Source organism: Pleurodeles waltl, chromosome 2_2, assembly GCF_031143425.1.
Source record: "Pleurodeles waltl isolate 20211129_DDA chromosome 2_2, aPleWal1.hap1.20221129, whole genome shotgun sequence".
NCBI classification, from domain to species: domain Eukaryota; kingdom Metazoa; phylum Chordata; class Amphibia; order Caudata; family Salamandridae; genus Pleurodeles; species Pleurodeles waltl.
The window spans coordinates 62,788,008-62,932,186 of NC_090439.1; positions in this window are offsets into that span (position 1 = coordinate 62,788,008).

A 144,179-nucleotide genomic window follows, 5' to 3' on the forward strand; every position below is an offset into this window, starting at 1 on the left:
GCACAAAGCCCCCTCCAGAACCAGTGGAGAAAGGCATCCATTTGATAGACTGTGGCTTTGCACTACCCAGGATAAAGCAGTGGGCAACACAACCACTGAAAAGACTTGAGAGACTGTGGCTTTGCACTCCCCAGGATAAAGCAGTGGGCAACCCACCGACTGAAAAGACTTGAGAGACTGTGGCTTTGCACTCCCCAGGATGGAGCAGTGGGCAACCCACCCACTGAAAAGACTTGAGAGACTGTGGCTTTGCACTCCCCAGGATGGAGCAGTGGGAAACCCACCCACTGAAAAGACTTGAGAGACTGTGGCTTTGCACTCCCCAGGATAAATCAGTGAGCAAACCACCCATTGAAAAGACTTGAGAGACTGTGGCTTTGCACTCCCCAGGATAAAGCAGTGGGCAAACCACCCACAGGAGAGACTTGAGAGACTGTGGCTTTGCACTCCCCAGGATACATAAATGGGCATGGAGCCCCTTCGTGGAGCTGACGTTGTGCACTCATCCGGCTGAGGTGCCCCCCCTTCCCTTCCCCCTGAGGTGCCTGTTTCATTTCGATCTGATACCCCAGCAGTGTTCTCTCTGTTTGCAGTCTGGTATCGAGTGTGGGCCTTGACCATGCATTTTGGGCCCAGTGGTCCACGGACTTTGAATGGTGCACTATCCGGACTTGTATAGTTGGTGTACATAATTGTTTATATTGTATTTAAAGTTTTGACTAATGGATTTTTATTGTTTACAATCGTTACAATCATTTCCTTTTGTCATTGAGTTCTTCAGGGGGGTTTGGGGGTATAAATCTATTGTTGCAACATGTATATGTGTGTTTGTTGTTGTGGGTGAGGGTGGGTGTGGGGGTGTTGCGTGTGTGTGTCACTCTCTTTTCCCTCCCCTCCCCTGTGTTGTAGGTGCAGTACTCACCGTGGTCATCGCCGCCGTCGTTCGTGCTCCTGGTAGAGGAGCAGGAAAACTATCACAGGGAGGACTTGGAGTTCTGGCTCCATGGCATCCTGGTTCCTCGTGGGTTGTGTAGAGGTGAGTGTTTCCCCTTCCAAGTCCTGTTTCCGCCGTATTTTTGTTCGCGTTGAATCCGCCCCGGAAAAGGTGGAGGATTGGCCTCTCATAATAGTGTGGGTGGTACATTGTCTTCTGCCTGTCTGTTGGCGGTGACCGCCATGCTGTTTGTTTGTACCGCTGTGGCGGTCGGAGTGTTAAAGTGGCTGTCTATGTTGGCGGTTTCCATAATGGTCGTGATTCCCTTTTTTTTACCGCCGGCCTGTTGGCGGTCTTACCGCTGCTTTAACACCGACCGCCAGGGTTGTAATGAGGGCCAAATAGTCTTTATATTTTTCGGGAATTAAGAAAAGCATAGCCTACAAAAAGGAAGTACAAGCTCACTGTTAGAAAGAAAATTATGAAATTGAGATAGTAATTGTGAAACTAATATATGTGAGTATTGGTTGTAAAACTTGACTGAAAAGCCATCTTGGCCAGGAGTCTTGTCCTTAGGTAGTTTAGTGAGGGTAGCTTTTATCTCAGGATAGAGATTTAACTGTCTAAGGTGGAAAGATCTACTAATCGATCATGATGTTTTAGAAGAGGATCAAAGAAAGTGTCTAAAGCTTCTTCTAATGGTGATTATTCTGCTGTGTATAATTTCTGATAATATTCCATAAAGCAGTTCAAGATTTCAAAGTCATTGAAATGCTTATTGCCCTCTTTGTCAGTAATGGTATTCATTTTTTATTTGTGCTTCTTTACTTTCAAGTAATTGAATAACAGTTTCTCTGATTTATAGTGACCCGTCTGGCATCAAGATATTGGGGTTAGCGCCATTTCTAGAACGCACTAAATCACCTTGCATCAATGAGATGCAAGGTAGGCGTTCCCGTCCTAAACACAACGCTAACCCCCTAGTGTCACTCATGATGCAAAAATGACGCTAACTAAGGAAGTGGATTCAAACAATATTGCTAATATCCAATTAGCGCCAAAATGTAACGCCTGGTCAGACCAGGCATTAAAAAGAGGCTCTCACACCACCACTGAAGGAAAACACACAGAAGGAGCTCTGAAAACATCGAAGACAACATGGAAGTCGTACTGCTCCAGCTAGGTACACAGCAGAGACAGAAGATCCCTCTACCACCACCGCAGCAACCCCAAACACCACCACAGCAGCCACAAAGGCAGCGCAGAAGGAGGGAGAAGATATTCAGACTGAGGACAACCATGCTTGGAGTGAGGGAACAAAATGTGGTCTGGATGTACAAACTTAACCGGGAGTCCATTGTATGCCTGCTGCACCATATTGCACCACACATCACGGCAAGGGTGCAAACGTCTCATAACATTCCACCCATGACAAAACTCCATGTGGTCCTCCATATGATAGCGTCAGGATCATTCCAGATAACTGGGACACAAGTGGTTGGCATCTCCCAGTCATCCTTCTCCATCTTCCTCCCAAAGGTCCTTGATGCAATCCTCAGCCTCACACCCCACCACATCTGCTTCCCAAGCATCTGCAGCAGGAGACCAAGCAAGCGTTCAATCAAATTGCTGGGTTTCCGCATTGCTGGGTGCAGAGTTGCCACCTGAGGTGCAGACCATTGTGGACCACCTTGGGCTCTTCAGCAACATCCTGGCGAAATATCCCGGCAGCGTCCATGAAGCATGCATCTTTAGTCATTGCACCATCAACCAGCGTTTCCAGGATGGCCAATATGGCAATGAGCTACTCATAGGTAAGCCACCATAACAATCATTACACACAACACACCAACCATCTAGGACACACAAGACAAACACCACACTAAATACACATGGGCAGGGCCACAGAGATGTATAGGCAATAACACATATGTAACATGCCCACTACACTGCATACATTGCATGTCACAAACACATACATCCAAATGTTCATAACCCAGCCACACCCTGACTGGCACGCCATGTGAGGGCAGGTGGAGCAGCGTAGTTCCCTTTGCATACAGTAGCTGCTCACAAAGCACTACAAGTGTCCACAGCTTGACAACTACATACAGATCTCACACACACATTACACCGAACAAAGAATCGGACAGGCATGTAAATGGCATAGGCTCTGAACATTTTGAGGAAGTCACACATAGGCACAGACCCAAGTAAACCATGGTGTGCAAGCCTCTGGTAGAACTTACATCAAACGTCACACAAGTGGTGCCATTATCAAATATATGTCATCCACACATACCTGTAGTGTACACATGCTGAGAAACGGGGCAGTACCTACTCTAGTGCCACCTCACATGTGCCCCTAGTGCCCCATAACATTACCATGTTCCATTGCAAGTATCAGAAACGGCCTGAGTCTGTAAAAACAACAATAACAATCATGGATGTCATAGTAGGACTTGTTAGGAATATAGAGGACATACCTGACCTTACATGCACGGTACCAAGGGACCCATGTTACAAATAGCTGTGCTCCCTCCCAAAGCCTGCACTGTGCATGTGTAGAAAGTGTCTGACAGAAATAATGTATTGGAAGCTATGAGATACTACTGCACCAAATTACATCATACTACTAATGTGTGATAGACACCCGCAGACACTTGATGGCTGGCACAACCATCATCTGCCGCAAAGGGTCACAAAGTGTCATACTGAATGTGTAGTGCCACATAGTTACATGGATGGCACAGTCTGGCCTTTAGGATAACTATGGTATTTCTACATCTGACACATAGTGGTGCTAGGAGGTGGTAAGTTCCATCTAACAATAGAACATCACTACAAATATGGACCACATGACACATTTACCTAAATCATTACCATCATTTTGGGACCTACATAAATTTACCCATGCCCTTGAGCCACTACCCAAAATTGCCATGTCTATCAGCACAGTCCAATGAAACCACTTCACTAGAACAGAAACATACACTATAGCACAAGCAAGTCTGCGTCACCACTTCAACTAAAAAGTACAACTGCAATGGTATGTCAAAAACCACTATCACCACTTAACAACACATCTACTCTCCATCCTTTGCAGCTGATCAAGTGTACGACCTACAGCCGTGGGTGATGACCCCATTTGCCAATCTCACAACGGTGGAAGAGCGGGCCTGCAGCGAGGGACAAAACTCCAAATGTGGTGGAGAGGACATCTGGGCTCCTGAAATTCAAGTTGAGGTGCCTGGCCCTGACAGGAGGAAGCCTCCTCTATACTCCACCACTTGCTTGCAAGATCATTCTGGCATGTGCAATCCTGCACAACATTTCTATCCAGACAAATATCCCCTGGGATGAACAGGTTGATGTTCCCAGAGATGAGGAGGATTTGCGAAGGAGCAGATAATATGGAGGGGGAATAAATGAACACTGCTGCAGGAGTGCGTAGGAGACTCCACATTGTGGAGAACTTCTACACTTAACCACTATACTATAAACATCACATTGTAAAAAGCATGACTAAATCACTTTGCACCTGAATCTACTTGGTCTACTAATTCTCCACTACATACACCCTTGGAATGTGATTCAAACCTCAGTGAGCAGGTAAGTAACACAAAGGTGACCAGTATGGTAGCAACATTGCTTTGTGACATAAGAAGGTCTACTGCCACCATCTCACATATCAGTGACATGCAATTTGAGGCCATCTGACTCCTGAAGGTCTAGATCCATGCATCACTACATATCTTGTTCTGTCAAGTAGGCAAGGAGCAAATACCAAGCCCATTCACCACAACAACACCATGCATTACAGGATGCATGCAAGGGGGGTACACATAAGGTAGGGGCTGTCAACAAATGCATATCAAGTTACATAGGAACTGAACATTATCTTAACTCATGGTGACAGTAGCTTTGTACATGTGTGACAAGGGTGGAACATCATTGCTAACTGTGGTCCTTCAGCAAATGTCCAGGGATTGTAACCAATGTCAGATGTTGAGCCTGCACAGTGTATCCATGGGAATGTGTCCTGGACATGCCATTGGGCACAACCCTGGCACATGGTGTAATGTACCTCAATTATGGCACACATATGTTGGCTGTGGAGTGCACAGTGGGTTGACTGACTAAATTATCAGCCATGGCTGCAGAATCACTGTCCAAACACATGACCCATAGTCATGATCCATGAAGTTATTGGGAACATGCACCACCAAAATTGTATCTGGGTCGAATGTAGACAGAGTGTCAAATTTTCACTATGTACATGAGGTGCACACTTGGCACACAAATCTGCTGTCCTGACGCATGCCTAGATCAAATCCAGGCAAACATGTGAAGACTGATGTACGGGTGTATGTCCTGGGTAGCAACAGGTTTGCCAGTATCAACAGTTAATGACTTGTCTGCATGTATACCTAAGATGCTCTGTATAAATCATCACACAGCACAAAGCAATACACACCACTCATTGTCACTCACATGACACAACAAGTGCATGATAGTAACAGTAACAAATTGTCCCATTCATGTTGTGGCCTCAAGCATCGCAATCAGGTGTGGGATGTGCTACTATGTTTTGCATTTTTTTTTAAATGTCTGAGACACAACAACAATCTGAGTGTGAGTAGACTAAGCCAGATATGTAGAAATTGGCATACGTATGGTACAGCACTGAGATGATTTCACACCTCAATACCATTCAGTCATGGTAAGAGTTACCTAGGTTGTGGCATGCTGGAAGAAATGCATACCCATGTTCAAAGGAGGTTGTGGATGTACAGCTTCAAGACAACCTCAGATACTTGCATATACAACACAGGAGATGAAATGGAGACAACACAAGTGCTATGGCAGGAGTAATGTCATGTGTGTGTGGAGCTCATGGCATCTAAAAAATACTGTCAATGGAACCGTAACTTTCCAGTAGCCAGTAGAAGGAGTGTACATCTTTCAATTGCACAAATCACATCTTGCATCTTGTTCACGTATGACCAGACAATGTTGCTGTAGAAGATGTGTACAAAGTGCAAGCAGCCTAAAGAATGGGAGCATTCTAGGTGATGATACATGCCTTACAAGTAGTGCAAGACTACATGGAGAAGGGACACACATAGACCAACACTAACTGTACAACACATCAATGTCTACATGTCAATATTTTATATATGTACAGAGCGGGTGGGCAGGTCAGAACAAAACCCATTCATGCTGGGTTGTAGCATACTATGGTATTTTCCCATCGCATGCCACCTTGACAGGAGGTTGTGACAGACAACACCATCTGTACCCTGGCACGTTCCAATATTGTCGTCACAACAGATATACAACCCCAGCAAGCTTCCCTAAGAAACAGCCAAGGACATCAAATAATGTCACATGTCACACATGTGCAAGCACCTGAGCTCTGTACATGAGAGTGTAAAACTTAGTTCAAGTACTGCAGAGGAGAATGTGATATCCTGGTCTGAATGACCACAATTGTGCATGTGTCTATCTGCTGGGAAGTGTGCATAGTTCAGCTGAGTAGCAATCATGAAGAGGCTAGGTCCCTGCTCAATAAATCCACACACCACTGCTCTTGCTACATAAACTGATCACATTGTCAGGGGCCTGATGCATGTGCACAGGGGGCTGAGTAAACTGGAGCTCCATCAACTCCTACCTTCACATGCAACCATGGGTTTGTGTTGCCATACAAACTCACACAGTTTTGATGATGAGTAGGCTACCATCTATGCCAGACTTCAAGACTGTTACACAGTGGTATGCCATTGTTTGTGTCTGTCATGTAGACAAATGTGAGTGCCTAGTTGATGGCATGCACACATATGCAACATTTCACAGCACACATGTACCACTGTGATGGCTCAGGCATGGCAATGTGTTTGGATTCTGAGCAAAAGGAAACCTAGCACTATAGTAAGGGCATAGGTGTCACAAGATCAATGACTGCAATAAATGACCTTGACATGTGTGCCGACATACAGAAACATAGGTGGCACTGATGTGACAATGGATGCATTTGTCAAATGCCAACATGTGTCCATGCATGAAGATGGTAATATGAGGTTTCACATCCCATGAACACACCACTGTTGTCATATGTTACAGATTTTCTAAAATACATGTCAATACACACACAGCATATACCATTCTTCACCAACACATGTGTACAGTACATCTCCTGCAACTAAGATGCATGGGGGAGCAAATGGCATACATGTAGCAGAGACACCACAAAGTAAAATCCCAAAACACACCACAAAATGGACACACATGCACATGCACATTGGCAGGGTTCACATGATGGCACTGCAGTCCAAGTCAACTGAATACTGTGAGTGGAAACTGTCATGGTTGTCACATGCTTTACCATGTGTTGGTCATAGGCCACCATATATAATGTGTTTTAGGTATGTGTACTTTCGTATCTCCAACATAACAATGTTGTCCACCCACAAATTAGTATACATACACAATGTGGACACAGTGTAGCTGCACATGCACATATGCACAAGGTATGAGTAGTCACATGCAGCAGATTTATAAACAAGCCTGTAGGTAACACATAGCATTGTCACAGAAATTACAGCACTGGACATACACGCACATGTTGCCATAACACATATTCAACATTCTTTCACAGCTCGTGTCACATTTTAAGTTAATCAGGGTGCACTCAAGGCCTACAATGCAAAAATCCATGCAAATGCATCATGAATAAAAATGTTTAGACGCAAATGCATAAACCACACATTGCAAAGTTTGTAAAATTATGCCTGGGCCCTGAGCGGCAATTACACATATACATGCCTCTAAACGCATCATGGTGTGTAATCCACGCATGACAGTCATACATAAAAAACTGTTTCACGCATAGTCATACACCATACAATACCCCTAAGCTAAAAGACGCCTAGCCCCTGAGCGTCTATCGCACGACCACAGGCCTTTTCACGCTAATGGTGTGAAAAACGACGCTTGACCGTCATGAGTAAAAAAAACAACACATGACTGGAAACATGACGCACACGCCCAAGAAGTGATGAAACAGGACATCCTGCCTCCAAACATGGTACAGTGATTTCACTTTCACTTCACAGTCATATTGTCTGTGACTGATTGAGGGTGTGTGGAGGTGTTGTTGGAGTTGGATTGGTGCTTTTTGGAGTGTTTGTAGTGTTTCTTGTGCTGTGTCTTGTAGGTGTTGTCCTTAGTTGTCATTAAACTTGTATTTTGTAGTGTAAGTTACTGTATTTTGCCTCTGTATTGAGGGATGATTGTCTGGTGCAGAATAGTTGTTGGGGTAGTTGGGGTAGTTGGGTTAGGGGTTAGGTTTACTTTCATTTTTTGTTTAGGATGAACTGCAATTGCAGTATTTCTGGAAAGGGGAGGATGCGGCGGATGCCCTGCGGATGAGCTGTGGGGGTTCAGCTGGCTCGTACAACACTACCTCCCATTGATGCTGCAACTGGGTGGCCGGGTAATACCTGGATACCCCACAGAGGCATGGCGGCTGGGTGGGGCAAGGTGCTCCGCCACCTCAACAAGATATTCAGCAGTGGAAGGAACGACCACCAACTAAATCATCGATGGGTAGATCTGGTGACAAGGGAGCAGGATCTGCTGGAACATCTTGGAATTGAGATTGGTGAATCACTTTGTAAGACTTACATCTCCATACAAAGTCCTTACTTTTGCATGTGCAGGACAGTTGCAGATACGTTTGAGTGCTGCATGTCATGCCTGTGGATGTGGACATGTCGTACCATACCTGTATGATGAGTCCCAGTGCCACCTTAGGCCTGCAAGTCAGATGTACAATGATAAAGCCCATGCTGGGCAGATGTACTATTTTCATTGCACAACCATTACAAAGTGTTGTGATGAATGCATAGGACAACTCAGTTATGAGCAACACCAAACTAGGCCTGACCCATGCATCATGTATGGAAGGGGGTCCCAAAACCTGTATGGATGGCACATGTATAAGCCACTGAGTAAGTTGAGAAATCCCTTAGTACAATTATGCTGACACTCTGAATGGCTGCTGAGAGCAGGTGTGATAATGGGGGATGAAAATGTATGAGCTGGGCCCCCATGTACTCAGTAGAAGTTGTGAGGAATTGTTGCAACTCCTGCTGAATACATCATTTACCTACACAGAAACAGATCCATTAGGACAGGACCTGCATAATGCTGTGCCTTATTTCTCATTAGGCGCACACATGGCGGGGGTAAGGGATGCACTGATGGCCACAAGGACTGTATTAATGCAATTGGTGCAGCACCCCTGTTGTTCTATTGATCCCTTTGTGTCATTGGCCAAGGTCATGTAAGGGTGCTTGACCATGCACTGGGTCCAGACTACTAGCACTTCCCTGTTCCTTGTGCATCACATACACCCTATAATATGCCTATTGCCACACACATGTGCAGAGTCTTTTCCACAGGCCTGCTGCTTCTCACTGACAGTAAGGGTGTTTTTTTCTACATTTTTTCATTGTTCTGTGTTGGGCGGGGGGTTATGCTGGTTTATTTGCGTATTAAAAAAATATTAAAATAATACCAAAAATATATTTATTTTTAGGTCATAGGCTAGGTTAGTACATGTATAGTGATAGAATATGTTGTCCTACTTGTATATTATCTCTTAAGTGGTGTCAAGGGGGGGAATGTTTAGAGTGTGGTGTTACATGTGTAAGATACGTTAGCATAGGTTAGATAGGTGTAGTAATAAGTTAAAGATAGTTAGTATAGGTTAGTTTAGATATATGTAGGTTTTAGATTTTAATTAGTGTGATGTTTTTGATATTAAATACTGTTCATCTTTGCAAATTTAGTTTTGTAATTGATTGGGTCTGGGACTTGGCATCAGTGCACTAGACAAGCTGGCGGAATGGCCTAGTTTGTCTTGAATTCCCAGGTTTCCCATATGCATCCCCATGACCAAGGAGCTGTCAGAATGGGGGCTAAATATTGTCTACTAGTGCATACATTTGCTTTCCTGTGTTCCAGCTATTCACAATGTGTAAGTTATCTTTATCTTGAACAGGTAAACATGGTACTTCACCTGTAATTGGTGTGGCCCTGTTATTTCAATGTTGGTAAGTGTTTTATATTTGGTAACTCCCAGTTTTGGAACTGTATTCTTCAACACTGACAGGTGGCCATCACTGATTAGGTTAGCTTTTCTTGTTCCACACAAATCAGTTGTACTGGCACTCCCATCTGAGTTACTTATAAATGATTGGGTAATGAGCCACACATGTCGCATGTGTACTTCAAAGGATATGGGTTACAAAGGATTTATTGTACACAGTCAGTTAGTTGTTGCCCACAACACCGTCATTCAGGTTCCTCTTGTTTGGATCCTAGTGTGTGGCTTAGTGTCTGACAGTCTAGCACTCATGTACTGATGTCCTGTACACAGAACATTTCTTAGTTCGTACGTAGGGCCTCATTTATATCTTGGCAGTAAGCATACTCCATCGCAATGGCGACAGATTATGCTCACCTCCAAGATAATGGCTCGCCCCCCTGAATTAGATTTGAGTAGAACATAGCTTTCATCACTGTGGAGACTAGTTCATCTCTGCAATGATTAAACCCCTCTGACTCACATGAAAAGATGGGTGAAATTAGTAGTCTGTTTTGAGTGCCTGTCATTTCCAGGAAAACCCTGGTGTAAACTGCTAAATGCTTCCCTCGCTATGAGGGGAGCATTGTCTTTTTTATTTTCAAAATGAAAATCCTATTTTGAGATTTTCTTTTTGAAAATAAAAAAGAAAACTGTTTGGTGCTGGCCTCCATCATGTTGACAGAGCCCTGCACCAAGCAGCAAAATGCATTAACAGGAACCTCCATGACGTTGGTTCCTGGGAATGTTTTATCAATGACTGCAAGCTTGGCAGTCATTTATAAATTTGCCGGGTGGTCCCTCCTCCAGGGAGACAGATTAATTTACTCCGTCACCCTGGTGGTACAATGGGACATCCACAAAGAATCAAATGGGTCCCTCGGTCTTCTTATTGGAAGTAGAATATCTCCAGCCGGACTAAGGTGCATGCTGTATCCAAGGAGGGATCCAGGAGGCTAGATTCCCTTCCAGAGAAGTGCAGCTGAACAGGATTTTCTCCTGGGGAGAAGAACATGGCTGGAGCCACCTCGAGGTCAGGTCAATCGGTGATGCACCTTTAACGGATTGGCAAGCAAGTAGGTCCCAGTCTCCTTCCACTTCTCAGAGCACTATACGTCAGAAACTGTTAGGTCCCAAGTTTTGCATTTTGCCTAGTTGGCACCTTTAGCACCACTTCTATGTACCCAGGAATATGTTGGCACCACTTCAAGGGGCAGGACACACACCAGGTTTGTTCGAGGTGCACTTTAAAAGTTTGATCTTTTTGTGTCCCTCTAACTCTGAACAGGAAGCAAGCAAACAATCCCTTTGAGTCATTCTAGTAGTCATGGGTTCAAGCAGAAAAGCAGGTCTCAAACAGCAAGGCAGTCCTCTGAGGGCACAGGGAAGCATACCGGCAGCAGGGCAGTCCTCTAGGAGCAGCCGGGTAGTCCTATGATGTACACAGCAGGCCACAGGCAGTAAGGCAGTGCTCTGAGAGTCCTCTCCTGGTCCAGAAGTGAACTGAGGTCTGAGGGTCCTGTTTTTATACCTGGTGTTAGCCTTGAAGCAGAAGAAACTTGTACAGTTTTCCCACCACAGCAGGTAATGGAATTTCCTGCCTCCCTGCCCAGGCTCCACTGGGCTAGGGGTCAGGAAAGGCTAGAGGGAGGTTCTTTTTGTGTGTGCTGAAGCAACGTCTTTGAAATGTAAGTGGGGTTGTGTATGGTTCCCACCCCACCTTTCAGGATGGTCCATCCTGCCAACATCTAGCCCCCCTTTGTGCCACTGTCTGGGAGGAATACACAAAGGCCAACTACACTTAGTTATGTGACCCCAGGTTGCACACACCAAATAACTAGGACAAAAAATGCCAACTTTCAAAAGGTGTCATTTTCATAATTGTGACTTAACATTTTGACTTTACCATTAAAGAGGGTTATACATTTCAATTCATTAGACATGAAACATGACAGTTCCACCTATTCCGAAAAAAATGTTGTCACTTATTACAAATAATAAGGTCAGTGTAATTGTATTTATATATCGCTTACTACTCCTGATGAGGCCTTGAAGTGCTTTTTGGCGAGTAGCACACTACTCCAGACCCCAAAAGGATCAGTAGTGGATTAGTTAGTATGGAGGTCTATGAGTACAGTATAAGCATTAGTATAGGGGGGCATGAGTTAAGTTGAGCAGAGGACATGTGAGTATGTTAATTGAATTGGATAGAATAATGGAGGAATAGAGAAGGGGGGGATCCATAAGTGTTAATTGGGAGATCATATTACTAAGATGAGGTTTGGGATGAGTAAAGGAGAGATGGAGGAAGGAAGAGTCTGTAGAAAGATATTAGGAAGATCATAGTAGTAAAATGGGGATAAATGGGGTTTGGGATGAGTCAAAGGAGAGATAAATAAGGGAGAATTTAGTAGGGTTGTTTGGGAGATAATAGTAGTAAACTGAGGTTTGGGATGAGCTATGAGGGGTAAAAGAGGGAAGAGTATAGTAAGGGTTATTTTGGAAATCATAGTAGTAAAAATGGGCTTGGGATGAATCAGAGAGTGAAGGGGGAGGACAGATTGATAAGGTATAGTGGGAATGGTGAGACAGAGTAAAGCTTTCGAGAGAGTAATTTCTTTTTTCTCTAATATAGAACGTCTGAAGTCATAAATATATAGATACATGATTACATAGTAAGAGAATATCTGTGTAAGGAAAATAATATATTGAGATTAAAAGTGGTATCATATAAACACAGACTTCCAAGAGTTGCAATATTTGAAGTTAATTTATTTGTTTACTTTATTTTATATTTCCTCAATATTTCAATAGTGAAATGCTTGTAGATAAATAGTTAAGATAATATTTACTTATTGTGATAGATAAAATAAAAATAGAGACTCATAAGCATCTAATCAAACAACTTACATAGAAACTATGCAATGATCTATTAACATGTTATGTGTGGAATAATATATATATATATATATATATATATATATATATATATAGTTAAATAGATGGTGTAAAAATGTCAGCCAATGTCCAGTTGAAGGCTTTTGCCGAAACGCGTTGACATTTGGCCGGGACAGCGTGTGTATATTATTTGAATGTTTTCAATAATTTTTTCTTATATTTTTTGTTATTTGCTCTACAAATTTATTAAATAAATGGAGCTGTCGTTTTTTGCACATGAATGACTTTTTAATGTGTTCATTCTCTACCTTTCTACGAACTCTCGGATATTGTGCAGCCTTTTAGGTGCTTTACGGAGTTGCACCGTTCTTTGGAACATATATATATATATATATATATATATATATATATATATATATATATATATATATATATATATGTATATATATAAATATATATATATATATATATATATATACATACACATGCATATATATTTTATTGTAAGTAAAATATACATTTGTCAAACTGGCCTACAGTGTAAGAATATATTGTAATATAAAATAGTTATTATACATATTTGTACAAAGAAATACACATATTTCATATATACATATAATCAAATTATAAATGTTTACATACACAGAGATATGCAGTCAATTACTGTTTGAGTACGGTGGTTATGTAGGAAAGACCTAACTCTTGAGTAGTCTTCTGACAATAACATGGTTATGTATGGTCCTTCATTTGGAATTCCATAGTGTGGCTGCTTGAACAGAGAAAGAGACGCCTATTGTATTTTTCTTGTATGGCATTGTTTTGAGGCAGAGTGCCAATCTTGAGCTGAGGTTTCTTTGTTGAATGTATTTGGTGATTTTGGGGGGTCATAATGAACCCCGGCGGTTCAGCCCGCCATGCCTGCCACATGGAAGGAGCTGCCATAGGCGGCCCTCCTCCACCGCCAGGCTGCCTAGGACAGCCTGACAGTGGAAGGAATCATTATCCGACAGGGCTGCGCTGCTGCCCCTCGGATAATAATCCCTACTGCCACCAGCCTTTCCCTGGCTGTTTCTGCCTGGGAAAGGCTGGCGGAAGGGGTGCTCTGGGGACCACCTGGGGACCCCTGCATGGCCCATGCTCTTGGCATGGGCAGTGCAGGAGCCCCTGTGCAGTGCCCCATCGCGAAGGTCACTGCCCGATTTACGGGCAGTGATCTGCACGACAGGTGCAGCTGCACCCACCGCACAAAGGCATTGACGACGGCTCCATGTAGAGCAGCCGTCAATGTCCCGGACTGGCATTTTGCTGGGCTGACGGGCGGAAACACTGTTTCCGCCCGCCGGCCCAGCATAATGTTTATTATGTGGCGGCGGGGTCCCAGGGGGCTGGCGGTCAGTAGAATGACCGCCGGCCTGAACACGGCGGTGAAAACGGCTGTGTTCATAATGAGTGCCTTTATTACTGATGAAAAGTGACCCTGTTCCATTAATTGCTTTGTGGATGATACAAAGCAGCTTGAAGGTGATGTTCTGTCAACTGGTAACCAATGTAGGGTCCTCAAGGCAGGGGAGATGTGGGCTTGTGGCTTTACAATGTTGGAATAGCCTTGCGGTCAAGTTTTGAATGTTTAGTCGTGTTTTCATAGTAGATAGGGGTGATCCATGGTAGAGGCTATTGGCGTAATCCAGTTTAGATAGTACAAGACAGATAGTAGCCTGCACCTTGTGTGGGAATCCGAAGTGGGTGAAGATGATTCGCAGAGTTTTCTTGGTGATGAAGCTTGATCTTGCTAGTTTGTTCACTTGGGCATTAATTGTTAACTAGGAGTCCATGGTAATTCCAAGGTTTGTAACTTCCTTAGATACCTTAGGAGGTGGTTCCCAGGAGTAGAGTGGGTCATAATTTTTTCAATCACCACATGTGAGTATTTCCATTTTGGAAGCATTCAGTTTGACATGGTTCCATGTCATCCACTGATCAACGACTCTGAGGCAACTGAAGATTTGTGAGTTTCCAATGTCTTTGGGGCATTCCAGTTTAAGGAGTATTTGTGTGTATTTGCATAGTTGCATATGAGTTGAAATTAATTGATCATTGCTGGTTATTACATCATGTAGATGTTGAAAAGCATGAGTGAGAAGATTGCGTCTTGAGGGACCCCTGCTTTTGTGAAGTATGGTTTGGACGAGAAAGGAGGAGTATGGATGACATTTGTTCTGTTTTGAAGGTAGGAAGTGATCCAGTCCAGAGCCGTCCCCTCTAGTCCGGCTTCGTAGAGTCTTTGTATTAGGGTGTCATGGTCAACTGTGTCAAAGACAGCTGAGAGGTCCAAAAGAAGTAGTGCAGCAACTCCATTGCGGTCTATTGTGTTTTTAAGATCATCCCAGATGGAGATGAGAGCAGATTCTCTGCCTCTTCCAAGGTGGAATCTAGTTTGGTAGTCTGAAAGTATTAAGTTATCTTCAACAAATTGTAACGTCGGGGCAAATGCTGCTCTTTCTATCAGTTTGCTCAGGAAAGATTCATTTGTAATTGGTCTATAATTGTTGAAGTAATGCATGTCCAAGTTTGTTTTCTTTAATAATGGGCGTATGTATGCCTTTTTAAGTTCTTCAGGAAAGATTCCAATAGCTAAAGAATTATTGAAGATTTTTCTTTCTGGTGTGGCAGCAGAGGTAGATAAAAGAATGTTCTTGAAGGTGTGTGGTGGACAAGGGTCAGAAGGGCAGCCGAACACCCACTTGTTTTGATCAGCTCCATAAATTCACTTTGTGATATTTGTTTGAAGGAGTGCATAGGCTGGGTTGCCTTACTCTTGGAGGGGATTTTTGAAAATGGGTTGGTGCTGGTGGTTTTCCTTTGTTTTGAATAGGAGTCCAGTGTGTCTGCCTTGGTTGTGTAATGATTTGCCATTTTGTCTGTGAATTTTCGAGTAATGGGATGAGTTCTTTCCAAGCATTTAGGTTTTTGAAATTTGTTGAGAACTTAATATAATTCTTTACTTGCAGATATAGCATTTTAAATTCTGTCTGAATAGAACCTTTTTTGCTTTTTGATTGATGATTTGTATATTTTGTTAAGTTTGCACAGGTGAAGATTGTCTTTTTTTTTTTTTTACCAGGTTTGATGCAGCATTCTGATTTATTGTGTTATCTTTTCTAGCTCTGTATTTCTCCAAGGTGCTTGTTTTCTTTTGTCCTGTTTTGTTTTTCTGAGTGGTATTAGGATATTGAAAGGTACCTGTAGCCACCCATAACATCTTTGTACAGAATGTATTGTATCTAGATCTGTGTTGGCTGTTAGTTGTGTTTCTAAGTATATACATGAGTTCGTTCCATGGTCGTTATGCAAGGTGGTCTTGGGTTTGTTGATTTGTGGTGTTTAATGTTGGAAAGTTGTCAAATGGTGGTCTGACCATGTGACTGGTGTGATGCTTTGAACGATAACTAGTTCTGGGTTTGCAAAAATAACATCTAGGATGTGCCCAGCGATGTGTGTGGGATTGTGTGCAATCTGATCTAGGTTCAATATGACTAGGCCAGTGAGGATAGCTTTTGGATGTGGCATTTTGGGTTTCTCAAACCAAATGTTTAGGTCCCCAAGAATGCAGAGGTTGGTCTATAGTGTTATGAGGTTTGAAACTGCATCTAGAAATGTGTCTGAAAACGTTGAATTACTAGGTGGTGGTCTGTAAAGGAGGAGGAAGTTACAGGAGGTAGTTGGTGTAGGGTTGCATCTGGTGACAAAGGCCTCACAAACTTATATAGAGATGTTGTCTGTTTTGGTGAGATTTATTACATGTTTGAATATAACAGCTAGTCCACTTCCTCTTTTGCCTACATGTATTTGTGTGATGGTTTCATAGCCTGAAGGAACGGCTTCATGCAACACTTGGGCCATATCATCTCCCAACCATGGTTCAGTTATGAAGAGTAAGTCAGGTTGTGTGCCAGTGAGTAGGTCATAGATGTAGTACTTGTTTTTAGAGAGTGATCGAGCATTTATGAGTAGGCAGTTTAGAGACTGTGTTTTGGTGATGGTGTGATTTTGTTTTGGAGAAGAGTGAGCAGTATATTTTGAATTTGTAGCAGGTGTGTCATTAGTGTTGATATTATCTGTATGAGGGTCACAGCAGTGTTGTATGTAGTATATTGTGTTTCTTGTCCAGCAGACGTAGAAGGCATTTTGTTGGGTCTGTGTGTATGGGTGGTGGAGATGGTCGTTGAGAGTGACATGACGAGTTGTGTTCTAAGGATAAGGAAGATAACACTCAACATAGTGAAGATTATGAATAAGACAGTGCTCTTCCTCCCTGACATGTAAGTTTTCTATATTATTGGATACCTCACTGAAGTGCCTAGAGCCTTACCCATGGACTTTCAGTCTTAGGAGAAGGAGAGAGTGATAAGTCTTATCTTATCCACAGAGGGTGATATAAGTGCTGAAACTCATAGACACTCAATACAAAATTTAAATATCCAGTATGTGTTTTTAACTTGAAAAGGAAAAGGTGTGTTATTTACTTTAGCAATCAATGGTACACTAAGAATGTGATGTCCCGAGTATTATATCAGTCTTTAGCCTTAGTGTACCTGAATAAATGAATATTAGAATATGAACAAGTCTCTTCAGTAATTGTATGAACTCAAAAGAGTAATTATTAGGCTGTGAATAGCCTTCTTGAGTCTCTGTGGCTTGAGAGCCCCATTACACAGCAACTGATACAAAAACAGACTGCTACAAGAACTGCAGGAATCCCACTCCAAAAGAGGATGAAGGACAACAACAACACCACCACTTCTGATCCTGCTATTCCCTTCTGCTGGTGCGCAGAGCTTCACTGAAGTAAAAGGTCAAATAATATTCTGTCCTCAAGTGCCAGTTTATATCTCAAAGTTATTCAACTCTACTTGAAAATATGGGGAGAGTCAACCAAATATAGGTGAAGTGTTCTTTGTGCAGGTTCGACACCCACGGTGATGAGCTATCCTATTATTATCTGCAGTATCTGAGAACCTACGCTGATCGGAGACATTGCACAATACTCTTTGGGCAGGTGAATTTACCCCAGACAATCATAGGTTATGGCTTGGGCTGCAGCTCATCTTCCTGATCTAAATACAGGTTACATGGGATAAGCACAGGCCATATCTCATTGTGTCAAGTGAAAACAGGAGGTCATGCCATTGACTTCCCTTTCACAAGTGTCTACTCCTTGAAGGTCACGGGCTGACCTACTGGATTGTAATCAAACTTGTTAAATAAACATTATGGTCTTCTCACTGTTCCACTGTACCATTTATGAATCTAACCAAGACACACCACAATAAGTGGCTCTTGAAGGGAGAGAGAATGAGCAGCATCAGACATGCGCACTGGGCCAAAGGGAAGACAGCTAGCAGAAAGCAACTAGATCTATAACTATTTTCAGTGGTGGCAACACACCTACTCCCCTCCCCCACAATATGTATAGCAATGCCAACAACCCATGTGCCAAAGTGCATATCAATACACAGCTCAGTTGTTATGGGACGTGAGGGCTTGGTGTCACGAAAGTCTACACAGAATTTACCTTAGAGCTGTCAGATGACATCCTTCTAGATAGGTGGGTGGATGTAGGTTTGACCCAAAAGTACAATCATCTGCTACCAAATGTCAGTTACATTACCTCCAAGTCCCTACAATCCTCGTCCCGTTCATCACTAATTGGAGATAACTATCTCCACGACAGAAAACAAAGAACAGGAGGAATGCTGGGATATCGCCTCCCAGCCCCTCCCTCTGGTAGTACATAAGCTGTGCTCACCCAGCATTTCTCCTGTTCTTTTTTTCTGTCTTCCGACAGTAATAGGACTTGGGGATGTCGTCCCGGCCTGGCTTGGACAACTGCTGTCTTGCGCGTTTCCCTAAAGTCTGCTGGGCTTACAGTGGGGGCACTGCCACTTTTTTCCCTCTTGTTGTGGTTTCTATGGCTATGGGCGCTGGGCAGGCCCTTTTTTGCCAGGGTGTTGTCCTCCAGGACTCCGTTGTGGGATGGGAAATTGCCGGAAGCCGCTTGGAGCCTGAACTTCCCCCAAGACGCTGTGGGTTTCAGTGCAGTCTGATTGTAGGGTCTCCCGGCCAGCTGGGTGGCTGGGAGCCTTGCGGTGGCCACAGGCAGCCGGACGCTTGCTTGACTTCCTGCTTGGGACGCTATGTTGCTGAGCATGCGCGGGAGCATGCTTTCTGCTCAGCTGCTGGCGTGTTCCTGGGGTGAGTACCGCTTGGTGGTTTCTTCCTTTTCTATGGGCCGTGCTCATGTTGGTGTCTGCTGCGGCCCCATGCTATTCTGGTGCACTGGAACAACGCCTCTTCTCCGAGGCCAAGGGGTCCGATGTTGTCGCTTGCTCTTTTGTGCCTGCCTTCTCTGGTGGAGTCGCATTATTTTCCATTTCCTTTTACGTTCTGTTAGACTGCCGATTGTGCTTTGGGCTGGACGCCAGCAGTGGCTTCCCCGCAGCGGCGTCACCCTCCCCTATGGGGCTCGGAGGTTGGTCTGGGTCGGGCACATCCTCCAGGTGCTTAATTTCATAGCTGCTGACTACAACCCTAGCACATTACATTACCGATTCCCCTTCACTCTCCAGAGGCGGTGCTTTCACACGCCATTGGTAGTTTCATCTGCCATGTTTGTTGGGTCTGTTGTGGTGCCTCGCTGTTCTTTTTTTTGGCTGGGTTGCACTGCGTGTTGCTCTGGCCTTGTGTCATCCCCTTTGGGTGTGTGGGATCTGTTACTGCGCCCCCCCTTTTTTTTTCAGGCTGGCGGTTCCTTGTGGTAGTTTTGGCTGGCTCTTCCAGTTGGTGCCTGCTGCACTGAGCTCATAGCAGTTTTTCAGGGTCAGGTGGCATGGATTCGGGTTTGGCCCGCCACTTGTGCATGCCTCGGGCTCTTGGCTTGCCATGGCATTTTTGGGCCTGTGCCCTGCTATCTCAGCTGCTTCTGCGCTGGTTTTGCAAGCGCTGTTTGGTTCAAGATATTTGTTTTTGGTGGCTGTTGTGGTGCCCCTCCGTTTTTCTTTCTTTTTCCAGCCTTACTCACGTCTCACTGGGTTGGTGTGGCTCCTGGCCTGGCGTTGGCACTCTGTGTGGCGAGGGTCTTGGCTTTTCTGTCGGTGTCCCCTCCTTTCCCTCCTGTTCCTTCAGGGACTGTGTCTCCTTCTGGGTCCCTGTTCCCTACTGTTGGAGTGTCAAGTTTCGCTTCCTTGTCTTTCTGTCATTGCCCCAGGAGTGGTTCCTTTTTCAGGTACTTGCACGATGGACTGTAGCTTCTGTTTTGGGGGTGTTTGTCTCCTTTACCCTCTTGTCAGGCCTTCGCCGCCCGGTGCCTTTTTTCTTGGCATAGGTGGTGCAGCCTCTTTTTTGTCCCGTGGCTAGTGTTGTGGCCTTGGTTCTGCTGTGTGTATTCTGTCCTGGTCTGTTCCAGTTGTACTCCCTCCTAGTATGTGGTTGGGGTTCTGGTTGGCTTATGTCTATTTCTGGTTGCGCTTCCTCACTAGTTGGGCTGCTTTGGTGTTCAGCCTTGTTTTCCTGGTTCTTGCCTCTTGGGCCGTGCCCTGGGGTTCTCCCCCAGTGCCGGCTGTTGTTTGTCTCTCTCTGCTTCCGTCTCTTTCTTGGGCCCGTCTTTTCTCATGGTCAGTTGTGCTCTGTGGGATACTTGTGCTCCTGCTTCGTGTTTGTTTTCTGGCTGGTTCTTCCATGGCCAGTGTGGTGGGTCTGCTTCTGGGTCTTCTTGGAGATGGCAGACCCTTTTCTTTGGTGTCTCTCCTCGATGTCTGCATTCCGGGTTGCTCTTCCTGCCTGCTTTGGGTCCCTCTCCGGTTCCTGTTTTGTTCCTGTTTGGGGGAAGTTTGTCCTGAGGGGTTCCCCTACCTGGTGTCATGTTGCCTTCTCCTGCAGGGTATGCTCCTTGACTGTGCTTCAGGATTGGCTTGTGGGCCTTTTTGCATGGTGTTTCTCCCTTCAGTGGCCTCCAGCGGCTTGTTTGTTGTCCGCTTTGGTATGGTGTGGGGTGTTCGGTTGCGTTCTTCTGGCCTCGCAGGCTTTTCTGGTATCTATTGCTTCTTTCCCCCGGGGCATTGTTGCCCCGTTTCTACCTTGCATCCGGGATGTCCTCCGGGTGGTGTCTGTTGGTTCAGCTCTCGTGCTGAGGTCGGGGTTTTCCATTCCCATGGGGTTGTTTATGTTTTTGTACTTTGTGGCTTCCCTTTCCTTCCACTTTGTTCCTGCGGCAGCTTTCTGTCTGTTTATTTTCTGGCATGGGCTGCTTTGGTTGGGCTTCCCCATTTCCGAGCTGTCACTGTGCGGTATTTTGGGCTCTCTTCCTTTAGTTGGGCTTCAGTGTGTGTCTGGAGGTGGCTGCTGTTCTGCTTTGCTTGTTTTCAGTGGCCTCTCCATGGGCCCTGTCTTCGGTTGGGGGGCTACGAGGCCTGTGCACTCGTGAGTCTTGGGTCCCCGTCTTGTCTTTTCTGCCTCTGGGGTGCTTTTTGTGTTTTGGCTCTTCCTTGTTCTTGTGGTTCCTTTTTTGGTTCTGTTGCTTGCATGGCGTCGTTTTCCTGCCTTGCGTTCTCAGGATTTGGATGTCTCCAGTTGGCCTCTTCCTTCCTGGCTTTGCCTTGGCCTTTGTGGTTGTTGCTGGATCCTGCCAGGGAAGGTTTAGTTGGTGAGTGTCTTTTTTGGGTCCCTCTCCTGTGCTGTTTGTTGCTTTGGCTGTTGGGGTTTCTGGTCTTCCTCCTCAGGGGGGGTTCTCATACTGGTCTTCGCGATTGGTTTTGGTCTTCTGGGCTCCATATTTGTCTTTTCTCCTTGGGCGCTGCCATGCTGCTGGCGGCGGTTCCTTTGCTTATCGGGTTGGCCTATTTGCTTCCTTTTTGGTTTGCGCTCGACCTCGTTTTTTTCCTGGGGCTCTCTGTAGGGGTGCCTCCCTGTCTGGTGTTTTGTTTGGTTCCCCTACGTGGGATATTGTTGGCTCTGTCCGATTTTCAGAAGGCCGGTTTTGCCTGCTTGGGTATTCTCCAATTGGTGATGAATGGGATGAGGACTGGAGAGACCTGGGGGTAATGTTCTATTACTTACCGGTAATCTTCATTACTCATGGTTCTGTTGTCCTCGTCCCATTCATCACTCCCCTTCCACCCTCCCGTGGCGCCGGCCTTCTGTTGGAGGCTTGGTAGTGCAGGTGGAATGCTGGGTGACTACAGCTTATGTACTACCAGAGAGAGAGGGTGGGAGGGGATATACCAGCATTCCTCTTGTTCTTTTTTTTGTTGTCATGGCGATAGTTATCTCCAATTAGTGGTGAATGGGAGGAGGACAACAGGACCAAGAGTAATGAAGATTACTGGTAAGTAATAGGACCTTATGGACTGTCATGAGGAAAAGTAGTTTCCCTTGATGAAGGAAAGTTCACACGGTGTAGACGCTCACTTCCAGCTCAGGGTACCACATGCCAGTAATCTGCTGGCAGATAACATTGCCATAGAGCACCTCTCAGGGGACTACCAAACCTGAAAACCTGACAGGCTGGTCAGAAATGATGAAATTAGGAGCAGACAGCACATGGGCCCAGTGCAAGGGACTTCCAATCTTACACCCTAGAAAAAATTAACAATACATTAATCCACAGTCAAAAATATACTAAAGAATATAAAAAAGATAAATGGAAATGTACTGTGGTGTGAATTGTTCATGGCAGTTTTCATCTAGTTGGTATTAAGAAAGGACTAGGACATAGGCCATAAAGGTTAAGGAGAACCAGAGTTTTGCCAGGAATTCCTCTTCCTGACAGCGTCAAAGTTTTCTCCCTCAAACTCTCTCTCTCCATCATGGGATAAGCCTCTTTGTAAGGTAGATTCTGTGGAGTTTTGTATAAAGGCATTATCACCCCATTGGCTGCACTTTAAATTACCCTCAAAGTTGGAATATATTCTCAAAACTCACATGTTTTATCTCCTTAGAGTACTAGGTGTGTTTTCCAGCACGGTATGGACACAACACTCACCTTTTCATGGCTTTCCTCCACATTTTCCATGGTAGTCATTCATAGGATGGTCCTGATAAAGAACATCCACCAATATCTTTGTCGGTGTTGCCATCACATCATTGTGAGCCTGGAAGCAGAGACACAGGTGTTTCTTCAGGCACGACGTCTACCACAGAGACAACTGCAAGTAGGACAGACTGATCACTTGAGGCACGGATGGAGAATCCATCATTTTTTCAAGGATCTCGTATTACAACACTTTCTTCAATCAACCTGAAAACCTGTTATACTATTTCCTAGCTCCGGTATGTATCATCACTTACCTTTATTCCTTCCTGAGGATGCACCAGGCAGCATCGTGTAGATAGGATTGTTGAAGCAGATATGCTAATTAAGAATATTAATGAAGATATATATATGTTATTACTAATGAGAAATAGTGTAGAGAAAATAATCGCAGAAAAATAATGTGGATGTTTGAAGAATGTGCCCTCGTGGTACGATCACCATGTATACTAAAAAGACTGAAAATGTGTAAAATAATGAAAATATATGAGAAAATGTAATAATATGTCATAATGAGATGTATAACCTATGTTTTACATCAATTTGTCGTCTTAAGTTAGCTGGACTAAAGGCATAGTTTCAGTGGGCCTCGCACACTCTGAACATGGAAAACCCAGACGCCTTGCAAAGGACTGGAAACGGCCGTATGCAACCTTGACCCAATCGAAGTTCAAGTTACTTAGCTAGAATTTTCTGCAATGTACCGGCGGACAGGAGATGATGAAGACAATTTGCTACAATTATGTGTAGATAAGGCTAAATGTGCTTTCCCAGGACTTGAACAATAGAGGCACTGACTGAAGAGCCGTATGCAACAATTTTAATACCTGATGAGCCGGAAGATGAGGGCATTGCATAAAGAACCAATTCGCTTCTTGTGACTCGGAACATATGAAAATTGGTAGATTTGGTAAACAAAAACTATAGGTTAAAGTCAAATCTGCTGACTCACTGACCAATTAGCAATTGGGGGGATGGACTGGAAGACCCTAATAAAAAGTCATGACAAGGGGCTAAGAATTCAGACTTTAGGAGAGTTAACGGAATAAATTGATGACGTCAGGAGACGCTGTCTGAGGTTCTGATATTGGGTTCATGCTGTGAGCCTGATTCTTAGCTGACTAATTGATGACCTGAACACGAAGACTGATCTGTTGCTGATCCATCCTGGATAGGTAGCTATAAAAATGTGACTGACTTCTTTTATGCGTTTTCTTCTAGGTACCAACTGTGCTGATTATAGATATCCTTATTAGGTAGATTTTTTTCAAATTTAAGTTTTCTCCAAATTATTGTCGCAAAAAGACCCACACCTTCATGCTAATCTTGGTTAGATAGGCTGTTGAGGGTTGACCTTGACAGTGAAAATTGACTGACAGACTTAACTGCTGAACTCCATTATCAATGCTAATGCTGTAGCTTATGGAATGTCCTTCTTGCATATGTCTTCTTAATTGATGGCGATTTATTAATGAATTAACAAATTGAATAAAGTTGAACTAACGGATGATTTAGAATTGTAAGCAATTGGGAAATAAAAAATGGTTAACTCTTTACCAAGTTGTGGTTATTCATGAATAGATGGGTTTGAGGGTGATTAACTGGAATTGTCTCATGATTATTGATGTCGTTTTTCAATGGTCACTGCGTGACTAGGATACTCCATGCAATTCAAAAGGTTAATCGACCTATGCGCATCACCAGGCTAGCAGGATTCTTTACACATTTTATTTTTAACAGCAACCAAAGTGCATAAAAATATCACAAAAAGAAGAGATAACCTACTGAACCAAGATTATTATTTATGAAAGCAGGTGTTTAGGAAAAAAGAGAGAACAACTGAACTCTGGCTCGGTGTAGAAATACCTTGATAACCTGGCTGTTTGGTGACAGCGTGGGAAGTGTCTCATCCGTCAATACTCTTCTGCAATATACCATTTTCACTTCACTTTTTCCTCATTTAATTTATTTGCCTATCAGGGGGAGTTGTTTCGTATTAGCCGTTTCTCAAACCCTGATAAGCTCAAACCGTATCGTATTAACCATTTATCACCCTGATAAGCTCAAAATGTGTCCAGGACTTTTTGAGAGAGGTCTCTCCTTAGAGACAAATTACTGAAGGATTTTTCTAGAAGTCAATGATAAAGTTGAGGTTGGGTATGAGCATTCTCACAGTGGCTCCAATATTTGGCGTACATATTTTTAAGCAGACTCTTTGACTCATAATCTGGGGCCAGATGTAGCAAAAATAAAAATTGCGAGTCGCAAATTGGAATGTCAGAAAAAAAAGCGATCCGATTTTGCGACTCGCAGCCGGACTCGCAACGCTGTGTGCGAGTCCGCAGTTTGCGAGGTCGCTGTTTGCGAGTGTGCAAAAAACGAACTCGCAATTAGCGAGTGGGTGTCGCAAATTGCAATTACCTTCAAAATTGCTTGCAGATGCAGCAGAACACCCCAGAAAGCATACCAGAACACTCTGGAAACACTTCCTGGCACATGATGATGACATCACAGCCAGGAAGTTAACAAATACACCTGGGAGGAGGGCTCAACAGTGAGCAGTGTCTCTGCCACTGACAGTAGGGTGCTGAGGAGTGGTAGGCACAGCACCATGGACGCAGCAGGGACCAGCCAGGCTGGCAGGAGGGGCAGGAGATCATAGATAACAGCCAGGACAGATTAATGTGGCACATGGCGTTAATGTGCCACATGACTGGTTGGCATTTTCCTGCCCATGGACAATTTCAACTTGTATATAGTTTCTTCATGACATTAATAAAACAGTTATTTTTGTTCCACTTAACAAATGGTTAATAGGTGAGTATGGTGGGAGTTGACACGTACCGTCCAAAATATTGCGTTGCAATGTGGTCCCGTCTCAGTTTGCCTTGATTAGCTAGACTCCTATCCCCATGATGGCGATGTGGTTGTTCTTGCTCTTCATCATCAGTATCTGGGTCTGCAGGGGTGAGAGGTAGCCCACGTCGGGTGGCTATGTTGTGGAGGATGGCGCATGCGACAACAATTTTGAAAGCGGTAATGGGGGTGTATTGGAGGGCGCCTCCACTGCGGTGGAGGCATCTGAATCTTGCCTTCAGCAGTCCGAAGGTGCGCTCGATCAGGTTCCTGGTCCTCTTATGCGCACTGTTGTATTGCCTCTCTGATTCAGTTATGAGTGTTAAAAACGGAGTCATGATCCAAGGCCTGAGAGCATATGCACTGTCACCTGTTGGACACAAAAGTTCACGGTTAGGAAGTCCAGATTGTCGTGCACAGTGACCTGTGTGTATGTCTGCAAGTGTCTGTGGCTCTACCTAGGAGGTAATCGTCTCCAAATTCCCCACGTTCCAGGCGTTGATGTATCCCACTATGCCTAAAAATGTATGAGTCATGGGTACTGCCAGGAAACTTAGCTACGATGTCCGTGATGACATAATGGACATCACAAACAACCTGTATGTTGAGTGAGTGGGTACACTTCCTGTTGCGGAAAATGTGTTCCAGATTAGCAGGGGGGCATATTTGAATGCGTGTCCCTTCTACACACCCTATGACATGAGGAAAGTGGGCAATGCGGTAAAAGTCCAGCTTGGTGCTGTTAATTTCTGCCTCATTCCTTGGTAAGTATATGAAGTGAGACATGTGCGTGACTAAGGCTTCTAGGAATGCCCTGAGGAACCTTGACACTGCACTTAGGGATACCCCACCTGCCACGGCAATGACCCCCTGATAGGTCCCTGAGGCCAAGAGGTGCAGTGCGCATAGTACTTGCACATGCGTAGGGATGGCGCAGCCACGCAGAGTCTTGTGTTCTAGCTGTGGTTTCAGTAAATCTATTAATTCTAGAATGGCTGCGCTGCTAAGGCGGTATTTGTCATAGATCTCCTCTTCAGTTTGCTGAAAAAGAGTCTGCCTGGTTCTATATATCTTCTCCTGTCTGTGGCCCCTCCTCCTCCTCTGCTGGGCTGCGTAGACTCTCCTCCTCACTGCTATCAGGTATATCTCCGCCATCTTGAGTAACCCAGATGCCTTCTGGGTCCCCTTTTATACTTTGGTAGTGGTTACCACCTGCTCTGAGTTAGTGGTAAATGGGACATGCAAACTGGCCTTTTTGCGACTAGTCGCAATTTGCGAGTTGCAATTGCATATGGGTTGCGACTCGTAAATTGCGACTTGCAAATTGCGACTTGCAATTTGCGGGTCGCACCGGATGCGACTCGCAAACGGGTCCCATCGCTTTTTGCGAGTCGGAAATGGGCTTTTTGCATCCCATTTCCGATTTTGCACTGTCGCAAATTGCGATTCGGCCCGTTTGCGAGTCGCAATCGTTTGCTACATCTGGCCCCTGGTGCAGTATACTCCAGTACCAAAAAAGAGCGCTGGTGGCTCTTCCTTCACGTTTATTCATTTAGGGGTGAAAGCAATAGGATGCTCCAAACGTTCTTAAAAAAGTTCACAAATTGGACTATTCCTTTGAACATGTTAAAATGCCAGTGCATTTCTACTGGTGAAAAAGCCAGGAGGCCTGCTGTCCTGGATCCACGTGTCAAATTTAGGATTGACGAGTATGAGGACCAAGTTATTTGTAAAATAGGGCATGGAGTGAAAGAAAACATCCTTTATACAGATGGAAAGTGCAAACACAAACAGAATACTGGGTACGTTTCTTTGGTGCTGTGCATTTTTTCAAGTTTCTCTCTTTTTGGTTTAACTCCAAATTCTGGTATCCTCCGCCAATGACATGCCATTAATTCCTCCAGGCTATGAGTTCCAAGGACATACGGGGTCCCTTCAGTGCATATATGTTGACACTTCCGGATCTTGCCTAAGAGCGGGAGCACACACGCTCCTATTTACACTGGTCATAGTGAATTCGTTCATCGTCAAGTGGATATTCGTAATTGTGACTACTTTACTATCCTATATCTTTTATATGTGGCCCTGTTTGGTTTTCTTGTACTTTGTGTGCATCTTGCATAAAATACCAATGCAAAAGAAAACATGTTTTGAAAGGGAATTGATTTATTGGACACATGTAAAGTGGGCCAGAGAGAATGAGACGAACGAGCCACCAGAGAAGATTGTGGTCCTAACACCTAATTGGACTGAAAATGGAATGATATCCGTTTTTAAAAAAAATAGCTTTCAATTTTTTTCAACTACATTAGAATGTAAACAGTTTAACAGAAAGTAAAAGAAGTAAGAAAAAAATGAAAAACAGAGTTACATTTAATTGTGCATTAATCAACAGAAGAACATACTATGAGAAGGAAAAAGCGTTGGCTCGTGTTTCCTGTACACTACAATACACCACAGCTGGAAAATGTAAATAGTTTTAGGGGCATTTTTATACTTGTTTTGCGCCAAATTTGCATCATTTTGTTTTTTGCAAACTATGTGCAAAACTAACTCCATATTTATACTTCGGCGCTAGACCCATCTAGCACCAATTTAGTTAAAGTCATTTTTTGGACGTGGAAACCTACTTTGCTTCAATGAGATGCAAAGTAAGTGTTCCTTTGCAAAAAATGACTCTATGGCCTTAGCGGCATATTTATCCCCTGTACTAAAATCATGCACGGGCGGAGGAAGAGTCAAGCTTGCTTTGCACCATTTTTTAACACCTGGATCAGGGCAGGCATTAGGGGACCTGTGGGCCTATTTCCATGGTGTAACACCATGGAATAAGCCCACAGGTGCCCTGCCCAGGGACACCCCCATCCACACCAGAGGGACAGCGGAGGAAGGGGCACCCAATCCCAGGTAAGTATAGGTAAGCACAGGTAAGTATTTGTTTTTAAGTGCCACTGGGGGGCCTGAAATGGCCCCCGACATGGCACTGGGTGCAATGGCAATGCCAAGGGGACCCTGGTCCCCTCTGCTGGCCACTGGGGTGGTGGGCATGACTCCTGTCTTTTCTAAGACAGGAGTCATGTGGTATGGATGGTTTTCTGTCAGAAAATAAATCTAGGCAGGTTAGAGTTATTTTTTTTTGCTCTAACCTACCTAACGTCATTTTTTGGTGCAAAACCCCCTTCTTCAAAGCGCCAGCCCCACCCAACTAACGTAGTTTTTTTTTTTATGCTAGCCAACCCTTTGCACCAGCTTGCACCATTCCATAAATATGGTGCCCGGCTGATGCACAGAAATGTTGCAAGCCGGTGTAAAACTTTTTGGTGCAAATCTGCTTTAGTGCGGTTTTGCACCAAAAAGTATAAATCAGGGCCTTAGATCCATAACATAGGTTTAGTCAAGCAGTGTTGGCTAGTAGAGCTCACCAATTGTCACTAGTTTTTTTAGGCATACCCTACACTTCGCAAATATGACTACCATTCACCAAAAGAGGGTCGGTTGGGTTTACATTAATCCAATTCCTAGAAATTACAATATGAGTCTTATGGTTATACACTGCAAGGACTCTGGGATTCACAATGTGCCCGAATGCATACACTTGCACTGGATTGTTTATGTGGACACTGCAACTAGTACAATTTTCGCCACAACAGGATGTTGGAGCTCCATACAGGAAGCAAAGGGACAATTGATTATTGGTTGCTGAGTGCTGTAGTCAACAACACGTTTCCAGACTACGCTTAACTAGTGCACTGTAGAACTAGAGAAATCATTTCACCAGGTCTGACAGCTCTAGAGCTTAATTTTCCATCTAGAGCAACCACGCTGCCACTGCACCATTAATGCTGGCATGTACCAAGACATTATCTCTCTGTTAAGGCTGCTGTCCTGCAAGATGCGATTTAATTAGTATTATATGACATCTAGCCCCAACATTTACTGTGGTTTCTGACACCTAAAGCACTAATACAAGGAGGTGTACCGTAAACCTCTTGGATATTATCAGTCATTCTTTTGGCAACATTTTGCTTCAAGAGGAGATCTGCAATAGTGATTAGTAGAGGCATTTGTAAGTCAGTACCGTAGGTCTATGGACACAAATGAGGGCTTCAGGAAACATTTTTACATTTGACAACACTTTGCTCCTTTATTTTTTTATGATATCTTATCAACTGAATGGCCAGCACGTTTTTCACAACAATCCTGTTGCTTCTTCGGGGTCAATATACCTTTCAAATACAATCTTAATCTGCAAAAAATATAAAAATATATCTTTCAGAAAGACATATGAAGTACAGTTAAAACTTAATATTGGGTATAAGATTCATTTCCTCCAACATTTTTTTATACCTCAAACATCTCAAAAACACCATGATCTCTTTGTATAAATTTATAATGCTTTACTTGAGTATATAATTATTTTCACATGTCTAATAAATTCACATATCAACATGTGCATGATTACAAGCAATTTAGGCCCTGATTTATACTTTTTGGTAAAAAAGCTGTACTAACACAGTTTTGCACCAAAATGTTTAGCACTGGCTTGCACCATTTCTGTGCACGAGCCGGGCACCATATTTATGGAATGGTGCAAGCCGGTGCAAAGGGTAGGCTAGCATTAAAAAAATGAAGTTAGCCGGGTGTGGGTGGTGGTATGGAAGAAGAGGGGTTTGCACCAAAAAATTACGTTAGGCAGGTTAAAGTAAAAAATACAATGACTCTAACCTTTCTAGAGTCATTTTCTGACGCAAAACCATCCATACCACATGAGTCCTGTCATAGAAAAGACAGGAGTCATGCCCACCACCCCAATGGCCAGCACAGGGGACCAGGGTCTCCTGGGCACGTCCATTGCACCCAGTGCCATGTAGAGGGGGGGCATTTCAGGGCCCCCAATGGCACTTAAAAAAAAAATACTTACCTGTACTTACCTGGGATGGGGTCCACCATCCTCAGCTGTCCCTCTGGTGTGGGTGGGGGTGTGCCTGGGGCCTGGGGAGGACACTTGTGGGCTTATTCCTTTGTGTTCCACCATGGAAATAGGCCCACAGGTCCCCTAACGCCTGCCCTGACCCTGGCGTTAAAAAATGCTGCAAAGCAAGCTTTGCACCATTTTTTGACCCCCTCCTCCCTCTCGTGTGTGATTTTAGCACAGGTGGATAAATATGGCGGTAAGGTAATAGAGTCACTTTTTGCATTGGAATGACTACTTTGCATCTCATTGAAGCAAAGAAGGTTTCCACGTCCCAAAAATTACTTAAACTCCATAAATTTGGCGCTAGACGTGTCTAGCGCCAAAGTATAAATATGGAGTTAGTGTTGCACTGAATTTGCGTTAAAAAAATGACGTAAATGCAGCACAAAACAAGAATAAATATGCCCCTCAAGGGCCACATGTACGAAAAAGTAGCAACTTGCAAAACGGTTGCAAAGTACTTTGCAAAAGCAAAAATGGCATTTTGCAAAGTACAAAAACCTTTTGCAATCAAAAATTTTAGATGCAACTATTTTGCGAGTTGGCATTTTTAGTGAGCAATAATAATGAATCGCATTCAGGAAATCCCTATTTGCGATTCGGTAATAGCATGTTAGAGGCAGCCGCAAATAGCAAATAGTCACCAAAAGACCGGTTTGTACAGGCAATTTACCACCAACTGAGACCAGATGCTAACTGGGTGCAAAGTATAAAAACGGGCCCAGGATGCATTAGGTGTTTCCACAATGGATGTTCTGTGCATGATTGCAAGGAGGATGTGAATACCGTCTGCCCAGCAGAGGAGGAGGCGGAGACAAGAGAGGATTTTCATAATCTGGCTGACCATTTTTGAACGAACAGAGGAAGAAATATGTGACAAATACAGGCTAAGTAGCAATGTCATAATGGAGATGTAAGAAGTTGGCTCTGTATGTACTATTTCAAAGTAAGAAATAGCATGTACAGAGTCCAAGGGTTCCCCTTAGAGGTAAGATAGTGGCAAAAAGAGATAATTCTAATGCTCTATTTTGTGGTAGTGTGGTCGAGCAGTAGGCTTATCAGAGGGTAGTGTTAAGCATTTATTGTACACACACAGGCAATAAATGAGGAACGCACACTCAAAGAAAATTCCAGGCCAATAGGTTTTTGTATAGAAAAATATATTTTCTTAGTTTATTTTAAGAACCAAAGGTCCAAGATTTACAAGTAATACTTCAAATGAAAGGTATTTCACTTAGGTACTTTAGGAACTTTGAATTAGCAAAATAGCATGTACAGTTTTCACAAAAATGGCAATAAGCTATTTTAAAACTAGACACTGCAATTTTCAACAGTTCCTGGGGGAGGTAAGTGTTTGTTAGTTTTGCAGATAAGTAAACCACCTACAGGGTTTAAAGTTGGGTCCAAGGTAGCCCACCGTTGGGGGTTCAGAGCAACCCCAAAGTTACCACACCAGCAGCCCAGGGCTGGTCAGTTGCAGAGGTCAAAGTTGTGCCCAAAACGCATAGGCTTCAATGGTGAAGGGGGTGTACCGGTTCCAGTCTGCCAGCAGGTAAGTACCCGCGACTTCGGAGGGCAGACCAGGGGGGTTTTGTAGGGCACCGGGGGGGACACAATTCAGCACAAAAAGTACACCCTCAGCGGCACCGGGGCGGCCGGGTGCAGAGTGCAAACAGGCGTCGGGTTTGCAATGGAGTTCAAAGGGAGACCCAGGGGTCTCTTCAGCGAAGCAGGCAGGAAAGGGGGGGGCTCCTCGGGGTAGCCACCACCTGGGCAAGGGTGAGGGCCACCTGGGGGTCGCTTCTGCACTGGAGGTCAGATCCTTCAGGTCCTGGGGCTGCGGTGCAGTGTCTTTACCAGGCATTGGGTTCTTAGAAGCAGGCAGTCACGGTCAGGGGGAGCCTCTGGATTCCCTCTGCAGGCGTCACTGGGGGGGTGAGGGGGGTCAACTCTGGCTACTCACAGGTTCGCAGTCGCCGGGGAGTCCTCCCTGTAGTGTTGTTTCCCTGCAGGTCGAGCCGGGGCGTTGGCTGCAGAGTGCAAAGTCTCACGCTTCTGGCGGGAAACATGGAGTCCTTTTAAAGTTGTTTCTTTGTTGCAAAGTTGTTTCTTCTTTGGAGCAGAGCCGCTGTCCTTGGGAGTTCTTGGTCCTTTTAGATGCAGGGTAGTCCTCTGAGGCTTCAGAGGTCGCCTGGACCCTGGGGGACGCGTCGCTGTTGCAGTTTTTCTTGAAGAGGGGAGAAAGGCCGGTAGGGCTGGGGCCAAAGCAGTAGGTGTCTCCGTCTTCTATGCAGGGCTTTCAGGTCAGCAGTCCTTCTTCGTCTTCAGGTTGCAGGAATCTATCTTGCTTGGTTCTGGGAGCCCCTAAATACTCAATTTAGGGGTGTGTTTAGGTCTGGGGGGTTAGTAGCCAATGGCTACTAGCCCTGAGGGTGGCTACACCCTCTTTGTGCCTCCTCCCTGAGGGGAGGGGGGCACATCCCTAATCCTATTGGGGGAATCCTCCATCTGCAAGATGGAGGATTTCTAAAAGTCAGAGTCACCTCAGCTCAGGACACCTTAGAGACTGTCCTGACTGGCCAGTGACTCCTCCCTGTTTTTCTCATTATCTCCTCCGGCCTTGCCGCCAAAAGTGGGGCCGTAGCCGGAGGGGGCAGGCATCTCCACTAGCTGGAGTGCCCTGGGGCGCTAAAACAAAGTGGGTGAGCCTTTGAGGCTCACCGCCAGGTGTTACAGTTCCTGCAGGGGGAGGTGAGAAGCACCTCCACCCAGTACAGGCTTTGTTACTAGCGACAGAGTGACAAAGGCACTCTTCCCATGTGGCCAGCAACATGTCTGGTGTGTGGCAGGCTGGTAAAACTAGTCAGCCCACCTTGGAAGTCGAGTATGTTTTCAGGGGGGCATCTCTAAGATGCCCTCTGGGGTGTATTTCACAATAAAATGTACACTGGCATCAGTGTGCATTTATTGTGCTGAGAAGTTTGATACCAAACTTCCCAGTTTTCAGTGTAGCCATTATGGTGCTGTGGAGTTCGTGTTTGACAGACTCCCAGACCATATACTCTTATGGCTACCCTGCACTTACAATGTCTAAGGTTTTGCTTAGACACTGTAGGGGCATAGTGCTCATGCACCTATGCCCTCACCTATGGTATAGTGCACCCTGCCTTAGGGCTGTAAGGCCTGCTAGAGGGGTGACTTATCTATGCCGTAGGCAGTGTGAGGTTGGCATGGCACCCTGAGGGGAGTGCCATGTCGACTTAGACATTTTCTCCCCACCAGCACACACAAGCTGGCAAGCAGTGTGTCTGTGCTGAGTGAGGGGTCTCCAGGGTGGCATAAGACATGCTGCAGCCCTTAGAGACCTTCCCTGGCATCAGGGCCCTTGGTACCAGAGGTACCAGTTACAAGGGACTTACCTGGATGCCAGGGTGTGCCAATTGTGGAAACAAAGGTACAGGTTAGGGAAAGAACACTGCTGCTGGGGCCTGGTTAGCAGGCCTCAGCACACTTTCAAATCATAACTTGGCATCAGCAAAGGCAAAAAGTCAGGGGGTATCCATGCCAAGGAGGCATTTCCTTACAGGAGATGATTGCCTTATTACAGCCTCATCTAGACAGCAGGACACAGTGCAGCAATTCTGTCCCCACTCATGTCCCAGTGGTTAGCTTGTTACAATTATTGGCCTCTCGCAGTTACCAGAGTGTGATTGCTGTGGCAGGAGGGGTTTCTTAAAGTGCATTTTCACATTTCTTCCATGCATTCCTAGATGCCATGCTGCTCTACATTCACTGTCACATTTACCTACCCAAGAATGCACAGGAAATGCAACATACAAAATTGCACCTTTACAGGATTGCCAATTTTCCCCATGTCCTAGGCTGTAAAGATGGGACACATGTGCCTCAATGTTCCCCATCCCATCTAAAATATCTTTTCAGGAATAGGAAAATTACCCTTTCTATCAATATTCAAGTAGTCTGTAATGCCCAACGTTTCAATACTAATGTTGTGTCACAATATCCAGGAAACATCCATGACTCCATGTTTAGGCAAAGCAGAATATACAGGCTGGAAAGAGGGGAGTTTGATGATGGATAACTATTAGGTGCAGAAAATAAATGTACATACAGATATGTGGTTGCTGTCACCTAGTCTAATTATTATGTAGCCTCACACCAATGTCTGTTTTGCAGGTGATAATGAGTGCGCCCTACGTCATGGATCCTCAAACCATAACTAGCCCCACCCTTGGGGTGGCTTACAAAATGCTCCGCAAAATGTTTGTAAGATAGTAGCAGTGTGTGCCATCATCCACAATGTTGCCACCAGAAGAGGGCTACCCATCAATGTGTCAGCCTCAGACTGCTAGAATGACCAGCCTGCGGCACCAATGCTGCAGAGTGCAGATGACAGCAGAGCAGTGGAGGGAAGAAGGTGCAAGGACCACGTTGCCACACATAACTTTGGGAGTTATGTCAACACTTAAAAATACATTGTGCATGTTCAAATAACACACAACCATGTCGATGCTTGTAACCAAGAGTTCCTTTAATGTCAGGTATGTATTGTAATGTGAAATAAAACAAACAGATGAGCATGAAATACTTCTCTGCTGGTAATGTCACCAGATTTGCAAAACCTTAAAGAATGCCAGATCAACCACAGAGCTCAATGCTTCTTGCCCCCACAGACTGACAGTGTACCTTCTGGTTGTGTGGAAGCATGTGTTCGGCTGCTGCTGCATCTCATTGACCTGACATCTGTAGTGGACACATTACTAATGCTCGATTGGTCCATGCTCTCCTGACCTTCTCTAGCAGTGACACCTGAAATGCGGTCAGTCTGAATCGCCTTGACAGCATTGTTGTGATTGTTGCATATCCCTCAACGTAACGCCACCAATGTTATCCTATGGGAGAGGTAGACCTCACAGCACTGAAAAGAAATTGTGAGTTTTTCCCTACCAGTACTTGAAAAATGTAAAAGTACATGTCCAACTTTTTAAATTGAATGAACCCTGTCCTCTGGGCTTTTTAAGGCCTGCCATAAGGGTGGCATATGTATTAAAAAGGGAGTTTTAGACTTGGTATAAGGTTTATTTTCCCAAATTAAATTGGCAGTTTAAAACCGCAAGGAGCCTGCAATGGCATGCCTAAACATGTTTTAAGGTACATCTTAAGCGGGTGGCACAATAAGTGCTGCAGACCCATTAGTAGCATTTAATTTACTGCCCCTGGGTATATTGTTTACCACATTAAGAGGGGCCTATAAGTAAATTAAATATGGCAATAAGGTGTAAGCCAACTTTACCATGTTTTAAGCAGTGACCAGAAACACTTTAGCACTGGTTATCAGTGGTAAAGTGCACTGAGGCCTAATTCCAACAGAAACAAAATTCTGAAAACAGGAGAGGTGAAGGGAACATGGTTGGGGGTGACCTTGTAGAGAGTCCTGAATCTAACACCGATCTGTTTATATTAATGTACATTTTGATAGATTGATAATTAGATTTTACTTTGCTATTTCTTCTTGGCCTATTTCTTCACGTTTTATAGAGGAGAGTTTCCTTCTGTTGCCTCTCCTTGCCTTTGTTTTCCTCTTTGTTGTCAATGGCCACCACTATGTCCCCTGCCTCTTCTTTTTTGATAAACATCAATCTACTTTGCAGATTTGCTGGTTTTGTCTGTGAGGAAGGTTCCATTATTGTTTTACCCAAATCATGTTTTTTTAAAGTTTTCAAATGACATATAGAATGTAAAGATTGTCCCTTAAGTATAATTTATTTATTCGCATAAGAACTTCCTGTGTTCAAGTTATTATATTTCTTCCTCCTATTTACCTAATTTTACAACAATCTCTTTCCTAACTTTTTTTAATGTTCTTCTGGAATTTTGATTGTACCTTTTGCTTTTATGTTTGTAATTACATTTTCATGATCTTTTTTCATGTAATTGATCAAACTCCTTAGCCTATTCTTGGAGCATTGTATATTGTTCTTATAGGAGTATTTCTGGATCCGCTGGCTGGGACTGGGCCGCGCCAGCCTGGGCTGCGGGCTGAGATGAGCAATGCAGCGTTTCTTTGGGCCACACCCATGGCCCTGAGGTGTGGATCTTAGCCATGGCTTGAGATCCGGAGGTGCTGGCCAGCACCAGAGGAGGGAGCAAAGGAGAGCGAGGTCTGCCTGCGGGCGCAGCGTGGGGTGAAGTGTACTGTTCCTAGTGCCTGACTCAGGCAGAGAAGGCTCGCAGGCAGTGTTGCCTGCTCCTGACCTGGTCCCTCACTGCTTGCCATGCTTGGGCTGCCTGCCCGCCATAACTACCAGTAGCTGGGAGCCCCTCACTGGACTGGGCTCCCTGTTGGAAGCAGCTGTTGGGGCCCGCAATTTGACAGAGACCTTTGGGGGCAATCAGGGGACCAGCGCAGCAAAGACTGCACAGAGGCTGCCCCTGTACACGAGGAGAGGCCTGGGTGCTTGGGGGCTGGTGGGCAGGGCACTGCTGAAGCTGGCCCCAGGAGCATTTATGGTTTCCAGGGTAGTTCTGTGGCCCCTGGATGACTCTGCTTGCCCTCCCAGCCACGCTGAGACTGTATATGGCCAGGCCCTGAGTTCCACCTCTGGCCTAGCAAGGACTGGATGTGCTGTGGTCCGGAGTGTTGATTTAGTGCCTCACTTGGGGTGCTGGCTGCTCAGGGCCTGCAGGGGAGTCCTGGATTGGGGCCTGCCAGGCCCTGTGTGTGGTCCTGCCTGTGCCCCTTGGAACAGACGTGTGGGGTCACAATACCTGATTGGGTCTGGAGAGGTCTGCTTGTGCTGCCCCGGGTGAGTCCCGGTGGGGGTCTGACGGGTCACTTGGGCTGTGGTAGGGTCCTCGATTGGGGCCCATTGCATCCTACACGTAGCTCTGCCTGCACCCCTGAAATGGACTTCTGTAATCATGTTGCCTGTCTGGGCACTGGACGCAACCGGGCCGTGGGTGGCTTGCCTGGTCCCCGTCTGACTGCTCGTGCAACCTAAGGTGAGTCCCATTGGGGGTGTGGTGAGTTACCTGGTCTACGGTGAGGACAGCTTACCTGGAGACCACCCATTTCCCTACCACCATGACAAAAGACAAAATGCCCATGGCGCCAGACAGGGCACCTTGGCCAAGTTTGCCCAGGAGGCAGTGGGGGTCCTGGCCGGGGAGGTGCCAGACAATGCGGTGCTCCTTGCCACCATCACCCACTCCCAAGATATGCTCAATGCAAAGATTGTCGCAGTTGCATCCAACATTACACTCCTTCGCCAGGACCTCCGGCGGGCAGTGGAAAGGACCACAGAAGCTGAAACCAGGGTCTCTGGAGTGGAGGACTCAGCCACAGCACTACAGCAGAAGGTGTCCGGACTACACATGTTTGGCACTTCACGAAGATACTGGCACGTCGCCTCGCATGGCACATACAAGACTTGATCCACCCGACCAGGCCTGCTTCATGCCCCACTTTGGCACGCAGCATAACATTTGCCCGGTGCATAATTCATTCGCTATGACACATCGTCTTGAGCAGCTAGCGGCCCTGCTCTTAGTGGATATGGACAGGGCATTTGATTCTGTTCATGGGGACTACCTCATTGCTCTCTTGCAGAGGCTGAACTTTGGCCTTAAATTCCTCTTGTGCGTGCAGCTCCCCTATACTGACTTCTCTTCTTCTGCACTGAGCTAGAATACACTGGACCCCGTTGCGCGTGGATCATGCATTTATTTTCCAAATCCAAAGTCTTTCTGGTCAATGGCTATGATGGCCCCATTGAGTGGGCTCCTGGTCTGACATGTGTGATGGGTGGATTTAAGTATTTGGGGATTGTCATAGCCCTGGATTGGACTTTGGCATGGAATAGGAACCTGTTCCTGGCTGTTGTACGGGTGAAATATGAGGTAGGGATCTGGTCCAGTCTCCCCCTTTCACTGATAGGCCTTTCAGACATCTTTAAGATGGTGTCTCTTCCACGCCTCCTATACCTTCTACAAAAACACCCATATCCCATTCCCCAAACATGGTTCGAGCAGATGGATTCTATTCTGGGGAGTTTCCTCCTGGGGGGAGGGGCAGCCCATGTTGCACTGGAGACATGTTTTCAATTGACTTATTGTGATGGAATTTCAGCAGCCAACATACATGCGTACGATACTGCCTTCCACCTCGTGGTTATTAAGGGTTGGTGGCATGGGCTCTTGAATAATCCCTCATGTGCACTGGAGAAGTGTGCCATGAATAATACGCCCATTCGGTCCTATCTCTAGAGTGGGGGATATGGACACTCTGCCATCTGCCACCCTAGTAGTGTTCACTCTTTGGAGAGGTGGTCTGCAGCGGATGGGGTGGTTTGGACACCTAACAGAATAAATGCTGCTTTGGTGGGATCAGTTATGACCCCTGGTTTCTTGATTGGCCTGTTTCTGACCCTGGGACCTCATAGGAATTTCTACATTAGGCGATGTCATGCAGGGCACCATCCTGAAATCATATGGTGGCCTGCAGTGGGAATACCACCTGCATCAGACCCAATTCCACCGATACATTCAGCTCCACCATGCTCTCACCCCTACACACAGGATCTCACCGTCCTCCCCAAATGTAACCCTCTAGAGGGCAGACTCCTTCTGGGAGACCTTGAAAAAATTCACACAGATTTGCCAAACTCTACTTACTCATATGCTAACACTCTACTGTCTACTCTGGCTGCCTGGGAACAAGTCCTTGAAGCATCAGATAATGACAACTGGACAGAGGTCTTTGGGATTCCCAGAGAGGCTGCAGCATCTACCCACCTCCGGCTTATCCAATTTAAATGTTTACATAGAGCCTACTGCACTCGACATTGTAGGTGGCAGATGGGTCTGGTGGTCTCACCCCAGTGCCTCCGATGCAGTGGGGCAGAGGGCACCTTTCTTCATGCTATATGGAGCTGCACAGCATTAGAGGCATCCTGGTAGGGAATTCTCTCCTGCCTGAGCACAGTCCTCTCATGGGTTTTGCCCTGAGATCCTAAGCTAGTCCTTCTGCATATCACAAAGGGCATTGGAGGCAGTAGATATAAATGTGCTCTTACGCTACCGGGCCTATCTTTTGCCAAACATGATATTGCCAAACATTGGAAGGACACATCACTGCCCTCACTTGCTGCCTGTAAAAAGGGCCTAGACCACTTCCTGGGGTTGGAGGTAGTGGTTTATTAATCTAGGGTATGCCCAAACAAACATAACAAAATCAAGCAAAGATGGGCAGACTACCAAGGTATTGTACTGGAACCCATACACCCTCCTGACCAGGGACCCGAAGGAGACATGCGTGCCAAGGCTCACTCAATAAAGATGGATGCCCGGTAACTGGTATATAGACATTGGCTGCTACATAGTTATTTGGGGATTAGATAGGGGATGGGTTTTGACATGTGGAAACTGTTGTTTTCTTTGTTTTTTTCTTATCCCTTCTATCTTTACTGTCCATCAGTGCTCTACTCTTATTATTTACATGCACAACAATATGTATACCTAAATCGTATCATCGCTTGTGACCCCTCAGGCCCTGTATGTACATTAATTTCAATAACATGTTCTGAAAAAAAACATATTGATTAGCATGAGCTCCTGTAGTTGTGCCTTGTTTGACCTGACAGCCTTAGTGTGGTCATCCCGCGACGTTTTGCCTGCCTCCCTCCACTTTTTTGACACTGTTTTTGCTGGTTTTAGGACTCTGCGCACTTTACCACTGCTAATCAGTGCAAAAGTGCATATGCTGTCTCCCTAAACATGGTAACATTGGTTCATTCCCCATTGGCATATTTGATTTCCTTGTAAGTCCCTAGTAAAGTGCACTGCCTGTGACCAGGGCCTGCAAATCAAATATACTAGTGGGCCTGCAGCACTGATTGTGCCACCCACATAAGTAGCCCCTTAACCATGTCTCAGCCTGCCATTGCAAGGCCTGTGTGTGCAGTTTCACTGACACTTCGACTTGCCATCTAAAAGTACTTGCCAAGCCTTAAGTTCCCCTTTTTCTACATATAAATCACCCCTAAGGTAGGCCCTAGCTAACCCACAAGGTAGGGTGCTATGTAGGTAAAATGAAGGACATGTATGCCCTGTGTGTTTTATATTCCCTAGTAGTGGAAAACTCCTAAAATTGTTTTCCACTACTGTCAGGCCTGCTCCTTTCATAGGGTAGCATTAGGACTAACCTCATATAGGGGGTCATTCTGACCCCGGCGGTAATTACCGCCATGGCGGAGGTTGGCGGTAGCACCGCCAACAGGCCGGCGGTGCTCCGCCAGGCATTCTGACCGCGGCGGTACAGCCGCGGCCAGAAGCGGAAAGCCGGCGGTGTACCGCCGACTTTCCGCTGCCCGTCAGAATCCTCCATGGCGGCGGAGCGCGCTCTGCCGCCATGGGGATTCTGACACCCCCTACCGCCATCCTGTTCCTGGCGGTTCTCCCGCCAGGAACAGGATGGCGGTAGGGGGTGCCGCGGGGCCCCTGGGGGCCCCTGCCGTGCCCATGCCACTGGCATGGGCACGGCAGGGGCCCCCGTAAGAGGGCCCCATAACGTATTTCAGTGTCTGCTTAGCAGACACTGAAATACGCGACGGGTGCAACTGCACCCGTCGCACCTTCCCACTCCGCCGGCTCAATTCTGAGCCGGCATCCTAGTGGGAAGGTTGATTTGCCCTGGGCTGGCGGGCGGTCTTTTGGCGGCCGCCCTCCAGCCCCGGGCAAATCTCAGAATCACCGCCGCGGTCTTTTGACCGCGGTGCGGTGTTCTGACGGCAGTACCTTGGCGGACGGCCTCCGCCGTCCGCCAAGGTCAGAATGACCACCATAGTGTTTGAGTGGTAGATTTTGATCAGAAGGGAGTAGCCAGGTCAGATTTAGTATGGCCAGAATGGTAATAGGAAATGATGCTTATAGATAAAGTTGGATTTTATATTACTATTTTAGAAATGCCACTTTTAGAAAGTGAGCATTTCTCTGCACCTAAACTCCATCTGTGCCTTACAGCCTGTCTCCAATCAATGTTTGGGCTGGTTGACAGCCTCCTTGTGCATTTCACACAAACAATCACAAACACAGGACACTCAGTCACACCAGCACTCTTCTGCATACTGAATGGGTCTTCCTGGGCTGGAAGGGTGGAGGGCCTGACATTTACCTTTCAAAGGCTAGTGGCCTGCCCTCACTCAATGGACTGCCAACCTCCCTACTGGGACCCTGGCAGACAGACCTCTACTGAAATGGGAACTTGTGCTCTTCAAAACCACTCTTTGAAGTCTTCCCCACTTCAAAGGCATTTTTGGATATATAAACTGGGTCTCTGACCCCACCTACACAGACACTTCTGGACCTGAACCTGCAACCTGTCAAGAGGAACTACCTGGCTGCCCAAAGGACCCATCTGGACTGCTTTACTGAGAAGGACTGCTGCCCTGCTGTTGCCCTGCTGCTCTGCTGACCTCTGACTTAGAGGAGAAGTGCTCTCAAAGGGGTTGGATTGAGTTTGCCTTCTGTTTTCTGAAGTCTCAGGGCCAAAAATACTTAATTTCATCAGGAAACTCCTTGTGTTCCAGAAATCGGCGCACAGCCTGCCAGAATCGATGCACAGCCTGCCTTGCGACAAGAAAATTGCAGCACAGCCGAACTGGAACGACGCATCCCGACTTTCTGAGCGAAGATTGACACAGTGCCTGCTTTGCGACCGGAAATTTGACGCACGGCCATACCGGATCGACGCACACCCAATCCGGAATGACATATCCCAACTTCCTGAGTGAAGAATCGACACAGCGCCTGCCGTGCAAATAAAACTTCAATGCATCGCCTACCGGATTGACGCAACACCTGTGAATTTTTCCCGCATGTCCAGGATTTTCCTCGCACCGTCCCTGCGTGCCAAAAGATCCCCGCATTGTATGAGGACCTAAGCCTTCACGCCGGAAATCGACACAAAGCCCCATGCAGCATGGAAGGAAACAATGTATCATCTGTGCCGTGCCGGAAATTCCGATGCACACCCTATTTTTCCACGCATCACTGCCTCTGCAGTCTCCGTGCGTGTTATTTTTTATGCAAACCAGGTACTTTCTGCTAACAAGAGACAACTGTTGATTTCTAAGATTTAAGACTCTTGTTAATCCTGAAAAAGTGATATTTCAACTTGTGCTTATTGAATCTTTACAGTTTTGACCTTAATTTAACCAGTTAAATATCTTATATTTTTCTAAACCTATGTGGTGTATTTTTGTGGTGTTTTCACTTTGTTACTGTATGATTTATTGCACAAATACTTTACACATTGCCTTCTAAGTTAAGCCTGACTGCTCAGTGCCAAGCTACCAGAGGGTGGGCACAGGATAATTTGGACTGTGTGTGACTTACCCTGACTAGAATTATGGTCCCTATTTGGACAAAGGTGAATACCTCTGACAACTAGAGACCCCATTTCTAACACTTAGCATAGTGAGTGTTCTAATAGATGCAGTAGTTGTGTGTTACCTTTCCATTTGTATTTCAAGTTAAAATGGTGGATGTGTGATAGTGGGAAATAGGGTGTCTTTGGTAACATTTGGAGGCATTTTAATGCAAACTACTTTTTTATATGATTTCAGATGCCTTTATTTATTAAACAGAAATATTTTTGTTTAATAGTGCTTGCTCTGTTATTACATGGTGTAATGATTGGCAAATGATGTGGTTTCACAGTTCTGCAATGAACGTATGATTAGTTAGTATATTATGTTACATAATGCAGTAAGCATTACATTTGTTTGTAATAATTTTCTTAACGAAAGTTACCATGCTAGTGGTGCTGTTGCAGTGGATAGATAGATAGATAGATAGATAGATAGATAGATAGATAGATAGATAGATAGATAGATAGATAGATAGATAGATAGATAGATAGATAGATAGATAGATAGATAGATAGATAGATAGATAGATAGATAGATATGCATACTACAGAGTGGTGGTAGCCACTCTGAATTTATAGCTAGGATGACCAAAGAAAGGGATTTTGAAAGGTTTCTTTCTTAATAACTTTGCCCTCATTTGAGAAGAAAGCCCAAAACACTAACTAGACTGCAGATGTAAAGTTTCAGATTTACTTCATGAACAACTGAAAGACCCATGTACGATTACATGGCAATGGAAACCTATAAACAAATACATAACAAATACATTGCATCTTAATCTACATAAGCTTTCTCTGCATGTTCTCTGGCTCACAAACTAAAAGTGGCACAAAAAGCCAAACAAAAATAAATCTTTCTTATGCACCTCTGTGCTACAAAATGAAAAATTGACCTAGAAGTGAGCCACACAAACTACTATTTGGAGGACATGATAACTGGCCACCAGGAAGAAAATACCAGTCTCAATTTTCATAACAATAACAATGATGGTCTTTCATTCACTTTGGCCTTCACATGTATCACAATCCAGCTAAAAGTAGCAAGGAAGTCCAAAGAATAAACTAGACTGCTTATGTGGAGTTTCAGATTTACTACATGACCAACTGAAAGACCCATTTATGGTTATATGCAAACACAAATCTATAAACAAACACATAACAAATACAATACATCTTACTCTACATACATTTGAATTGTATGTCCTCTGGCTCACAAAATAAAACTGTGCCCAACAAGCCATGCAAAGGCCACTTTCCTTACATACTCCTGTGCAACAAAATAGGAAAGTGACCTACCAGTGATCTACACAATCTATTATATGGAGGACATAATAATTGGCCAGTATGAAAAAAATAATATTCCCAAATTTTATAACAACAATGATTGGCTTTCATTCACTTTGGGATTCATGTGTAGCACAGTCGTACTAAAAGTAGTAAGAAAGCCCAAACATGTACTAGATGGAATATGTCAATTTTCAGAATTACTGCATGAACAACTAAAAGACACATTTATGGTTACATGATTGTGTAAACCAATAAGAAAATACATAACAAACATGATAGATAAAAAGAAAGAATCACATTAAATATGATTGCCACTCAGTAGTTATAGTTTATATTCTTAAAGATAGGAATCCCTCAGATATTAGCTCCCTAATAACTTTGCACCTGTTTGACGAATCACCACAAACCTTTCTAGACCTGTAGCATTTTCTACATTTTGAGATGATGTAAATTTTTGTGGGAATTCCTCAGAAGAGTGCAAATATTAAAGGGGTATCAAAATGATTTTTTCAGCAATGCATTTTCCATAGATGATTTTATATGACGTATCACGAAAACAGCTGAATGGATTTGCATAAAATTTGGCAGGATTATAAACTATGGTGCAGAGATTAATCTTTTTGGGTACTGCAGTTAAGTAGAGTAAGTATGTTTAAAGTTGTAAGGCATTGAAACTTAGTGACATCTGTCACAGCTGTACTTTCACGGAAGTTCATAAACTTATGTGAAACTACTGTTGTACATGGCATTAAACATATTTAAAAATATATTAAAAATATAACTACATTTCCCTACCTATTACCACTCAAATAAAGTGGTAATATATAGGGATTTATTACTTAGTTATATCGAAGGCCCTAACACTGAACACAGCCAAAGTGTAGTAATAAATTATAGCTACCTTTTCATTCTCTTGTAAAAAGTGTTACCCAATTATATATGTGCTTGTTATCTCCTTGTACCATGGCATACTGCAAAGTCATGACAGTATACTATGGATCAAAATAAAACTAAGGCCTAGCTGTATTATTGGATTGCAGTACACTTACGTCACTCCTGGTGTTGGATGGGCAATGCAACACTTAAGTTATATTTCCAAAGGAATGCAAGGCCACCATGCTTAGTACTGCATTGAATGGTAAATCTGGAGAAACGCAAGGCAGTGCAATTCACTGTTTTGTGTTACTCTGCACACCATAATCACAGCGAAATTTCACATATGCCCATATTCCATGCCACTGTAGTCACTCCACTGCATGCTATTCCGCTCTACGTCATTCCACTCTACACCTTTCCACTGTTTGAGACTCCAGAGAATGCTACTCCACTATACACTAATCCACTCTATGCGATTCTAGTGTACTCCACTCCACTGTATTCCACTATATGCCACTCCACTCTACAACAATCCACTGTACATTGTCCCACTGTATACCACTCCACTGTACGGTACTCCACTCTATGCCACTCCAGTGTATGGTAGTTCACTCTACGCCACTTCATTCTATGGTATTTGATTGGGTCCCACTCCAACGTATGACACTACACTGTATCCTATTACACTCTGCACCACCCTACTGTATCCCACTCAAGTCTACACTTCTCCATTATAGGCCACTCCACTGTTCACTACTTCACTATTCAGTATTACACTCTACGCCCCTCCAATGTAAAACACTGTGCGCCACACCACTCCACTCTATAATATTACACTGTACACAACTCCACTCTATGCCACTCCACTTTACACTATTATATTGCATGCAACTCCACTGTATGCCTCTACAGTGTATGCCACTTGACTATATGCCACTCCGCTATACATTACTCCAGTATATGCTATTCCACTCTACCTAATTCCACTGTATGCCACTCCACTCTATGTTGTTCGACTGTATACCACTCCACTCTATGCGACTCCATTCTATACTATTCCAGTGGGTGCCACTCCACTCTAACCCTCTCCATTCTATGCTATTCCATTGAACACCACCCTGCTGTATGCTATTACACTCTACCCCATTCCGTTGTACACCACTCTAGTCTACACTGCTTCACTGTATGCCACTGCACTGTAGGCTGCTGCACTATATATTATTCCAGTCTATGACGCTCTACTGTACACCACTTCACTCTACACCATTCCACTGTATGCTACTCCACTATAAGCTATTCCACTCTATGCTACTCCAGTGGACCCCACTCAACTCTACACCACTTTGTTTAATGCTAGTCCAGTGTACAAAACTCTATTACACTATACCACACTGTTCTATATGACACAGCACTCTACTCCACTGACTGAGGCCCCACTCCAATTTATAACAGTTTCCAACCTATGCCAAGGCACTCCATGCCCCTCTATTCTATAACACACCAATACATTTTGTTGTACTTTACTCCACACTATGTTACACCATGCCACTTGACTCTACTACACTGTATGAGACTTTACTTCACTGTACTCTACTATACAACAATCCACTCTATGCAGTTCCACTATTTCACACACTACTGTACTCAATGTAACTTCACTTTACACCACTAGCTCTACCTCACAGTATGCCACTCTCCGACACTTTACTCCTTTCTATACTCCTTCACTTCACTGTACAACACTGTACTATACTGTATGTCACTGTACAGCACTCTACTCCACTCTATGATACTTGAGACAACTGTACAACACTATATGCAACTCTTTGTATGCCACTGCACCCTACTTTACTCCACAATACTCTGACACAGTACTCCACCCTACTCCACTACTCCATTGTATGTCACTTCACTCAGTGCACTCAATGCCATTATACTCTATAACATTGTATGCCAGTCCACTGTACCTCGCTCTATAATACTGTACTGTACACCACTGCACTCTATAAAAATCAACTAGACTGCATGTCACTCTCCTCTAATGCAGACTACATAAGTTTTCCAATGCTGGTCGACACCCCACTACACTCTATTGTACAACATGGTACTCCAAATTATGACACTTTACTCAATTGTATGCTATGCCACTCCACTCTACTGAACTCCATGCCATGACAGCTACAACATATCACTCCTCTCTATGACACTTTATTCTACTTTACACTACCCTAATCCTGTGTACTCCACTCCATTATACTCCACTCTCCTACACTTTATCCCACTATGCGCCACTGTACTTTACTGTGCCCTATGCCCCTCTACTGTCCGTCACACAATTTACAATATGGCACTCCACTATATGATACAATACTCCACTCTACGACACTCACCTTCACTGTACTCTACGACACTCCACTTGATGATTCTCTACTCTATGACACTCTACTTCACCCTACTCCACTCTAAAACACTCTACTCTACTCTATGTTAGTCTACAACACCCTAATTTACTGCTCGATAAGCCATTCCACTGTACAGCTCACTGTTCCTGTCTATGATCCTTTACTCCACTATATGAGACCCCATGCTATTACACTATATAGCACTTTACTACACTGTATGATATGCCACTACACTCTACTCTACTCCACTTGATTCCAATCTACAATAATCCAGTCTATGACAATAGACTTTACAACAGTGTTTCCCAACCTTTTGACTTCTGTGGATCCCCACTTTATCAGTACTGGAACCCGGGGACCCCCACTGAATAATTTTTGGAATCTGGGGACCCCCCCAATGAGTCATTACTGAAAGCAGGGGACCTAACCTGTTAACATTATTAGAGTTTCTAACCAGTCTCGGACCCCCTGGGGAGGCTTCACAGACCCCCAGAGGTCCCTAGACCACAGGTTGGGAACCATTGCTTTACAACACTTTCCTCCACTGTACTCCTCGTAACAACTCTCCACTTGTAGCACTGGACTGTGTGATTTGAAATACACTGTTATTAAAAATGTTTACAAATATTGACATTCAATAAAAAAAACAAAGGTTAAAGCTTTGTTATAGCTAGGAAAACTTATTTTCCCTATACAACCCAAGTTTAAACTACACAAACTTTAAAAAGTCTAAAGGTATATGTATACTTTTCTTTCACAGTTTATCCACCAGTTTCAAATTATTATAAGTAGCAGACCTTGTTACACACTTTTTTCAACTTGCTAACCAGACACTAACTAAATATGACTCACCACTCCACCATGCACTGTGATATTCCACTGTACAAACACCACAAAGACTCTCTGCCACTATACTGCACAATATTACACTTGACAATACTGAACTATACTACACTGTACTCTACTGAACTTCACTCTATGTCACTACACTCTACAACACTCTGCTATACTCCATGCCACTTTACAACACTTAACTTGATGATGCTCTACTTCACCAAACTCTATTTCTTGACACCTAATTCAACGACACTCCACTATGCAACATTCAGCTGTATTGTGTGTCATGCCACTACATTGTACAATACGCCCCTCCACTCTCCGATGCTCCCCGTCACAATACGACACACCATGCCACTTTACTGTATAACACTTTTCTCCACTGTACATTATATCACTTCAGTCTACTTGACTCCACTCTATTCCACCCTACAATACTCCACTCAACGACACTAGACTATATAACACTCTCCTTCATTGTACTGTCCTACAATCCATTTTATGACACTCTAATCAATGACACTCCAAGCCATGATTTGAAATACATTTTTATTAAAAAATGAAAACTATTAAAATACAATTAAAAAAACAAAGGTTCAAAATAATTTATAGTTAGAAATACCTTATGCATTCTTTCTATACAAACCCAATTTAAAATACACAAATATTAATAATTGTAAAGTTATAATTATAACTTCAATTTATAATTTATGCTCCACCTTTAAATTACTATAAATCACGCACCTCCGAACACAGTCTTGTCACCTCACTCGCCACACTACATTAACTATAATCATGCCTTTTCCATGTAATGTTTATACCCTTGCATATTACATCACTTACAGCTTGTGAAATCAAAGTATTCGGAATAACACATAACTTGTCAAATGAAATTTCTTGTCACAACACAGCGCATGGTACAGTTGTGAGTTATAGTTAGTGCTGTCTGGTTAGTGAGCTGAAAAGTGGGTGTAACGAGATCTGCTAATTTGAAGGTGGTAGATAAATAGTACATGAAAGTTATAACTATCTTCTCAGAAATGTAAAAGTTTGTGTAGTTTAAATGTAGTTTCTAAATGGAAAATACAGTTTTCTAAATATATTACTAAGCTTTAGCCATTGTTTCTTTTCATTGAGTATATATAAATAAAAAACTCAAACACTGAGAATTGATTTGAGAATGTAGGCATTGTTTGAAACAATATTCTCTTCCTCAGAAGAATAGCAGTGCTACTTTATTTCCTTTGCTTTCACACAGTACATAAAGCTCAGTGTGTGCTGTAGAATTACAATGGATGGGACAATGATGAATTGTGCACTCCACCAAATGTCTGCAAACTGAAAATAAGAATTATTTGGCAGTTAGCGCTTAGGTTTATCTCTCCCTGCCAAGCAAACCCTGCCTTGTCACACAATCTATCACTGTTTCTCAGTTGTCTGCAGTGCAAAGATTGGTCTTCCTAAAGCTCAGCTCTTTGATCAATAAATGTGTCATTTTATATGAAATAACCCAATCACTCCTGGGCACCGGAAATAAAAATTGTAACTGCAGCACAGTAGTCCCATTTTTTGGGAACACACTGCCGACCGTACCTTTATACAGTGCGCTGACTATTTTCATTACATTTTATTGGACAAGCAGTGTGCATTGATTGCTTGAACTGTGCGGCACTGTGTGTCAGGCAATCGGCATGCACTCGGTGCCTCTGGGTAATGGCCTCTCCTTGGGCGAGCTGCGAGGCGTGACATTGCACTGAGTATCTTCACCCTTCCAAGGATCTGTTACTTTGATAAAGGCTGCTGCTCATTTTGCATATCTATCTATCTCTTTGAAACGGCAGGACATGTAATACTATTATTTGCTTATTTTTTCTTTTTTAGGCTTGTTGTTGAGGTGCATTCAGTCAGTCATTTTTTTTTTGTTATTTCTGCCTTTGCACTTGTATAAATCGTTAATGGAACTCGTTTTTCATCGGTTCACCGTAAATTCTAGTTTGGTCTACAATGTAACCTGCCTAAACAGGAAGGTAAACATTGCGACCTTATAATCTCATATCTCTGTGAAATTGTATGAAAAAAGCAGAATGTTAATGCTTTTGAGAAAAGGCAACTAAATTATTAGAGTGCCAGAGAAAAGCACGATGTGGAGACTAATTAGAGTAAGTTGTTACCGCTGGCAGCCGCATTGAGAGACTGGATGGGCCTGCTGATTTTGTGAACAGTGTATTGCATTATGGCAAGTGTACAGTGCTTACTACCACTGAAAGGAGCGCAGAAGCGCCTTTTCTCAAGTGTATCATTCTGCACCGGCGGGGTTAGCTGTTTGAAGTATGTTGCCTTTGGTTTGAGCCTTTGTGGGGTGTGTTTCCATGTTGTGTGTCATGCTAACCGAGATGCAGTTATTTGTGTGTTATGTTTTGTTGTCGTGGCATGCCATGTTATGTTATGGTATGTTTGTAGAGCATACTAACACCCCGAGAGTGTATCCTTGCACTGAAGCAGAGGTACCTGGCCTAGCTTAGGGCTAGGGTAGTGAAGGTATGTTCAAATAGCCAAGTCTTTAGCTTCTTGTGGAATTCGAGAATTGAAGAGGGGGCTTCGATGTGTAACAGCAAGTCACAACAGGTTTCAGGAGCAAGGTTAGAGAAAGCCCTGTCTCTGGATCTGGTTCCATGTATGATTGGAATGTGTATCAGTAGTAGTCCGGATGAGTGTAGATGCCTGGTGAATTAGTGGAATTTGATATGTTTTTTGAGGTCAGTTGGGCCCTTGTTGCGTAGGGCTTTAAATGTGTATTAGGAGTTTGAACAGAGCTTATATGTGTATAGAAAACCATTAGGGCTCCCAAAGGAGGGTGTGATGCCAGTGTGGCATGGTATGTTGAGTGTGAACCTCACTTGTGAGTTCTGTATGGCTTGGAGACGCCTGGTTATTTGTGTGCTGATTCTGGTGCAGAGAGTGTTCCTGTAGTCTAGTTTGTTTATGAAGAAATTTTGAGTGATGGCTCTACGGTCCCTTGTGGGAAGTCATTTATAGATTTTCTTAAACATCTTCGAGGTGTGGAGGTAGGAGGCAGTGACAGTGTTGACTCGGGTGATCATGATGAGTTGATTGTTGATGATAATTCAGGGGTTCTTGGCATGGGTGGTTGGGGTGGGTGCGGGTACAAGTTCAGTTGGCCATCTGGTATAGTCCCTCGTTGAGGAATTTCTGCAGAAAATCACAACTTCTGTCTTGTCAGTGTTTAGTTTGAGACTGTTGATTTTCATCCAGTCAGTGACTTCGGTCATGCAGGCTGCCCACATTTTCCAGGCGTTAGGTGTTTTGTCCAAGATAGAAATTATTCGCTGTGTGTCATCAATATGGGATAGGACATCAATTCCATGAGTGTGGATGGTGCTGCAGCAGGATCATGAAGATGCTGAAATAAGTCAAACTGAATGCTGAGCCTTGCAGTACTCCACAGATGAGGTTGCAGAAGTTTGAACAATAGGATGCAGGGCTGACTAAATAAGTTCTTCCAGTCATGAAGGAGCATATCCATTGAAGTATGGGCACTTGGATTTCCGTTTCATCCAGATGTTGGGTGAAGATGGGTCCTTAGTGACTAGCCTCATTGGATCAGCAGAGAGCTTCTTGACAAGGGAGAATGTTGTGGCATGTTGCCAGCCACCCAGGTAGGGTGGGTGTTCTGATGAAGGTGTTCAGGATTGGGGTGAGTGCTGAGCCTATGCCTTGCAGTACTTTCACAAATATGTGGTGGATCAACTGTTTGATGGGACCCCAAAATGAATGAACTGCATGGTCGAAGCTGTTTCATCTGTGATGATGGCGGACCAGGTCATCAGTATGGTTCCTTTGGTTGAGATGATGACGCTCAATTCAAGTTCCTTGGGGTTCACTTGGAGGTCGAAATTGTCATTTATGCTGGTTATCTTGATGCAAACAAAATTGGGGCAGCTTGGTGCAGAGGTCCTGTGAGGGGTTGATGCTGGTGGAGTTGGCTGCTGAGGAGGTGAAAAAAATGGTGAATATCTCTTTGCTGCTGTTGGTGCAGGCATCATTTGGTGGCTTCGATCAGCTGGTAGTAGTGACTGAGTGTAGATTTCAAGGTGTTTCTGTCTGTGTCATCCTTGCGCATTCTTCATCGATGCTGCAGGTGTTTGCAGTGGCACTTGGTAATCCTGAGCACATCTGAGGACCAGTTGGCCTGTGGTCTGGATCTTGTGGTTTTGCTGGATTTCAGGGGTGCCAAGTTATTAGCGCAGGCGGTGTTTCAGTCATTGAGGTTGCAGAAGGATTCATGGAGGCTGCTGCTGTATGAAGGCTGGTGCTCCAGGAGTTTTGTAGTCCAGGCTTCTTCTGAGACCTTGAGCCAGTCTCAGTGGATGGGTCTGGTGGTGAATGTTCTGTGGTGACACAGGATGGTAATAGTGAATTTGATGAGGGTACCGTCAGTTCAGGTGATGAGTGTGGCTTGCTTACTGTGATGCTGCTAAAGGTGGTATAATTTGGATCCAGTAGTTATGTTGTGTTATGTTGACGTAGGATTTAGCAGTGTGAGGGAGGACGAAGAGTAAGCGATAGATGCACACATTTCTGCTACATGGCAAAACATTACAGCATTTGCTTATATAACAGAATCCCATTGCTTTCTGCACTTCTATGAAATGCTGCAGTTTGTCAATAATCAATTTGTTCACTCCTCTGTTTCAACCAATGTAAGGGCAGATTGGTTACAGTCCCAGCTTAGTCCCAGTGAAGTATTACCTTCTCAAGTATAGGGCCAAGCATCCAGTCCCATTGGAGAGCACCACAAGTAGTAAGGAGAATATTGCGGAAAGCTGTTGATGTGGCAAGAAGAGCAGGCCGGATGTCACAGATAGGTGGCCTGGAACTTCACGTTGGTAGTCCCCCACGAACGGTTGATGTTGGAGTGCAATGAGGTGGGCTGGCTACACTTTGATGATTTTCAGTGTGAGCGACGGAGTTCAGTGCGAAAAGGCCCATTCCCGGTCACGAAGAGCTCAAAAGGCAAATTTAAGCTTGCTGAGCAACAACAAGGGTTCAGGGCATGAGGGGCACAACCTGTGGGTCAGGAGCTCTCTGCAGGTGGGTCCAGAGGCATGTTTGGGGAATCTTTTATGTCCATGGGGCTCAAATAATTAGGCCAGCAGTCTAGCCCTTCGAGCCAGCAGCTCAGTACAGCAGGGCAGCAGTTCCTTTAGAGCAGCAGTACAGTAGAGTAGCAGTCCTTGTAGCAGCACAGCAGGCCTTCCTCCTGGCAGAGTATCCACAGGTCCAGCAGTGTAGTGAAGAGTTGGTGTCTGACACCAAGCGTTTACACACAGTTGAGTCTTTTATGTGGTTAGAAGCTTCTGGAGGCATGCATTTAAAGCGCACAGATGCCTTGCTTTCCTTGTCCTGGCTCCAGACTAATCACAGGGGGTATGCAGTTCTTTGTGTGAAGACAGGGCACATCCTATTCAAATATAAGTGGAGCTCATTCCAGCTTCTCCCACCCATCCTACTAGTGATAGCGCATCCAGTCACACCAAAGCTCCCCATTGTGTGTGGCTGACTAGGAGGAATACACAAACCCCAACTGTCAGCTACACTGAGTCATGTGTCCCAGAGACAGGTTGCAGGCACCATTTGGCTAAGGCAAGAAAATGGCAACTTTCTAAAAGTGGAATTTTCAGAATTACAATTTGAAATCGAACTTCACCTCAAGCTAGGATTTTAATTGTATTTCTAGAGGCACCAGATGTGAAGGGGTTACTTGCTACCATTCGAAAATGACACATAAAATGTAATGAGGTAACTCCACTTTTATCCTATGGAAACATAGGCCTAGCAGTAATGAAAAATTATTATAAGAGTTTTTCACTATCGGGACATGTAAAACTTAAAAGTACATGTCCAATGTTTTAAAGACATTGCTGGTTGCCTTTGGGGCCTACCTTAGGGGTGACATATGTATTAAAAAGAAAGGTTTTGCCTTGGCACAAGGTTTACTTTGCAAGGTTAAAATAGTGGTTTAAAACTGCACACACAGGCTCTGCATTAGCAGGCTTGAGATATGTTCAAAATGCTACTATGAGGTCAGATTTGAGAGTGAATACCCCCTCACCCATTATTAGTGAGGTCATTATAGTTTCACTACTCAAGCTACTGCGTAGCCTTACAGATATGGCAACTGACCATCCCTGTCCATCCTAAATTCGAACTATAAAATCCTGGGCTAAATATTGGATTCTTTTGTGGGCGCAGCATGCTCTTGAATAATAGGAGATGATTTGGAATACTAGAAACCGCTTCCATTACTGGCCTCTATCAGCCTATCTGACTCTTGACTTGGAGAAAACCTTTCATACTTTAGACTGACATTGCATGTTTAGGACCGTGGAAATTTTTAGCGAAGGGAGATGCATGATGGGTCAGACTCTATGTGCTAGAGCCCACTCACACAGTCAGAACTGGCCACAACATATCACCTTCATATTGAGTGCGCACAGGGACACAACTGAGCTGCCCACTGTGACTTCTGCTACTTGTCCTGGCTATGGAACCACTGACTGCTAGATTAAGGATAGTATTCTCCTAGTTGGCACTGCCATTTCACTCTACGCTGATGATATGATGCTATAGGTATAAGATGTACATATGAATATGTCTGCAATAGCCTAGACATTAGAAGATTGCAAAGGAGTTTCTGGCTTCGGAGTGAACTTATCTAAATCCTGTTTCTTTCTGATGGACCCTGGACTCCCTTCCATTACAGTGAACCTGGGCGGAGAGGATATAAGATGGGAGCAAAATGTGTTTCGATACTTGGGGTTAAGAATCTACTGCAGAGGACCCACCTTGTTGCAGGATAATTCAGGGAAGGTGGTGAGATCCCTAAGAACCCAAACCAAACTTTTGCCATTGTTACTGTTGACTGGAATTGGTTGAATAGCTCTAGCAAAGACTGTTATGTTACCACATTTATTTTCTTTTTTTGTGACCCTCTCTTTGGCATTGCCTTGGAAGGTTTTAAGATGTTTGTACCAACTTCTTGGTAATTAATACAGAATTCTGGTAGATGGAGGGTTGCACTAGCAAAACTGAAACTGCCAGCAGAGCGAGGAGGACTAAAAGCACTACATTTTGAGCTCTATTATTTGGGGCTCAGTTACTGTGGGCAGCAGATGGTTGGCAGGACACCTGCTACACAATTTGGAAGAAACCCCCTCCAACCTAAGGATGGCTTCTTAAACAAGGTACTTCCCCAACCCTCAGGACCCCCCCAAAGGCCTCCATGGAGTAGTATACCTCTTGTCTGAAAAGAAGTCTTCATTTCACATGTACGTTGATTCTGTTTGCACTGGCTATCCCTCTTACAAGTTTACTCACACAGTCAGGATTTATTTCAACAAAGGGTCCATTGACATGGATATATAGAGGAGTCTCAATAGTGGGGGGTGTTATTTCAACAAGGCACTCCATTCATTTTCCAGTAACTTTGAGGGGAATATGGACTCCATACTGGTCAGTTTTTAACATATGGGAGAATAGTTATAGCCTGTGAGAGAACAACCACAACCAGCAGAAACTCATTTGCTGGTACAAACCCTCCATAACAGAGGAGACAGGAGAAAATGTGTTATCTGGCTTTAGAGAGCAGTACTGGAACATACCAGGGTTTCCATAGACTTACTCAGGGAAAATGGGAGACAGACATCTACAGGGATTTTAACGAAAATGGAGTGGCAAAGAATACTCAGTCACCCACATAAGTCCTCATGTAATGGGTGGTTTAAATATATACAGTTTAACATATTGCATAGAGCTTACTTGACCCCACTTAATATAAATAATGTATACCCTGGGGTATTTTCGAGGTATCCAAGATATCAAGGACTTCAGGTTGACTTCATACACATAACGTGGGGCTGTCTGAGTTAAAAAAAGAACTGGTGGGGGTTACAGGCGCTATTGAATAATGTATTATGGGATATTTTAAGACAAACACAACTAACAAGGCAATGACAACCTTTTGGACTTGCACTACTACTTAGCAGAAAAGCCATCACCCCACCAAGGAAGGATGTTTCTTTCCCTCTCTAGCCAGATGGAAAAGAGTAGTGATACATTGTGCCGAAGCAGAGCTGTGCTCTCAATAGGGGAGAAAGGAGAGGACTGAGGAAATATACAATAGCACAGCTCTGGAGCGAATTGGTCAGAGCTTTAATTAACAACAACAAGGATGACACATCCTTTCATAAGTCCCCCTGACTATGTGCTACATTGTCCAGGCAGTCTTATTTAAATTATGTACTTGAAAATGGCAAATGTTACACCGTATTAGACTTACATGCTTAAAATCTATGTAATCCTCTTTTTTGTGAAATATATCCAGACTAGCTGACACGACATCCCATGATTGTTTATTATTTTCAGTATAATATTAACCTCATACACCCTTTTCGGACTCTATGCACCTACCTGCACAGTTTGGGTTTCCATTGTTCTTTCAATCCTCTACCAAGTGGTTACAGGTTACACAACATGGTAACACCATGAGCACTAAACATTCAATGATCCTGCTTGAGATGATGGCATAATGTTGCAGCATATGTCCAATAATGCAACAACTTATAAAGTAATGCCAATATAAACAAAATTAAAAACTATTAAACTGATCAAATTGTGGATAACTGAAAGATTGTGGGATTATCTAGAAATGTAATGTTATGCAGTTCACATATGGAATATTTAGAACAATGTTGTTTTTCTACTGTAGTGTTTTCAGAAATCAGGAATTGCAGTGCAAATGTAGAACAATGCAGACAATGCTGCAGCCGAATGGCAAACGTGAGACTGATTGGAATGAATGGAAAGGGAATAAAACCCACAGAATGATGGCAAGACTAATTAATCTACAGTCAGGTAAAAGAAGTGGTTAGAAGAAATAGATCAAAAGCAAAAAGAATATGATCACACAAAAAGGAAGAATCGTGCAAAAGAAATGACTGAAAGATTTAGAAGTAGGTGGTGTTTGAAGCCACGGAAACTCAGGACAATGATCTTGCTGAATCAGATATGTTAATTAAAATTATTAATGAGTGTTTATGCATTTTGAATAATAATAATAATATGTAGAGAGAATTAATGTAGAAAAATAATGTGCACGTTTGAAAATGTGCCCACGGAGAGTGACTACCAAAATGTATGAATTATATTAAAATGACTAAAAATATATGAAATTGTTGAAAATGCATAATAATAATGTAGTAATATGTCATATTGAGAGATATAACGTATGTTTTGCATTATATTGTAGAGCTAACTTAGCCAAATTTGTGGCCTAGTTTTGCCAGGCCTTAGGCAGAAGCTGAATAATTATGCAATGTAGAAGGCTGATGTGTTGAACTGACCCCGAACCACTTGTGTTAATAAAAGTTGCTTAGCTAGAATATTCTGCAATGAACCGACGGACAGGAGAAGAGGGACTAGATTATGTAACCAATTCAGTGTAACGCAGACACTGACTGGAGAAGAAGATGCAACATTTTCGATACCCGATGAGCCGGATGATGAGGACATCAAACAGTGAACAAATCGAAACCCTGAGAATGGCGAAATATTAGAATTCATAGATTTCTAAATTAAAAGTTATTGGCTAGCGTCACATATGGTGACAGATGGTGACTAATTGACCCATTAGGATTTGGCGGATAGTCTGGGTAACTTTAATATAATGTCATGACAAAGGAAGAACACTTCAGATGCTAAAGAGAGAGAATTGATCGGGGAGAGAACTTATTCCGAAATTGATGCAATATCGGGGGAGAAGAGATTTGAGATTCTGTCATGTATTGATTTTTGATGGTCATCGATTTCTAAATAGCTAGGATACTCCATGCAAATCAAAGGGTTCATCGCCCTATACGCTTCCCCTTCTAAATTTACTTACTAAGGCATGCCATCAATCTTGAGAATGGTACGAAAATGAATCATATTTTGTCCTGTCAGATTTGTAACATATTTCCTAGACAGGCAATCGTCCTTATAAATTGGATTAATTGAAAAAATCAGAAGGCAGACATTGAATGGCAGAGCAAAAGCAAATAAAAAATAAAAGCACATTGTATGAAGCTGCAGTATGCAAGCAAGCCCAAGCAGCTATGCATACATGCATACCAACAATGAAAAGCCTATTTACATACTGTATGTTGCTGTGTGCTAAGTCAAACTACTAATGTATTGCAAAAAGATATTCACAAACCTACAACCCAAGACCTGTGCCTCCGAATCTCCAATCTTATCTGTCTGGAGATCTCTGCCAATGTAACAGAGATCTTTGCACGGATAGGTATACCTATTTGTAGTAAATGTGAGAGGAACCGGGGAGTGTCTATAAAATGAGATATACCAACTGTAAGAAACTGGGGAATTAGTCCAGGGTGGTGAGTACCCACCTCAAGTAATTACCATAACTCTTGTGAGGGTGAAGCAGTAAAGTCACTAAATTAACCTGAGCTCAACAACCTGGTAACTATGACACTGAGAAGACAGGCTTAACGTAGAAGTAATGTGTAAAGTATTTATACAGTACCAAAACTGTATTGCATTTAAAACTCAACCCAAGAATAATCCCAAACCAATTTAGACAAATAGAGTACATTTTATAAAGAAAATGACAAAAAAATGCCAAAAACCCAATAAGAGAAACTGGAGTTAAAAAAATTCAAATTTCATATATGAAAATTACGTCAAAGAACATTAAGCGCTAACCACAGTCATCTAGTTGTGCTTCATCAGTAGTTAAGTGCAAGTTAAGCCGGACCACAATAGAGAGCAAGTCAAATACAAAAAACATGTTTGGTCCAGTCATACGTTTTACCTTTAGACTTAGGGCCTCATTTAGATATTGGCGGATGAGTTACTCCATCACATTGATGACCGATATCACATCCGCCAATATCTAAATCCCATTACATCCTATAGGATGTACATTTCGTCAGACAGGATATCCGTCACCATTGTGATGGAGTAACTTGTACACCAATATCTAAAGCACTTAGGGGCATTTTTAAGAGCTCCTAGTGCCACCGGAGCGTCACTTTTTGTGACACTCCGGTGGCGCTCAGCACTGCTCCATATTTACAAGGAGGTGTAATGCCACTTTTTTGTGGCATTACTCCTCCTTGTAAATATGGACCCTCCAACGCAGTTTTCTGCATCAGAGGGGTGTGCAATGGGTGTTGCTGTGGGTGTTCCACCTCAACACCCATTGCTTTTGACACTGCTCGAGTTGTTGTAAACCTGAGGCAATGACAAAAACTAACGCCACCCCAGAGGTGGCACTAGCATGGCAAAACAAGAAGGAATGCTTTTATTCCTCCTCATTATTTGATTTTTCTATGTGTGCTGCATTCTGCTACACACATAGAAGAAGCAAAATGCCATGGACAATTGTTTACGTGCAGGAAGGGACACCTTCCTGCACATAAACAATCATTCAAAATGATGCTTTGATACTTCGATGTGCGCTGCATTTTGCAGCACACATCGAAGTGCCAAATCGCCTTTATAGATTGTTTATGTGCAGGAAGGAACTCTTTCCTGCACATAAACAATCTATCCCCTCAATGCAGACACCCTTGCATAATGGTGTAAGGATGTCTGCGTTGGCGCTAGGCAAATTAATTCAGCGCCAGTGCAGGGGGAAACGCAGGGATGCGCAGTATTCCTAAAAATACGGCGCACCCTGTGTTTCGAAAGTGGTGCAGCGCAGCACTTCTGTTTTTGGCGCAGCACCATAAATCTGGGCCTTAGGCCTAGGATTTTTGACTGAAATGAAAGTCAAAAATCCTCAGCGGTACAAGGCAGATGAAGAGTTTATACCACAGGTTGTGGTATAGTTTCATGTACAAGGGAGATTGTATGGGGTTGATACACTCTGAGAACTATCTTTTCGTGCAATAGTTGTAGCTGAAGAGTGCCCTGCATCATCAGATATACACTGAATGAGGTCTGGGAGAACCAGGAGACTTTTGGTGGGAAAGCTCAGAGATGAAAGACATTTTAAATTTGTGCCCAGAGAAGGCCCCTTGGCAGACGCATACTTTTGGCACTGTTGTCCCACGGAGGTTTCCACATTTGGACTGAACAGGGCTATGCAAGGTCAGATACTGTTGCTGGGAGGTACAGATGGAAAGATTTGCTGCAGTGGAAAAGCTCCAAGTGGGAGCTACGGCAACATTTGCCCTGCAGCAATATATCTTAATCATATCAGCTTGGCAGGTTTGTCTCAGTCCTTCGAAGGCCTTTGAAGCAAAAAAGTTTATAAGTCCCACGTTTTGTTAAGAGGTCTATACTTTGACACTAAGGGTCCATTACCTTGGGTACTATACTTGGAGGGTCCAAGAATCACTTTAGCAGAGGCAAGCAGCAAAGTCCATGGAAGATCCAATTGGAACTGGTCATCTTGGCAGTTGCAGAAAAACCCCTCTTGTAGGTTGTTCTATCAGTTTAGTTTGAACAGGGGGTCAACCTCACTACCCTTGCAGTCCACTTCTTTGTCCTAGGTACACGAGGGAGAGCAGGTACAGACATTTAGGCCCATATTTATACTTTTTTAGCGCCACATTTGGGTCATTTTTTTACGCAAAAGCAGCGCAAACTTATAAAATATAATTGTATTTTTACATTTTTGTCGATTTTGTGTAAAAAAATTACGCACATGCGGTGCTAAAAAAGTATAAATATGGGCCTTAGGTTCTTTCCGGGTCACAGGCAACAGGTCAAGTCCTCTTCTTTTCTTTAACAGGTCCAGAAAGTGTTATGGGGATGGTACTGTGGATGTTACATTTATGTCCAGCACCAGCCTGTGGCTACACATGGACACTCAGAGGTACTATAACACACACCAACGAAAATAATTGAGGCACCGACTTATTATTACACCCTGTAGGAAGTAATTTTAAAATAATCTAATTATTTCTATAATTTTATTAGAAACGATTTAATGTTTTGCCTTAAAAATACATGTACTTATTATAATTATTTTATAAATTAAAAAAGATCACTTATTTGTAAAAATAATTTATTGTTAAACTTTTAATGAAAAGTAAACATTAATTTACATTAATTTCACACAACGTTTAATCAGTGTACTATCTAATATTTAAAAATAAAAATACTAGAGTGTGGTTTTCTTTTCTTTTGTTTTAAAATTAATATATTATGTAAGAAAGCATTTCAACATCTCCCAGATAAATAGCATCACCTCGTTCTCTGCCATTTTTAGCAAGGAATAATGCATTTTTGCTTGGCCCTAAAGTAAACAAAATTATCTTCCTCATTAAATTAGACATCATAGCAAATTTTCTCTTGATCAATGAAATATACATATAAGCCTTGTCTTTCGTCTGCTCTGGGGATACCACCTAACGAGAGCAAAGCAATCACACTCACCTTTATGCAACAATCTCAGCAACTGGGCACAAGACAATCATTCAGCCTTAGGCACTGAGAAGTGGTCAGAAGATGATGTGCTAAGCATGACAAAATACATCAGTAAATAAATAAAATAGATATTCCTTAGAGACAGCACATGTATAGAGCATCAATTAGAGGTTGGCAAAGTGGGAGATCTTTTGTAAAATGTTTGTGCTCCTGCTCCACTGCACTTGCAGTTCCCCACCTTATTTGGAGATTGGGGATTCACCAATTGAGACTCTGCCACTGGAAACCCTTGACATCCACCAATTAGCCACTGGGTTTTAGTATGTCCTGTTTAGGGTGGGACTACCATCAAACACTTTTCCTGCCAACTTCTACCCTGCAAAGCATTGCAAGCCCAGGAATGATTCCCACATTCAGGAAGGAAACTCCCTGCTCAACAGGGCTGCTGCTTTTTTTTATTTTACAAAACAATCCACAGTGGGGATGTATTTGTGAAAAAACAAGAAAGAATGCTGAGCAGTTTTGAATAACATGGTGGTCTCTTGACATTCCACTTTGATAAAAGTGTATCTGTCACATCAGTAAATAGACATTCTCCAGAAAGATCTTCGCTAGTCAGACAGTGACCAATAAGTGCAGTGTGAGGCACTCCACCCAGGATAGGGGGCTGGCTCTCTACCAACCTGGTGAACTACCCACCAAGGTCAAAATAACTGTGTTAGTCTCATAGAAAACCCAGGTAGCAGTATTCTACAACATACAGCAGTGGGAGCCGGTACTTTTAGCAGGGACGGGGCAGGCGGGCCATACATGACACATACAGAATCACTCACACCCATGCATTCACATACGCGCACACACACATCCATTCACAACACTCACTCACAAATTCATCCATTCACATATACATGCAAGCACACACCAAACATTCAAAAACATAAAACTTTCCTATTCTGCAGCTCCGAAGGGAGGCCTAGGAGGTCCCAGGAGGGATGGGACAGCCAGGAGGGTTGGGACTGAGACATCCTCTCAAAGACTGACCTGAGGTCAGCCAATAAGAAGAGGCAGCAGTCCCTCACTTTACACAGAGTGGGATAGGGGGAATAAGAATGGTGACCTACACCTCACTCTGTGACGAGTTGTCACTGACACACGGCCCTAGGTACTTCAGGGCTGAAAAATGAAGATCCCAGGTCCGAGGCAATCTGCGCCACTCCGGAGGGGGAGGATCTCAAGGGACTTTTCTCAGGCTGAGGAGGTCATGCCCACGAAGCTGTGAAATCTTCACCCCAGAACAGTTCAGCTCCGGGAGACAGGTGCCTTCTCATTTAGCGCTTGTACAGCTCCTGGCTGTCTGACCTGAACAAGAAAAGTGTCTGTCTGGCTGATCTTTGTTAAGGCTGACAGACACTCTTCTTGTTGGGGGCACCTCTGCCCGTACAGACGCAGTATTTACCCTCTCATTATGATTTTGACCCATGTTAAACAGCGAAATCTGCATGTTATTCCCCATTCACTCGTAATAGGTTATAATTATCATACCCAAAAAATAACATACCCCTTGGTATTGTTATGTATCATGGGCAGTAAATAACATCTTAGCTTTTAATGAGGCCTTTGGTCTTTGTCTTTGGATAAATTCTCACTTCCCACTGTCTGGGGCAGTTACATTTAATCATCTGCTGTTTCTTGCTTGGTGGGCTGAGCAGACAAGGAAGTAGCTAGTCGGATTTGTAGCGGGAGCTTCTTTAGGGTGCAAAGTTGAAAGGAGGAGCAACAGAAGTTCATTTTAAAGAATCTGGCCACTTGCCATCTATAGTACGTAGGTATGATACATAACCCTGAGAATAGACATACAAAAAAATCTCATATCAGTTCTGAAATCCATGAATCCATGGGTTTGCATTTCAACTCATTTTAGCACAATGCATATACTTGTGGGTGTATGAGACTTTGAGATCTGGTATCTGGGAGGCCACAAGGTATTGTTGGTATGCAATCCCATTAGAATAGAAAATGAAGAAAATACAATGTCCCCATGCATCTCTGAAAGTTTCATACTGAATATTAATAGGTATGTATGGAAACACCTGAGTCCGGTGTGACTTGAAAAAAGGATAATGCCAGAGAGACTTCTGTAATTCTTTTAGATCGATTGAACACACGGCCTTACTCACAAAGATGCATTTATACTTTTCTGCAAGTTTTTAATAGTTTGCTATTCACAAATGTTTTTTACTTTTAGTATCTTTATGACTGCAGTGTCCCCACATAAAAGGATAGGACTGTTCTATATTTTCTATGTGAGGAGACTATGCAGTTGTAAAGATACTATTCGCAAAATGTCTTTGTCAATAGCAAACAATTGGAAATGTTCACAAAAGTGTAAGTTTACCATTGTGAATCAGGCCCACAGTATTTAATTTTTTAATAAGATTTCCAGGCAAAATTGCTAAACTAACTCGAGCGGTCACCGATGGCTGCATTTGTAATGCTGCATACTTAGGCCCTCATTATGAACATGGCGGTCCATACCGCCATGCCGGTTGAGATGGAAATTACCCGCCACTGGCATGGCGGTCGGGACTGCCATATTACGAACAGTGGGGGACCGCAACAGGCCGCCCTCCGCCACCGCCAGGCTACCGCCGCCAGGCAGCCTGACGATGGTGGAGTTCTCTATCCGACAGGGCAGCGCTGCAAGCAGCACTGCCCTCCGGATGAAGAACTCATGTTCCTCCAGCCTTTCCCTGGTGGTTTCCCACACCAGGGAAAGGCTGGTGGAAGGGGTGCTCAGGGGCCCCCATGCACAGCCCCATCGCGCAGGTCACTGCCCGATTTAGGGGCAGTGATATGCACAACAGGTGCTGCTGCACTTGCCGCACTGCGGCATTGACGACGGCTCCATGTGGAGCCATCGGCAATGTCTAGGCCCAGCATTCCGCTGGGCCGGCTGACGGAAACACTGTTTTTGCCCACCGGTCCAGTGGAATGTTTATTATTGGGCAGTCGGGGTCTTCAACGGGCAGGCGGTCTGTGTTTAGACCACCAGCATGATTCCCCGCCGTGTTCATAATGCCCCCCTAGTCTGTTTACTTGAGGGCTCTAGAGAAGCCTATGGATTGATACAATACCGTCTTTAAAGTCTTTAAAGATGCAGCATCTGGTAAGGTTTGCATATAATGGTAACTAGCTGATGGATGTTGTATACCTGACAACAGGAGAATGTAGGCCAGCCTTACCAGGAGATGTATTTAAGACTGATAGCTGTGTAAGTCTCATTCTCTGTGTTATTTTGGAAGAGATCATTAGCTCTCTCCTTCTGGAAGACCTTTCCTTTTGATGCATGTGTAATACAGCAGACGGAATGTCCACTATGTTTGTGACGGAGTATTCAATCGACCAAGCTCTTTACAAAGGGACAGCTTTGATATACAACAGTTTGGTTATGTTTCATTCCAATGATGATTGTTCTGCTTTGTTTCAAACTTAAACAGTGCCAAGGAATGCAGCACTATTAGTTTGAATAATTAATATATTTAGGCACTTCACAGATATCAAATAAAAGCACACGAAAATATGAACATGTGCATTTATATTCAATGCAGTAAAACGTGTATATGCTCACAGCAGTTAATAAATAACAGACGGAAAAAGTGCAGTACATCAACAATGAATATATGCAGTAAATATATAAATATGTATATATATATATATATATATATATATTTATATACATGTATGTTAGAAATGGGGTCTTTGGTCGGCAGTCAGGTTACCCCCTGTCCAAGCAAGGGCCCTCACTCTAGTCAGGGTAAAGGAGAATCACCCTCAGTTAACCCACACTCACCCCCTTGGTAGCTTGACATGAGCAGGCATGCTTAAGTTCAGAAGCAAGGTGTAAATTATTTGTACCGACACACACAGTAACTCAGTGAAAACACTACAAAATGACACAACACAGGTTTAGAAAAAAGATAATATTTATCTAAATAAAACAAGACCAAAATGACAAAAACCTGACATACAAAAGTCAAGATTCGAATTAAAAAAAAAAAAGAATCTTAATCCTCAGAAAACAGTGAGAATTCTGTTATTTCACCAAAAGCACCTGGGTAGCGTCAAAATAATGCTGCACAGGTAAGTCTGAGACGAAAAGGCCGGTGAGCTGTCGATTTCTCACCCACAAGCGAGAACGTGCATCGTTGCTCCTTCGGTCGGGTCGTCGTGCGTCGTTTCTTCTCTCCCGTAAGAAAGCGATGCGTTGATCCGGACAGGCACCTTGGGTCCGGGCAGGCTTTGCAGTGATTTTCCACGCCCAGCGATGATGCGTCGAAATCCAGTTGCACAGTGTCAAGAAACTGCGCTGTGTGGAGGCTTGCATTGTTAACAGCAGCTGCTGTTGGTGTTGTACGTCATTTCTCCAGCCCCGTTGCATAGATCTCCCAGCCTCGATACAGGCGGAGCGTTGATTTTAGCCACGAGGCCCGAGGTGTGTAATTTTTCTGCCGTGAATGGGCAGTGCATCAAAAGTTTCTCCGCACGGCGGTCATTGCGTGGATTTCTTTCATTTTCTGCCAGCTTCACCTTTGAAGGCCCTAGAGACAGGTTAGGGAACCAATTGGCAGGCAAAACTCTCAGCAGAAAGCCCAACTGCTAGCAGAGAGATGTCTTTGTTGATCCCTGAGACTTCAACAACAGGAGGCAAGCTCAGTTTCAAGCCCTTGGAGATTCTTCACCAGTGGGAAGTCACACAAAAGTCAGTCTCTCCTCTCTCAGGTAGAAGCAGCTACTGCAGGCCAACCTAGCAAAGCACAGTCACAGGCAAAGGGGCAGTACTCCTCCTCCAGCTTCTCCAGCTCTTCTCCTTGGCAGAGGTTCCTCTTGGTTCCAGAAGTAATCTGATTTTCAGGGGGTTTGGGGGCTCTTCTTAAACCCCTTTCTGTCTTTGAAGTAGGCCTACTTCAAAGAGAAGTCTCTGTTGTTTTCAAGATCCTGCCTTGCCCAGGCCAGGCCCCAAACTCACACCAGGGGGTTGGAGACTGCATTGTGTGAGGGCAGACACAGCCCTTTCAGGTGTAAGTGACCACTCCTCCACTCAGCCCAGATGGTCCACCAGGATATGCAGGCCACACCCCAGCTCCCTTTGTGTAATTGTCTAGAGGAGAGGTGCAGACAGCTCAACTATCAAACAGACAGGGAATCCACAAACAAGCAGAGTCACAGAATGGTTTAAGCAAGAAAAATGCCTACTTTCTAAAAGTGGCATTTTCAAACACACAATCTAAAAACCAACTTCACTAAAATATGTATTTTTAAATTGTGAGTTCTAAGACCCCGAATTCTACATGTTTATCTGTTCCCAAAGGGACTCTGCGCTTTAATAACATTTAAAGGCAGCCCCCATGTTAACCTATGAGAGAGATAGGCCTTGCAACAGTGAAAATCGAATTTGGCAGTATTTCACTGTCAGGATATGTAAAACACATACGTACATGTCATACCTTTAACATACACTGCACCCTGCCCATCGGGCTACCTATGGCCTATCTTAGGGGTGCCTTACATGTAAGAAAAGGGAAGGTTTAGGCCTGGCAAGTGGATACACTTGCCAAGTCGAATTGGCAGTTTAAAACTGCACACACAGACACTGCAGTGGCAGGTCAGAGCCATGTTTACAGGGCGACTAATGTTGGTGGCACAACCAGTGCTGCAGGCCCACTAGTAGCATTTGATTTACAGGCCCAGGGCACCTCTAGTGCACTTTACTAGGGACTTTCTAGTAAATCAAATATGCCAATCATGGAAAACAATCAACAATACAATTTACAAAGAGAACATAAGCACTTTAGCACTGGTTAGCAGTGGTAAAGAGCCCAGAGTCCTAAAGCCAACAACAACAGGTCAGAAAAAGTAGGAGGAAGGAGGCAAAAAGGTTCGATATGACCCTGCAAAAGGGAACAAGTCCAACATCTTCTATTTGTAAATTGTCCTTATGTAAAGAGCTTGGGGCCTTATTTAGAGTTTGGTGATACAAATACATCACAATCGGGGTTGACGTTCTGTCAGCCATATGACACAAGCATTATAGCCTTTTGCACATGTAATACTGCAGGCAGGTTCCTGTTACACATTGACAAACTATCCCATCATATCAGACAAACTCTAAATAAGGCCCTTGGTCACTGGAGCTGGGGGACATAATACCACCAGAGAGGTGATAACTTGGACATGGTACTGTTCGGGAGGCAGGGAGGAATAGTACACCTCTGCCGAGGAAGCTTGATGAACCCTAACAATACGGACAATGGCATTGCAGGGCTACTAAATCCTGAGCCTGGCTTTGCTCTGAGGCGTAGGTCTGCCAAGCCAGGGGCAGACTATATTATGGGTTGACCATACAACTCTGGGATCATTCGACAATGTTAAAGGTTGAAGATTGGTCCCCTCTCATGCTGATCACTACGTCACCACCAGATGGTTCTTGATTCCATTTATGTTGAAACTGAACTGGCCGAACTTAAAGACAATAAGGCAAAACTTTACTTATTTAACAAAAGTAAACAAACTTGATCTTATGTACAAAACTGTTGTTATGTAAAGGCGCTCTCACATCAATTGAGTATTGCTTGCTCTATATAAACCTGCTTATAAATATATATGTAAATACATAAATAATTTTTTAGTTTGTTTTTGTTAATTGTTGCCAAATGTTGTGACATTTTTGTAATGCATAAAAATGTTTTGCTAATTACCCTTTGGCTCCGACATAGAGTTTATATCTTGTCCTACATGCAAGAAGAACAGTAGTTATTCATATATCATGTAAGAAATAGGATTACTTGAAATCATTAACATATACTCCCAGGTATTAAAGATAAATGAATGATAAATGCATTTAAAAAATACGTGTATATAAATGCCAAAGCTGATGTGAACAGTTCAATGGGAAAAGCGAAATTTCAAAGTAGCTTGTACTGTTTGTACTCAGAATACCAGCCTACTCCTCAGGCTGTACAGCGGTTTCTCATAGTACATGAATAAGGGCCTGACTTTAAGACTAGTGGACAGACATTTCCAGGCTAGATCAATCAAGCAAGCAAAAGATGCTTGTCCACTCTTTGGATGTCTTTTTGGGATTCTCCCTCCATAAGAATTTCGAAATAAATGGGGAGAAATGTGAATTTTTACACATTAATTCAAAAGCTTTCGAAATTCACTAGGCCGTAAAGAGATGTCAGGAAGGGCACAGAGAACATAAATCTAGCACTTAAGGATGTGATAACCGAGTCTGACCCTCCCTCAATTCCACAGTTCCTGTACTTATGTACCATTGCTTTCCTTAGGTTAGACAAGTTTTACAGAATTACATAGCAGAGCTACCGGTCAGGTTTACGAGAATTTACAGATTTAAACAACATCTCTTAAGGCACCCCAGCAATAAATGAAAGGTATAAAACGACAATAAGGTCATGGAATCTATCACAGTAGATAGTGAATTAATTTTAACCATCACAGCAAAAATAACAATCCCTCTGGCGACCAGTACATCTTGGTATAAAATCATCAATCAATAACCCCAAATCCGCATGGATACTAAGACAAATAAAGGTTTCATTGTGTAAAAATGTGTACAAAATGTCATAATTTTGGACATGAGTACCACCTTCTATTTTTACCAAATTATTACTGAATTAACTAATTTTATATCTTGTTAGCAACGTGTTTATCCTGGCCAATAGCACATCCTATTATTCCTGCACTGGATGCTAAACACAACTCTGCCAATGTGACTATGCCCTGGTAGACAACTCCCAGGCCCCTCCAGCACTGGTACTAACCCACAATTATGCTAATGCCCAACAATACTGACCACCACCACCCGCAGCTTTTACTCTTCTAGGACCGTCTCACAGCTGTGCCAGTGCGCCTCACCCTTGCAAGGATTGTTTACTGCCATAACAAGCAATGCCGTTTGTGATCCTGGAAAGAAACATACACATTGTTTTTTTGTTTTTTTTACAGTGTATTCATATGGTGTGGGAGTTTTTCTGTTGATTATCATTGTAATTCTATTTGTATTTGACCACCGACTTCATCTTGACCACTGACTCCCTTTTGTGCTTAACTTCAGGTGTCATCAGATTGGTGGCACGGGTGTTTTTCCACAAAGCTTGTTTTCTACACTGAACATGTTTTCACTCCTCTCGCCAGTGCCGGGAACATATTGTCGGGGACGCGGAGTGATAAGAATGTACCAGGATGAGATGTTTTCAGCAGAGAAGGGTACAGCTCTGTCCTGGGAATGCGCATTGGGGCCTGGCCAGTTCTTTTGTGTGTTTTCGACACAGACCAAGTACAGCCAGCATTTGAAGTCAAAAACCGAAGGGAGGGATCGAGTGCTAGAATCTTCCTCTTGAGTTTTTTTAAGGTGTATAAAGAGGGAAATCCTTAACACTGACACAGAGGAGCTCATTTTTGGGAGTGGATGCACTGCCCAATCAGATCCAACTGGGGAAAAGTTCTCCTGCCTCAGCTGTTCAGGGTTCCCCAGCTTGATGTCGGCAAGGATGATGATGGATTCAACCCCCATGGTGATGCATTTTTCTTCTTAATTATCTAGCTTATATATATATATATATTCTTATATATATGTTCATTGTTGATGTATTGCACTTTTTCAATCAGTCATTGTTTAACTGCTGCGAGTATGTTGACATTTACACATGTTTTACTGTATTTAAGTTAAATGCACATGTTCATATTTTCGTGTGCTTTTATTTGATATCTGGGAAATGCCTTAATAATTTCCTTACTCAAACTGAGGGTGCTGCATTCCTTGCCACTGTTTCCTCTCAGTTTGATGCAGAGCAGAACAATTTGGCGTAGTCTTTTGCTGGATACGAAGTAAAAGATTTAAAAGTGAAAATGTTTGGCAAAAAGTCAAAGGCAGTTTCCCAGGTGCCAAATGACACACCAGGGTGTGAAAAAGCACTCTATGTGGACAAATGTACAGAATATCTTGTTCTAATAAGCCTGGGGCAGTCCTGAGATTTATATTGTGACCATGTTTAGGATCCATTATTGCACTGTTTAGAAAATTATCCTCACATATTACTATATACCTTTAATTTGCATAGTAGATATCCACCTGAAGGATATGTCCATAGACTTCTCTAGTTTTGTAAAGATAAACATATATGTGGTTGTGTTAATATTATTCTGTCAAATAAGCAGAAGTCGAAGTTGGCGGCATCTATAGTGCATGACCTGCCCATACTTTTTTCATTTCAGAAAAAACTGTTCCTCTACTTTTTCTTAAAAGGCACCCATCTCAGAATGGTTAATTCCAACAGTTGAGATGCCACAGCTGAAGCCTAAGGGAAAGAGTTTCCCGTGCTATAAATCCAAATGAGGGACGAACAGCTCATCAAAAACAAGTCTTCTTGCCAGGGTGCCTGTGACTTGAATAAATGTAAATGCATGCAATTATTAATCTTCAAATCTTCAAATGTAAAGGCTGCCAGGTCCGGCTTTAGCCCTAGTGGGCCCTGCTATAACAATCTTTGCCGGGGCCCCACAAAGTCCTCCTTCTCTGTGGATTCCTTCACTACTACCCTCCAACAGTGCCCTTCATCACTCTATAGCCCCTCTCTCACATGTATTTTTTTGTTTAATAAAGCGGGTGTCAGAGCACTTTAAATCACACACACATCATATGGGAACAATGCGTCATACACGTGTAAATCCGTGTAACAGAAATGCTACATAAGACAGAGGGGCATATCAAGAGTTCATATCGCCACTGGAGTGTCACTTTACGTGACGCTCCAGTGGCACTACCCTCTGCTCCATATTTACAAGGAGGTGTAACACAACTTTTTTTGGCATTACGCCTCCTTGTAAATATGGGCCCCTCCCACGCAGTTTTACGGATCAGAGGGGCGTACAATGGGTGTTGCTGTGGGCTTACCACTGCTACACCCATTGCTTTTTGACGCTGACCCAGATTTTCGAGATTTTGTAACCTGAGGCAGCCCCAAAATCTAATGCCACCCCCACGGGTGACATTTTCAAGGCACAAAGAGGAGGAATACTTTTATTTCTCCTCGATTTTTTGCTTTTTCTATGCATGCTGCATCCTGCAGCATGCATAGAAAGAGCAAAATACCAGAAATTATTGTTTATGTATGGGAAGGTGTCTCTTCCTGCACATAAACAATCATTTGAAAATGACGCATTGGCACTTCTGTGTGTGCTGCATTCAGCAGCACATACAGCAGTGCCAACACTCCATTAGTGATTGTTTATGTGCAGGAAGGGACACCTTCCCGAACATAAACAATCACACCCCTCAAAGCAGACAGCCTTGCACGATGGTGCAAGGATGCCTGCTTTGGCTCTGGCTGTAAATTTAGCTCCAGCCCAGGGGACAACACAGGGAAGCCCCGTATTCAATTAATTATGGTGCATCCCTGCATTGTGAAAATTACAGAGCGCGGCGCTGCCAATTTTGGCGCAGCATTGCACTCCATCATTTTCCCACAAATATGGGCCAAACAGTCCTAAAATTGTAGGAGTTATACATCAAAAAAGTATAAATATGGGCCTTATTCTTCTGATTACATCTACAGGCATCTGCAGTGAACACATTAACCAACAGAGGTATGGCAACGGTAACGTACAATAATAGTGCATTCCCAACTCATTAGCTTAACACGCGCTTGTTGTCGGTTTAAGGTGTGCATCATTTATATGTAGTTTCCTGAAGGTGATAGACCAAAAATAAGAGTTAAGGATTATTTTTTTCAGCCACGCCCCTAACCACGCTCCACATTCATTGACCCCGCCCCCATTGTACTCAGCATCACAGTTTCCATACGTTTTTTAGTACGATTCGACAGCTGCAATGAAGTCGGATATCGTTTGACTGCGTGCACTAGAGACAGGAGAGCAATTCGTGTTCAAACACGCCATTTGCAAAAATTGTAAACCCATGGCCAAAGACTGTGCCACTGAACGTGTTAGATGAAGGACGTGTTCAGTTCTGATTTTATAGAAACAAGTTTGTTAATTCCCTATTTTCTTCGATTTTCCTGTTGCCTCATTTTCTTTTACATTGCGTAAATACTTTGATCGATAGTATTGCCGTGTTTGTGAGTCTTGGCCTTGAGTTTACGCTCCCATTTTATGTGCTGTGTTATGTTATTATTAATTTGTAGAAGGCACGTTTGTTGAGCTTCTTGAATATGTACACTCAGCTTATGTTTTTTCCGATGTTCAAAAAAAGATTTTCCGGAAGGAGTTCTGTTCACCTCAGAAACTTTTCCACTCAGTACTAATTTTGTTGAGTTCTAACTTTGCAAATACGACATATCAACAGACAACAGCTAACAACACTCCTCGAACACTTTTTGTGGAGCCAGTCATCATTGTAATTCACACATTAAACTTTTTCCTGTATCGTCTTGCGTGCACAAACGATGCCTGTGAACTATAACATTGAGCTCTATCGCCATCATCAGACTAAGAGGAGTATGGCAGCAACCATTCTGTGTTGTCGCCGCCAAATAGACACATGCTCATATTAAGTTTGCTTTCGTGACAAAGACGATGACGCACCTCATCTTAATGTGCCTGCCATTTTCTTCATGTTGTTTTTGTTTCTTTTTACTCTATTTTATTTTTTTCTGTAAGGAAACCTTGCTCTCACATTTGTGCCAGGAGTGTGAAACTTAATAGCATAAACAACGAAAAAGGAAATTACATATTTACGGGAAAATCCACGTGTTACATCCACATCTTCTCACCATAACACATAAGTAAGGATCGAAACAATGGGCAAGCCATGATTGTAAACAAAACGTAATTATACTACTTGTTATGGACTAGTGGGTTTTTGAAGTGATGTCTTCCCTTTTTTAATGTGAATGCAGAATATAGGTGTACATTGAAGACAATGATTGCTCAAGTTACAATCAGTTTAATCTTATGAAGGCTTTTAGAAAAGTTGCGTATTTTCCCCATCTACACTTGCCTCGATGCCTACAGGTATTATTATCGAATTAAACATCCACACAAAAAAGTAGAACTGGACCTCCTTCACTTGCCCAACTCATGTCTCATTGAGTGACATTGGATTTCATTCATTCCCTAGGCAGAAAGTATGTAGCGGGTAGAAATGCTTCAATTAAATTTCACCTCTGGAACCTATCTAGGCTATCCCATTCCATCGTTGTTTAACACATTAAAGTCATTACAGACAGAGGCCAACCATATGCAAACCACTCTTGGCACCGCCCACAGAGGAACAGCCCAGGCCAAACTCTGTGATCGCATCTGTCAAGAAGGAGACTACATACAACAAGAACAGTTCTAGCTTACGCATCAAGAATTTTCAATTCTATTAAGGACATGGAGTTGAGGATTATGCTGTCTCTTTCTTTACTGAAAGAAACACAGCAGCCAATAAACATTTAGATACACAAAAAACTACAATGCCTAACATTCCGAGCAGTCCAATCCAACCTATCCCTGGTCCACATGTCCCTATGTCCGTGACACTAAAGTCTTTCCTCGCAAAAACAGAACAATTCAACCTGAAGAAACAAATAATGAATCCAACCAGCATCACCCAGGACTCCTAGTGGTCACAGTCTCGCCGAACCATTCATAGGAAAGTCAAATCTTTACGCCTTCTTGGTATCAGAACCTAGTAAAGAAAAAACATATCGATAATGTCTCGTAAATAACGTCTAGATGGGAGGGAAACGTTGTTAGATACAGATATCAAATATACATCATCAACTTCTTTATACTTCAAAACAGTAAGCTAAATATTATTATAGTACTTATTACGTAAGGGTGGGATCATCCTCACCTTTGTGTCCTTAATGGAATTGAAAATTCTTGACGCATAAGGTAGAATTTGTTTTATTCTATGTCAAGACCAGAGGCTTCGAATTATGCTAGTTCAAAGCTGATCCACCACAATTGAAGCCACATCTACAATAGGTTTATGATAAAACACTTTCAATGTATTATCAGAAGACCAATCTGCTGCATGCATAATGTCTTCCAAACAAGAACCAACACTAAATGACTTAGAGGCCATAGCACCCCTGACTGAATGAGCTCCAAAAGAGGAAACATCAATTTCATCTTCACTCAATAACCATTTAACCCATCTAGCTAAAGTAGCTGAAGAGACCGGTGAAAATGGTCTCTGCAAGGAAATGAGTAACTGACCTTGAGTATCTCTGCAAAACTCTTGAGTACAATCTTCATATGGCTTTATACATTGAACCACACATAATTTAGGATGATGTGGAAAAGCTTGGTAAGAAATATTCTGCGAAATAGTTTTAGTACGTCTTGAAACAGAAAATGAGACCCCCGAAGGGGTAAAAACTCTACCTGCTAAGTCCAGAGCTCTGGCATTCGAAACTCTTCTGCATGAAATAAGACATAATAAAACTGTGAGTTTGTCCGACAATTGTTTATGTGATAAATCTTCATTACATGGCCAGTTTCTTAAAAACCGAAGAACAATGTCAACATCCCATAGAAACTAATATTTCGGTTGAGGGGGTTTCACCATTCTGATGCCTCTTAGAAGTTTACAAACTAACGGATGTCCACCCACCGATTTAGCATCAACATGAGGGTGCCCCGCTGAAAGAGCTGACCTGAAATTATTTATAGTTCTCTATGCTAATCCCAGCATTGCTAAATCCGATAGGAAATTTATAATCATGCTAATGTGGGCTCCCAGGGGATCAATACTTCATTCACAGCACCAACCCACCCATCGTTTCAAAGAAGCTACATATCTTTTGTGGGTAGAGGGTGCCCAAGACTGTGATAAGAAGAAGAGAGATTCTCTCGAAACATTTGGCATTTGCCAACGTCCTCTGAAAGTCTCCATGCCATAAAGGACAACAGTCCCTGAAATATTAGAGGATGAGGAACTTGACCCGGATCCAGAAGCAATGCTGGGAACATCGGCAGACAGATCGGAAGGGCACAAGATAATGCCATCGCCACCGGGAACCACGAATGTGCTCTTGAAAGAGGTGTGATCAAAATGATCTCCACCCCCTGTCTCCGAACCTGAGAGTAACAGTATGGAACAACTGGTTTTCTGGGGAGAGAGAGAGAGCGGATTGCGAATGCTCCCGCCAGGAGTTCCAAACAATTGATGTGGAGAGAGAGTTCCGCTGGAGACCACCTGCCCCCGTCTCCATTGTCCCACTTTGAGTACCCAAGCCCCATCGGCTGGCATCTGATTCTATGATCACCTCTGGAACTGAAGCAAAAATAGCTCTTCCGTTCCAAGCATCCATGTGTTCCAACCACAAGAATATCTTTGCTCGGGCTTCTTCCGTCAACGAAATCTGCTCCGCATAAGAGAGACCTTTGCATAGATGCAGAATCTTTAACCATTGAAGGGCCCAGTAATGCAAGAGACCCAGAAATATTGCTTGAATAGAGGAGGCTAGAAGTCCTAACAACTTCGCTAGCGTCCTCAATGATACACTCGGAGAGGCAAGGGCTCTCCGTAACTCTTTCTTGATCATTGAACATTTCGTCAGAAGGAGTTGTGATTGTGCTTTCATAGAATCTGTTTTGAAGCCTAAGAATTCTGTACATTGGGAATAAGAACAGATTTGTCTGAGATATTAAAAGGCCCACATCTTGCAAAATTTGAATAGTCCAATTTAGATGGACCAGAACCACCTCTCTTGTCTGGGCCGTAATCATAATGTCCTCTAGATAAATAATTAGACGTACTCCCCTTTCTCTCAAAAATTGTACGACAGGACAAAGCAATTTGATGAAACACCAGGAGGCCGAAGATAGACCGAAGGGAAGGACTGCAAACTCGAACCACCGGTTTCATCAACAAAACTGCAGGAATTTACGATATGGTGCAAAAACTGGTACGGTCAAATAAGCAGCCTTGAGATCCAGACATACAAGCCAGTCCCCTTCTAACAAAAGGTCTCTTAAAAGGTTAATACCCTCCATCTTAAAATGGCGATATATTATGAATGAATTGAAGTCTCTTAGATTGGGAACCAACCGATACCGCCCTCCTTTCTTTTGCACAAGAAAAATTGTGCTGAGAAACCCAGAAGGGTGCCACTCTGTGGGAAGTATCGCTCGCTTCTGAAGAAGAGAAGCTACTTCGACGTCTAGGAAATTGCTCTCTGTCTGGGAAAAACGTAGAGTAGGAGGAACAAATGTCTGACTGGGGACAGGAATAAAACTCCAAATGATAACCTATCACCGTCTGTAGGATCCAGGGATCCTGCGATATCTGTCTCCAAACCTGCAAATGCTCTTTTAACCTGCCCCCCAAATGAACTTCGGAAAAGGGAATTATTCTCACCTGTTGTTGCCAAATCCGGATTGTTGCAACTGCCACTGTTTCCTCCTCTATTGGTGTGACCTCGAGCTCTCCTGTGGTAGGGGTAGAATCCAGGAGGGGCTGGGAAGGAACCCCGTCCTCTGGAAGAGGAGGCCTGATAATATCCACGGCCTGGCGCTCAGCCTCTGTAGTGTCCGTCCCTGATAAAACGGCCGCCACTGAACATTTTCTTCATGGAGGACTGAGCTTTGTCCAGGACGAAAAATGTGAACACGTATTTCCCTAGATCTTTAACAAATTTGTCTCCGAACAGGAGCCCATTGGCCAGAGAACCGGGCTCCAAAGAAGCTAATTTTACCAACTTGGAAATTATCCTTATCAAAAACGACTTGCGTCGTTCCATGGACATGGAGCAGTTGGCATTGCCAAAGAGGCAAACGGCCCTTTGCGCCCACTCCAGTACTGCCTCATGATCCAAAGGCGAGTTACTCTCTTTGGCTTGCACCGCCAGTTCAAGGATCTTTGTGAGCGATCCAGAAATATCCAGAAGCTTATCCTGACAGCCTCTCCAGGCTCAGTCCAGCCCCTTTTAGGATTCTTTGAGAATTCTTTAAGAAAAGTAGCCATACTCAGATCTAGTTCTGGAGTATCCATCACCTTACCCGTCAAGGAAGGGCGGGGGTATTCTGAATGCAGTGTATTGCGAGCATCCTTCTTGAATCCTTTGCGCAATCTATCTTGGACATAGTGCGCCACCTCCACAGAGGGTATCCATTCAGTGGATCTCGGATGAATAATACTCTCCGGATCGAAAAACAGGTTTGTCTGAACCAATGCTTCGTCAGACATATGAAGAGACTTACGTTTCCTTTTTCCCAACATCTTGGGCTCCTCTCAAGACTTCTCTGAATCAGAAGAGTGGGAGGCGGAAGACTGAGACAATATACGGTGAGAGGATAACTCTCTAGGGATCTCAGAGAGATCCTGTTCATATTCATGGTCTCTGAGGACCAAAGAAGCTAATCGCAATAGTATTTCAGCAGAGGATCTAGTATCTCCAGGATTCTTCTAGGTCCGACTCGCATCCGGATTTACGGATTCAGACATTCTGGCATGAGAAGGCCTGCCCATCAATTCTCTCTGACCATAACCCGCCAAAGGCAGAGTAAAGGGCTTTAAAGCCTTAATGAGGGCCTGATTTACAGAGCCCTGCACGTGATGCCCCAAGGCCTGCACCAATATTTCCTCCATCTGATTATCATAGGGCTCTTCAGACTCTTGCTGAAAAAACTCATCTTCTTCAGCATAATAAGCCATCCTAAAAGATGTACAATAAAGACAGAGTTCCAACAAAAAGGGGGGAAATCAGCCCTTGCAGGTATAATGAAGGAGAAACTCCAACCCAACAGAGAGACAAACTCTCAAAAATAGGCACTATACGAAGTGGAGGGAGCACCTGCAATTATTTCCCTAGGGCAAAGCCCTAAATCGTTTCTTCCGCCCCGTTAGGCATTCTCAGGGGACAAATATAGATATTTTATTGAGCCACGCAGCACTGGCGAACAGATGCAGTACTGCCGCTGTCCGATCTCGTCAACCCGTGTGCGTCATAAAAATAAAGAGAGGACATAACCAGCTCTCCACATGGCTTCAGGCAGAAGCCGTAAATAATATGGCTGTTATCGGGACGTCCCGACGGACATTCCCGCAGTGTGGGCAGCGTTGCCAGAGGTCCCCGCGCTTGCCGCACACATAATTCTTACAAAATTAAAATGAACGTGCATGCGAGCGCGGTCGCCGAGAACCTCCGCAACAGAGGAAAGTGAGTGCCGTTCAGCCTCTGCTCCCGCTCCACGGCCAATAAACAATAAAATGCACCTCAATTATTTAAATATCTTTAAATATCAAACAAACAACAGGAACTTATCTTAATGGCTACAGCAGCAAAGAAAGAGGAAGGACTTTAGTGTCACGGACATATATACAGACTGTGGACCAGGGATTGGTTGGATTGGACTGCTGAGAATGTTGGGTATTGTTTTTTTTTTTGTGTGTATCTAAACGTTTATTGGCTGCTGTGTTTCTTTCAGTAAAGAAAGAGAAAGCATAATCCAAAGCCTTCGGTCCTGACGTAGAATTTTGGCATGCTTCCTGCAGTTTGTGCGGCATGAGACAGAAGGCTATTATTCTTGGTGCATTCCATTCCATCATTCTTTAGCGTGCCTCATTACATGTAGAAATCCTTATGGGTTCCACTCAGAAGCCCAAACTTCAAGGCCACATCATCTTTGAACACAAAAATTCACCCTTTGTGGGTCACATTGGTGAAGTGCAATTCGAGTTCCCACAGTGCAGCAATTTCAGCAGCCACAAGTGATCATGCATCACACACTTAGGAAGGGGGAGACGTTTGACAGCAAATCTGGGAAGAATGGATTGGCTTAAAATAATCTAAAACTTGAGGTATTAAAATGGGCTCTCTGTTTCCTACCAGTTTAGATTGTGCCCTTGCAAACAGAGACCAATCTTATGCAGATGAAACAAGCCCCCACCTCATGACGACAGTGAATCCCGAACTGCAAGGTCATGTGCAACAAGGTTTTCATTGTTTGTATTTGCCAGGCCCTCCCATACTCTTTTGTTTAGGCACCAGACAATGGGTGCCTATAGAAAGGAGAGGGACTGTAGACAGGAGAGGGGGTCTCAGATTCATTACCGAAGGAAGGATCCGCAATTGAACTTAATCCATATAAATATGCATGTAATCAGTGTTAGTGTAATTGAATGCCAATATAACAATCTTTTGTGCATGCATTCCTCTGTAGGTCGATCAATCTGGGTAACCATTGTGTCTTACCCGTGTCTAGTTTGTTTCTTTAATGATCTCCAGTTTGCCTACCCTGCTCATTGGAAGTGAAGACACTTTGGGGCAAATTTATGAAAAGTGGGGCTGCACATAGCGCAGCACCATTTTTCTTGTGCTCCTTAGCACCCCCCTACCACCACCCTGGTAACGCCATATTTAAAATACAGCGCACCATGGCAGTAGTTAGGGTGACTAGCATCATAATTTTTTACGTTAGTATGGCGCTTTGCAGGATTAGCATAAAAAATTATGAAGCTAATCCTGCAAACACCCAGAGGCCCATTTTATTCAAGTGAAGCCTCTGTTTAACGCCTGCACTTAGCAGGCATAAAAAAATGCCAATAAAAATTATACAAAGGAATCTCATAGAGTCCTTTGCACCATGTTTACACCACCCCTAGCGCCGGAACGCCCCCCTTGCATACATTATGCCTGGCGCATGCATTGTGCCACTTTGTAAATATGGTGCAGCGTTTTTAGCCCCGCTGGCCACATTTGCGTTAAAAAAAAATGACGCAAATGTGGCGCTAGGGGGTCTTAAATATGCCCCTTTATTTCATCCTTCACATTAAGGCACAGAACAATGTCCATGGAGTCTTGGATGTGTGTTGTGCCAGATCATCTTTGTTAGAGTATTGTCTCATATAGATCAGGTCCTGAATATTTGTTATGAAAATATTGTCCTATTGGAGATAATAATAGAAAATCTATACTCACTGGAACGTTAATTCTGTAAGCAATATATACGGCAATGTCAGAGAATATTTTTGTTCATGAAGTTCTGGCATACAGGCCATTATAATTGGTACGAGGACACTTCCTAAATAGCATGTGACAAAACTGCTGTCCCCAAATATTGTTCACAAAAATATTGCCCAATTGGAGGTTGTAGGAAAGTACCATCTTGCCTGGCATGTTACCCCCATTTTTTCACTGTATATATGTTGTTTTAGTTGTATGTGTCACTGGGACCCTGGTAACCCAGGGCCCCAGTGCTCATAAGTGTGCCTGAATGTGTTACCTGTGTAGTGACTAACTGTCTCACTGAGGCTCTGCTAATCAGAACCTCAGTGGTTATGCTCTCTCATTTCTTTCTAAATTGTCACTGACAGGCTAGTGACTATTTTTACCAATTTACATTGGCTTACTGGAACACCCTTATAATTCCCTAGTATATGGTACTGAGGTACCCAGGGTATTGGGGTTCCAGGAGATCCCTATGGGCTGCAGCATTTCTTTTGCCACCCATAGGGAGCTCTGACAATTCTTACACAGGCCTGCCACTGCAGCCTGAGTGAAATAACGTCCACGTTATTTCACAGCCATTTTACACTGCACTTAAGTAACTTATAAGTCACCTATATGTCTAACCTTTACCTGGTAAAGGTTAGGTGCAAAGTTACTTAGTGTGAGGGCACCCTGGCACTAGCCAAGGTGCCCCCACATTGTTCAGAGCCAATTCACTGAACTTTGTGAGTGCGGGGACACCATTACACGCGTGCACTACATATAGGTCACTACCTATATGTAGCTTCACCATGGTAACTCCGAATATGGCCATGTAACATGTCTATGATCATGGAATTGCCCCCTCTATGCCATCCTGGCATTGTTGGTACAATTCCATGATCCCAGTGGTCTGTAGCACAGACCCTGGTACTGCCAGACTGCCCTTCCTGGGGGTCCTCTGCAGCTGCTGCTGCTGCCAACCCCTCAGACAGGCAGCTGCCCTCCTGGGGTCCAGCCAGGCCTGGCCCAGGATGGCAGAACAAAGAACTTCCTCTGAGAGAGGGTGTGACACCCTCTCCCTTTGGAAAATGGTGTGAAGGCAGGGGAGGAGTAGCCTCCCCCAGCCTCTGGAAATGCTTTGTTGGGCACAGATGTGCCCAATTCTGCATAAGCCAGTCTACACCGGTTCAGGGACCCCTTAGCCCCTGCTCTGGCGCGAAACTGGACAAAGGAAAGGGGAGTGACCACTCCCCTGACCTGCACCTCCCCTGGGAGGTGTCCAGAGCTCCTCCAGTGTGCTCCAGACCTCTGCCATCTTGGAAACAGAGGTGCTGCTGGCACACTGGACTGCTCTGAGTGGCCAGTGCCACCAGGTGACGTCAGAGACTCCTTGTGATAGGCTCCTTCAGGTGTTAGTAGCCTTTCCTCTCTCCTAGGTAGCCAAACCCTCTTTTCTGGCTATTTAGGGTCTCTGTCTCTGGGGAAACTTTAGATAACGAATGCATGAGCTCAGCCGAGTTCCTCTGCATCTCCCTCTTCACCTTCTGATAAGGAATCGACCGCTGACCGCGCTGGAAGCCTGCAAACCTGCAACATAGTAGCAAAGACGACTACTGCAACTCTGTAACGCTGATCCTGCCGCCTTCTCGACTGTTTTCCTGCTTGTGCATGCTGTGGGGGTAGTCTGCCTCCTCTCTGCACCAGAAGCTCCGAAGAAATCTCCTGTGGGTCGACGGAATCTTCCCCCTGCAACCGCAGGCACCAAAAAGCTGCATTACCGGTCCCTTGGTCTCCTCTCAGCACGACGAGCGATGTCCCTCGAATCCAGCGACACCGTCCAAATGACCCTCACAGTCCAGTGACTCTTCAGCCCAAGTTTGGTGGAGGTAAGTCCTTGCCTCACCTCGCTGGGCTGCATTGCTGGGAACCGCGACTTTGCAAGCTACTCCGGCCCCTGTGCACTTCCGGCGGAAATCCTTCGTGCACAGCCAAGCCTGGGTCCACGGCACTCTAACCTGCATTGCACGACTTCCTAAGTTGGTCTCCGGCGACGTGGGACTCCTTTGTGCAACTTCGGCGAGCACCGTTTCACGTATCCTCGTAGTGCCTGTTTCTGGCACTTCTCCGGGTGCTACCTGCTTCAGTGAGGGCTTTTTGTCTTGCTCGACGTCCCCTCTCTGTGCAGGTCCAATTTGCGACCTTCTGGTCCCTCCTGGGCCCCAGTAGCGTCCAAAAACGCCAAACGCACGATTTGCGTGTAGCAAGGCTTGTTGGCGTCCATCCGGCGGGAAAACACTTCTGCACGACTCTCCAAGGCGTGGGGGATCCATCCTCCAAAGGGGAAGTCTCTAGCCCTTGTCGTTCCTGCAGTATTCACAGTTCTTCAGCCTAGTAAGAGCTTCTTTGCACCAACCGCTGGCATTTCTTGGGCATCTGCCCATCTCCGAGCTGCTTGTGACTTCTGGACTTGGTCCCCTTGTTCCACAGGTACCCTCAGACAGGAATCCATCGTTGTTGCATTGCTGATTTGTGTTTTCCTTGCATTCTCCCTCTAACACGACTATTTTGTCCTTAGGGGAACTTTGGTGCACTTTGCACTCACTTTTCAGGGTCTTGGGGAGGGTTATTTTTCTAACTCTCACTATTTTCTAATAGTCCCAGCGACCCTCTACAAGGTCACATAGGTTTGGGGTCCATTCGTGGTTCGCATTCCACTTCTGGAGTATATGGTTTGTGTTGCCCCTATCCCTATGTTTCCCCATTGCATCCTATTGTAACTATACATTGTTTGCACTGTTTTCTAAGACTATACTGCATATTTTTGCTATTGTGTATATATATCTTGTGTATATTTCCTATCCTCTCACTGAGGGTACACTCTAAGATACTTTGGCATATTGTCATAAAAATAAAGTACCTTTATTTTTAGTATAACTGTGTATTGTGTTTTCTTATGATATTGTGCATATGACACTAGGTGGTACTGTAGTAGCTTCACACGTCTCCTAGTTCAGCCTAAGCTGCTCTGCTAAGCTACCATTATCTATCAGCCTAAGCTGCTAGACACCCTATACACTAATAAGGGATAACTGGGCCTGGTGCAAGGTGCAAGTACCCCTTGGTACTCACTACAAGCCAGTGCAGCCTCCTACATTGGTTGTGCAGCGGTGGGATAAGTGCTTTGAGACTACTTACCACTCTTGTCATTGTACTTTTCATAAGAGAAAAATATACAAAACAAGGTCAGTGTATATACACATAGCCAAAAAGTTTTGCATTTCCTCTTTTCACTCTTTTCTAAGTGCTGAAAAGTACTTCTAAACTTTCAAAAAGTTCTTAAAAGTTTAAAAAGTTTTTTCTGTCTTTCCAAAAAGTTCTGAAAACTTTTTTTTCTCTTTGTCTATCACTTTAACTCTCTCTAAAAATGTCTGGCACAAGCCAAAAAGTTGAACTGTCCAAACTTGCATATGATCACCTTAGCTGGAAAGGAGCAAGGAGTCTCTGCATAGAGAGAGGTTTGAGTGTAGGGAAGAATCCTTCCTTAGAACTGTTAATTAATATGCTTAGAGTACAGGATAAGGCCATAAGTGCCCAATCTGTAGAAAAAGTAGCTAATGGTTCTCAATCTGATCCAGGGACTCCCCCAGGAAAAGGTTCAGGAAAGAAACTTCTCAGCCTGCCCATTACTAGACAGTCTAGCATAGTTGGTACAGAGGTTGAATCACATCATACTGATGATGTGCTCTCACATTATGCTGGTAGCCAAGCTGTTAGGGTGCCCTTGGTAAGGGACAGGTCTCCTTCTGTTCATTCCCATCACACCTCTGTATCTAGAAATGTCCCTCCCACCCACCCTGATGACAGATTGTTAGAAAGGGAGCTCAATAGATTGAGAGTGGAGCAAACCAGACTGAAGCTCAAGAAGCAACAGCTGGACTTGGATAGACAGTCTTTCGAAATAGAGAGGGAAAGACAGAAGATGGGTTTAGATACCCATGGTGGCAGCAGCAGTATTCCCCATAGTCATCCTGCAAAAGAGCATGATTCCAGGAATCTGCACAAGATAGTTCCCCCTTATAAGGAGGGGGATGACATTAACAAGTGGTTTGCTGCACTTGAGAGGGCCTGTGCTGTACAGGATGTCCCTCAAAAGCAGTGGGCTGCTATCCTATGGCTATCATTCACTGGAAAAGGTAGGGATAGGCTCCTTACTGTAAAAGAAAATGATGCTAATAATTTCCAAGTTCTTAAGAATGCACTCCTGGATGGTTATGGCTTAACCACTGAACAGTACAGGATAAAGTTCAGAGATACCAAAAAGGAGTCTTCACAAGACTGGGTTGATTTCATTGACCAGGCAGTGAAGGCCTTGGAGGGGTGGTTACATGGCAGTAAAGTTACTGATTATGACAGCCTGTATAACTTGATCCTGAGAGAGCATATTCTTAATAATTGTGTGTCTGATTTGTTGCACCAGTACTTGGTGGACTCTGATCTGACCTCTCCCCAAGAATTGGGAAAGAAGGCAGACAAATGGGTCAGAACAAGAGTGAACAGAAAAGTTCATACAGGGGGTGACAAAGATGGCAACAAAAAGAAGGATGGTAAGTCTTCTGACAAGGGTGGGGACAAATCTAAAAATGAGTCTTCATCAGGCCCACAAAAACACTCTGGTGGGGGTGGTGGGTCCAAATCCTCCTTTAATCAGAACAAGGAAAAGAAACCATGGTGCTATTTATGTAAGATAAAAGGCCATTGGACAACAGATCCCAGTTGTCCAAAGAAAGGCACCACAGCTCCTACCACTACAACCCCTACTGCTACACCTAGTGTCCCTACTAATAGCAGTGGTGGTGGGAGCAAACCTACTAATAGCCAATCCAAGGGAGTAGCTGGGCTCACTTTTGGTAATTTAGTTGGGGTTGGTCTGATTAGGGAGACCACAGAGGCTACTTTAGTCTCTGAAGGGGCTATTGACTTAGCCACTTTGGTTGCTTGCCCCCATAACTTGGAGAAGTACAAGCAACTAACCCTAATAAATGGTGTTGAGGTCCAGGCCTACAGGGACACAGGTGCCAGTGTCACAATGGTGATTGAGAAACTGGTGCACCCTGAACAACACATACTTGGACACCAGTACCAAGTAACCGATGCTCACAACATAACACAAAGCCACCCCATGGCTGTTGTAAATCTCAACTGGGGGGGGGTATCTGGTCCAAAGAAAGTTGTGGTAGCTTCAGATTTACCTGTAGACTGTCTATTAGGGAACGATTTGGAGACATCAGCTTGGTCAGATGTGGAGTTGGAGGCCCATGCAGCAATGCTGGGCATCCCAGGGCATATTTTTGCTTTGACAAGGGCTCAGGCCAAAAAGCAAAAAGGACAGGGAAGCTTGGATCCTGGAACAATGGACCATGTGCTCCCTAAAGCTAGGGCTAGTAGAAGCAAACCACTTCCTACTATCCCTCCCTCTACAGTGGATTCTACTTCTGAGGAAGAAGAATTCCCTCCCTGTGCAGAACCTACACCAGAGGAGCTGGAAGACTGCTGAGCTTTTGGGTGAAGGGGGGCCTGCCAGAGAGGAGCTGAGTGTGGCACAGCAAACCTGTCCCACATTAGAGGGTCTCAGACAGCAAGCTGTCAAACAGGCTAATGGGGATGTCAGTGACTCACACAGAGTTTACTGGGAGGACAACCTCTTGTACACTGAGCATAGGGATCCTAAACCTGGAGCAGCCAGGAGATTAGTGATTCCTCAGGAGTACAGAAAGTTCCTCCTAACACTGGCACATGACATTCCCTTAGCTGGGCACCTGGGTCAAATGAAAACTTGGGACAGATTGGTACCATTGTTTCATTGGCCTAGGATGTCTGAGGACACAAAATAATTTTGTAAGTCCTGTGAAACCTGTCAAGCCAGTGGCAAGACAGGTGGCACTCCAAAGGCACCCCTTATCCCACTGCCTGTGGTTGGGGTTCCCTTTGAAAGGGTAGGGGTTGACATAGTTGGCCCCCTTGACCCTCCTACTGCTTCAGGCAATAGGTTTATCTTGGTGGTAGTGGACCATGCCACAAGATATCCTGAAGCTATTCCTTTAAGGACCACTACAGCTCCTGCAGTGGCAAAGGCCCTCCTGGGAATATTTTCCAGGGTGGGCTTCCCAAAGGAAGTAGTATCAGACAGAGGAAGCAATTTCATGTCTGCATACTTAAAGGCCATGTGGAAGGAGTGTGGTGTAACTTACAAGTTCACAACACCCTATCATCCACAAACAAATGGACTGGTGGAGAGATTTAATAAAACTCTCAAAGGCATGATTATGGGACTCCCTGAAAAACTCAGCAGGAGATGGGATATCCTTCTACCATGCCTCCTTTTTGCCTACAGGGAGGTACCCCAGAAAGGAGTGGGCTTCAGCCCCTTTGAACTTCTTTTTGGACACCCTGTTAGGGGTCCACTCACACTTGTAAAGGAGGGTTGGGAACAACCTTTAAAAGCTCCTAAGCAGGATATTGTGGATTATGTACTTGGCCTCAGATCAAGGATGGCTGAGTACATGAAAAAGGCCAGTAAAAACCTTCAGGCCAGCCAAGAGCTCCAGATGCAATGGCATGATCAGAAGGCTGTTTTGGTTCAGTACCAACCAGGGCAGAAAGTGTGGGTCTTGGAGCCTGTGGCCCCAAGAGCACTCCAAGATAAATGGAGTGGTCCACAAACAATTGTTGAAAAGAAGGGTGAAGTCACCTACTTGGTTGACTTAGGCACTGCCAGGAGTCCCCTTAGGGTGCTCCATGTCAACCGCCTGAAACCCTACTATGACAGGGCTGATCTCACCCTGCTCATGGCAACAGATGAGGGACAGGAAGAAGACAGTGATCCTCTACCTGATCTCTTCTCTTCCACAGAACAAGATGCTCTTGTGGAAGGTGTAGTTTTGGCTGATTGTCTTACTGCTGAGCAGAAAGATAATTGCATAAATCTCCTAGGACAATTTTCAGAACTCTTCTCCATTGTGCCAGGCACCACTTCTTGGTGTGAGCACACTATAGATACTGGAGACAGTTTACCTGTCAAAAGTAAGATCTATAGGCAGCCTGACCATGTCAGGGACTGCATAAAGCAAGAAGTTCAGAAGATGTTGGAACTAGGAGTGGTTGAGCACTCTGACAGTCCATGGGCTTCTCCTGTGGTACTGGTACCAAAACCCAATTCTAAAGATGGAAAGAAGGAAATGAGGTTTTGTGTCGACTATAGAGGTCTCAACTTGGTAACCAAAACTGATGCTCACCCTATACCCAGGGCAGATGAGCTCATAGATACACTGGCATCTGCCAAGTATCTAAGCACTTTTGATTTGACTGCAGGGTATTGGCAGATCAAATTGTCAGAAGATGCTAAATCTAAGACTGCATTTTCTACCATTGGAGGACATTACCAGTTTACTGTAATGCCTTTTGGTCTGAAAAATGCACCTGCCACTTTTCAGAGGTTGGTGAACACAGTCCTGCAAGGGCTGGAAGCTTTCAGTGCAGCATATTTGGATGATATAGCTGTCTTTAGCTCCAGCTGGGATGATCACCTGGTCCACCTTTGGAAAGTTTTGGAGGCCCTGCAAAAGGCAGGCCTCACTATCAAGGCTTCAAAGTGCCAGATAGGGCAGGGTAAGGTGGTTTATCTGGGACACCTTGTTGATGGGGAACAGATTGCACCACTTCAGGGGAAAATCCAAACTATTATTGATTGGGTTCCCCCTACCACTCAGACTCAGGTGAGAGCCTTCCTAGGCCTCACTGGGTATTACAGGAGGTTCATTAAGAACTATGGCTCCATGGCAGCCCCTCTTAATGACCTCACATCCAAGAAAATGCCTAAAAAGGTATTATGGACAGCAAACTGTCAGAAAGCTTTTGAGGAGCTGAAGCAGGCCATGTGCTCTGCACCTGTCCTGAAAAGCCCTAGTTACTCTAAAAAATTCTATGTCCAAACTGATGCATCTGAATTAGGAGTAGGGGCAGTCCTATCACAACTTAATTCTGAGGGCCAGGATCAACCTGTTGCTTTTATTAGTAGAAGGTTGACCCCTAGAGAAAAGCGTTGGTCTGCCATTGAGAGGGAGGCCTTTGCTGTGGTCTGGGCTCTGAAGAAGTTGAGGCCATACCTGTTTGGCACTCACTTCATTGTTCAGACAGACCACAAACCTCTACTTTGGCTAAAACAAATGAAAGGTGAAAATCCTAAATTGTTGAGGTGGTCCATATCCCTACAGGGAATGGACTATACAGTGGAACATAGACCTGGGAGTAGCCACTCCAATGCAGATGGACTCTCCAGATATTTCCACTTAGACAATGAAGACTCATCAGGTAATGGCTAGTCTTATTGTCCTTCGTTTGGGGGGGGGGGTTGTGTAGGGAAGTACCATCTTGCCTGGCATGTTACCCCCATTTTTTCACTGTATATATGTTGTTTTAGTTGTATGTGTCACTGGGACCCTGGTAACCCAGGGCCCCAGTGCTCATAAGTGTGCCTGAATGTGTTACCTGTGTAGTGACTAACTGTCTCACTGAGGCTCTGCTAATCAGAACCTCAGTGGTTATGCTCTCTCATTTCTTTCTAAATTGTCACTGACAGGCTAGTGACTATTTTTACCAATTTACATTGGCTTACTGGAACACCCTTATAATTCCCTAGTATATGGTACTGAGGTACCCAGGGTATTGGAGTTCCAGGAGATCCCTATGGGCTGCAGCATTTCTTTTGCCACCCATAGGGAGCTCTGACAATTCTTACACAGGCCTGCCACTGCAGCCTGAGTGAAATAACGTCCACGTTATTTCACAGCCATTTTACACTGCACTTAAGTAACTTATAAGTCACCTATATGTCTAACCTTTACCTGGTAAAGGTTAGGTGCAAAGTTACTTAGTGTGAGGGCACCCTGGCACTAGCCAAGGTGCCCCCACATTGTTCAGAGCCAATTCACTGAACTTTGTGAGTGCGGGGACACCATTACACGCGTGCACTACATATAGGTCACTACCTATATGTAGCTTCACCATGGTAACTCCGAATATGGCCATGTAACATGTCTATGATCATGGAATTGCCCCCTCTATGCCATCCTGGCATTGTTGGTACAATTCCATGATCCCAGTGGTCTGTAGCACAGACCCTGGTACTGCCAGACTGCCCTTCCTGGGGTTTCTCTGCAGCTGCTGCTGCTGCCAACCCCTCAGACAGGCAGCTGCCCTCCTGGGGTCCAGCCAGGCCTGGCCCAGGATGGCAGAACAAAGAACTTCCTCTGAGAGAGGGTGTGACACCCTCTCCCTTTGGAAAATGGTGTGAAGGCAGGGGAGGAGTAGCCTCCCCCAGCCTCTGGAAATGCTTTGTTGGGCACAGATGTGCCCAATTCTGCATAAGCCAGTCTACACCGGTTCAGGGACCCCTTAGCCCCTGCTCTGGCGCGAAACTGGACAAAGGAAAGGGGAGTGACCACTCCCCTGACCTGCACCTCCCCTGGGAGGTGTCCAGAGCTCCTCCAGTGTGCTCCAGACCTCTGCCATCTTGGAAACAGAGGTGCTGCTGGCACACTGGAATGCTCTGAGTGGCCAGTGCCACCAGGTGACGTCAGAGACTCCTTGTGATAGGCTCCTTCAGGTGTTAGTAGCCTTTCCTCTCTCCTAGGTAGCCAAACCCTCTTTTCTGGCTATTTAGGGTCTCTGTCTCTGGGGAAACTTTAGATAACGAATGCATGAGCTCAGCCGAGTTCCTCTGCATCTCCCTCTTCACCTTCTGATAAGGAATCGACCGCTGACCGCGCTGGAAGTCTGCAAACCTGCAACATAGTAGCAAAGACGACTACTGCAACTCTGTAACGCTGATCCTGCCGCCTTCTCGACTGTTTTCCTGCTTGTGCATGCTGTGGGGGTAGTCTGCCTCCTCTCTGCACCAGAAGCTCCGAAGAAATCTCCTGTGGGTCGACGGAATCTTCCCCCTGCAACCGCAGGCACCAAAAAGCTGCATTACCGGTCCCTTGGGTCTCCTCTCAGCACGACGAGCGAGGTCCCTCGAATCCAGCGACACCGTCCAAATGACCCTCACAGTCCAGTGACTCTTCAGCCCAAGTTTGGTGGAGGTAAGTCCTTGCCTCACCTCGCTGGGCTGCATTGCTGGGAACCGCGACTTTGCAAGCTACTCCGGCCCCTGTGCACTTCCGGCGGAAATCCTTCGTGCACAGCCAAGCCTGGGTCCACGGCACTCTAACCTGCATTGCACGACTTCCTAAGTTGGTCTCCGGCGACGTGGGACTCCTTTGTGCAACTTCGGCGAGCACCGTTTCACGCATCCTCGTAGTGCCTGTTTCTGGCACTTCTCCGGGTGCTACCTGCTTCAGTGAGGGCTCTTTGTCTTGCTCGACGTCCCCTCTCTGTGCAGGTCCAATTTGCGACCTTCTGGTCCCTCCTGGGCCCCAGTAGCGTCCAAAAACGCCAAACGCACGATTTGCGTGTAGCAAGGCTTGTTGGCGTCCATCCGGCGGGAAAACACTTCTGCACGACTCTCCAAGGCGTGGGGGATCCATCCTCCAAAGGGAAAGTCTCTAGCCCTTGTCGTTCCTGCAGTATTCACAGTTCTTCAGCCTAGTAAGAGCTTCTTTGCACCAACCGCTGGCATTTCTTGGGCATCTGCCCATCTCCGAGCTGCTTGTGACTTCTGGACTTGGTCCCCTTGTTCCACAGGTACCCTCAGACAGGAATCCATCGTTGTTGCATTGCTGATTTGTGTTTTCCTTGCATTCTCCCTCTAACACGACTATTTTGTCCTTAGGGGAACTTTGGTGCACTTTGCACTCACTTTTCAGGGTCTTGGGGAGGGTTATTTTTCTAACTCTCACTATTTTCTAATAGTCCCAGCGACCCTCTACAAGGTCACATAGGTTTGGGGTCCATTCGTGGTTCGCATTCCACTTCTGGAGTATATGGTTTGTGTTGCCCCTATCCCTATGTTTCCCCATTGCATCCTATTGTAACTATACATTGTTTGCACTGTTTTCTAAGACTATACTGCATATTTTTGCTATTGTGTATATATATCTTGTGTATATTTCCTATCCTCTCACTGAGGGTACACTCTAAGATACTTTGGCATATTGTCATAAAAATAAAGTACCTTTATTTTTAGTATAACTGTGTATTGTGTTTTCTTATGATATTGTGCATATGACACTAGGTGGTACTGTAGTAGCTTCACACGTCTCCTAGTTCAGCCTAAGCTGCTCTGCTAAGCTACCATTATCTATCAGCCTAAGCTGCTAGACACCCTATACACTAATAAGGGATAACTGGGCCTGGTGCAAGGTGCAAGTACCCCTTGGTACTCACTACAAGCCAGTGCAGCCTCCTACATTGGTTGTGCAGCGGTGGGATAAGTGCTTTGAGACTACTTACCACTCTTGTCATTGTACTTTTCATAAGAGAAAAATATACAAAACAAGGTCAGTGTATATACACATAGCCAAAAAGTTTTGCATTTCCTCTTTTCACTCTTTTCTAAGTGCTGAAAAGTACTTCTAAACTTTCAAAAAGTTCTTAAAAGTTTAAAAAGTTTTTTCTGTCTTTCCAAAAAGTTCTGAAAACTTTTTTTTCTCTTTGTCTATCACTTTAACTCTCTCTAAAAATGTCTGGCACAAGCCAAAAAGTTGAACTGTCCAAACTTGCACATGATCACCTTAGCTGGAAAGGAGCAAGGAGTCTCTGCATAGAGAGAGGTTTGAGTCTAGGGAAGAATCCTTCCTTAGAACTGTTAATTAATATGCTTAGAGTACAGGATAAGGCCATAAGTGCCCAATCTGTAGAAAAAGTAGCTAATGGTTCTCAATCTGATCCAGGGACTCCCCCAGGAAAAGGTTCAGGAAAGAAACTTCTCAGCCTGCCCATTACTAGACAGTCTAGCATAGTTGGTACAGAGGTTGAATCACATCATACTGATGATGTGCTCTCACATTATGCTGGTAGCCAAGCTGTTAGGGTGCCCTTGGTAAGGGACAGGTCTCCTTCTGTTCATTCCCATCACACCTCTGTATCTAGAAATGTCCCTCCCACCCACCCTGATGACAGATTGTTAGAAAGGGAGCTCAATAGATTGAGAGTGGAGCAAACCAGACTGAAGCTCAAGAAGCAACAGCTGGACTTGGATAGACAGTCTTTCGAAATAGAGAGGGAAAGACAGAAGATGGGTTTAGATACCCATGGTGGCAGCAGCAGTATTCCCCATAGTCATCCTGCAAAAGAGCATGATTCCAGGAATCTGCACAAGATAGTTCCCCCTTATAAGGAGGGGGATGACATTAACAAGTGGTTTGCTGCACTTGAGAGGGCCTGTGCTGTACAGGATGTCCCTCAAAAGCAGTGGGCTGCTATCCTATGGCTATCATTCACTGGAAAAGGTAGGGATAGGCTCCTTACTGTAAAAGAAAATGATGCTAATAATTTCCAAGTTCTTAAGAATGCACTCCTGGATGGTTATGGCTTAACCACTGAACAGTACAGGATAAAGTTCAGAGATACCAAAAAGGAGTCTTCACAAGACTGGGTTGATTTCATTGACCAGGCAGTGAAGGCCTTGGAGGGGTGGTTACATGGCAGTAAAGTTACTGATTATGACAGCCTGTATAACTTGATCCTGAGAGAGCATATTCTTAATAATTGTGTGTCTGATTTGTTGCACCAGTACTTGGTGGACTCTGATCTGACCTCTCCCCAAGAATTGGGAAAGAAGGCAGACAAATGGGTCAGAACAAGAGTGAACAGAAAAGTTCATACAGGGGGTGACAAAGATGGCAACAAAAAGAAGGATGGTAAGTCTTCTGACAAGGGTGGGGACAAATCTAAAAATGAGTCTTCATCAGGCCCACAAAAACACTCTGGTGGGGGTGGTGGGTCCAAATCCTCCTTTAATCAGAACAAGGAAAAGAAACCATGGTGCTATTTATGTAAGATAAAAGGCCATTGGACAACAGATCCCAGTTGTCCAAAGAAAGGCACCACAGCTCCTACCACTACAACCCCTACTGCTACACCTAGTGTCCCTACTAATAGCAGTGGTGGTGGGAGCAAACCTACTAATAGCCAATCCAAGGGAGTAGCTGGGCTCACTTTTGGTAATTTAGTTGGGGTTGGTCTGATTAGGGAGACCACAGAGGCTACTTTAGTCTCTGAAGGGGCTATTGACTTAGCCACTTTGGTTGCTTGCCCCCATAACTTGGAGAAGTACAAGCAACTAACCCTAATAAATGGTGTTGAGGTCCAGGCCTACAGGGACACAGGTGCCAGTGTCACAATGGTGATTGAGAAACTGGTGCACCCTGAACAACACATACTTGGACACCAGTACCAAGTAACCGATGCTCACAACATAACACAAAGCCACCCCATGGCTGTTGTAAATCTCAACTGGGGGGGGGTATCTGGTCCAAAGAAAGTTGTGGTAGCTTCAGATTTACCTGTAGACTGTCTATTAGGGAACGATTTGGAGACATCAGCTTGGTCAGATGTGGAGTTGGAGGCCCATGCAGCAATGCTGGGCATCCCAGGGCATATTTTTGCTTTGACAAGGGCTCAGGCCAAAAAGCAAAAAGGACAGGGAAGCTTGGATCCTGGAACAATGGACCAAGTGCTCCCTAAAGCTAGGGCTAGTAGAAGCAAACCACTTCCTACTATCCCTCCCTCTACAGTGGATTCTACTTCTGAGGAAGAAGAATTCCCTCCCTGTGCAGAACATACACCAGAGGAGCTGGAAGCAGACACTGCTGAGCTTTTGGGTGAAGGGGGGCCTGCCAGAGAGGAGCTGAGTGTGGCACAGCAAACCTGTCCCACATTAGAGGGTCTCAGACAGCAAGCTGTCAAACAGGCTAATGGGGATGTCAGTGACTCACACAGAGTTTACTGGGAGGACAACCTCTTGTACACTGAGCATAGGGATCCTAAACCTGGAGCAGCCAGGAGATTAGTGATTCCTCAGGAGTACAGAAAGTTCCTCCTAACACTGGCACATGACATTCCCTTAGCTGGGCACCTGGGTCAAATGAAAACTTGGGACAGATTGGTACCATTGTTTCATTGGCCTAGGATGTCTGAGGACACAAAATAATTTTGTAAGTCCTGTGAAACCTGTCAAGCCAGTGGCAAGACAGGTGGCACTCCAAAGGCACCCCTTATCCCACTGCCTGTGGTTGGGGTTCCCTTTGAAAGGGTAGGGGTTGACATAGTTGGCCCCCTTGACCCTCCTACTGCTTCAGGCAATAGGTTTATCTTGGTGGTAGTGGACCATGCCACAAGATATCCTGAAGCTATTCCTTTAAGGACCACTACAGCTCCTGCAGTGGCAAAGGCCCTCCTGGGAATATTTTCCAGGGTGGGCTTCCCAAAGGAAGTAGTATCAGACAGAGGAAGCAATTTCATGTCTGCATACTTAAAGGCCATGTGGAAGGAGTGTGGTGTAACTTACAAGTTCACAACACCCTATCATCCACAAACAAATGGACTGGTGGAGAGATTTAATAAAACTCTCAAAGGCATGATTATGGGACTCCCTGAAAAACTCAGCAGGAGATGGGATATCCTTCTACCATGCCTCCTTTTTGCCTACAGGGAGGTACCCCAGAAAGGAGTGGGCTTCAGCCCCTTTGAACTTCTTTTTGGACACCCTGTTAGGGGTCCACTCACACTTGTAAAGGAGGGTTGGGAACAACCTTTAAAAGCTCCTAAGCAGGATATTGTGGATTATGTACTTGGCCTCAGATCAAGGATGGCTGAGTACATGAAAAAGGCCAGTAAAAACCTTCAGGCCAGCCAAGAGCTCCAGAAGCAATGGCATGATCAGAAGGCTGTTTTGGTTCAGTACCAACCAGGGCAGAAAGTGTGGGTCTTGGAGCCTGTGGCCCCAAGAGCACTCCAAGATAAATGGAGTGGTCCACAAACAATTGTTGAAAAGAAGGGTGAAGTCACCTACTTGGTTGACTTAGGCACTGCCAGGAGTCCCCTTAGGGTGCTCCATGTCAACCGCCTGAAACCCTACTATGACAGGGCTGATCTCACCCTGCTCATGGCAACAGATGAGGGACAGGAAGAAGACAGTGATCCTCTACCTGATCTCTTCTCTTCCACAGAACAAGATGCTCTTGTGGAAGGTGTAGTTTTGGCTGATTGTCTTACTGCTGAGCAGAAAGATAATTGCATAAATCTCCTAGGACAATTTTCAGAACTCTTCTCCATTGTGCCAGGCACCACTTCTTGGTGTGAGCACACTATAGATACTGGAGACAGTTTACCTGTCAAAAGTAAGATCTATAGGCAGCCTGACCATGTCAGGGACTGCATAAAGCAAGAAGTTCAGAAGATGTTGGAACTAGGAGTGGTTGAGCACTCTGACAGTCCATGGGCTTCTCCTGTGGTACTGGTACCAAAACCCAATTCTAAAGATGGAAAGAAGGAAATGAGGTTTTGTGTCGACTATAGAGGTCTCAACTTGGTAACCAAAACTGATGCTCACCCTATACCCAGGGCAGATGAGCTCATAGATACACTGGCATCTGCCAAGTATCTAAGCACTTTTGATTTGACTGCAGGGTATTGGCAGATCAAATTGTCAGAAGATGCTAAATCTAAGACTGCATTTTCTACCATTGGAGGACATTACCAGTTTACTGTAATGCCTTTTGGTCTGAAAAATGCACCTGCCACTTTTCAGAGGTTGGTGAACACAGTCCTGCAAGGGCTGGAAGCTTTCAGTGCAGCATATTTGGATGATATAGCTGTCTTTAGCTCCAGCTGGGATGATCACCTGGTCCACCTTTGGAAAGTTTTGGAGGCCCTGAAAAAGGCAGGCCTCACTATCAAGGCTTCAAAGTGCCAGATAGGGCAGGGTAAGGTGGTTTATCTGGGACACCTTGTTGATGGGGAACAGATTGCACCACTTCAGGGGAATATCCAAACTATTATTGATTGGGTTCCCCCTACCACTCAGACTCAGGTGAGAGCCTTCCTAGGCCTCACTGGGTATTACAGGAGGTTCATTAAGAACTATGGCTCCATTGCAGCCCCTCTTAATGACCTCACATCCAAGAAAATGCCTAAAAAGGTATTATGGACAGCAAACTGTCAGAAAGCTTTTGAGGAGCTGAAGCAGGCCATGTGCTCTGCACCTGTCCTGAAAAGCCCTAGTTACTCTAAAAAATTCTATGTCCAAACTGATGCATCTGAATTAGGAGTAGGGGCAGTCCTATCACAACTTAATTCTGAGGGCCAGGATCAACCTGTTGCTTTTATTAGTAGAAGGTTGACCCCTAGAGAAAAGCGTTGGTCTGCCATTGAGAGGGAGGCCTTTGCTGTGGTCTGGGCTCTGAAGAAGTTGAGGCCATACCTGTTTGGCACTCACTTCATTGTTCAGACAGACCACAAACCTCTACTTTGGCTAAAACAAATGAAAGGTGAAAATCCTAAATTGTTGAGGTGGTCCATATCCCTACAGGGAATGGACTATACAGTGGAACATAGACCTGGGAGTAGCCACTCCAATGCAGATGGACTCTCCAGATATTTCCACTTAGACAATGAAGACTCATCAGGTAATGGCTAGTCTTATTGTCCTTCGTTTGGGGGGGGGGGGTTGTGTAGGGAAGTACCATCTTGCCTGGCATGTTACCCCCATTTTTTCACTGTATATATGTTGTTTTAGTTGTATGTGTCACTGGGACCCTGGTAACCCAGGGCCCCAGTGCTCATAAGTGTGCCTGAATGTGTTACCTGTGTAGTGACTAACTGTCTCACTGAGGCTCTGCTAATCAGAACCTCAGTGGTTATGCTCTCTCATTTCTTTCTAAATTGTCACTGACAGGCTAGTGACTATTTTTACCAATTTACATTGGCTTACTGGAACACCCTTATAATTCCCTAGTATATGGTACTGAGGTACCCAGGGTATTGGAGTTCCAGGAGATCCCTATGGGCTGCAGCATTTCTTTTGCCACCCATAGGGAGCTCTGACAATTCTTACACAGGCCTGCCACTGCAGCCTGAGTGAAATAACGTCCACGTTATTTCACAGCCATTTTACACTGCACTTAAGTAACTTATAAGTCACCTATATGTCTAACCTTTACCTGGTAAAGGTTAGGTGCAAAGTTACTTAGTGTGAGGGCACCCTGGCACTAGCCAAGGTGCCCCCACATTGTTCAGAGCCAATTCACTGAACTTTGTGAGTGCGGGGACACCATTACACGCGTGCACTACATATAGGTCACTACCTATATGTAGCTTCACCATGGTAACTCCGAATATGGCCATGTAACATGTCTATGATCATGGAATTGCCCCCTCTATGCCATCCTGGCATTGTTGGTACAATTCCATGATCCCAGTGGTCTGTAGCACAGACCCTGGTACTGCCAGACTGCTCTTCCTGGGGTTTCTCTGCAGCTGCTGCTGCTGCCAACCCCTCAGACAGGCAGCTGCCCTCCTGGGGTCCAGCCAGGCCTGGCCCAGGATGGCAGAACAAAGAACTTCCTCTGAGAGAGGGTGTGACACCCTCTCCCTTTGGAAAATGGTGTGAAGGCAGGGGAGGAGTAGCCTCCCCCAGCCTCTGGAAATGCTTTGTTGGGCACAGATGTGCCCAATTCTGCATAAGCCAGTCTACACCGGTTCAGGGACCCCTTAGCCCCTGCTCTGGCGCGAAACTGGACAAAGGAAAGGGGAGTGACCACTCCCCTGACCTGCACCTCCCCTGGGAGGTGTCCAGAGCTCCTCCAGTGTGCTCCAGACCTCTGCCATCTTGGAAACAGAGGTGCTGCTGGCACACTGGACTGCTCTGAGTGGCCAGTGCCACCAGGTGACGTCAGAGACTCCTTGTGATAGGCTCCTTCAGGTGTTAGTAGCCTTTCCTCTCTCCTAGGTAGCCAAACCCTCTTTTCTGGCTATTTAGGGTCTCTGTCTCTGGGGAAACTTTAGATAACGAATGCATGAGCTCAGCCGAGTTCCTCTGCATCTCCCTCTTCACCTTCTGATAAGGAATCGACCGCTGACCGCGCTGGAAGCCTGCAAACCTGCAACATAGTAGCAAAGACGACTACTGCAACTCTGTAACGCTGATCCTGCCGCCTTCTCGACTGTTTTCCTGCTTGTGCATGCTGTGGGGGTAGTCTGCCTCCTCTCTGCACCAGAAGCTCCGAAGAAATCTCCCGTGGGTCGACGGAATCTTCCCCCTGCAACCGCAGGCACCAAAAAGCTGCATTACCGGTCCCTTGGGTCTCCTCTCAGCACGACGAGCGAGGTCCCTCGAATCCAGCGACACCGTCCAAGTGACCCCCACAGTCCAGTGACTCTTCAGCCCAAGCTTGGTGGAGGTAAGTCCTTGCCTCACCTCGCTGGGCTGCATTGCTGGGAACCGCGACTTTGCAAGCTACTCCGGCCCCTGTGCACTTCCGGCGGAAATCCTTCGTGCACAGCCAAGCCTGGGTCCACGGCACTCTAACCTGCATTGCACGACTTCCTAAGTTGGTGTCCGGCGACGTGGGACTCCTTTGTGCAACTTCGGCAAGCACCGTTTCACGCATCCTCGTAGTGCCTGTTTCTGGCACTTCTCCGGGTGCTACCTGCTTCAGTGAGGGCTCTTTGTCTTGCTCGACGTCCCCTCTCTGTGCAGGTCCAATTTGCGACCTTCTGGTCCCTCCTGGGCCCCAGCAGCGTCCAAAAACGCCAAACGCACGATTTGCGTGTAGCAAGGCTTGTTGGCGTTCATCCGGCGGGAAAACACTTCTGCACGACTCTCCAAGGCGTGGGGGATCCATCCTCCAAAGGGGAAGTCTCTAGCCCTTGTCGTTCCTGCAGTATTCACAGTTCTTCAGCCTAGTAAGAGCTTCTTTGCACCAACCGCTGGCATTTCTTGGGCATCTGCCCATCTCCGAGCTGCTTGTGACTTCTGGACTTGGTCCCCTTGTTCCACAGGTACCCTCAGACAGGAATCCATCGTTGTTGCATTGCTGATTTGTGTTTTCCTTGCATTCTCCCTCTAACACGACTATTTTGTCCTTAGGGGAACTTTGGTGCACTTTGCACTCACTTTTCAGGGTCTTGGGGAGGGTTATTTTTCTAACTCTCACTATTTTCTAATAGTCCCAGCGACCCTCTACAAGGTCACATAGGTTTGGGGTCCATTCGTGGTTCGCATTCCACTTCTGGAGTATATGGTTTGTGTTGCCCCTATCCCTATGTTTCCCCATTGCATCCTATTGTAACTATACATTGTTTGCACTGTTTTCTAAGACTATACTGCATATTTTTGCTATTGTGTATATATATCTTGTGTATATTTCCTATCCTCTCACTGAGGGTACACTCTAAGATACTTTGGCATATTGTCATAAAAATAAAGTACCTTTATTTTTAGTATAACTGTGTATTGTGTTTTCTTATGATATTGTGCATATGACACTAGGTGGTACTGTAGTAGCTTCACACGTCTCCTAGTTCAGCCTAAGCTGCTCTGCTAAGCTACCATTATCTATCAGCCTAAGCTGCTAGACACCCTATACACTAATAAGGGATAACTGGGCCTGGTGCAAGGTGCAAGTACCCCTTGGTACTCACTACAAGCCAGTCCAGCCTCCTACAGAGGTCATAATAGAAAATCTACACCAATGGAGAAATATGGAATGGAGGAGTTATAGTTAGTTTTGATTGGTTTATCTGGTTAGCGAGATGAAAAGAGTTTGTAACGACGCCCACTACTTATAATAATTTGAAGGTGGTAGATAAATTGTAAATTAAAGCTGCAACTATATCTTTAAAATGTTTAAAGTTTGTGCCGTTTCAACTTGGTTTTTATAGAGAAAATATGTTTTCCTAACTATAGCCAAACTTAAACCTTTGTTGTTTTTATTTAAAAAATATATCTACTTGTATGTATATAGATATATATATATATGGTGTCACAGTGCAGATATTTCTTTTGATATATATATATATATACAATTTGTAGTTGGAGTATTTGTAATTTACCTAGCGATTGCCTGGTCCATGGATGTGCAATAAGTTGCAATGGTATTATTAGTAGTTTCCATGGATTTGCAATGATTTGCTATGACATTATTAGTAGTTTAGGAGTAAAATGCACAATCAGGCCTCTGTGTCACATTTATATTTTCAGCATTTCAAATGACTTATCTAATATGAAAGCACGTTGTAAAGGACTCATAGAGGGCCACTCTGAAGAGAGCTATGCAGCAGCAATGCAGTCTGCTGAAGTCTGAGGCAGATGTGCAGGGTAGCGCTCCATTCCTCAAAAACAATTATAAACAATTATCCCTGCTGCCTACTTAGAGCTGCCAAATAAATCCACAGCGTTACCGAAGACAGGAAGGCTCCAGTAGTTTAACAGATTTTACCCTGCTAAGCGAGAGATGACTGCCGAACTGCTGAGTCAGACACACATTAACAACACTTTGGGAGCCCGAGGTTCATCTCTCATTTATGACCAATAAGGCATGATGGTTAATCTGTGCATAAGGACATTTCTGTGACGGCAGAAGGTATGAGAGCGCTGAGCTGAAGCAAACCTTCCAACACTGCTCGGACGACTGAATGTCTTTCTACAACTGTATTGCAGAAAATGGAAGTAGACTTTGTTATTTTCCCAGTGCATTGGTGTTAAGCTAGCTATATGTTTACAAATGCACACAACAGACTTGAAGTCAAGGTTGCACAACATTAACACATATTTTTTAAATCCCAAAGATTGTTTAATCCTATGAATATAGTTGTGTGTACCTGGCATCAGCAGTTATCCCTAAACTAAACAAGGACTTGAGCACAGACGACTAATAATACACAGCCCAACTACAGCATCAGCTGAGAAGCAGTGAAGCGTTTTACCCAACAACACATGTTTTTAATCTATAGAAAAAACAAAGTTAAAAATTTTAAGTGGCTGGTGACAGCAGAGAGTTGCATTTGTGAAAATGAACTCAAGACACAAGCCACTGTTTTTAAACAATATCAATAGATGAATTGCTTACTCCTACTAGCCTGTTTATTATATTAACCTTTAGCTGCATCTGATTAAATTGAATGATAAACATCTTTATTAAGTGTACTTGTTAATACAATACCTCTATTTTTTTTTTTTTATTAACTGTTCTAATTATAAACCGGTGCCTGCTATGATTGGCGGTAAACACTATCAGTGCCAGGGAATTCCTTCCCTGGCACTGATAGGGGTCTCCAGCCCCCCCCCCCCCCACCACCACCCGGACTCCCTCTCCTACCCCCCCACCACCCCTGCCACCCCCCAAAGGTGACAGGGACCCACCCCTACCCCCAACATCACTTCACCCCTACCCACACGACATGCACGCAGGCACCACCTACATACTTACACGCACACACGCCAACATACATGCCTACATCCACACACACAGTCATACACGCACACCCACATTCAAACATACACGCACACATCCATACAGACATACCCACAGACATACACGCACTCATTCCCATACACACAACACCCCGCAGGCATACACGCACTTACATACCCCCTCGACATACACACACGCACACCCCCATGCACCCACACAACACACAACACCCCCCTCCCCTCACGGACGATCGACTTACCTGGTCCGACGATCCTCCGGGAGGGGACGGGAGCCATGGGGGCAGCTCCGCCGACACCACACCGCCAACAGAACACCGCCACGGCGAATCACAGGACGTGATTCGCTGGGCGGTGTTCTGTTGGCGTGGCGGTGGAGGTGGAGCAACCTCCACTTCCCCACCCCCGCGAGTATGGCTGTTGGCGGCTCTCCGTCTGTAAAAGGACGGAGAGCTGCCAACGGTCATAATAGGCCGAGCGGCAAACTGCCACCAATGACGGTCTTCCGCACGGCAGTCCATCAGCGGTCTTCAAAAAAGACCGCCGAGGTCAAAATGACCCCAATAGTGTTAGTATTTTAATCTGTACACTTGTTTTATAAACAGGACAGCTAGGTCTAGCACCAAAAAGTAGTTATGGGGTTCTAGCTGCTGCAACGATGTTAACATTACATTTTGACATGACTTTTAAGTTCTATGCACCCTGCCCTATTGGGATGACTTATTAATTTTTTAAAGGGAGGTGTTTATTTTGACAGGTTAAATTGTAGTTTGTACCCTGCTACAGTCAGGCTACAATGGTAGACATGAAGCCATGTGTACACTGCCACTGTAGTGGATGGCACAATAGGTAGGCAGTACACTAGTAGCATTTACCGTCCAAGATCTGGGTGCATTTTGAACCATGTAATAGGGAATTATACACAAGTATACCTATTATGGGTATGCTAATTTGACTACGTTAAGGGGGAGCAGAAGCACTTTATTACTGGTTCTAAAGCCAGCAGAAATATAGGTTCCAGCAACAGGCAAAAAATATGGGGTGACCATACAAATGTTGATATTTCGTGGGGCATGGCCGGCGTCTGATGGAGTAGCTTTTGCGGGTCCCACCCAGCGATCCCTGACCCAGTACAATCTTGCTGCCCTGATGGTTATTACACTCTCTAGTGCTGAGCAGGGACAGGCACCCTGATAAGGCCTATGAAATGGGGGCAATCGACCTGCTAAAGCGCACCAAGAAGGAACACCAGAGACTTGAGGTAGCTGGCCACGAGACGCTCAAGATGGAGGCAGGGCAAAAGAACAGTGCCCGCTAACCTGGCGGCCATTCTCGCAAGCAAGAAGCCAAGCAGGAGAGTACTGGAGGTGGCTGCCAGGAGGAGGAAGTGGTGAGAGCTGCTCCCAGGGCGTGCCATTGGACTCCCGGACAGAACCATTAGCGGACTCACGAGTCGAGGGCAACAGAACAGTGGCCGCTAACTTGGTGGCCTTTCCCGTAAGGAAGAAGCCAAGCAGCAGAGCACTAGAGGTGGATGCTAGGAGGGGAAGCTATGAGCGGAGCTCCCCAGGCATGCTGATGGGCTCCCGGACAGAAACAGTAGCAGAGTTGCAGGTCGCAGCCCAGGACCCAAGATGGTGGCCGCCGGATTGGCAAGCGTGCGGTAAGCTGAGGGGTTGCGCTCTTCCTGCTGGCAGCAATGGCTGCGCCAGAAGACAAGAACCCAGAGAAGTAGATGAGATTAAATAGGGCCCCCCCACCTGAACATACTTGAGAATACCGGCAGTGAGTCTTGGCAGCGCGGAGCCTTGGAGTGTGCACAGAGACTGTCCTGGCGGCAGGCCTGGGGGCTTAAGTACAGGGCGGTGCCTGAGTGAAAAGGAGCACCGGAAAGAGCGGAACAGCCCTTAGGAACTGTGATAGAGCCAAGGATGAGAAGCACCACAAGGCCTATTGGTGGGAAATTATGAGGTGGTGAGGCCTTCTGCTGGCAGTGAGCGATACAGGAGGGTCTGCCCCTTCCCCCTGCTTGAAGCTGCAAGTAAGGAACAGCACTCGTCTTCCACAAGGCCCAGGAGCTGCCTTCGTCACACAAGGGGACAGGCCCAGGGAGTGGAGGGGCCCTGAGGGGGACAGAATACTCAGTGAGGAAAGATAGTGGCACCATGTCATCGGCTCTGGTGTCCAGGGTCTTGTTGCATGGAGAAGAGAACCGATCTGGCACACTGCGGATGGCAAGAACCAGCAGGCCACTACGAGGACACTAGGTATAGCTGAGCCTGCATCTCTCTAGCTGCGACCTGGGACAAGAAGCTGAGGACTACATCCCTGGAAGGGGGCACAGAAATGTGAAGGGGACTGTGCTGGGACCCACTGACATAAGCTTGCAGACACACTGCACCCGCAGGAACAAGAGATTGTGAAGGGGCACAAGGGTGCACACCGCCCCTGAAAGACTGGTAAGCGGACTGACAGAGGCCTACTCATCCCTGCTTGGATGGTGAACAATTACCACTGTGTGACCATGGGGAAGGCAACCAGAAGAAGAGATCTCAACATGGGCCTACAAACTCTGAAACCACTGGCCCAAGATGTGGAACCTCAAAGAGACAAGCCCTTGGGACCTACTCTACAAGACATATTTCAGGCTGTTACAACTACTAGGGAAGTCCTGAAAACAAAAATCAACAAGTTAGGCACGGATCTAGGTTCTCCTGTGAGGTGACTACAATCAACTGGCCGAACGTGTGACAACAGAATGGACATTCTCAGATCTGTACCCAGACGTTTCCAGGATGTGAGCAAAAAGGGCAGTGCTAGAGGTTAAGGTGAAGGTGCTGGAGGCCTGAGCAGAAGATGGAGAAAGCAGATCACATAGGAATAACGTCCGAATCGTGGGCATAACGGAGCGAACGGAGGGCAGAGATCACCTAACCTTCCTGGAGAATTGGCTACACACAGAGGTGGACCTGGAGGGTCACTCGCCTTTCTATGCATTGCAGTGAGCCTCCGCCGCTTGAGGCCCTGCCACGGCTGATGGTGGTAAGACTGCTACATCACAAGGAATGTGACCATATCCTAGCCTGTGCCGGAGAGAAGGGGGGCATTTGCATTGATAATCCGAAGATCATGATTTTCCCAGACTTCACCAAGGTTATCCAAAAACAATGTACATTGTTTACTGAGGCCAAGCGTTGCCTTCAACAAGTAGGACTCAAATATGCTATGTTATACCCAGTGCGCCTGTGGGTGGTCTTTAAGGAGGGCACGCAATTCTTCCACACCCCTCAGGAAGTCTGGGGCTGGCTAAATGCACATGCCCATGATGGCCCCAGTGGCGAATCAATGGGACGACCAAGATCATCACAGAATAGGAGGAGGAAACAAGGGCCTGCTCCTGGAGGACTGGCCCCAGCAGGCGAGGAGACTCAAAGGGCCCAGCGACAAGCAGTGCAGGAGCTGGCAGCAATGAGTGGGAGTGGGCGGCTCTTGCTCCCCCCTACTGAACGGTAGAGGACTCCCGGTACTCCAGCAAGTCCAACGTCAACTGCATACCTTAACTAATGGACAGTGATCTTGCCAAGATCATGCCACGCTGTGCAGATTACCTCTCCTAGTGCTGGTTTTAGGCACAACACGGCGGCTGAGAAGAAGAGCCTTGTGGAAGGGGATGCAAGGCCTGTGACCCATTGCCCTCCTGAGACACAGACTGCACCGCGCAAAGAGGGGGAGAATCCTCGAGAATTCACGCAGGACCTCTCAATGCCCTAAGTCAAACCTGATGGTAACAACCTAGGTGTTAAAATATGAACCAGCTACTCGGTAAGGTGCTAGGGAGGAGTGGCATTATCCTCAAAAGTGGTGGGGGGAGGACCGGCGGGACCGGCATGAGAGATTGGTGGCTTAATCGGTTAGGTGTGGCACAAACACTCCTATTTTTGTTTAACTGATTGTTTACTATTTACTTGTTTAGATCAGGATGAGGACCCTACTTGTCCTGGGGAGGGGGAGTTGTTAGGGCTACTATCGATTGTTGTTGGGAAAGACGTATTGTGGTGCATTCATAAATGACATATGTCCTGTCATGTGGCTAAAGGGGCAGGCAGTGGCAGAGAGCAGGCATAAGTGGCACCCGAAAACACATCACTTCCATAACATGACACCACCTGTAACCTACAAAGTCGTAACCTCAAATATCCGAGGGCTGTGCAGTGCAGGGGAGTTCACATAGCACTCCTCCAAGAAGCCCACTTAACCACTGCAGAAGGGTTAGCATTACAGCACAAGTGGAGGGGATGGCTCTTTTGTACGACATCTCAGCATACACTTAAGGTGTCCTTATATGCACCAGAACAGGAGTTCCCTTTCAGCATACCGGGAAGGGTTAGATCCCAATGGCCATTTTCTCATGGTGTTGGGACAGTTGAATGGACGCAACATATCATTGGGCAGCGTGTATGGCCGTTATGTTGGCCAGCAGGAGTTTTTCAGTGAACTGCCATGTAAGCTGACCCCGTATTTAATGGCCGTGGTCCTTTTAGGTTGAGATTACAACCGCGTTTCAGATATAGAGATGAACCGCTCTCATCCCCCTTTACGGGAAGTGCCTGCCACACACATATCCTAGGCATTTGCGAGATGGCAACAGGTTTGGGAACTTCTTGACTGATGGACGTTGCAGCACCCACAGGAGAGAGACTACTAATTTTTCACAAACCTTCACATTTTGCATGTCCGCTTGGATGCTTTCCTTTGCACTTCTGATGTGCATATATTAGTGACAAATATGGACCTGTCCAGTTCAATATCTGATCATAACCCCTTATTGATGGGGTTACAATGGGAGAGGAGCTGACTGGCAAAACTGATGTAGAGATGGATTCCAGACTCCTTTGATGGTCAGATCTTTAGAGACCGCACTGGGACCAGCATATAGCAATACTTGCAGAAAAATGCAGGAACAACAGAATCACCCTGTCAGAGTGGAATGCTTTCAAGGTGGTACCCAGGGGGGGCTGTATCTCGGAAACAGTTGGAATCAGGCGAACACTGCTGAGAGAGACCTTGGAGGCCCTCAGATTGCTTGAAAAATGTCACCCGGAGCACCCTTAGCTCCAAACAGAGCTCCTTGAGGCGCGAGAGGCAGTGGCATCAGCAGTCAAGCTGCTGCGCTGCCTCGACTACTGCAACTATATGGTAGGGGCCCATGAAGAACGTGACTGCACGGGTACGCTCCTTGCATGGTTGGCTAACTTAGCAAAGCAAGAATCACTTATAGAGGAGCTGACCACTGATGATGGTAGTTGGCTGTACCAGCATGATGACATTAACAAATAATTTCATGATTACTATGCTACATTATATAGCAAGGCTGTGAACCCCACTGGCGTTGGAGTGACCTCTCAGGGCCGCTGCACCTCCCAACTCTTTTGCAAGAAGTTGCAGAGGTGCTGGGCGGGGCAATTACCCTACAGGAAATAAGGGCGGACATAAAAACAATAGCTAAGAACAAAGTACCTGGGACAGATGGGATGCCCATAGAACTCTAGTAAACATATTTAACACAGCCAAAGGTGAAGGTCTTCTGCCGTGGTCCACTCGGGAGGCCCTTATAGCCCTGCTGCTGAAGCCAGTAGAAGATCTGCTTGAAAAAAGAGCCTATAGACCACTTTCTATGTTGAACACCAATTATAAAATACTTAGTAGAATTTTTGCTACGCGTCTCTTGCCCCACATGCAAAACCTGATGGATCGGGATCAGGTGGGATTAATCCCGGGGAGTAATACAGCCAATAACATCAGATGACTGTTCATGGTCCTAGGAGCCTTGAAAAGAGGAGCGGGGAGGCCGCTAATCCTAGGAATCAACATTGAAAAAGCCTTTGATAGTCTGGAGTGGCATTTTCTATATAGTGTCCGGGATAAGATGGGCTTGGAGGTGGCTTCTTGTCTTGGGCGTGCCTACTGTATACTGGCCGGGTGGCTAGAGTTTTCACAGGGTGCTTGCTATCGGAAGGGTGGAAAGAATGAAAAGGCAGGGTTGCCCCCTCTCCTCCCTGCTCCTTGCATTAGCAGTGGAACCCCTAGCTAACTGGACAGGCACCAGCGATCACTACCAAGGCCTGACAGTTGGAGACAGACTACACCATATACAGCTATAAGCGGATGACCTACTTCTGTTCCTAAAGGATAACTAGGAAGCCCTAGGAGGAGCCTGCGCAATGTTGGGTCGCTATGGATCCCTATCAGGGCTCAGAGAAAACTGGAGCAGATCTTGTCTGTTCCCAATACATGATTCAGAGTGGTACCCAGAGAACATGGGTCCCCTCTTGTGGGAGCCTGACTCTGTTGAGCATTTGGGAGTCTCCATGTATAATAACTTTGAAGACTTGCCTGAAGGGAATATAGGCAGGTGGATTGGATCTTTCAGGGCCAGACTTACTTTTTGGGTGATGCTGCCACTGTCAGTTGCGGGCTGGGTGTCCTTATTAAAGATGGTATCACTACCCCAGATGCTCTACCTCTTCACAACACACCTGATATGGATACATTCCTCCTACTTTCGAGATATTAGTAAGATCATTATTGGGTTTATATGAGGTCAGTGCAGACGTAGAGTTAACTAACTACTACATTAACTACCATGCAGCGTCCAGTGACAGAGGAACGACTAGCGGTCCCAGATTACTAGGCCTATTACTTGGGAGCGCAGCTGCAGTGGCTTATGCAGTGGGTGGCCAGCAGACAAAGACTGGATGGGATAGTTTTGCTGTTCACCCCAGAGGCGCCTCGATTGACTCGAATTCTGCTTGATCTACCGCTGCTGAACGCCGAGGATACCATGGAATTCAGAGTGATACGACAGTGCTGGACCCACAGCCTCAACAAGGCATAGATTTGGGTTCCCTACTCTCTGGACATACCCCTCCAATACCTGGAGGGATTGCCTCATGGAGGACATGGCAGGGACTGGCAGCCTGGTGAGAAGCTGTGATAACTACAGTACATGCCCTCTTTGAGGAGGGAGTGCTCCTTACCTTTGACTAATTATGCCTAAGATATGACCTATCCAAGGTACACTTCATGTTACACAGTGAGGTCATTGCAGCTGTTCATAAGCATTGGGTGTCCGGGGCGACTGAACCACTGAAAGCCACCTATCTCTAATATATACTCACAGCAGCAGGCACATTTAGGGCAGTCATCTGCCTTTATAAGCGATACCGGGGGGAACTCCAGCCGCAGCTATTAGTCCTGAAGGATAAATGGGAGGAGGACCTGGGGGTGAATAAAAATTAGTGGGATTGGGAGACCATCCTGTATAACACAGCCAAGGTGACTAGAAACACCAGATTTAATTACATTCATTTGTATGTATTACATAGGGCATACCTGACTCAACAGATATTTCCACAAACAGAACACGCATGCCTGTGCAGCAGTGAGGTGGGGGTGGAATTCCACCATATGTTCTGGAGCTGCCCTACACTTGTTACATACTGGTGGGGGGTATTACAGAAACACGAACTGATAGCACAGAGTGTGAGGTTACCTTGAGTCCCAACACTGCATATTGGTATGGTTCCCCCACACGGCAAAGAAGAAGGTCACTAGCGGCTTTCAGGATCTGGCGCTCGTCTGCGACAAGTGGGCAATCGCGAGGCACTGGAAAAATCCAAGAGGCCCTAGTTTACAGACATAGAAGTGAGAGCTTAAGAAATGGGCAGACCTAGAGGTAGAAGGGAGGCTCTGAGAAGGGAAAAGAGGGAAAGGATCAATAGAAGCGGCACAAGCCTGGGAGGTAGTAGTAGACTCCCTGACAGACCTAGAGGGACACCTACAAGACGAGAACTGAGCACTCCCACTGATGACTTGCTGGACAGGGTAGATGCACTAAGACCCAGGGTGGGTGCGGTTCCTTGTGGCCACACTGTGAGAGATGAGATGGGTGTACACCTGTGAGGGATAGTCATTGTGCTTACTGTCTTTTCACTGTAGGGACACTCAATTGAATATCAATGTCAGTGTGCTTTCTGTCTTTTCACTGTAGGGACACTCCATTAAATGTCAATGGGAAAGCATGGCCTAGGGACCAACTCCAGTCCTCTGGGGTTCACAGAGACCAGAGTCACACCAATGTACACTGTGCCTGTGTGAAAAGAATAATACTGTAGGTTACAAAAGCATAGTTGTACAACTTATGGGTCATCCAGGAATGTCATCTTTCTCTGACCCAACTAAAAGGGTCCAGTATTGCTCTGTCCAGCTGCCTGAGCAGGGCCTTGCATCAATCAGACAGCCGCCATTCCATTCCAGGAACAGGCCGGAGAGGCCTGGGAAGGAATGTTAGGGAAGAAGGGCTGATACTTTCAGAGCACACGTGGCACTAACTCCTGGACTACGCCATTTTCAGCTATCCCAGAAGACTGTGCAAGAAGGAGAGGACAGGGGCAAGGAAATGATGTGACACATCTGGATAAGCTAGAGGTGCATGCTTACTGGTCACATCGGCCCCCACTTAAAATGTCTTGCATAGGGGAGAGCTCCCTCTTTTGGCTGTACTTTAGTGCGGGACACTAGGGCCGAAGACCAGCATCATTGACAACTGGAAAGAAGAAACCCCTGACTGCCCACTGGGGCAGGGATTCTGCCCCTGAAGGACTTCAGACCCAGTGAGGCGCATTCCAGGGCCAGGTAAGCTGGCCCCCTTAAACCCCACTGAGGCCCAGTAGGGGGAAAGACTGGAGTGGCGAAAGGAGCACCCACTCACAGACTCACTCAGGCACTCAGAATAAAAAGAACATACCCAGAGAAAAAGGCTGATGCAGGGAGTCAGTGGGAATGCCTCCCTACAATCTGGGGACATTCTAAGCCAGTAGGCCTAAAGAAGATACTCCTGGTGGCCAGGGATCGCCAGCAGGAGTAAAATGACACCAAGATTGTCCACAATGGCCCTTGGGGCCTGAGATATCAAGAGGAAAAGGCCCACGACCTTTGACATTTCAGGAGACAGCGAATAAGTGCATGGGGCTTCGCCGCTGCTCCAGACTATGCCCATGGTGTGGGCCAGGGTGCGGGGGCTGCCTCCAGAAGAACAGGAGCTGGGGGAGTGCCATTGCACTCGCCCTCTTCAGGAAGAAGGGGATCCGTACCCCATCTGAGGGCCCCATGAAGACTGGCCTCCTGGAGAAGAAAGAGGGGAGCGCCGTCATGCACCTCTCACTGCAATGGTGAAGGGGACCTAGACCCCATCCCGGGACCCCAGGCAATGAAGACAAGTCGGAGAGCACCATCACGCTTCCCGTGAAGATATGGGTGGGGCTGTGACCCCAAAGCAAAGTCAGGGAGCTCTGATGTACTCCCCTTGAAAATGTAGGAAGGGGCCCCAGATCCCATCCCGGGACCCACACAGGCCCAAAGTCAGGGGTGTCATCACAATCCCTGTGAAGATGGCTGAAGGGGGCCTGGACTCCATCCTGGGGCACTGCAAGGAAGAGCTAGCCAGGGAGCACTGTTGTGCTCCCCGTGAAGATGCAGGAGGGGGAGTGCCATCGCACTCCCCCAGGGCAGCCTGGAGGGCCACCACCATCCTTGCGTCTGACCACAGGAGCAGGCAGGCACCAGAGGAGATGCAGGGGTGTGCCAGAGTGCCTCCCCCAACACGGCTTGTCCCCAGGCTGCCTCAACAGCGCCTGCCCACCGGAGCGGGCAGACCACCAACTAAAGGAGTGCCGGCTCTCATGGCAGCACTACCAGGTTCTGGCCATGCCGGGAGCCGGCAGGAGCAACCGGGAGTGGGCTCCCCGAGACGCTCCCCAACATTTCCTACCTTGGACGCTCCCCAACGTCACCTACCTTGAGGGGGTGTCCGAGTGGACCGGACACCCTCAAATATGATGGCAGCTGGGACGGGCTCCCCGCACTGCCTTCCAACTACTCAGCTTCGTGGGGGTGTCCGAGTGGGACCGAACCCACAGGACAAAGAAAAGTAATGGTCAAGGTCACCTGAAGGTAGCAAGCAGCTCTCCCCAGCAGAGCAGGAGAGCCGCTAACCAGATATGCACCAACCCCCACAATGTCTTGCAAGGCTCTATGTTTTCCTTGGCTCCTTTTGCTGCTTGTGGTTGTCCCAGGGAGATGGGGGTCACTGCCAACAGAATGCCCATGTATAGGGAGGAGCTGCAGGAGTAACACAGCCTACCCCAACACAAGGTTTTGTGTCCCCACCCTAGGTTGGGTGGGACAACAGAATGATAACCCTCCAAAGGTTCAATGCAGTCATTAAAGTATTCTGGTTGGCACTTATGTTCTTCTTTTGTGGAATTGTGTCTTCTTTGGGTGAAAGTCTTTTATTCCAGGTGTACATTTACAGCAGTAGTTGAAATAATAATGTTATGGTAAATCTATTTTGGGGATATGTGGTTCTAGTATGCAGACCAATTGTATGATTTGTGAAAGATTATAAAGCACTCTCTAGGGGTGCAAGATGGTATTACTCCATGTTAATTAAGAGTAATTTGAAAGTAATCTGAGAGTAATCATAGGTGCGCAAATCATTCCAACATGCCTGTATATTCTTGTTCATGCTTATTTGAGTAATGAGACCGATAGCCACCACTATTCAAAGTAGATGTACTTTGTTACAAGACTTAGGTGCTCTCACTCCAAGCTACAGTAGAATATTGCACGGGGATAAAAGTAAATGTTTTGCTATGTGGGTTGTTGGATTATGTTTCCCCTGGAGGGAGACAAGAGTGACTTCTCAATGTCATCCAAAAGTAATTCAATCAGTTTGTGTATATTTGTAAATGGTTGCTTAGCATTGAGGAGTGTGTGTGTAATAAATGTACATTTACTTTTTTTTAAAGAAAAAGCAGAGACTGGACACTCATTTATTGAGTGTTATTCTTGTGTGCCCGTGAATGGCAATTACTAACTCACACCAAGGCCCATATTTATACATTTTTAGCACCGCATTTGCGCCACTTTTAGACGCAAAAGCGACGCAAACTTACAAAATACAATTGTATTTTGTACGTTTGCGCCGCTTTTGCGTCAAAAAATTACGCTAATGCGACGCTAAAAAAGTATAAATATGGTCGCAAGTCCCTTGAGTAAGCCTTGGATTGCTCTGCAATGCTACCCTATGAGAGTCAAGCGCTACAATGGGGTGTTTCGGCGTGTGCGGCCCATTACTTATGCAGGCCACACAACCCACCGCCCAACACACACATATTACCATGCAGCAACATTTAGCGCCTGTGATAGGGGACATAGGGCTGAGTCACCTTACAGGATGCCAGAATGCACCACAGAGAGGGAGGGTAAAGGGGTGTTGATGGATTGTTAAATGCGACTTCGGGACAGACTCACAAGGCAAGTCAGAACTGATAACTATGGCACTCCTGAACTAGTTGATGATGGACTGTGCTATGCTTATTGAAAGACAAATCAAACAAACGAGAAAAAAAACCACAGATGATTATAATAGCATAAGTGAGAAGGCACGGAAATGTTTATAAATGTACCTGCAATGCTACTGAAATTCACTTATGTCTGTCCTGTAAAATAAATAAAAATGTTGTTTAAAATACAAAAATGTTAATATTTCTGTGATATACTGCTATATAGAGTTTTTTGTAAAAAATCAGGTTGGCTCCTGCTCATAGTATTAGTAATACAAACACACAGATACACACACACACTCTCTCTCCTCCTCTCTCAGTCACTTTCTCTCTCTCTCTTCTTTCTCTTTCTCACACACAAACAGCGCTATGTTCTTGTTTTAGGTTAGAGGACACAGAGAGAAAAAGGCTAGATTTAAAAAGCTAGACGTCTGAAAAAGCAGAAAACATATGTCTTTCCAGAATCCCTGGTGCAGAAGAGCAACATTAGCTTTGCTTGCCTTCAGGTGATGTATTGATGTCTGTGACAGAACTCAGGAGCTCACGTTTGGCGATCTTGTAGGAGTTTATGAATTTGAGAAAGCATCAAGCTTTAAAGTCAACATGTGAAAACAAGTGATCTTTAACCTAAATGTCCCACAAGGGGATGTTGCAGACCTTTAATTCATAGAAACTTTAAGATGGGAAACACACTCAGATCAATAGATAGGCCGGCAAATTACCCATAAGATAGAGGAGTGGAGACGTACCAATCAATCTAGGTTGCTAAAGCAAATGTATGAGGTGTTGCATCGATGGAGCCCAATCAACATTTTGTGGCTGGGTTGCATAATTGTGCTTATAATAAATATCCTGCCAAAAGTCACAGATGTATATATTCACTTAAAAAAACAAAGGTTACAGGGTTACAGGGACGTTAAAGTTAGGCTCACATTTTAAACGTACAAAACCATAGAAATTGACCAGTTATAGTTAGAGTTATCTCAAGTAACAATAACTTGTGTGCTAAGGTAACCATAGCTTGCGCCCCTGCCATGCACAGTTATCCGATCAATAAGTTTACTGCAGATGTTACAGTGGCATTATCAATGATGTTATTGCATGGCACAGGTGTGAGCTATAGTTACCTCAGGGCACTAGTTACAGTTAGTGGAGGTAACTCTAACTAGAATTGGTGAATTTCTGTGGTTTCGTACGTTTGAAATGTGAGCCTAACTATAACAGCCCTGTAACCTTTGTTTTTTTAAGTAAATTTCTATGTTTAAAAAAAATTATATTTCTTAACTATAACATCTATCTATATATTAATATTATATTAATATGCGAATTGTTTTTTGCACCGTGTATGGAGCTCTATATTAAAGCCAGCAAATAATATCACAACTTTGGAGTGCGGTTATTCTTTCATAAAAGAAATAAATAGTGAAAAAAAATATATATATATATATACACACACACTAGATTAGTGAGTGTCTGAATGGCTGTCGCAAAGTGTGTAACAATGGATTTGTATATATATATATATATATATATATATATTTCTTTTTTTCTTTTATCATCAATGTTCGAGACTCCATCATGACGTTACAAGGGGGGCCGCGCTGAGCTCCGCGATGGATTCGCGACTCCATGATCATGAAAAAGAGGCATTTTCAACTATTTAAACATAAATAATCCATCAGCAACATATTCATTCCACCTTTGGGGTCAGAGAGCCTCTACTCTGATCTCTTGTATTGTTTTTTGCAGATAAATCCATCACCCAGGACTGCTGCCAGTGGATAAAATTGGCAGCAGCAACTTTCAGAAAAGCTTGTGGCCAGCCAACACACTGCTCCATGTGGCTCGTGGATTCACAGAGTTCCACACCGGAGTCCCGATCGGATCTACGTCCCTATATATAAAAATGTATTTTCCTGTTAATTCCTCAAGAACTACTGAACAATTTTACACCAAAACAAAAAAGGTTGCTTTCTGGACCAGGACCTACATTTCTGCCAAATTTACTGTAATTCCGTCAAGTAGTTTCGGCAGCATCGCTGTTCAAAATTCCTACAGAAAAATGAAGGGAGAAAAAGTGTTTTGGGACCCCCACTTTTCTTAGCTTCCCGGGCAGATCACCCCGAAACCTTCCAGACAGCAGGTCAAGTGAGTGTTGTATTTTCTTGGAAAGTTTTGTCAAGGTTCGTCAACAGCCGCCAACGTTATTAGCAAAACAAAAAATGCTCTTTCTATAGGAACTTGGTCCTCCTAACTATAACCACCTATTTGCGACCACTAGTAGGTAATATATATATATATATATATATATATATATATATATATATATATATTTTACTTACTGGTGGTCGCCAGCAGGTAGTTATAGTTAGCACCCTGTTTACACTGGAAAAAAACATATTTTGACTTGCCAATACATTTGGTGCCATTTGACAGATCTTCATCAAATTTTCCCCACAAACCCACAGTGTGCAGGTAATTCTTGGTGTGCATGGGATGTTTCAGAGTCATCTGTCAAATGGGGGCTGAATAAATGGGGGGGCAAAAATGTGCATTTCTATTTTAGTTCCCAAAGTTCCCAAAGGGATTTTAGACATGACTACAGCCGGAATCGCTGGACAGAATTACACCAAATTTGGCTGGAATGTATCTCTTGGTCCAGAAAGAAAGTGATTTTGTTATTTGGTGTAAATCTGTTCAGTAGTTTATGAAATATTGAAAGAAAACTAAATATAGACTTCTGAAGGTGCGAACAATTCACGACTATACTTGCAACGTATTTGGGAACACTCGAGCCACAAATATGCTCTCATTGGCTGGCCGCAACTTGATCTGAAAGTTGCAGCTGCCATTTTGTAAAACGGGGAACGGTCTCTGGGGCTGAAATGAGGTGGAAAAAAAGGTGTAGCGTAGATATTAAGAAATTCTCCACAATGCCCAGCATTGTGCTGTATTGTGGCAAATTAAGAATATTGGAAAAAAACAAAAAAAAAAACACATTGGCAGACTCATCCATCCGCTCAAACAGAAATGGATATACTCAAAGAGGCACTCAGGCACTCATGCACCCACTCACAGACCTATTCAGACATACATGCACCCACTCACAGACTCTCTCAATCACTCATGCACTCACTCACAGACCCATTCAGACACTGACACACCCACTGACAGACCTACACAGGCACTCACACGCCCATTCGCAGACTTACTCACACACCCACTCACAGACCCACTCAGACACTCACACACCCACTCACAGACCCACTCAGACAGACACACACCCACGCACAGACTCACTCAGCCACTGATGCACACAGTCACAGACCCACTCAGACATTGACCTACCAACTCACACATCCACTCAGACCCTCATGCACCCACTCACAGATCAACTCAGAAACTCAAGCACCCACTGAGATATTCACTCAGACACTCATGCACCCACTCACAGACCCAGTCTGACACTCAAGAACACACTCCTAGACCCACTCAGACACTCACGCACTCAGTCACAGTCTCTCTCAGACACTCACTAACAGACCCACTCAGACCTTCATTCACCCATTGAGAGACCCACTCAGACACTCACGCACGCGCTCACAGACCCTCTCACTCATGCACCCACTCATACACTAACGCACCAGCTCACAGACTCAGACACTCACATAACCACTGACAGACCCAAACAGACACTCATCACTCACTCACAGAACCATACAGACACTTGCACTCACTCACAGACCTAGACACTCACACACCCACTCACAGACCCACTAATACATTCACACACCCACTCACACACCCAGACAGACACTCACACATCTACTCACAGGCCCACACAGACACTCACTCACCCACTCACAGACCCACTGAGACACTCATGCACCCACTTACAGATCCACTCACCCACTCAGAGACCCCCTCAGACACTCATGCACTCACTCACAGACCCATTCAGACACTCACACACTGACTCACAGCTCCAGTCAGACCCTCACGCACTCACTTACAGACCCACTCAGATAGTTATGCACCCACTCATGGACCCACTCAGACATTCACACATACATTTAGAGACAGTCTCATGCACCCACTCACAGGCCCAGGCACACAGTAATGCACCCACTAAAACACTGATGTACGCACTCTCAAATCCAGACAGACATTCTCACAGTCTCTCTCACCCCCAGAGACACTCTCTCACAGCTATTCTTACACCCAGAGACGCCATGGCCATCTCCTGTTGTGCCTGCCCAGAAGGCAGTGCCCAGCATGAAGTTGGGTGGTTAAGGGGGGTTGGCCATAGGATCTGGCTGCAGGCCAGGCCTTGGGGACAACCTTTGCTGCGCATGCGTGAGGGCAGTGTACAGTGCCATGTTGGGTGCTAATATGGGGTTGGCCTCAGGGCCTGGCCTCAACCGCCGTTGCGCACGGCCTTCGGTATGCACGGCAGGGGTTGGATTAACATATGGTAATGACATTTATTATACAGTAAAAAACATAGAAAGTCACTGAAAAAAGAAAGGTTCCAATGACCTTATAGTTAGGAAATATAATTTTTTTTAAAACATAGAAATATACTTTAAAAAAACAGAGGTTAAAGGGATGTTATAGTTAGGCTCACATTTTAAAAGTACAAAACCATAGAAATTTTCAAGTTATAGTTAGGTACCTCAAGTAACTATAACTCATACACTAAGGTAACTATAACTCGCGCCCGTGCCATGCAGTGCTAATTAACCATCAAATTACGGCACTCTTCGCATCTTTGATAACATCATTGATAGTATCAATGTAATATTTGCAGTCAAATTTGTGATGAAAAAACTGTGCATTGTGGGGATGGGGAGAGGCACGAGTTATAGTTATTTCTCGTCCACCATATTACAAGTTCTGTTATATTTTCTGGAACTTGTAAAACAGCAGATGGGATGTCCTCACGTTTGTGAAGAAGTATCCCATCTTCCAAGGTCGTAATCAGGACCAGAGTGTGTTTTATAAGGTCCTTATAGAGATGAAGTATAATTATAGTGTTACCCCGTATTCACAGAGATAGAATATATTTATAGCCACGTTCAAGTCCTCTCAGAGATAGTGTGTGATTATAGTTATGCTGAAATCCCTGCAGAGAAAGAATGTGATTATAGTGATGTTTAAGTCCCCACAGAGATAGTGTGTGATTATCCGGATGCCCAGGTCCCCACAGAGATAGTGCGTGATCGTTGGGATGTCCATGTAGGTCCTTATTTTAATGAGTATACCCAGGTACTCACAAAGATAGCACGTGCTTATAGTTATGTAGGCATGCACAAGGGCCCACATAGTGTTATTATAGTCATGTTCAAGTCCCCATAGGGATAGTGTATTTTAGTAATCATGCTCAGGTTCCTGCAGAGATACAGTGTGATTTTAGTGAAGTCCAGTCTCCACAGAGATATTGTGGATTATAGAAATATTCACATCACTACAGAGATAGTGCATATAGACTTGTACAGAAACTGTGTGATGACTGTCAAATTCAAGTCTCTGTAGAGATAGTCTTTTATGATAGGCTTGCTGACGTCCTTGTAGAGATAGTGTTGGATTCTAATCATGTTCAAGTCCCCACAAAGATGACGTATGATTATATTGATGACCAGGTCCCCACAGAGATAGTGTGTGAATATATAGATGACCTGGTCCCCACAAAGATATTGTACTATTATAGGGATATTGTAGGAAAGTACCATCTTTCTTGGCATGTTACCCCCAATTTCTGACTGTTTGTCAGTATGTTTTGCCTGTCTCACTGGGACCCTGCTAGCCAGGACCCCAGTGCTCATAGTTTGTGGCTTATGTGTGTGTTGTCAGTATGTTTATCTGTGTCACTGAAGTTCTGCTAACCAGAACTCCAGTGCTTATTCTCTCTCTACTTACCAAATTTATCACTATAGTTTAGTGATTCCATATTCCAATTCCAATGGGCACACTGGACCCCCTTATAAGTCCTTAGTATATGGTACCTAGGTACCCAGGGAATTGGGGTTCCAGGAGATCCTTATGGGCTGCAGAATTTCTTTTGCCACCCATAAGGAGCTCAGACAAACCTTTCTTCAGGACTGCCACTGCAGCCTGAGTGAAATAGTGCCCACACTATTTCACAGCCATTTTCACTGCACTTAAGTAACTTATAAATCACCTATTTGTTTAACCTTCATTTATTGAAGGCTAGGTGCAAAGTTACTAAGTGTGAGGGCACCCTTTCACTAGCCAAGGTGCCCCCACATTAATCAGGGCCAATTCCCCGGACTTCATGAGTGCAGAGATACCATTACACGCGTGCACTACATATATGTCAATACATATATGTAGCTTCACAATGGTAACTCCGAATATGGCCATGTGAGGTGTCTAAGATCATGGAATAGTCCCCCCCATTCCAAATCTGGTATTGGCTGGCCAATCCCATGCACCCTGGGGGCTCCACCATGGATCCCAAGTACTGCCAAACCATCTCTCTGAGGTTTCCACTGCAGCCCAAGCTGTTGTCACCTTACAGACAGGTTTCTTCCCTCCTGGGTACTGAGCAGCTCAATCCAAGGAAGCCAGAAAAAATGCATTTCCTTTGGGAGGAGGGTGCTACACCCTCTCCTTTGGAAATAGTTGTTGAGGGCTTGGGAGGGGTAACCTCCCAGAGCTTCTGGAAATGCTTTGAAGGGCACTTTTGATGCCCTCCTTGCATAAGCCAATCTGCACCAGTTCAGGGACCCCCAGTCCCTGCTCTGGCATGAAACTGGATAAAGGAAAGGGGAGTGGCCACTCCCCTGTCCATCACCACCCCAGGGGTGGTGCCCAGAGCTCCTCCAGTGTGTCCCTGGCGTTAGCTATCTTGGATTCCAAGGTGTGGGGATACTCTGGAGCCCTCTGAGGGGCCAGTGCCAGCAGGTGACGTCAGAAACCCCTCCTGATAGATGCATACCTGGGTAGGTAGCCACTCCCCCTCTCAGGGCTTTTTAGGGTGTCTCTTCTGGGTGTTTCCTCAGATTCAGCTTGCAAGACTCCTCCAGGAATCCTCTGCATTCTCTGCTGTGACCGTCGGATCAACAGCAGACTGCTCCAGGAACCACTGTAACTGCAACAAAGTATGCAGGACGACTCCTGTGACTTGCAACTTCAGCTCCAGCCAGCATTTGCAACAATTTTTAAGGTGTGCCCGCTCTGAGGACTGCCTGTCTTCATCCTGCACCAGAAGAACCAAAGGAATCTCCTGTGGAGTGATGGAGTGTAGGAAAGTACCATCTTGCCTGGCATGTTACCCCCATTTTTCACTGTATATATGTTGTTTTAGTTGTATGTGTCACTGGGACCCTGGTAACCCAGGGCCCCAGTGCTCATAAGTGTGCCTGAATGTGTTACCTGTGTAGTGACTAACTGTCTCACTGAGGCTCTGCTAATCAGAACCTCAGTGGTTATGCTCTCTCATTTCTTTCCAAATTGTCACTGACAGGCTAGTGACCATTTTTACCAATTTACATTGGCTTACTGGAACACCCTTATAATTCCCTAGTATATGGTACTGAGGTACCCAGGGTATTGGGGTTCCAGGAGATCCCTATGGGCTGCAGCATTTCTTTTGCCACCCATAGGGAGCTCTGACAATTCTTACACAGGCCTGCCACTGCAGCCTGAGTGAAATAACGTCCACGTTATTTCACAGCCATTTTACACTGCACTTAAGTAACTTATAAGTCACCTATATGTCTAACCTTTACCTGGTAAAGGTTAGGTGCAAAGTTACTTAGTGTGAGGGCACCCTGGCACTAGCCAAGGTGCCCCCACATTGTTCAGAGCCAATTCCCTGAACTTTGTGAGTGCGGGGACACCATTACACGCGTGCACTACATATAGGTCACTACCTATATGTAGCTTCACCATGGTAACTCCGAATATGGCCATGTATCATGTCTATGATCATGGAATTGCCCCCTCTATACCATCCTGGCATAGTTGGCACAATCCCATGATCCCAGTGGTCTGTAGCACAGACCCTGGTACTGCCAAACTGCCCTTCCTGGGGTTTCACTGCAGCTGCTACTGCTGCCAACCCCTCAGACAGGCAGCTGCCCTCCTGGGGTCCAGCCAGGCCTGGCCCAGGATGGCAGAACAAAGAACTTCCTCTGAGAGAGGGTGTGACATCCTCTCTCTTTGGAAAATGGTGTGAAGGCAGGGGAGGAGTAGCCTCCCCCAGCCTCTGGAAATGCTTTGTTGGGCACAGATGTGCCCAATTCTGCATAAGCCAGTCTACACCGGTTCAGGGACCCCTTAGCCCCTGCTCTGGCGCGAAACTGGACAAAGGAAAGGGGAGTGACCACTCCCCTGACCTGCACCTCCCCTGGGAGGTGTCCAGAGCTCCTCCAGTGTGCTCCAGACCTCTGCCATCTTGGAAACAGAGGTGCTGCTGGCACACTGGACTGCTCTGAGTGGCCAGTGCCACCAGGTGACGTCAGAGACTCCTGCTGATAGGCTCCTTCAGGTGTTAGTAGCCTTTCCTCTCTCCTAAGTAGCCAAACCCTCTTTTCTGGCTATTTAGGGTCTCTGTCTCTGGGGAAACTTTAGATAACGAATGCATGAGCTCAGCCGAGTTCCTCTGCATCTCTCTCTTCACCTTCTGATAAGGGATCGACCGCTGACCGCGCTGGAAGCCTGCAAACCTGCAACATAGTAGCAAAGACGACTACTGCAACTCTGTAACGCTGATCCTGCCGCCTTCTCGACTGTTTTCCTGCTTGTGCATGCTGTGGGGGTAGTCTGCCTCCTCTCTGCACCAGAAGCTCCGAAGAAATCTCCTGTGGGTCGACGGAATCTTCCCCCTGCAACCGCAGGCACCAAAAAGCTGCATTACCGGTCCCTTGGGTCTCCTCTCAGCACGACGAGCGAGGTCCCTCGAATCCAGCGACTCTGTCCAAGTGACCCCCACAGTCCAGTGACTCTTCAGCCCAAGTTTGGTGGAGGTAAGTCCTTGCCTCACCTCGCTGGGCTGCATTGCTGGGAACTGCGACTTTGCAGCTACTCCGGCCCCTGTGCACTTCTGGTGGAAATCCTTTGTGCACAGCCAAGCCTGGGTCCACGGCACTCTAACCTGCATTGCACGACTTTCTAAGTTGGTCTCCGGCGACGTGGGACTCCTTTGTGCAACTTCGGCGAGCACCGTTTCACACATCCTCGTAGTGCCGGTTTCTGGCACTTCTCCGGGTGCTACCTGCTTCAGTGAGGGCTCTTTGTCTTGCTCGACGTCCCCTCTCTCTTCAGGTCCAATTTGCGACCTCCTGGTCCCTCCTGGGCCCCAGCAGCGTCCAAAAACGCCAAACGCACGATTTGCGTGTAGCAAGGCTTGTTGGCGTCCTTCCGGCGGGAAAACACTTCTGCACGACTCTCCAAGGCGAGAGGGATCCGTCCACCAAAGGGGAAGTCTCTAGCCCTTTTCGTTCCTGCAGAAACCTCAGCTTCTTCTGTCCAGTCGAAGCTTCTTTGCACCCGCAGCTGGCATTTCCTGGGCATCTGCCCATCTCCGACTTGCTTGTGACTTTTGGACTTGGTCCCCTTGTTCCACAGGTACCCTAGATTGGAAATCCACAGTTGTTGCATTGCTGGTTTGTGTCTTTCCTGCATTATTCCTCTAACACGACTATTTTGTCCTTAGGGGAACTTTAGTGCACTTTGCACTCACTTTTCAGGGTCTTGGGGAGGGTTATTTTTCTAACTCTCACTATTTTCTAATAGTCCCAGCGACCCTCTACAAGGTCACATAGGTTTGGGGTCCATTCGTGGTTCGCATTCCACTTTTGGAGTATATGGTTTGTGTTGCCCCTATCCCTATGTTTCCCCATTGCATCCTATTGTAACTATACATTGTTTGCACTGTTTTCTAAGACTATACTGCATATTTTTGCTATTGTGTATATATAGCTTGTGTATATTTCCTATCCTCTCACTGAGGGTACACTCTAAGATACTTTGGCATATTGTCATAAAAATAAAGTACCTTTATTTTTAGTATAACTGTGTATTGTGTTTTCTTATGATATTGTGCATATGACACTGAGTGGTACTGTAGTAGCTTCACACGTCTCCTAGTTCAGCCTAAGCTGCTCTGCTAAGCTACCATTATCTATCAGCCTAAGCTGCTAGACACCCTATACACTAATAAGGGATAACTGGGCCTGGTGCAAGGTGCAAGTACCCCTTGGTACTCACTACAAGCCAGTCCAGACTCCTACATTGGTTGTGCAGTGGTGGGATAAGTGCTTGAGACTACTTACCACTCTTGTCATTGTACTTTTCATAAGAGAAAAATATACAAAACAAGGTCAGTGTATATACACATAGCCAAAAAGTTTTGCATTTCCTCTTTTCACTCTTTTCTAAGTGCTGAAAAGTACTTCTAAAACTTTCAAAAAGTTCTTAAAAGTTTAAAAAGTTTTTTTCTGTCTTTCCAAAAAGTTCTGAAAACTTTTTTCTCTTTTTCTATCACTTTAACTCTCTCTAAAAAATGTCTGGCACAGGCAAAAATGTTGAACTGTCCAAACTTGCATATGATCACCTTAGCTGGAAAGTAGCAAGGAGTCTCTGCATAGAGAGAGGTTTGAGTGTAGGGAAGAATCCTTCCTTAGAACTGTTAATTAACATGCTTAGAGTACAGGATAAGGCCATAAGTGCCCAATCTGGTGAAAAAGTAGCTAATGGTTCTCAATCTGATCCAGGGACTCCCCCAGGAAAAGATTCAGGAAAGAAACTTCTCAGCCTGCCCATTACTAGACAGTCTAGCATAGTTGGTACAGAGGTTGAATCACACCATACTGATGGTGTGCTCTCACATTATACTGTTAGCCAAGCTGTTAGGGTGCCCTCTGTAAGGGACAGGTCTCCTTCTGTTCATTCCCATCATACCTCTGTATCTAGAAATGTCCCTCCCACCCACCCTGATGACAGATTGTTAGAAAGGGAGCTCAATAGATTGAGAGTGGAACAAACCAGACTGAAGCTCAAGAAGCAACAGCTGGATTTGGATAGACAGTCTTTAGAATTAGAGAAGGAAAGACAGAAGTTGGGTTTAGATACCCATGGTGGCAGCAGCAGTATTCCCCATAGTCATCCTGCAAAAGAGCATGATTCCAGGAATCTGCACAAGATAGTTCCCCCTTATAAGGAGGGGGATGACATTAACAAGTGGTTTGCTGCACTTGAGAGGGCCTGTGCTGTACAGGATATCCCTCAAAAGCAGTGGGCTGCTATCCTATGGCTATCATTTAGTGGAAACGGTAGGGATAGGCTCCTTACTGTAAAAGAAAATGATGCTAATAATTTCCAAGTTCTTAAGAATGCACTCCTGGATGGTTATGGCTTAACCACTGAACAGTACAGGATAAAGTTCAGAGAGACCAAAAAGGAGTCTTCACAAGACTGGGTTGATTTCATTGACCAGGCAGTGAAGGCCTTGGAGGGGTGGTTACATGGCAGTAAAGTTACTGATTATGACAGCCTGTATAACTTGATCCTGAGAGAGCATATTCTTAATAATTGTGTGTCTGATTTGTTGCACCAGTACTTGGTGGACTCTGATCTGACCTCTCCCCAAGAATTGGGAAAGAAGGCAGACAAATGGGTCAGAACAAGAGGGAACAGAAAAGTTCATACAGGGGGTGACAAAGATGGCAACAAAAAGAAGGATGGTAAGTCTTCTGACAAGGGTGGGGACAAATCTAAAAATGAGTCTTCACCAGGCCCACAAAAACACTCTGGTGGGGGTGGTGGGTCCAAATCCTCCTTTAATCAGAACAAGGAAAAGAAACCATGGTGCTATTTATGTAAAATAAAAGGCCATTGGACAACAGATCCCAGTTGTCCAAAGAAAGGCACCACAGCTCCTACCACTACAACCCCTACTGCTACACCTAGTGTCCCTACTAATAGCAGTGGTGGTGGGAGCAAACCTACTAATAGCCAATCCAAGGGAGTAGCTGGGCTCACTTTTGGTAATTTAGTTGGGGTTGGTCTGATTAGGGAGACCACAGAGGCTACTTTAGTCTCTGAAGGGGCTATTGATTTAGCCACTTTGGTTGCTTGCCCCCATAACTTGGAGAAGTACAAGCAACTAACCCTAATAAATGGTGTTGAGGTCCAGGCCTACAGGGACACAGGTGCCAGTGTCACAATGGTGATTGAGAAACTGGTGCACCCTGAACAACACATACTTGGACACCAGTACCAAGTAACCGATGCTCACAACATAACACAAAGCCACCCCATGGCTGTTGTAAATCTCAACTGGGGGGGGGTAACTGGTCCAAAGAAAGTTGTGGTAGCTTCAGATTTACCTGTAGACTGTCTATTAGGGAATGATTTGGAGACATCAGCTTGGTCAGATGTGGAGTTGGAGGCCCATGCAGCAATGCTGGGCATCCCAGGGCATATTTTTGCTTTGACAAGGGCTCAGGCCAAAAAGCAAAAAGGACAGGGAAGCTTGGATCCTGGAACAATGGACCAAGTGCTCCCTAAAGCTAGGGCTAGTGGAAGCAAACCACTTCCTACTATCCCTCCCTCTACAGTGGATTCTAATTCTGAGGAAGAAGAATTCCCTCCCTGTGCAGAACCTACACCAGAGGAGCTGGAAGCAGACACTGCTGAGCTTTTGGGTGAAGGGGGGCCTGCCAGAGAGGAGCTGAGTGTGGCACAGCAAACCTGTCCCACATTAGAGGGTCTCAGATAGCAAGCTGTCAAACAGGCTAATGGGGATGTCAGTGACTCTCACAGAGTTTACTGGGAGGACAACCTCTTGTACACTGAGCATAGGGATCCTAAACCTGGAGCTGCCAGGAGATTAGTGATTCCTCAGGAGTACAGAAAGTTCCTCCTAACACTGGCACATGACATTCCCTTAGCTGGGCACCTGGGTCAAATGAAAACTTGGGACAGATTGGTACCATTGTTTCATTGGCCTAGGATGTCTGAGGACACAAAGGAATTTTGTAAGTCCTGTGAAACCTGTCAAGCCAGTGGCAAGACAGGTGGCACTCCAAAGGCACCCCTTATCCCACTGCCTGTGGTTGGGGTTCCCTTTGAAAGGGTAGGGGTTGACATAGTTGGCCCCCTTGACCCTCCTACTGCTTCAGGTAATAGGTTTATCTTGGTGGTAGTGGACCATGCCACAAGATATCCTGAAGCTATTCCTTTAAGGACCACTACAGCTCCTGCAGTGGCAAAGGCCCTCCTGGGAATATTTTCCAGGGTGGGCTTCCCAAAGGAAGTAGTATCAGACAGAGGAAGCAATTTCATGTCTGCATACTTAAAGGCCATGTGGAAGGAGTGTGGTGTAACTTACAAGTTCACAACACCCTATCATCCACAAACAAATGGACTGGTGGAGAGATTTAATAAAACTCTCAAAGGCATGATTATGGGACTCCCTGAAAAACTCAGCAGGAGATGGGATATCCTTCTACCATGCCTCCTTTTTGCCTACAGGGAGGTACCCCAGAAAGGAGTGGGCTTCAGCCCCTTTGAACTTCTTTTTGGACACCCTGTTAGGGGTCCACTCACACTTGTAAAGGAGGGTTGGGAACAACCTTTAAAAGCTCCTAAGCAGGATATTGTGGATTATGTACTTGGCCTCAGATCAAGGATGGCTGAGTACATGAAAAAGGCCAGTAAAAACCTTCAGGCCAGCCAAGAGCTCCAGAAGCAATGGCATGATCAGAAGGCTGTTTTGGTTCAGTACCAACCAGGGCAGAAAGTGTGGGTCTTGGAGCCTGTGGCCCCAAGAGCACTCCAAGATAAATGGAGTGGACCCCACACAATTGTTGAAAAGAAGGGTGAAGTCACCTACTTGGTTGACTTAGGCACTGCCAGGAGTCCCCTTAGGGTGCTCCATGTCAACCGCCTGAAACCCTACTATGACAGGGCTGATCTCACCCTGCTCATGGCAACAGATGAGGGACAGGAAGAAGACAGTGATCCTCTACCTGATCTCTTCTCTTCCACAGAACAAGATGCTCTTGTGGAAGATGTAGTTTTGGCTGATTGTCTTACTGCTGAGCAGAAAGATAATTGCATAAATCTCCTAGGACAATTTTCAGAACTCTTCTCTACTGTGCCAGGCACCACTTCTTGGTGTGAGCACACTATAGATACTGGAGACAGTTTACCTGTCAAAAGTAAGATCTATAGGCAGCCTGACCATGTCAGGGACTGCATAAAGCAAGAAGTTCAGAAAATGTTGGAACTAGGAGTGGTTGAGCACTCTGACAGTCCATGGGCTTCTCCTGTGGTACTGGTACCAAAACCCAATTCTAAAGATGGAAAGAAGGAAATGAGGTTTTGTGTCGACTATAGAGGTCTCAACTTGGTAACCAAAACTGATGCTCACCCTATACCCAGGGCAGATGAGCTTATAGATACACTGGCATCTGCCAAGTATCTAAGCACTTTTGATTTGACTGCAGGGTATTGGCAGATCAAATTGTCAGAAGATGCTAAACCTAAGACTGCATTTTCTACCATTGGAGGACATTACCAGTTTACTGTAATGCCTTTTGGTTTGAAAAATGCACCTGACACTTTTCAGAGGTTGGTGAACACAGTCCTGCAAGGGCTGGAAGCTTTCAGTGCAGCATATTTGGACGATATAGCTGTCTTTAGCTCCAGCTGGGATGATCACCTGGTCCACCTATGGAAAGTTTTGGAGGCCCTGCAAAAGGCAGGCCTCACTATCAAGGCTTCAAAGTGCCAGATAGGGCAGGGTAAGGTGGTTTATCTGGGACACCTTGTTGGTGGGGAACAGATTGCACCACTTCAGGGGAAAATCCAAACTATTATTGATTGGGTTCCCCCTACCACTCAGACTCAGGTGAGAGCCTTCCTAGGCCTCACTGGGTATTACAGGAGGTTCATTAAGAACTATGGCTCCATGGCAGCCCCTCTTAATGACCTCACATCCAAGAAAATGCCTAAAAAGGTATTATGGACAGCAAGCTGTCAGAAAGCTTTTGAGGAGCTGAAGCAGGCCATGTGCTCTGCACCTGTCCTGAAAAGCCCTTGTTACTCTAAAAAATTCTATGTCCAAACTGATGCATCTGAATTAGGAGTAGGGGCAGTCCTATCACAACTTAATTCTGAGGGCCAGGATCAACCTGTTGCTTTTATTAGTAGAAGGTTGACCCCTAGAGAAAAGCGTTGGTCTGCCATTGAGAGGGAGGCCTTTGCTGTGGTCTGGGCTCTGAAGAACTTAAGGCCATACCTGTTTGGCACTCACTTCATTGTTCAGACAGACCACAAACCTCTACTTTGGCTAAAACAAATGAAAGGTGAAAATCCTAAATTGTTGAGGTGGTCCATATCCCTACAGGGAATGGACTATACAGTGGAACATAGACCTGGGAGTAGCCACTCCAATGCAGATGGACTCTCCAGATATTTCCACTTAGACAATGAAGACTCATCAGGTAATGGCTAGTCTTATTGTCCTTCGTTTGGGGGGGGGGGGGTTGTGTAGGAAAGTACCATCTTGCCTGGCATGTTACCCCCATTTTTCACTGTATATATGTTGTTTTAGTTGTATGTGTCACTGGGACCCTGGTAACCCAGGGCCCCATTGCTCATAAGTGTGCCTGAATGTGTTACCTGTGTAGTGACTAACTGTCTCACTGAGGCTCTGCTAATCAGAACCTCAGTGGTTATGCTCTCTCATTTCTTTCCAAATTGTCACTGACAGGCTAGTGACCATTTTTACCAATTTACATTGGCTTACTGGAACCCCCATATAATTCCCTAGTATATGGTACTGAGGTACCCAGGGTATTGGGGTTCCAGGAGATCCCTATGGGCTGCAGCATTTCTTTTGCCACCCATAGGGAGCTCTGACAATTCTTACACAGGCCTGCCACTGCAGTCTGAGTGAAATAACGTCCACGTTATTTCACAGCCATTTTACACTGCACTTAAGTAACTTATAAGTCACCTATATGTCTAACCTTTACCTGGTAAAGGTTAGGTGCAAAGTTACTTAGTGTGAGGGCACCCTGGCACTAGCCAAGGTGCCCCCACATTGTTCAGAGCCAATTCCCTGAACTTTGTGAGTGCGGGGACACCATTACATGCGTGCACTACATATAGGTCACTACCTATATGTAGCTTCACCATGGTAACTCCGAATATGGCCATGTAACATGTCTATGATCATGGAATTGCCCCCTCTATACCATCCTGGCATAGTTGGCACAATCCCATGATCCCAGTGGTCTGTAGCACAGACCCTGGTACTGCCAAACTGCCCTTCCTGGGGTTTCACTGCAGCTGCTGCTGCTGCCAACCCCTCAGACAGGCAGCTGCCCTCCTGGGGTCCAGCCAGGCCTGGCCCAGGATGGCAGAACAAAGAACTTCCTCTGAGAGAGGGTGTGACACCCTCTCCCTTTGGAAAATGGTGTGAAGGCAGGGGAGGAGTAGCCTCCCCCAGCCTCTGGAAATGCTTTGTTGGGCACAGATGTGCCCAATTCTGCATAAGCCAGTCTACACCGGTTCAGGGACCCCTTAGCCCCTGCTCTGGCGCGAAACTGGACAAAGGAAAGGGGAGTGACCACTCCCCTGACCTGCACCTCCCCTGGGAGGTGTCCAGAGCTCCTCCAGTGTGCTCCAGACCTCTGCCATCTTGGAAACAGAGGTGCTGCTGGCACACTGGACTGCTCTGAGTGGCCAGTGCCACCAGGTGACGTCAGAGACTCCTGCTGATAGGCTCCTTCAGGTGTTAGTAGCCTTTCCTCTCTCCTAAGTAGCCAAACCCTCTTTTCTGGCTATTTAGGGTCTCTGTCTCTGGGGAAACTTTAGATAATGAATGCATGAGCTCAGCCGAGTTCCTCTGCATCTCTCTCTTCACCTTCTGATAAGGAATCGACCGCTGACCGCGCTGGAAGCCTGCAAACCTGCAACATAGTAGCAAAGACGACTACTGCAACTCTGTAACGCTGATCCTGCCGCCTTCTCGACTGTTTTCCTGCTTGTGCATGCTGTGGGGGTAGTCTGCCTCCTCTCTGCACCAGAAGCTCCGAAGAAATCTCCCGTGGGTCGACGGAATCTTCCCCCTGCAACCGCAGGCACCAAAAAGCTGCATTACCGGTCCCTTGGGTCTCCTCTCAGCACGACGAGCGAGGTCCCTCGAATCCAGCAACTCTGTCTAAGTGACCCCCACAGTCCAGTGACTCTTCAGCCCAAGTTTGGTGGAGGTAAGTCCTTGCCTCACCTCGCTGGGCTGCATTGCTGGGAACCGCGACTTTGCAGCTACTCCGGCCCCTGTGCACTTCCGGCAGAAATCCTTTGTGCACAGCCAAGCCTGGGTCCACGGCACTCTAACCTGCATTGCACGACTTTCTAAGTTGGTCTCCGGCGACGTGGGACTCCTTTGTGCAACTTCGGCGAGCACCGTTTCACGCATCCTCGTAGTGCCAGTTTCTGGCACTTCTCCGGGTGCTACCTGCTTCAGTGAGGGCTCTTTGTCTTGCTCGACGTCCCCTCTCTCTTCAGGTCTAATTTGCGACCTCCTGGTCCCTCCTGGGCCCCAGCAGCGTCCAAAAACGCCAAACGAACGATTTGCGTGTAGCAAGGCTTGTTAGCGTCCTTCCGGCGGGAAAATACTTCTGCACGACTCTCCAAGGCGAGAGGGATCTGTCCACCAAAGGGAAAGTCTCTAGCCCTTTTCGTTCCTGCAGAAACCTCAGCTTCTTCTGTCCAGTCGAAGCTTCTTTGCACCCGCAGCTGGCATTTCCTGGGCATCTGCCCATCTCCGACTTGCTTGTGACTTTTGGACTTGGTCCCCTTGTTCCACAGGTACCCTAGATTGGAAATCCACAGTTGTTGCATTGCTGGTTTGTGTCTTTCCTGCATTATTCCTCTAACACGACTATTTTGTCCTTAGGGGAACTTTAGTGCACTTTGCACTCACTTTTCAGGGTCTTGGGGAGGGTTATTTTTCTAATTCTCACTATTTTCTAATAGTCCCAGCGACCCTCTACAAAGTCACATAGGTTTGGGGTCCATTCGTGGTTCGCATTCCACTTTTGGAGTATATGGTTTGTGTTGCCCCTATCCCTATGTTTCCCCATTGCATCCTATTGTAACTATACATTGTTTGCACTGTTTTCTAAGACTATACTGCATATTTGTGCTATTGTATATATATATCTTGTGTATATTTCCTATCCTCTCACTGAGGGTACACTCTAAGATACTTTGGCATATTGTCATAAAAATAAAGTACCTTTATTTTTAGTATAACTGTGTATTGTGTTTTCTTATGATATTGTGCATATGACACTGAGTGGTACTGTAGTAGCTTCACACGTCTCCTAGTTCAGCCTAAGCTGCTCTGCTAAGCTACCATTATCTATCAGCCTAAGCTGCTAGACACCCTATACACTAATAAGGGATAACTGGGCCTGGTGCAAGGTGCAAGTACCCCTTGGTACTCACTACAAGCCAGTCCAGACTCCTACATGGAGTCACTTCCTTGCTTCTGCAGGCACCCTTCTGCAATGATAACCAGTATTCTGGTACTCCTCTTCTGACAACGAGCATACTGCCTGGAACACAGGTGGAGAACCGACGTGACCCAGACTGTCCTAAGGTCCAGCTGTCCAAATGTGGTGGAGGTAAGAGCTTGCCTCCCTGTGCTGCGACAGTACCCCTGTGCACTGTGTCTTCTCCAGCTCCTTGGACTTCTGTGCACTTCTTCCAAGAATCCTTCAGGCACAGTGTAGCCCAGGTCCATAGCACTCCATCCTGGGACGCACAACTAACTGAGTTGTTCTCCGGCAGCGTTGGACCTTCCTTTGTTGTGCTTTGACGACTGCACCTTGCATCTTCTTTGTCCCTGTGTTCTGCGACTCCCGTGGGTGCTGCCTGGTTTTCTGTGGGCTCTCTGAAGTGCTGAGAGGCCCCTCTGCCTCCTCAGTCCAAGTTGAGACCCCCAGGTCCCTCCTAGGTCCAGGCAGCTCCATTTTGACGCAAACAACGTACTTGCTTGAACCAAGGCTTGTTGGTGGAATCCAGTGACACAAACAGCCTGCATCCAACAACTCGACGTGGGACATCACCTGCACCAAGCAGGACCCCGCAGCCATCTTCTTTGGTGCTCTTCTGTACTCTTCTTCTTACCGGAGAATCCACTTTTGCACCATCTTCTAGGTTGTCAGGGGCTCCTGTCCTTCATCACTCTTCTTCGACTTTTGGACTTGGTCTCCACTCTCCACAGGTCAGGAATCCATCTTTTGTTGCTTGCAGTCTTGCTTGGTTCTTGCAAAATCTCGACTTGCAGTGTGTCCTGAGGAAACTTGCTGTACTTTACTCCTGCTTTCCTGGGCTCTGGGATGGGGTACATTACTTACCTTTGGTGTTTTCTTACACTCCCAGTGCCCCTCTACACACTACACTTGCCTAGGGGGGAATTTGTGATTTGCAATTCCACTATTGTAGTACATGGTTTGTGTCGCCCCTAGGCCCATTGCAATCTATTGTATTTTCTATTGTTTGCATTATTCTATGACTGTTTACTTACCTGATTTTAGTTAGTGTTTATATTGTGTGTAATACTTACCTCCAGAAGGAGTATTGCCTCTAAGATATTTTAACTTTATTTTTGGTAACACTGAGTATTGTCTTTTATTGTGTATAAGTACTGTGTAACTATAATGGTATTGCATGAGCTTCGCATGTCTCCTAGTTCAGCCTAAGCTGCTCTGCTACAGCTACCTCTAGACAGCCTAAGCTTCTAGAAAACTGCCTACATTTCACTAATAAGGGATAAGTGGACCTGGTATAAGGTGTAAGTACCTTAGGTACCCACTACAAACCAGGCCAGCCTCCTACAGATACCAGGTCCACACAGATAGTGTGTGATTATAGTGATGCCCAGGTCCCTGCAGAGTTAGTGAGTGATTATAGTGATGCTCAGATTCCCGCAGAAATAGTGTGTCATTATACGGATGCCCATGTCACCACAACGATAGTGTGTGATTGTAGGGGTGCCAGGCCTCACAGAAAAAGTGCGTAAATATAGTGATGCCCAGGTCGCCGCAGAGTTAGTGTGTGATTATAGTGATGCCCAGATCCCCCGCAGAGATAGTGTGTCATAATATTGATGTCAATGTCCCCACAGAGATAGTGTGTGATTATATTGATGCCCATGCCCCACAGAGATAGTGTGTGATCATAGTGATGCCCAGGTCTCTAAAGAGATAGAGTTCCATTATAGGTATGTCCATATCCCCACAGAAATAGTGTGTGATTGTAGTGATGCCCATCCCTTATAGAGATAGTGTGTGATTATATGGATGCCCAGGTACCCACAGAGATAGTGTGTGAATATTGGGGTATCCAGGTCCTGATAGAGATGGAGTATGATTATAACATTACCAGGTACTCACAGAGATGGTAAGTGTTTATAGTTATGTCCATGTCCCCACAGAGATAGTGAGTGATTACAGACATGTTCAAGAGCCCAGATAGTGTATGATAGTCATGTTCAGGTTCCCGTAGAGGAGGTGTGTTATGGTAGTCACGCTCAGTATCCTGCAGAGAGACTGTGTGATTATAGTGAAGCATAGATCTCCACACAGGTGATGTGGATTATGGAAATGCCCACATCACCACAGAGATAGGGATTACAGACCTGTACAGAAACTGTGCATTGACTGTTACATTTAAGTCCCCCTAGAGATAGGCATGTTGAAGTCCTTGCAGAGACAGCGTGTCATGATAGTCCAGTTCAAGTCCCCACAGAGGTAGTGTGTGATTATAGGGATGCCCAGGTCCCACAGAGACAGTGTGTGACTGTAGGGATGCCCAGGTCCCACAGAGATAGTGTGTGATCATAGGGATGCCCTGGTTCCCACAGAGATAGTGTGTTATCATAGGGATTCCCAGGTCCCAACAGAAATAGTGTGCGATTATAGAGGTAGTCAGGTTCCTATAGAGATGGTGCATGATTTTAGCGTTATGCAGGTAGTCGCAGGGATAGTATGTATTTATAATTACATTCAAGTCCCCATGGAGCTAGCGAGCAAATAAATTCCCCACAGTGGTAGTGTGTTATTATAGTGATTTTCAAGTTTCCGCAGCAATTTGTAGAGTGATAGTTATGTAAAAGCACCCAAATAGATAGTATTAGTTGGTGGCTTAGTAGGCATAGCTGTATCCTCTTCAGAGATCTGTGTTTCACCTCCTACATACATGTTTGAATCCTGGTGCTTCCACACAGCCATTCATCATTCCAAGGTTAATAAAACGAGAACCACTAAGTTAAGTAACAATAAACATCTGTTTTTCAACACCAAGATACCCCCAGGAGTGAAAGTGCACTTTATAACAGCATGTGAGATATTGAGATTAGACAATAGTGATTTGCAAGCCCTCACAGGAGTAAGGCTGGAATTATCACATAGATTTAATAATCTCACTTCAAATCCAGCATTAAACTATGTTCATAAAAGATGGTATACACTTCCTTAATTATGTGAGTTCTCATTCTAATCACCACCTTATAAACTACTCTCCATAAGAAAACAAAACTGTACTTCTGATGGCAGCACACTCCCATGGTGATTCTTTAAGGCCCTATTGGTTTATTACATTGGAGAAATATATTCAAGAGCTGTCCCATCTTTGTTATTTTTGTCTCTAGATCTCTTTTTACACTCTCCTCCCAAAGCTCTTCTTTTCTCAGAGTATTTCTTCTACCTTCTGTTGGTGCTCTTTTCTAGCTTCCTAGACTCACACTTTACAAATACTCATGTAGACAAAGTTAAAACATTTGTAGTATTTGGGACAACAAATTCTGCTAATTAAACATATAGGCAGATTTCCTGAATGAAGCTAGCTGTCACTTTGTGAAAGAGTAAAAAAAGAAATTACACTGGCAGAGGTGCAACCGCCTTCTAAATGGAAAAGACATATTTTCAAAATGTGTCCATGTAAAATAAGGGAGACTTTCACAAAGTTGAAAAATCCATTTGGAAACCAAGATTTAACATTTGGGATGTAAAACAGTTATTTTTTAATACGGGTTTTGTTTTGTGTACAAGAGTATAGAAAGGTCGTTTGGAAGTGGTGCAACTACCTTCGTCATGGAAAAAGGCACATTCTCAAAAGTGCCCATTGTAACTACAAGACTGTTTGACAATTTTGAAGGTCCTGTTCTTTGAAAGCCAAATGTTATGAGTTCTCCAAATTGAATAGTGAAGTGGGCCATGCACTCCCTCCCTTGGTCGTTCAAATCCTGCTTCGCGGACTGAGTTCATCGGGGCCGAATGCAGCTCAGGAGGGGGGCTGCGTGCCCCCGCCACTTAATGAATAAATTGGTCCCCAGGGGATGGGTTTCTGGCCCAGGGATGGTGGCACATACCCCCATGTTAATTAAAGAATGCCCCTCTGGGCTACCATCTGTTTTTTTTAAAATCTTTGTGGAGTTCCACAAGATCACTGCAAACATAGATTTTTTTTTTTTTAATTTTAGCCTTTGGGGCTCTCTCTGGGTCCCACCATAGGCCGGTGGGGGCACTGCCCTCTTATATGATGTTATTTTATAACTTCAGGTCAGGGGACTAAGTCCTCATGTCCTGTAATGGCTGAAAGCAACATTCTTCTCAAGTAGCTAGCAGCCCATTAGAGCACTCACTCCCATGGGAGTCTGGCTGTCCCACAGGAGCAAGATGGACCAAGGGAAAAACAATCAGAACACCGTTTTTTTTTTTTTTTAAACTGGGTTCACAGGACTGTCCTGAGAGTCCCGCAAACCAAACAGTCCAGATATATAAATATTTTTTAACCTTAATTTCGCAAAAACTACTGAACTGATTTATGCCAAAAGTACAATCTGTGGACCAAGATCTAGTAACATTTTTGGGGGATTCATCAAACTGTGCTAAAGTTATTAGCAACACAAAAAGATATTTCCTAATGAAATGCTGACCTAATTATAACTACAGCACAGGGCAATATGTAAGATATATATATATATATATATATGTATATATATATATATATATATATATATACATATATATATATATATATATATTAGTTATAGTTACAACCATGCTTCCATAGAAAAAGCATTTTTTGACTTGCCTATATCTTTAGCACCGTTTGACGAATCTTTACGAAATTTTCCCCAAAAAGAGGTCCAGTGATTTCCAGTGTGCATGGAAAGTTTCGGGGTGATCTGTCAAGCGGAGGCCAAGAAAAACAGGAGTAAAAAAATGTTGCATTTCCCATGTTAATTCCCATAGGATCTGCAAACACTTCTACAGCATGAACCGCTGGACAGAAGTACACAAAATTCGGCAGAAAGCTAGTTGTCGGTACACAGATTGTACTTTTTGTTAATTGTTGTAAATCTGTTCAGTAGTTTTTGAGAAGTTTAGGGAAATTCAAACTTGTATATCTCTGGCTGTGAAGTATTTGCAAACAAAGAAAAGCTTTTGCGGGAAAATGGACAGCTCTGATTGACTGCCAACACTTCAAACCAGGAAGTCAGCTTAAGCCAAGGCCCAGCAAGAAAGTAAAAAAAAAGGGGACCAGGATAGAGACACCCTGGGGGTCATTCTGACCCCGGCCGGCAGCGGTAGCCGCCGGCCTGGGTGGGACCGCCAGAAGACCGTACCGCGGTCAAAAGACCGCGGCGGTCATTGTGGGTTTCCCACTGGGCTGGAGGGCGACCGCCAAAAGGCCGCCCGCCAGCCCAGTGGGAAACACCCTTCCACGATGAAGCCGGCTCCGAATGGAGCCGGCGGAGTGGAAGGTGTGCGACAGGTGCAGTAGCACCCATCGCGAATTTCAGTGTCTGCTGAGCAGACACTGAAATTCAAAGTGGGGCCCTCTTACGGGGGCCCCTGCAGTGCCCATGCCATTGGCATGGGCACTGCAGGGGCCCCACGACACCCCTCACCGCCATCCTGTTCCTGGCGGTCGAAACCGCCAGGAACAGGATGGCGGTGAGGGGGTCGGAATCCCCATGGCGGCGCAGCAAGCTGCACCGCCATGGAGGATTCCCATGGGCAGCGGAAAGTCGGCGGTACACCGCCGACTTTCCGTTTCTGGCCGCGGCTGTACCGATGCGGTCAGAATGCCCAAAGGAGCACTGCCAGCCTGTTGGTGGTGCTCCCGCGGACCCCGGCCCTGGCGGTTTTTACCGTCAGGGTCGGAATGACCCCTACCTGACCTCTTAGCACTGGTGGGGGACACCTCCAGAGAAAAAAAACATTTTTTAAATTATTTGTTTGACGCAAGATTGCGATATTCGCGAATTTTCAGCAAAAACAAATTAAAAAACAAGCGCGGATCCCACACTCATTTCTTTATAGGCCTCCAGATGGGCCAGGTCCCTAGGAGCATTAAAAATTTAGAGTGGGGGGCCTCCTGGCCCCCCAGAGCTCCAGGGACCACCACCTCATTTTTTTCATATGCAGGGGTCCCACTGCCCCCCCTGCTGCCCTGGGGACTGTCACCTCCCCAGGGCTTTCCTTTTTATCTGTGTGAGGGTACCCATGGCCCCTCTGCTACCCTGGAGACCGCCACCTCCCAAGGGCTTTCCTTTTTATCTATGTGGGTGGGCCTGTGGCCCCACTGCTGCCCTGGGAACCCCGAACTCTCTATCGCTTTCCTTTATGAATATGTGGGGTCCTGCACCCCCACCCACTGCCCTGGGGACCACCACCTCCCCAGGGCTTTCCTTTTAAAGTATGCAGGGTGCCCGCACTCCCCACCTTCCCAGGGACCACCACCCCCTGGGGCAAATATTTAAAAAATGAAAGAGGGTCCCTTTGGGGCCCCCAAGCACTGGGGACCCCCACCCCCGGGGGCTATGTCCTAGTTGGAGGGGAGCCACACAGCCCCCTCGAGAAGCCACTTATGGCCTAGGGGACCATCACCCGAGGGCTGGCTCCTGCTATGTGCCTGGGTACCAACCCCTGGGCCATAGCTGTTTGCTGTGGCTTGGCTGCAGCTCTGCAGCTGCAGCCAGGCCACAGCAAACACTTCATGTTTTGGCAGCAGGACCTGTAAAGCAGGTCCCCCTGTCAAAATCCGAGGTTTCATCTCTGTCCCTTGCATGTGAAATGCTTCAGCAAGCATGCAGCCTCTGTCAAAGCAGCTCCCTGCTTTTGAAGCATTGGCACCATGAGGGAAGTCTTAAGACTTTCCCTGAGATGCCAGGTAGCCTGTAAAGGGCTTTTTGTTAAAAAAATAAATAAATAATAATAAAAACAAAATAGGTAGGGGCCATGAGGAAGCTCTTGGGGGCTCTCTCGTGGTCCCAGAAAGCCCAGAAAGGGCTATAAAAATATATTTAAAAAAAATAATATCTCAGTCTGAAGGTCTGTGACCTTCACACTGAGCTTTCGGGATTCGAATCCATGTGGAATTTTCTTATTTCAAATTGGAGACAAATAACTCATTCTAAGTATATCAGACATCAAAGGCTAAAAAACACTATCTCTGTCCCTATCACTTTCTTTAACTCTCTGTCTCTCTTTCAATCAATTCTCCCACTCACACGCCCACTCGGACACTTACATACCCACTCACAGACTCACTCAGACACTCAAGCACCCAGTCACAGACCCACTCAGACACTCACACACCCACTCATAGACCCACTCAGACCCTCATGCACTCACTCACAGACCCAGTTAGACCATCTTGCACCCACTCAGATCCACTCAGACCATCAGACACCCACTCACAGACCCACTGACACCCTGATGCACCCACTCACAGACCTGCGCACATACTGACATACCCACTAAAAGACTGACGAGCACACTCTCACTTACAGACAGATACTCTGACAGCCATTCTTACTCCCAGATACAACCATGCACAGCTAAATACTCCGCATATTCTATGCCATCCTTCATATTCTCACTGCAACATTTGCAATAAAATTATTGATGAGACAAATGTGCATGGCGAAGACACGACTTATAGTTACCTTATGGTGCAAGTTTTAGTTACTTGGAAGAACTCTAACTAGATCTGCTGAATTTCTATGGGTTTTGTACGAGTAAATTCAGAACCTAACTAAAGGCTCTGTAACCTTTGGTTTCTCCAGTATATATATAATTTTCTAGACATTAATATTTACGTGGAGAATAACAAATTAGAGACTACCGTTTTTCGTAAGAAAACCTCAACAAACAGCATTCTGCATGGTCAAAGTTTTCATCCTAAACCCCTTTTGAAAAGTATACCATATGGGGAATTAATCAGAATGCGTAGAAATTGCTCTAGTGACAAGGACGTACATTTGAAATATAAGGAGACTATACAAAGATTTAAGCAAAGAGGTTATAATCATAGACTTTTGCAAAAAAAAATTGATAGAGTAAAAATTATTTCTTGAGATGAGACATTAGTTCCCAAACAATCAAAGCAAACACAGGAAAAATCAGAGGAAAACAATGTTAGAATGATATTGGAATATACTAAAGAAAGTGGTCTAATTAAGAACATTTTATGTAGACATTGGCATGTCATACGGAAAGATCCAGACTTAGGTCACAGAATAGGTTCAGGTCCATTGATCACGCATTGAAAAGCACCATCATTGAAAGATTATGTTGTAAGAAGTCACTTTACTATAAAAAATCAACAGAACTGGTTAACAGAACAACAATGTGGTTTTATAAAGTGTAATAGCTGCAAAGCTTGTAAAATTGGTAGATCAACCAAAATAGTAAAATTATGGAATGAAATGGAAATTAAGATAAAACATTGAATAACCTGTAACACAAAATTCACAGTTTATGTAATTGAATACCATTGTGGCTTAAGGTACGTAGGCAGTACAATTTGTATGCTAAAGAAAAGGATTTTAGAACATGTTAGAGCAGTTCTACATAAGGACCTTAGGTATGCCATAGCCAAACATTTCCAACAACATGAAATGAATAGTTGGAAAATGTTACGATATTATGGAATTGACCACATTCCTGAACATGAAAAAGGTGGAGATAGAGTAAAAAAATGGAGACAACTTGTATCTAGATATATCATTTTAATGAGGACAAAGAGCCCTTTGGGACTCAATATTGATGAGGAGCTTTATGTTCATCTTTAAAAACCTAATAGATATTTGGAATTTTATTAATAACATTATCAAATTTATGAGTGGAAATTGAGACATATTAAAATGGTCAATTCATTAATTAACGTGTTTTTTGCACATAATGTAAGATAAAAGAAGTTTGTGAATATATAATGTGGCGAATTGTGACAATTAATTACTATTATTATCCAAATGTAAAGATTGATCATTGTTAAGTATCACTTATGATTTCTAATGTCCTTCTCTAATATACTTTATTGAGGCATTTTGATTTATACATTTTTTATGCACACAGAATTTTATGAACTTAATTTTGAGTGGATATTTAATTAATTTTGTATGCACATTGTAAACTTTATATTCTATACAAAGAACTACTTAAACCAGAATGCATTGTAATGATATTGGGAAAAGAGCACTATAAATAGAGTTGATAGAGAAAGGATTATACAACCAAGAAGAAGACTGCAAAGTCGAAACGCGTTGTTGTTTTTCCTGTACCGAATAAACTTTCAAAAACTTTCCAGTGGCTGAGCAGAGTGCGCAGCAATTATTTTTTTGTTCGTAACAGATTACAGAGGGCTCGGCCAGCCCCCCTGCCTCGCACCAGCTGATATGCGCATCGTTGCTTTCTGGTGCGCTTTAAAAAAAAATATATATCTATATATATATATTCCTTTTTCCTTCGCGTAAGTCTGCGCCCATACGGTAGACTGAGACGGGATCGCAAATCCTTTAAATATAAATCCTCATTATTTCGTTTTGGCTCCAGCAACCCACTTGGGAAAATACGACATAATGTGCAGGATTACCGTAACCAACATGCACTTTCTACTTACTTGAAGAGGCCCACTGGGGCAAGACTGGCACTCAAATAGATTAATCTGGTGCCTGCAAATGAACTAGCTGAAAAGCCACATATCCAGTCTTTAAATGAGGGAAGAAATGTCTGGAACACCTCCAGCAATGGCTGCACCTACGAAGGTGAAATACTTCATATTTCTCTGCTGATGAAGGGATTTACCCAGAAACACGTCAAGAGATGATTTCAGAACACAAGGCCAGAAATAATGAAAACGCTTTCAGATTTCACAATGAGTTACTGGCTTTGCTATTTTCCCGATTACTGAACCTGTTGGGAGTGCGCTTTCGCAGAGGACAACTTTATTTTGTGATTAATTACCGACCTGTCCAGCCGGGAAAGCAGCACCAGTGCATAAAGGAGCAGGTCTGTGTGACTAAAATGGATTGTCACATCTTGAGCAGCAGGTTTGGACCCTTCCAGCAAATCCATCAATTTTACTTTGAATCTGTCTAATTTAGGAAATTAGTTTTGTTTTTATTATTTCGTTTGGCTCCAGCAACCCACTTGGGAAAATACAACATAATGTGCAGGACTACTGTAACCAACATGCACTTTGCACTTACTTTAAGAGGCCTACTGGGGCAAGACTGGTACTAAAATAGATTAATCTGGTGCCTGCAATTGAACTAGCTGAAGAGCCACATATCCAGTCTTTAAATGAGGGAAGAAATGTCCCTGGAACGCCTCCAGCAATGGCTGCACCTACGAAGGTGAAATACTTCATATTTCTCTGCTGATGAAACACGGAAACACGTGTCCAGAGATGATTTTAGAACACAAGGCCAGAAATAATGAAAACGCTTTCAGATTTCACTGTGAGTTGCTGGCTATTTTCCCGATTACTAAATCTGTTGGGAGTGCGCTTTTGCAGAGGACAACTTTGTTTTGTGGTATATATATATATATATATATATATATATATATATATTCAATAGGAAGTATATTTTAATTTTGCTAATGACTTATACGTTTTGTTGAATTTCTATGGTTTATATATATATATTTTCAATAGGAAGAGCATTTTATGTTTTGCTAATAACATTTGGGGCCATTCTGATGAATCTTCCTAAATCATTCCAACAAAAAAGTTGATCTACTTTAGCTCTTTCGTTGAACGTTATGGGGTGATGAACTGGGCAGAGAAAAAACACTTTTTTGTAATGCAGTTTTCACGAAAAAAATTAGATAACATAGGCAAAAGCCTTACACGATGGCCCCAGAAGGACATCTGAGGTACAACAATAAACAAAAATTGCCCTTTGGCAGATTTGCAATTCAGCAGGACCCACCATGACCTCGATGTGATCCCATGGGACTCCAGCAGCTGAAACCTTCAGGTGTGCACATCAATTGGTTGAATGCAGGGTCTTGCCTCAGGCCAGGCCATGTGACCATATCCATACCCCCTACTGAATAGGGACAAAGGACATGAGTGTCAATGGGATGAGTGCAAGACCTGGCCAGACACCAGGCCCTGTAGCCAACCCTGATGGTTCATGCCATGCTGGCCGAGGGATTAGTTGCAAAAGTATCATAATATAATACTACTTTACCTTGAAACAAACATAAAAATTCACTGAGAAAGCCAAGGTTAAAGTGGAGATATACATGAGGAAGGTAGTAAGGTATTAATGACCCTAAAAAAAAACTTAGAAATTCACTGAAAAAGCACTAAAGTATAAAAACACAAAACAGGGAAATTCACCAGTTACAGATAATTGACAGAAGCATATCTTATGTCACTGTGATCTTCTGCTTGTGGCCTCATATATTAAAACACTGATCAGATCTGAAATATATGGTGTTGCTTACTCTGTATTTTACTCTCTATTTTCAAAGCCCTAAAAATTCACTGAAAAAAACAAAGGTTAAAGTAACATTACAGTTAGGTGTGATACAAACATCTTTTTTTTTAAAACCTGAGAAATTCACTGAAAAAAAACAAAGGTTAGGGTAACATTAGGGAAATTTATTAGTGACAACATTTTGAACTAAAAAAAACACAGAAATTCAACAGTTATAGTTAGCAGAGTTATTACACTTTGCACCCCACATGCACTGCTCATGGCCTCAAATATGACATCACTCATGAAATGTTCTATGACATCATTTATGACATCACTGATGACATTGGTAAGCTGCTACTAATTTGGAAATGAGGTTCTGACAATTTAA